Raw genomic sequence first — 129,661 nt, forward strand, 5'->3', positions numbered from 1 at the left:
AAGGTTTCCTATATCCTTCTGCTTTTTCTGCTCCTGTGCTAAACCAATTATTGTTATGTATTATGAAGCAGGACAGCAGGAAGGATATAAAGCAGGTAAGCATATTTGCAAATGCTGCTCTGTTACAATTTACTCAACTTTTACTAAAAATACATGCTATTTTTAGTCACTTTGTACTTTGTGATATTATTAAGGACACAATTCAATATCATAGTCCTCTTTTGCTGTTGGCAGATCATTATGAGGTTTGCAATGCACTAGAATTCAAAATGTCATCCATTTCAACATGAAAAACAAAATAGGGGCTAAATTTGTCTGCATAACAAAGATGTAAAATCAGGACAAGTTAGAGGAGAGAAAGGCCTAAATCCTGAGACTGTGCTGTGGTTATGGACAGCAGGTACCAGTAGATCCCAAAATTCTTATATAGCCAAGAAATAATATTTTGACAAGTACATTCATGTTCTCAAAAAACAGCCAGCTCATTTCCTGATACTCTGGGCTACTCTTCTGCAAGCTTGAGTGAAACACCAGAGCAGTCACACCAACCTACCACTCAAGCTTTCCCTCTCTAAAGCAAATGAGTAAAATAGGAGAATTTGGAAATAATCTCCTGTATATATTTAGGGCAAACCACCAAGTAACTTACATGAGGCACTGAGGAAAATACTGCTTTTTTCTCTCTTATGGCCTTACCCAGCAATCTGTGCTCTAGACTCATCACACAGAACACCTGAATATCTCAACATAATATTCACAGCTACAATGACCTTCAAAGAACAAGGAAGCCAGAACAATGTATGCAGACTACACAGAGTGAATGTATATCAAAATCGTGTCAAGAAGGCAGCAGAGGAAGATACTCAATACTACTGAACTGCTAAAATAATAAGATGTAGTCATGCTTTTTAATGTATGGGAAAGTAATCCAAGATATCTCTTCTGAGCAATGAAATGTTATGTAAACAAAATGGTACATGATAAAGAAACTGTATAACAAGTTTAATTAAAGAACTGTAAAGGGGGGGGTGTGCGCATGTAAGTATCATAATCTGAACCATGCAGTTAACATTGATAAAATTATATTTTGCTAAGAGTATGGGTTTGAATCTACAAAAAATCTGACCATTCCATTATCTTGTATAAGCATCTAATAAAGTACAAAATGTGCCATATTGCACAACCTGCAAAGGGAAAAATCCATGCATATTTTCTCACTTCAATAAATCTAGAAAGTTCTTTGTCACAAGTAATTCTGTGTATGCTGTATCTTTCCTTGTACACAGACTCAATGTCTTCCTGGCTCCTTGTTTCACTTGTCTACAGGTTATGGAGTTAAAATGTCCTCTTGATCCCTTCCTACACATGGTACAAGTGTTAAAAACAAGGAGAGAGGGTCAGATATGGGACAACTAGGTGACAGGGGGCAGAGAAGGCACACAATTGTGGGCAATTATGCTCAGCTTAGCTAGTTGGGGGAAAAGTTCCGATCAACTTTTCAAGAGCCATTACCGCTCCGGTTTTAAACAGTGTGGTGAAAGGAACCAGACAAACATTTTTTGATGAATAACAGCAAAGGAATCTTAAAGAAACTACCTAAGTAAGACTGTAAGAGTGGATGTCTCTGAGAATAAAAATAAACTCACATTTCAGAGAGAAAATATTACAGGAAGCAATATTCTTCACTTTCAGCAACCATTTAAGACAAATTCTCATCACTGCTCACTGGTCAAAATCATGAGACAAAAAAACACAAACCCAGCAGCCTTTGTGGTATGCTAGGAAGCCATCACACATGCTCCCTCTGCTTCACAGCAAACCACAACAGGATCACCTCACATCACCTCCACAGCTGCACTACCCACAAGCAGGTTACAGCACAAACACCAGTGCAAGCAAGCAGCAGCACAACACAAAAGAGTAAAGGTGAGGGGCAGAAATTAAGGAAGACTCTTTCACAGGACTAAGCAGTAGACAATTGGCAATACTTCTTTAGACCAGTTCTACTTTATGTATTTGCATTCACAATGTGTTCTCAAAACTATGTTAAACAGCTTGGCACAGGAATATAACACATTCATTAGGTAAAATCATTAGGAAAATAATGGAAAAGAAACTTGTAAAATAAAACTACTAAATACAAAGTACACAGCAGGTGGAGTTACAATGTATTACTACCTTTTCAGTCACAGTATTGTACATTTGATATCAAAACTTACAACTTAGCCTCTCTCCAAAATGTCTGAGCCAAAAGAAGTAAACTGATGCACCCGACTCTTTAAATCACCCAGGAAAATTTGAAAAACCTGCCCTTGCAAAGCCTGAGCAACCTGAGGTTAGGAGATCCAGCTGAGAAGATATTTCATATATAGTAGAGCCAGTCAATTTATTATTCACTTTTAAGAAAGGCTGTAGAGTCTCCTCAATTACCTCCAGAGCAAGCAAGAAAGATTTTCGCAATACATCAGAACAATGATCACTCAGGTTCTCTTCTTGTCAAGTTTGAGAGTATTTTTTCCTTACAGCAATGACTGAAGCTTTGTCCATTGCTGTATTTCCCTAGAAGCCACATTTAATTGACATCTATTTGAATGGATACATTAAAAATACTCAACTTTTTAAAGATTGCTTCAGTATCACAAATAAACAAGATATACCTGAACAGTTATACATCACTTTACACCCTTACTCGTGCTGAACATGCCTGAAAAGCAGTCAATATCATTCCCCTCCCTCACATTTCAAAATAGGCACATGTGTAAGCTTAAGCAGTGTACTTGGTGCTCTTTAGGCTTTTTATTTTCATAAGTGACTAGAAGCTCCAAACTTATCCACCTTCCATTTAGATCACTGCTTTTTAATCTTCTGCTGTGTGACACAAGATATCCATATTAACAATTAGACTAGGATAATCATTAGGTTCAAAGGAAACAAAGCTCATTTGTCTGTCTTTTAGACTAAGGCTAGAAATGAGAAAATTGATTGAGCACAGATGTGAGGAAGGGTCTGAAAACTGTGCTTAGATTTTGGCTAAAAGGAATCATTTTTGAACATTAATGAACAAGATAAATCTTTAGAGCTCCAAGTTCACTAGTGCTAAGCATTGAATTCAATAGGACCCCATGGCCAAAAAGTACTACAGGGCCAGCAATTTCAGGCCAATGGACAATGTCAGAGTAGCAGGGGTCAGGATTGCTGGGATTATAGATCCACATTACCCAATGGGTTTATGATCAATTAATTCCTGTGCAAGAAAAGAAACTCCCCTGTTCATAGAAGGGTGTTAGGTGTGGGGAGGCAACAGCTGGGTTTGGACTGACAGTATTCAACAGACTGGAGTCAGACCTGATTCAGAGAAGCCACCTGGCTTGGGTTTGTGGTCATACAGGAAATAATTTCCCTCTGCAGAACTCTAAGCCCAGCTTTTGCACCTTTTTTTCCACTTAATCTTCTCTCTCTCCTATCAAGTGATCATACAAGGACCCTAATTGAATATAGTTCCTGGGCAATTTAGTGAACTCATGTGGGCAAATGCTTCATACTGAATGCAGAGAAGCACATGGAGTAGGAGTGTGAGCAGGTAAACAAAGTGGACTTGGTTCATTTGCTGAACAAGTGTTGAAAGGAATACTTGTTTGATTGGAAAAGGGAGGACACTGACAACAAAATGAAACCAAAATGTTTCTCTATGATTAAAAGTGTTCATTCAACCAAAAGTGAAACTCCTTGTATCAATTATCCAAAAATAGCCCACATTCAACTTAGGTTGAATAATGTGTTTCACTTGATGTGAAGTCAGGAAACATAAAACATAAAACAATTTCAAAATACTTGTCGTCTTAATTCCTTATTTTATTTTTAAATTTAGGGCTATTTTTATTTTAAATATCATTTTTGAATGAGAACTGGAAAAAAAAAAGCGCCACCTTATTCTGCTGGTGACATTTACTGGTTTATCTAAGTTCTGTAAACACCGAGTCTTGTATGAGCATAAGCAAAATGAATCACAGAGCAATCAGTTTAATATCTTATGTGTTGGATCTCTGGCTTTTGTTAGATTTTGGTAACAGCACTGAACAATATTTGGGGTGGGGGTTGACTATGGTTTGGGTTTTTTAAAATATATGCTCTTGTTTAAATAAGTTGCAGCCATTCCTTTAACTATGGTTTTGGTTTTTAATAGTCATATTTTGACACATCAGGACAAGCCTAATGAGATATACTCAGACTTAGATATATTTAGACTGATATGATGCAACATGCAGCTATCTTGATATAGTCAGGCTCTCACCAGAAACACATGGCAAATGGGATCCATTCATCTTCATCTATTTCTGTGCAGATGCAATGGTGGCAAATTTTTGAACACCAGAAACTCCTTATCAGAACTGAATATTTTTATGAAGTATATTCTTTACTTCAATCACAGTCACAGGATATAAAACAGGCAGGTTTTCTTTCTCAATTTCTGTTAAGCTAAAGGTCACACTCTCTAAAGACTGTTAGTAATTTCCAACCTTAACACCTATGAATTTACAAATTTGTTTGAATACTTCACAAAAAAGAAGACCAAAATGAGTGCTGTGATTTCTACACTGAGAAATAATTTCATTTTCATTCCCAGTTTAAGGCCAACTTCTGGATATTATTTCTGCTTCAACTAGTATGACTGAAACCTGAATAGATGGCAAGAAAGAACTTGTGTTTCAATAAGAGACTCTTCTGAGGTGTTCAGAAGCCTAAATAAGTAAACAAGTGTTCAGTAGGATCTACGGAAGAGTGGTGCACTTTACAACTGGTGCAGAAGAAATGTGCTTTTAACTTGCATACTGGTGCATTCACACATACACACTTTTCACTTCTATGAATGTTAAAAACATTTTGTCTGTGTTGGGTAGGTCAAATGCTCAAAGTTGAAAACATTTATCATTCAGTTGGTACGACTCCATTGGGGACAGCAGTCATATATCAACAAAGATTCAAGACAGTGACTTTTCCTGAGGGATTCAGGGAGTGAGGGAATACATTAACCACAGGCACATTTTCTTGCTATTCAATTGCTTATTACTGTGCCATCCAGGAGAGCACATTATATCATAATATTTTGCATAAAGGCTGAATATGACACAAGCCTTTTTAAGACATGACAAGTCCAGTCTCACTGCACATATGACCCTTATGACCCCTCACATAAACTTTGGTTCTATCCATAGAGGTTTAATTTCTTTCTTCATGTGATTTGTTCCAAATATAAATTCTTCTAACCTAATCTCATAAATTTAATTGAAACTTGTAAGCGGATAATACTGTCCATAAAATGGAAATTAATCATTTTTAAAGCCAGATTCCAGTGTTACATCCAGCAATATTTTATCCAGAAATATTTGAACAGGATACTAAAATGGAGAAATTATACCTTAAGTTTTAGCTTTCATATTTTCCAGATTCTGTATATATTCTGCTATAGTATATAGCTCTGTTCAAGTTCCCTTCACAGTTTAGTTAGACAAAGCTATCCTTTTTCAGCCAGAAAGCCAAGGACACCATTGCAGCTTCAGGCCCAAAAAGTGTAAACAACAGCAAATTGAGGAGAGCAAGCTGGGAGGATGGGACTTCATGACCTGGAGCTGTAATTGGACAATTAACCCCAATATGTAAATGGACCAAAACTTATGACCAATTGTCCATCTTGGGTCCATCTTGGGTGGAGCCACAGTTGGGCTCTGCCAAGGTGTATCCTTTGAAGGCCTTTCTAATAAAAACCTACCTTATTCCTTTAACACTATCTAGCCTCTGTTCTAGGTAGCCTCAAAAGGCATCAGAAAGAATTGTTCAGTGAACAATTTAGATTAATCTCTTCAAAACAAAGGGATGATATTGCTACATGAGGACAATTCTATGCTGAGAACAGCTCAGCTAAAATTCCTTTTCCTGTGATCACTGATTTTGCTGGGGAAGGGAAGGAACATCAAATACTCAAATAGTTCACCCGAGAAAGGAGCAGTAACTACTGCTCCAGAGTGAGAACACATTCCTTATTTCCTCTAAACACAAACTTATTTCAAGTAAAAGTAATCCTTTCAAAAAATGAAACCATTATCTCTGGCTCATTAAGACAAATTTCAGTATTTTTGTCCATTTTCAGAGATGGTTTGATAAAGGTATTGTTTCCAATTACTGTTGACACATTTCTTGAACTTGGCTTACTAAAGCATAAAGGCATATGTGAAATGTCTGTGTTCAATATCACTTATTCCCATATGCCTAACTCAGAAATCACTGTTTAATCAATCCACAAGTGGAGACAAAATCCATTAGGCTTACAATCAATGACTGTAGATCATCTTCAAATAAAGTCTTCACTAAAGAGCTCTTTTCAAACTGAGCAAACATTAAGTCCTGAAGTTATATAATCAGCAAACATGTACTCACCAGAAAGTGTATCAAAGTCAGAACTTGGCATTTCATAACACAGCTTTGATTTACAAGGTGATGTATGTTCATGGCAGACAAAAAAGAATCAGCCCTGGCAGACAAAAAAGAAGGTGAAACTTTAACACTTATCTCCTTTTCATATGCTAGTCACAATAAAAATGAATTTGAAAATGCTTTCTAGAGTTAGAACAATATTTTGCTTATGAAGGTTCAGTGAGAGGCTGTTGCACACTTGTACAGTGCAAAATTCTGTATTCATTGTATTTTCACTGCTGACAAAGAGGGAAACATTAAGAATTCTGTCTAACTTTGGTAATTATTAATTACTTAGATTGTGTAAATAGCATTTAACAAGAACATAGAGATTCCCAAACAAAAGGCAAAGTATAGCATTTTCTTTCCAAAGCATGGCTTTACTCTATTGCCTTGCACACAAAATTTTCCAGGATAAACTAATAGTCAACTGTCATGTTAAGCCCCCTTGATACCAAGTGTCAGTTATCAAAAAAAAATATATATCCTATATCTTGTCATTAATCTGCACTGGGTTTTATCCACAGATCTCAAAACAAGCCAACGAGCTGCCAACCCTGACAGCTGCAAATGTCTCCTGCATGAACGTGTACTGTGGGCTAGATTCCTATCTCAATTACAGCAGTAACAATAAAAGGTCCTTTTGTAAGCAACATCAACATGAAAGAAGTACATCAATTTTCTATGGTAAAATTACAGGTAGAACCTGCATGAATATGGGAAAGAAAATTAAACAGTAATTTTGTATGTATAAATATTACAAATTTAACTCTTAATTAATTAACCCTTCGGTCAAATAAATGAGGAAACTACTCCAAGCAACAAAAAAACCTCCCACCCCTCCATTTTTGAAAATTGATTATACTGGTTCTGCACCAGTAAGACATTTGCTATTTGATTTTATGCTTACATTGGGTGAAAACTATTTCAAGTCTAAAGAACTGACAAACTCTTTTAGGATATTATTTTTTACTGTCAACAGGAGATCAACCACCTTGCATTAGATCCCCCTCTTTCTCTGCTCCTGAACTCTAAGGATTCAATGCAGTTGAATACTCCCCCTTATGGGCTGCTACAACATGACATTATCGTGCTCTGTATTTCTCTGAACTAAATGCTACCACCTCCTACATGCACTGTATATACAGCAACAGAGTTAAGGTAGGTCTAGAGTGTTACAGCCCATAGGAACTGTTTCATTTCACTAAGTCCCTGAAAGCAGATTTTTGCAACTGCAAATTGTCATTCTTTGTTTTGCTTTTAAATGTGGTTTTGCTCATCATTATTAAATTTCAGAACAAATATATAGGAAGATAATTTATTAAGTCAGGCTCTGCTGACTAGTGTTTTGTTCTTATTGGAATTTACCCTGGACAATAAATACAGCTAAGCATTGTTGTTAGGAGATTTGCCACTGCAGTGACTTGTTTGAAACCATATTTATTAATCCCGTAGGAACCAAATGTAGAATAGTGAAACAAAATCTAATTAAAATGGTATTTACAATATTTTCCTGAAGAAGTGGAAAAAACTACAGTACGTCTATGTGGCCACTAGCACCTACTCTCTGTGTAGATTTGGTGAGAATAACTTCCACCTCCAAGTTCACTACTCGTTCTTCAAATCAAGCAGTCAATTTCAAAATGGATTTGCAATTTCATTGTGCTAATCCTTTAGAAGAAAACTTTACTAGTTAGACCTTATATAAGATCTGCTGTCCTAGATGATAATTCATTCAACTTGAAATGCCTTAAAATTCAGAAAGTCTTTCCTGGGTTCTGTTTTCACCCTATTACTGACTGAAAACACACAGGGTCTCTCACCTGCTATAGCTGACTGTAATAGCTCATTCCTCAGGGCAGTCTGTGTCAGTACACGTTCCCTGTTCTACTATGTCCTCACATGCCTGAGAAGGGGAAAGTGTGTTGATATTTTTAACCTGAAATGTTATTCGAACTGTAAACCACATAACTACCATTGATCCTCTTCACTTCTTTTTAACACCAATTCATCTTCTCAAAATGTGCTGAAAAACATCCATTAACAGTGATATAATTTCACCTCCTTTGTGCTGTGTCAGTCCAGCAAAGTGCTCTGTTCTCTTGCAAAGTTTTCAAAATTCAGCTGGTAACTTTAAAGAACAGCAAGCCCTAACTTCCCACAGCAGATCCTGTAACATAAAGCAAAGCACATTAAAGATTAAGATCCTCTCTGGAAATAAACAGAACTTCATTTGATTCAAGTTCTTCTCCCTGAACTTTAACTGAGTGGTTTTGGGGTCATTCTAATAAAACAGTTCACTAAAAGGCATCCTTTCTGAAAGTGCTTTTATCTTTGCTTGTTCCGCTCATAAAAATAAAAATGAATGGGTTTATCTGCAATAGATTTGCAATTTAGATATCTAAACAAAATAATCAGACTAACAATTTTCTGCATCATATTAATTCTGTGGGAGTTAATATTTAAAAAAATTGTTTAGAACATTTATTAGAACACTCAAAGTGTACAAACAATACAAAGGATAAAAGCAACAACAGAACTTGGCAAAAACCTCCTAAAATCCCTCTAAAAAAAAATAAGCTTCAATACTGGAACTCCATATAACATTTGACAAATAGTTCCCAGTACTATTTTCATCTCCTCCTCTGTGAACAGCGGGGGTGGTGTCATCTCCATTCAAGAAGTTCACTTGATTCTGCTTTTCAAGTTTCCAAATAATATTAAATTCAAAAACCAAAATTCCTCTATTAGGCAAAAATTTTACAAGTCTTGAAGTCTTACCTTCTGAAACAGGGAAGGTTATTCAACATTTCTCCTAAATTCTATTATGAAGCTATCAAAAAGCACTGAAATTTTACATGAAATGTTAAATTTCAACTTTGCCCTGAGATTGATTGTATTTGAATAGAATCTTCTTTTGGCTCTAGGATTCTTCTAGATGCAGTTGCACAAAAAAGTTTTGAGGTTTTAAAACTGGAGTTCATTGTGGGAACTAATTGTAAATGTATTTTCTTACTAGTCATAGGTAGTACAGGTAAGGATATTTTTCTTAGAAAACTAAACATTATAAATATGAAGTGTCTGTCTTTCAGACAGAGTGAACAGATACAGAAAGCTGCTTTTCCAAAACAGAATCACCTTGGTTTTGAGATGTTTCTAATCTTTCAAGAAGGGGGGAAACACTCCACTCCCACAGGCAGTTTGTAATCTAAAAGCAGACAAATTGACAGAAACTCAGGGGGGAAAAAATAGGAGGCAGGAAGGAAATCGTTACGAATTAATAGATTGGCTCCCATCAAACAGAGGGGTCTGGTCTCCTCTTCAGTCTGATTTGAATCAGTAGCAGGGTGAAAGCCAGACTTTCAGACACACGGACAAAGTTGGCCACCATGTCCTCCCCAGCACCTTCTTAGAGATTCTTAACCACACTTCTGCAGGAGAGGAGTTTCAGCTTATTTAGTTTGACAAGCAAGTATCTTGTTTGTCACCAAAGGAGCTCTCAGGTTTCCTGAGATATAGATAAAAAATCTGAAGGAGACTGATAAAAGAAAACCCTCACAAAAAATATTGCACTCTTTCTGGCCTTTTTCTCCTGCTGTTCTGCTCTTACACAAAGTCTTGACTCACAGGGCTCTGCATGCTGTGAGACTTGTGAGAAACAGCAAGAGTTAAGGGAGCTGAGTGCAATTCATCTGTTATAAGAACAAAAAGGAAAATGAAGATAATTATTTAGAGTATCATGAATTTCCTGTGTTCAGTCCATCCAGGGCAGAACCTCAGTTCTTAAGACACTGAAATCATTCAATACCTCAATTCAAGCTTCCTTTTGGATCTGCAATTATTTATGAAGTCTTGATAGATAATTATGGAGGAAAGAGGTGAGCAAGATTCTCAGTAAAAAAATTCATTATTTAATGAGTCAGTGATTGTCAGGCTTTCCAGGTGCAACATGAAAATTACTTGATGGTTACTGTCCCTCACATGTTATTGAGCTTACTTTAACATCAGAAACAAAGATGTGGCTGAGGCTGATGTAAGCACCCTGCAAACTGGCAGTAGAAATCCAAAAGCTGGACTGGCCAGTGGAGCAACACTGATGGCATCATATCAGTGATGTGACGGGGACACTGGATCAGAGCGCGCGCAGCACACACTGTGACAAAATATTAACTCTAAACAATACAATTATTTCTGTGCCTGAAATTCCAGCTAAAGGTCAGCCACCCAAGTCAACAGGAAAGAGTGGAGATGAATACAGTTAAAAGCAACTTTTTTTTTAATAACTTCTAATCTGTTATAAGCTATGGGCCATTCCAATTCATTCTGATACAGGTGTACCAAGGCCAGTGTCTGTTCCCACAGCTTTTGCACTCGTATGTGCCAATCACAGATACAGCACAGTGTATGAAGCATTATGAACTGGGGCACAGCTGACCAAAAGGAGAGAATTGCCAGGGAATTCAATGGTCTGCTGTAGTCTGCCAACAATGGAGAGATGCAAAATTGCAAGCAGAAATAATAGATCATGCTCTGGACAGTGGAGAAGAGGTGACAAATGAGGCATGGGATATTATGCAGAATATGTACGTTCCAGAGTATGAAAGTCATCACTGCATCATCTGATTTCTAACTTCTGGCCTCAGTGGATAACCATAGCATAGTCAAATCTCATTGCTTTGAAGGTCACTGCTGAGGTTTTTATCAGCCTGACATTTGTTGTCAACTTTTATTTTCTAGGTTCTCATTTCATTTTAATAACAAAGGAATGAGGACATGAAGGTTATGCGTAAAAAAACTCCCACTGATTCTTCATAAAATACTTGAATCTAAACAGACTTCAATTTATCAGGAATGTAGGTAACATTACCAAGCCTTTATTCACATCATACTTCCAATCAGCTTTTGAAAACAGGCATGGAATTCTAAGGTAGGACTGCTTTTGAGGTGTTCAAAAACCTAAAAGAAGCATAAGAAAAACACCATACAGAGTGCAAATGTTTGAGTTAATTTAATCTCTTTCTAACTTCCTATGGTTTATGGTTCACTTCTCTAGAAGTGCAGTTAATATTCACCAGTTCTAAAGAAAAGAATATTTCTAGAGAAGTGAAGCATTCATCACTGAGGGAAAACAGGAAGCTTCTATTTCTACTACTGTTCAGTTTATTGTCTGGCAAATGCAGGTTTGCCCAATACAGTGCAAGACAAAACAAAAGCAAGGGGAAATCTGCTTAAAATCATAATTAAGACACTTACTATCCCCCCAAACAGTAGCTTATCCTCCTTTATACTATCTGATAAAACAGCAGTGTTAAATACATCAACATTAGGCAAATAATTTATGCTGTACACTGAAGTGGGAATTTTACAATAAAAATTCTTCTTGCAAATGCAGTTTAGCCAGTGTGTTTATTCCCCACATTGCTTCAAAGTATATTCATCATTTGAGATATATCATTCCCATGACAATGGGATCACAAGGAATCGTGGTATAACAATGCTAGACCAAACAGACAGAATGTCAGCAGTGTCAAGCTGGCAAATATATCATTTAACCAGAGATCAAAAGAGAAAATCTGAAGGTCAGAAATGCAATATTTATAATGCTGTCAGCAGATGGATGCATACCAAACACCTCGTATCCAGACCCCTAAAAAGCTTAGCAGAGGAATGTTTACAACACACAAGAGAAGTGCTACTGGAGTGTCCTCCATTGGTTTCCAATATGAATGAACTCTGAGGCAAACATTTCCTAATACACTCCTCAGGAACAGCAAAAAATCTTGAGATACACTTTCATGCTACCAACATAAGCAGCAGCCAACTACTATCCTCATTCCCACTAATTCCACCTGGTACAACAAAATCCCCCCGGCATTTTTCCAATAAGCAACACATTTCCTTGGAAAGAAACCAACATGATTAGAATGGCTGCTGGCTTTAGAAGAGAGGAGAGAATAAACAGAACCAACTCTTTATTGTCACTGATTCATACAAGGCACTTTGAACAGTGCAAAAAAAATACCTGTGAGAAAATTCATGGTTTTTCTTGAGTATCTCTGTGGCAATGGAACTAGAGATGCTAAAGCTATGGGAGGAAGGTTGACAAAAGCAAGCTCACAAAAAAAATGTAAAGGGAATTGACATAAGCTCACCAAACTCTGGCTTTATTCAGCATATAACAATAGAAGACTGCTCCACATTTTGTGTGGGAAACAATCTATCACTGTTTTTTCCTTTCATACCTCTCCTGTAATCATGAGAGCATTTTACTCAGATGTAATTTCACTTAATACCATGGTGATAGATGTTCAACAACATTACCATTACCTAATGATAACCAAAATCAAGCTAATAAAAAGGATCCAGAATAAAAAGTTATGAAATTACTGAGTTTGTGAGTCAAATGAGAAAAAAATCAAAAGCAGTTTGTCATTTTCTTCTTGATAGCTTTTTCATTTACAACTTATTATCATAAACACAGTATCTCTTGAAATATCTTTTTGATATCTCCTCAAATACAGTCAGAATACTAAAAAAATTAGATCTCAGTTTTCACGGTCCTTCTTATTGAGATTTTATCATATTCTCTGTTGACTGTCAAATAAACTCTGCTCATTAAATTTTATCTATGTCGGCAAGCTAAGGACATAAGAAATGTAAAAGCCCTATTTAGGAATCCAAAAACCTTGAGAAACATTCTCTATTTATACAGCTTGTCTCTTCTTTCCTTTTCTTTACTTTTTGTACCCTTCCACTTCTAAAACCTTCTCCCTTTTTCAATCTCTTCAATTTCTCAATCTATCTTCAAGCTCTTTGGAATTCCTCCTTTTGTCTGCCTTTATTTAAGAGGCTTAGAAGTTCATTTTCCCAATTTCATTTTCAGGGATCTGCTGAGTGGAAGTAGAGAGGAGGTTTGCTTGTTTTTGGTCCAAACAATATCTGGATGCTGGCCAGCTGACATGGACACTCCACCCCGTCCCTCTTGAATAGTGAATAGCATGCTTCCCTGAACCCTTTGGTCCTCCCAAAACAATCACCTCTTGCTCCTTTCCTTCCTTCCTTCCACATGCTGTCTTTGTGACAATAAGCAATAAATACCTTTCCCAAACAACTTTGTATTGCAGCTTCTGTTCTCAGACTCTCCCTCCTCTCTCTAATATTTAGCCAGTTTCCCTCAGAACTCCTCCTCTCCTACAGAAAGGTCTTGGATTTTGAAGTGCCCTGTTCCCCTCACCCTGTTATTTATCCTTTCCAGTTTTATCTCAGTTGTTCTAAATAAGTAGAGGAACTGAAGTTCTGACCTTTAGAATTCACCTGGTACAAGTTTTTGAAGGAAACCTCCATGTCCGAATCACAGACACATTATAATGCAGTACCATAACATACCACGGCACTGGATGCACCAACAGGGTGAACTTTGCTGAGATCTTCCACTATAAAATACCATGTGATGCCCACTGAGAGCTGAGGTATTACTTTGACATTTTTCCATTTATTTCATAGCAAGAGTCATGGGCATGATAAAATGCTTTCTACATATATCAGTGCTCAAGCCTCAAAAAGATCAATAGTGGTTGAAGAAGTATTCATTACACTAACAAAACCCATCAGAGAACATTTAAAAAAAAATAAAGCAAGCATCAGCCACAGCATTTCAAATTTAAGTTGCCTTATTTAAATAAAATTTCTAGGCAAGACACTGAAATAATACTGAATTTCTGTTTTTAAATTTACTCACTTGGTTTTAGTGCATAAAAACATTGCCAGATGGAAAGCTGTTTGTACACATTTTTCCATATTTTATCAGAAGAGTCAACACAGATGAATTTCAAAAGAGAGGTTTTATAAAGAAACTATATGAAGTCTAAGTGCAAACTATACAAGGCAGCACATAAATCTAGAGAACAGACAGCAAGTTTTACCAACATGTTCAAAAGAATAATAATCAAAAAAGTGGCTCAGTTAAACAGCAAAGAATACTGAGTACTGGTAAAGGATATCACAACCAAGCACTACAGCATCAATTTCAGCCTTCAAAAAAATCAAAGAGCATTTTTAATGAACATTGTCATTTTTGTAGCAGGTTGTGATTTTATTACTGATATATTTTATTGTACTAGTTGAAAACATGATTTTTTGAAAAGATAAAGAAAACTAGGTGCAAAATCCAGGCTACAAAGAAATACCTATGAGAATAAGTACATTTTTAATGCATGGTTCGTTGTAGTGAAGCTCTCTAGAATAACAGCTGAATCTATTGCTAGATCCAAAGAGAAGGTCAAACTAACAAAGAAAAGCCATATCAAAAGATTTCAGAAGGTTGAGTGAGAACACAAAGAGCAATTGTCCTTGAGACAATGGGGTTTATGTCATGTATCCAGCCTCTCTGACAAAACTTGCAAACAAAACCCCCCAGCATTCGGCAGTAATTAAAATTCAGTTGAAACTACATGCCCCAGAAATGGATTAAAGAATTACTGAAATAAAGAAAAAGGGCATATTTATGCAGCAAATTGTATGTAGTGGAAGTGATTTAAAGGTGACAGGTTTCAAATCAGTGAATAGCCTTGAATGGTACTACCATTCTCAGCAAATTTTTGGGGTCTGAGGTTTGTCTTCGTATTTTTTCCATTTGAGGCTTCTTTGGCTCTCAGTCTTTTGTGATCCCAAGAAAAGCCATACACCAAAACTAGAACGACAGACATGGAAAAAACCTGGGTGCCCATTTCATAACATGAAGATTTTCATAACTTTTGGACAAACATGGATATATTATGTCCTGTGATTCTCCTTGCTACAGCACTGAATGCTCTCACAGAAACAAGGATGGAGGAAAACACTGTGACAGCAAACAAGGAGATTGGCAAAGATCCATGAAGTTCTTAGGCAGGTGTAGGTCTCTTTGGCCTCTGAAAAACTCCTTAATTGACTTATCAAAATCATTAAAAACAATCTACTTTGGTCACAAAGGAAACTCAAGACTCTGGAATGGGGTTTTCATACCTCCTATATCTACAGGGCAAATATCTCGCCTTGAACATCACAGGGGAACAAGGTGAGCAAACTATAGAGCAGTCAGCCCAACTTCAAACCTCACAAATATACAATGCAAATGTTGGGCCTCAATATAGCTATAAATTGTTTCTGCAGTAAAAACTGACTTTTCAGGAACAAACTGTGTCAAACCAGTCTCATTTCCTTCCCCATTATGATAGCTACCTAGTAAGGGGCACAAAGCTCATATTAAAACTGATGCTTTTTATTAGGGTCCCACATAAAAATCATCACATACAAACTAGAGAAACATTATTAAAGCACTGTTTGTTGTAAGACAAACAGTGTCTGTCTGACTCTCATTGAGAATATATCCTGTGAATCACTACCAAACTCAAGGAGTATTTCAAGCAGAGTTACACAGGGGTTTGTCCTGGTCTTAACTGTACTCAGGATTTTGTTAATACCATGGGTGCTGCACAGTAAGCATTCCTAAAGTCTATCAGGATATTACTGAGCCAGAAGCGGTTTCCATGACCTAAAGAGTATACTGGGACCAGTTTAGACACCTCATTTTTCAGAAAGATACAGCCAAATTGAAGAGTGTGCTGAAAGGAAAAAGACTTAAGAGTTTCCCACACCACTACTTATGAACAAATGCTCCTGAAACTGGGTTGGCTCCTTCAGAATCAGCAGGATGTCTCAGTCAAGCCCATCTGGTGCTTAGACAGCAATTATCCTTACAAACAGACATTTCCTTTTGCTCCCTCCAGCAGCAGAGCAGAAAATTTATTCTAGATCTCCTTCTTGCTGTTCCACTTAAGGACATGGTGAATCTGATGCATCCCCAACAACTCAGTTAAAAAAAATGGGTTACTGAACTGTTTTCCAAGACTGACCCAATTTCCTCTAGTTGTGTTTGATCCTGCCTCTCTGCTGAAGCCCTGCCAAGATCTCTCCTGGTCCCTTTCAGACTCTGTGATTTCTGTTGATTATGTTGCTTTTTTATTTCCTATTAAATGAAAAAAAATAAAAGACAAAACCAATTAGCAAGACTTTTCTCAAACTTCTAGACAGATAGCTGTAAGCAAGACTTCATTTTCCAACGTTCTTTATAGACTTATTTAGACTATGAGTATATTCTGGCTTTTTACTTTAAGAATGTTTTTCTCCCACCCACCATGAATGCCAAGCCTGTCAATCACACTAACAACAAGAAGATACATATGGGACAGTTTAGGAGGAAGAGCAGACATGAGAAACTGCTCCTTTAACTTACTTGGAATCAACTCCAACATGTGTGCCTGGGAGAAAAAAAAAAAAAGTATGTGGTAAGTCACGTTACTTTCATTATTTTTATATAAAATGGGAAAAAACAAACAGGGACAACAGTTCATATTTTCTGTACTGTAATATTTCATTGACCTATTTTGCTCAAGTGCTCAAGTGTATTTTCCTGGGGCAGTATTCCAATGTTACATCCAGTAAAACAAGTTGCTTGCTGCTGCTGAGGGGTTTTGCAAAGCCGAACTTTACTGTGGAAGTTTTGAGATACCTTTAACACATTTAGTGCTTATGCTCATGAATATATAGAATAGTAAGAAATGCCAGTGGTATGATCCAGGAAACAGTTTTATACTGCTTTCTAGCTATGAAATCACAAATTGAGAACTTAATTTACAAAAAGCCAAGAACTTGGAGCCTGCAAAAACTTGGTTTTTGTGTTGCTTGCACATTTCAGACTCTGGGAAATGAACTTTAGACAATATATAGTGTAAAGATGTGTAAACTCTGCTTGATACACAGGTTCTGTACGGGAATGAATTCCTCTTTAGAGGACAAAATACCTGGTGTAAAAAATGCTCACATTTAGATTCCTCTGAAATTTGGTAGTTCTCAAGCACTAGATGTCCTTTTTTATTAGGACTCAGAAAACAAAATTTCTTAATATATAGAATCAGATTTCTACCTTTTTTTTGGAGGAGTGAAATTGTAAAACAGTGCAGATTAAAATCGTTAATGTCTCCAGTAAGACACAAGTTTCTAAAATAGCAGATTACACTCTGCACACATACCAAATACATTTTTAAGCCTAACAGGGTTCACAGCAGATCAGGAGGCTCCAGGGAATTTTCAAGTAGCAAGCGAGCCTGATCTGCCCTAGGCTAGTACTGTTTCATATTCAGGTATCTAAATTCTGCTTCAAAATTTTATGTAAGCACCTGAAAGTTAGGAAAGAAACCATTTCTGTGGCCTGTCTTTATCTGGGGAACTCTGGAAGCCTCAGTATTCTGCTCAAGAACTCCTCCCACTAGAGCCCTCACAGCCAACATGTGTCCAAGTGCACATATTTATTTGGGTTTATCACACCATGGAGGTGTGATACATTACACAGAAGAACCAGAAGTATGAGGGTACTAGGTAGAATCAGTAATCAAATTTGGGCTTCCCCAGCCAACAATTCTTGAAATAATCCCCTTGAGGGTAATGGAAAGCAAGTGGAAGTGTATGACAATATTCTCCATTTCTGTCACACACACTGAAGGACAGAGAACTACAGCACCAATTGAGCTAAGGGCAAAACCAGCATCAAGAGAGGAGATGCAGGAACCCAGATGAGCCTCCCCATGTCCCTGGTCTTTTTTTTTTTTTTTTCTTTTTTTCCCTCTTGTCATTATGTTTAATCTGACTAAAACACTAATGGAAAAATATTTCCTGCAAGTCTTACAAGTCTCTTTGGTTGAAGCAAAGCCCCTTTGGGAGCAGAAAACTGAGCAGGACCTTCCCAAACAGATTCCTGCCTCATTCCATGGACAGAGGCAGACTGCACTAACCCTGGCCTTTTAAGAGACTGTCCTAAAAGCCTAGAACACAAATTAAGGCAATGTCAACACAGAAGAACTAGCCACAATCTAGTGTTGAGGGAGAGCAGAGAGAAACAGGTAAGACAAGGAAGATGCCTGGGCACAGCAAGGTGGGGCAGCTGGCAGGGCAGAGCTGCAGCTCACCCTGCACTGCAGGAAGGAGACAGCAACTGGCAACCAGGAGCAGTTCTCAGCACCTCAGTACTTCCAAAAATGCTCCCTGCCTGATGGGGAGGAGGAGGAGGAGCAGGTAGGGCTGGCAGCACACACTGAACTGCAAAATTCTTAATGCACTATTTTTAATTTGCCTTTGAGATGTTCTGAATTAGGACCGCTAACACCTCCTCGGAAAGCAAACAGCCTGCACTTCACATTATTAATGTTCCACACCTGATGCCATCTGTTATTTGGTTGTTTCATGTAAGCAGCCATTAAACCTGTAACTCACACATCTCCTACCAAACTGCTTCCCACCTTCACAACTCATGACAACTCTACAACAGACAAAATCACTCCTGCACTCAACTAGGCAAGCAAACTTTCTTGTAAGGAATACATGCACCTCTCTCTTCTGGTTCTGCATATAATGGAAGGAGTGTCGCTGCCTCCTGACATCCAGGAAGATGGTACCCTCCCTTGGAAAAACTCACTGCCAACTTTCTGCAGTTGGCAGAACAAAAAGCACTCTGAAATTCAACATCATTTTTTCATAATATGCCAGCCAAGTACCTCTAAGGTTTTTCTGAGGAGGCCAAATTTAAGATGCAAGAGCTTCAATCATATTTCTGCAACTCTGGGAATGGAGTTCTGCCAGATCCAGTGCTCTGCCAAGGCAAAAAATAAGAAAAAGGTATTCACTGGCAACACCTGACCTGTCAGTCATTCCAACAGTAAAAAAACATGCAGGAAAATCTTAAGGATAGTAGATGAGACACTTGAACTTTTTCAGTAATGGCAGGTATGTACATATGTTGATATAACAACCAGTTCCTTATACTGGAGTCACTCATACGAGAACATTGGGACTTCCTAAATCACCCTTTACCGGCGTTCACTTTAAGTGACCAAACAGGAAAAAAGTTGCAAAAAGGACTTCCCCTTCAGATTTCTACATCAGTAAAAAAACAGTAAAGCAAGAGTTCAGTAGTACTCATGCAGATCAAGTTTTTTCTCCCTGGAGAGAAGAATGACCACAAAACTACCATCTCAAGAGGAGTTTGAGAACTGGACAGCTTTTCAAGTTGCAGATCTCTTAAGACAGGTACTGAATCTGTATGTAAGACTTTAGAGAGTTCAGTCTACATTCAGCTAGCAGAAACACTGGACTTATCCTTGAAAACCAGATATCTTATCCTACATCTACCACAAATATTTAAAAGTGCTAAAAATAGTTTAGTCACCACTTATATTAATATATAACTTCAGTTTTCTGTAGAAATGTAATTCATGGTAGAAGCAAAGATCTCCAACATTACAAACCATACAAAAAATGTTTTCTCACAGGAGTATTGCTTATAAGAGAAAAGATATTTCATGCCCAAATTTATTTCCTGCTGGGAAAAAATAATCATTTCAGAGAAAGTATGTCTAGTTTTATATGTGAATATAGCTTTAAAATTTACAGCATGTCAATAAGAATCTACTCTTCATGTTTTCTTCTCAACGCATATATACACACAGTAGTTGCTAGATGTTGTTTAAGTTGTACTTGAACTTTTGCGGGGGGAATTGAGTCAGTCCTTTGTTGGCTTGTATATTTCTTTGTTCTACAAGATCCTTTCTAGTATATCTAAAATAACCTGAATTGCACAAAGTATTCCAAGCTCATTTTCAGACATCTTTCACTACCTTAATCATCTCCTCTCAGATATATAAAATATATCCTCCATGATACAGCCTTTTTTAATCACATTTTTCCTTTTAACCTACTGAATACTATTACTCAGGTTTTAGATTTCTACCTGTAATTTGTAAAGCCCATTCATGCAATTGGATATATAATCTCATTTTATATCTCTTTTGTTTGTTTCTATGCAAGTTACTCTATGTAATTTTATATATAGGAGGTTTTTTCTTGTGTTAATTCTAATTCTAACTGTAAGAGCACCAATCTTTTCCAGTACCTTCTTTACACCAACAGTGAGAATTCATGGTCATTAAGGTTTCTCATTTCTGTTCACAAAACTTGCTAATGCAGAGAAACCAGCAGGTCTCTGTGTTACTCTATGCCATTACAGAAATTTCAAGGTGCACAAAGCCAGGCCTGGCTGAAAACTAGAAAACAAATACATTGATTTAATTCTGCCTTGAAATATCAGATCCTGTTACTGCCCCAGCACAACACTTTCACCTGAAGATATGCAAGTCACCCAGGAAAACATGACATTTCCCAAGTGTTTGACTTGCAGCAGTGGGAGGCAAGAGCTACAACCACAGTGGCAGCTCTGCTCAGAAGGTAAAAATGGCAAAATATTTACTATGCAGATATAAATGTATATCTCTTAGATCTAAGCAGTTGTAGTACCCAGTGGATATCGTGCGAATTTTATTTCTCATGCACATCAACTCCCCTTACAAATGAAGTTGTCATGTCAGAGAGTGGCCTCAGAATAAAGAGTTATTAGTGAATCTGAAGCACTTGGACAATAAAGAGTGCTGTAGAACAGTTCAATTTTGAAAAAAAACATTCTGGGTTCAGAGAAGGTTTTGAGTACTGTGCAGGACAGGTACACAAGATAGACAAGCAGTGAGCACTGAACAGAAAATAATACATTAACCTTCAGGAAAATAATATCAGCTTCCATGGTCTGTGACTGAGCCTGGGTTGTCTAGAAGAGGTATACTCATGCTGATGCCACAATACATATATAAAATGGGTATGTACATGTGTACCATGCAATTTTAGTATCTTCGGAAATTTAAGTCTTAATGATATAGATTTTCCTGTGTCATAAATACAGAAGTTCTTAACTAGCCATTCTGCAAAGTGTTTCCAGCCTCATGAAAGGAATTTTGTATGAAATCAATACCTCAACTACTAAATAATAATTAAACACACAGATTTTGCATTTTCCTTCATAAGTAAGTGAAGATAGTAATGGAGACCTGTTAGCCATGTGGATGTACCTCAACGTCATCTTGCACCTATGCTGTAGTTGCAACACTGAAATATTCCATGTTGTGTTCAGAGATTATCTACTTGGCCTCCATTTGCCATATAGTCTGGTCCCTCTCCTAGTACTGATCTTAATGTACTTGTAAGAGAAGTTAATGCAATCTCAAGAAAATTAAAGGTTCCATGGTCATCACTAAACACCAGCAGCAATACACCCAATTGCCTAACGCATTAACCATGTAAAATGAACAAATTTTCCCTTACACAAAGCTTGATTAATAGCATAAGGCAAAGTTCAAAAGCAGCTCATCAAGCCAGTTATTGAAGATACTGGTAGAAACTAGAAATAGATGAGCAGAAGCCAAGAGAAGCAGAAAGTCCATAGCCTTGATTATTTGTCTCTCACCAACACCTATTCAACAGATGGCAAATTAACACAATGCACAAATGACCACTAGTCCAACAACCACAGCAACCCTCTCCTTTGAATTGTGATCTATTCTGCATTGCAAACAAGCAGGACTCTCCCAATCATAGTAGAAAAACATTTATAAACCAAGGCCTATCAGCTAACAGACCAAAAAAAGAATATCTATCTGAACAGGACATTTTCATATCAAAAAGTAGAAAAAATACACACTGAATATTTAAGCATGATCAGTTTTAAGTAGTCTAGAAACACAGAATTATCTTAGGAAGGCCACATAACTATGTCTATAAAAACTTATAGCCCTAATATTTCTCTGTTAGCATCTGATTTGGTCACTACTGATACTGACATTTACATCTAAGCATTACAAATACTAAAACTCAATTTGAGAGTGGTACATTCTTAAAGAAAAGATTCCCAAATTTTTTTGCCACTTTCTATGCATAACAGTTAATTTCTTTCAAAAGTCCCACTAAGCCATCTAACACACCATGAGATTTTTTTTAGGACATCTTCAGCCTTGATGTTTTCTTTTCCTCTCCTTAATAGAAAATCCAATGTGTCCATTTTTTCCAAACTACTATTCAGTAGTTAGTTCTATTTCAAGATGTAATATTTCTGGACATTCTGGTTTCATTTTAATTTATAATTAACATCAACTTTGTTAAAAAACACGATTATCACAGCCAAGCTACAGGAAAAAAACCCTCTTTCTGAGCCTGAGTTCTTTCCAGCAATGCCCATCAGCATGGTAAGTGCAAGACACAGCCCAAATAGCTGGTACCAAAGTCAAGCAGAGCAAACAGAAGTTGGTAAACAGCCATGTGCAACGATGGAATGGCCACTGCTTAGCTTTTTCCTCAGGTTACCTTTTAACCTGTTTCTAATTCTGGCTTCTTATCTCACAACAATCCACAGTACTCCTGTTGGGCTCCTTGCTCCACTTATATGATATTTGCTGCTTGGAAATTTCTTTTTGTCTACTCCATCCACAATTTCATTAGCCCTTATCCCCTGTAATCTTTCTTCCTAAGAGGTAAAACTGTGTCTTATCTCTTACGTGAAAGTCACTGCCTGAGCATTACAGTTACTCAATATTCTTTTTCTAATTATCCTTGTCAAGTAGTATAACAATTTCCACAACCCTGAGTATTTGAGCATGGCAATATTAATTAGTTTGTTTACAAATGCCAAGTGTCACACTATTGTAATCTTGTCTTTTTTCCCACCTCAGTTTGGAATGCCTGAATCTGCTGTGGTTGTAGAAAAACTGTGCATGAGTGGATCTCATTTCTTGGTAAGCAAATATTCCATAAGAGCTCTCACTCAGGTGTATTTCAGCTTGGGGATTGTACTCCTTACAGTGCCAGGAAATAATGTGAAATGTTTCCTTCTCTATACACACTTCATCAATTGCTTTGATTTTGCATTTGAGTGGGTTGATTTCCACCTCTGACTCGAGGAATCCCCCTACACAAAAAGAAATCCCAGTCAGCCTTCCCCCCCTCCAGAGAAAGGGCAGATATAATCAGCCATCAGCACACAGGTGTGGCAGGGGACAGCTCATGAAATATGAGGAGGTTGTGGGGTTTCTTAACAATATAGATATTTTAAAGCCATCATTTATGTAAAAGCTTTTTGATAAAATTTGCATTATTAAGAACATTTACCAGCACAGAATTGTACATAAATTTTGTAGAAAAAGTTTAAAGAAACAATGCCTGAAAAATCTGATAATGTCCTTTCCTGACCTCTGTAGAATTTTTTGTATAAGCATGTTTAATTGATTGCAACTAATAAGGAGAAAAGACTAAAGTAACTCCTTGAACTGCAGCAATTCATCTATCAATAATACCATCTGTGTAACTACTGAAGAAAGTTCCTTAAAATCTATTTAAAGGTAAAATTATTGTTATGGTGCATTTATGCACTGCATAATGTTTGCTTGGCAATTCATTGCTAAACAGAACTGTTTCCTGGGTGCATCAGGAGTTATATCTGCTGTTTACTCTAACAAGAGCTTCAGTGCTGCAACATGATTCATGAGACTGCAGGTGCACCATGGCCACAGAGTAAAACTGGGTTTTACCAGCTCACACCAATGCAGTGGGGCTGACAAAGCTGCCAAGTCCACACTGATGCCTGTCCCATCCATCCATTACAAACTGGATCACTGAAGGTGCTGCAGTCTCCATCACTGGATGAGAGGCAGTGAAGTTAAAGTTAAGGGTGGATGTGGCAGCTTCCTGTGACTCTGTAAATAAAGCTGTAGAGCAGCAGTGGACTGAGAAGTAATTTAAAGATGTTAGTGGCAACCTATTCAAAACACAAGCGAAAAAAGCAAGGAGAACAATGGATGACCTTTGGACAGTCTACAATAGAAAAGTAGTATGAGTAAAAACAAAAGTATTTGCTAGTATGTTCTCAAACTATGTAGTGTCTTCAAAATAGCTTTAAAGACTATTTTGCACTGCCGAAAACACAGCATCATACATGCAACACAATGAGTAACATACATTTTTTATGTCTGTATAGAAAAATTGAGACAGGTCTCACACACTGATAGAAACTTTCTTCCAAATTTTATATATTCTTTAATTGATTGCTCAGTAGCATTGTCAACGTGATAAATCTGCATGCTTGAAACAGAATTAATTATGACAATACTAAAAAAAACTCAAATACCTATATTTTTCTATCATTAACAGCCTTATTTGACTAATTGTAAGATGCTGTTCTCCTATGTACAAGCTAACACATATGTCAACTTAAAAATAATTAAATCAACAGCCAAGTTTTTTATTCCAAGCTCCTAGCCCAATATACGAGAAATCTGTACTACACCAGAAATTAAATGTTCCTTATCTGCTACAAGGTGTGCTTTAGAAAGCACAGTATCCAATGGAGTAACCACATGTTGGTCATTGCCACTCAGAAAATCTGAGGTTTTCTACATGACATATAGCATGATTCCTTAACTGCATTTACTGTTCTGTGTAGAGAAGTTCGGAATTCAAAAATCCTACAAGTCCTGAAGCTGTTATGTGCCTGTTAACTGTCTTTTGCAAGAACCTGAGGGTTTGCACTTCAGTTATTAGAAGAATATTATTTCCTTCTACTCCTGTCTGCAAAGTCTAAACAGAAGCTCAATATCACCTTTAGACCTTGAGATTAGAATCATTAGAGAAAAGCTTGCCATCTATCACTACATAGCAATGAGCCAAAAAAACTAAGCACAAAACCCTTCAAACACTTGAACAAGCCTGATGACACCTAGTCAATAGAAGTGACAGGTTTACCTTTGCATAATAATTTTTAAAAAGCAAATACAGGTTTGCTGCTGTGTGTGCATAGATACCCTGTGTACACATGGAGATCTCACAATACATGTTCAGTGTTTCTGAGTGTCTAGCAAAAGTTAGATGAATATTTAGATACAGATCTGGTTTTGCTATGAGATCTGTTGGGAATCACTAAAAGTGAAAATTCATTTTAGCCTGGCAGATAAAGAAGAAAGCAACTCTGTGGTATCTGACATGATAATACAGTGAGCACATTCAGAAGGGCCCAAGATGCTGTTTTACCTTTGCATTCTACTGAAAGACTGTCTTCCATCCCAGCTGCAGAAGGCACATCCGAGTGCCTGGGAAGGCAGGGAGGACACCCCAAGGGGAGCCACCCCAACACCAACCCATCCCAGCCTTCACAACTCCCAGCCAACCCCCTCTTCTCACAGTGTCACTCCTCCAGCCTGCCCCAAAGCCCTGCTATGGCACTGACCCCTAAGAACATGCTGTGCAGGGGTTTTGTGCCAGTGAGATGTGCCAAAATCCAGAGGTAGTGCCAGCCCACTTCTGGGCAGCACTGGAGGGAAGCTTTCCTGGAAAGAAAGATCTGCAGCCAGCACACTGCACTTTTAGCAAAGATATAAACACCAACCCACCAGATGTGCCCTTATTTCCTGGTTTCCCAGTGAGGACACTCATCTTCTCAATTTTTCCAAAGAGGAATATTGTCAAATGTTGGGAGAGTGCTGCAGAAGGTAATTATCCTATAGTCTGCCACTGAACTAACACGAAACAATTTAGGGAGCCATTCTGCACAAAATCCTCCATGTCAAATGCAAACTGCATTTTATTTGAAAGTGAATCAAACGTTTATCAACAGTAAGGTCTTTTTGAACTTTAAAGTGTTCGGAGTCATGCAGGCATTATAGCCACAAAATCTATGATGAGTTGGCCACAACACCTTAAATCAATTTGACTGTCTTCAGAATAAAAATAATCAACCTTTATATGGTCATTTCTTTGACTATTTCTTCCCTTTGAGTGGCTAAAAAGCAATCATTTTTATGGTAATATCATATTCTATTTTATAAACATACTGAGCATCCAACTGAACTTTTCTAGGAAACTACATTACATGCATTTCATAAAAATTTAGAAGTAATAGGTCTTCTTTTACACTTCTGTAGAATCTAAAAACACAAAAGGTTGGTATATTAGATCTGAAGTGTACCATACAGTTTCATTTTTCATCAATAGTACCATACTTGTGATAGTTACTCAATATTCAGATCACATCTGAGTGATGCTAATCTAGTCCTAATGTGCAAATCAGCATTAAGCCACAGCTGCATTGCACAGAGCATATTATATTCTCTCTTGCTTTTTAATGTCTGAACTTGCTACAGTGTGCTCCTGGCTTTTCAGTTCCCTCTAAGTGCAGGTTGCTTGCTTGACAGTTTGTTTTTTTTTAATTCTGTTTTGAATTCCCAGTGACAGATTGAAAAGTATATAAAAACAGGGAAGTTTTACTTGAACTTCAGAACTAAAAATAGGAGACTTTCTTATTAGATTTGTATATAGAAATTCACTAAAAGAAATCTAAACACAGCAAAAATGGTCAGGCATTGATTCTAAACTACTTTTATGTATTTCTCATCTTTTTTGCTCTTTCAAAATGTGTTTTGAATTGCATGGCTGGAGTAGGAATGCCCTGGAGAAAACCAGAGCCATGTTATTCACAAACACTCTACTGGGGATTTTTGAATAATATTTAAAAAATGGAACTGGTGTCTTCCTGTGGGAGATTCCTGACTCCTTGCCAGTGCAAAACACTGCCAGAGCTTGTCAGGTTCAACTCACCAAGCCTGTCCTTTGACATCCATTTCTGTCAGCATTGCTACTGAGAAAAAGCAGCTCTTGTCCAGAAAAAGCAGCCCTGGTCTCACTTGGGTGCTCCCTCCCATCCCTGCAATGCAGAAGCAGCAGACAGGAAAGCACAGGAACCACATCTGCTTTCAATAGTGACCACAACAACACCACACCTAGAGCTCCTCTGCTGCTATTTGAAATCTCCCACCTTCCCCAGTTTCAGCTAAAAGAGTATTTCCCAATGACGGGAGTGATATTTTCACAGCATGGGATATGGGAATAGGTGGAAAGACATTAAAATCAGTTTAGGTGGTATGGATATCTGCTTGGAAAAAAGATAACCAGCATCAGGTTCTTTTCAGATGGATCTGACATCTACCCATGTATATTTAGCTTTACAAACAAAATTCAGACCATGAATGCCTTGAGTTTCCAGAGAGGGGGAAAAATTCTAGGTTCTATATAAACAAAAGAAATCAAAGACTTACTAAGTACATTCTTATAAGCTAATTCTTCTGGGAAAGAGCCAAAAGAGCCTTGCAGTGTTTTCCCTGGGTGTCAAGCAAGCATGGCAAGCTTAGGTAAGGTTAGAGAAGCATGGTCCCAGGTGCAGGTACTGTTGAGTCCCACCCATGGGCTGGCTATTGACACCTTAATGCCCCAAGTGCATATCCAGGGTTTAATAATATACTGCATATCTCAGAAAGCCATAAAATAAGCTTTTTGCAATGACACAAAACTTTAATATTAAAGTTTTGGCACACTCAATTGTTTTGGAAGTAGAAGTGATGTAGGCATTGTTTGTCCTGCCTTTGGCAAGCACACAAGGTTACCATGGCAAAAAAAAAAAAAAAGGATTGCTCACCACAGAAAACTGATGTTACAAAAATACACATCTTCAGCTACAAAACTAAATTAGACCATATAACTGCATTAATTTAGTTGCATTTTTACACTATTTTTATTGCTCTGATGTTGCTTTCTCCTATTTATCTGCCACCTTCCCCTTTGCATTTCACCACAACTGAGCCCCTCTTCACCCCTTTTAAACCTCCTTGCCTCCAGTGCCTTCCAACACCCAGTGCTTTGTTTCTGCTCTTCTTTTAGCCAGGGCCCTCCTTCCCTTTGCTCCTTAATTAGTTTCTATTGGTCATGGATTGAAATTTCTCCTACTGACATTCCTCATGGATTTACACTCCTTCAGGCTTGCCTCATTTCCATTTTTCACAGACGTAAAAGTTTCCTGTCAGAGGCAGCAGAAGTACCTCAGATATCAAAAGTATTTTTTTCAGAAACGCCTTAATTTCCAGGTATTTCTACAGGCTGTGCTCACTTTCTCAATGAAGAGTGGATAGTAGTACGAGCTGGGCACCTTAAGAGCTGGGTAGCTTAAGAGTGCAAAGAGAAGTGATCTTAGCACCTATCCCTTTAGCAGGTACCTCACAGACTTTGAAAACACAGTTAAAATAAAGCTGTTCAAAATGAAAGTTTTCAGGGTGGGAAAAAACTGGAAATAGTTCCTTCTCCGGGGAGACAGATGCAAAGCATTAAAAGAGAAAGCAGAAAACATAAGGAGTAGAGCAGTGCAAGGTTTGCCCCGAGCAGTGCTTGCAGGGATGCAGTGGAGGGCAGAGCAAAGGGCCAGGTGAGAACAGCTCCCTGGGTCCCCTGAACAACAGCAGCTGCCAAGCCCAGAGGGCTTTGGTTCTGTTTCTTCCTGTTTCTAACCAAATAGGAAACAGTTTCTGAAAGCAGAATCAGTTACTCAGAGTCATTTCAAAAAGAAGAAAATGGTAAGAGCATGTCCTAGAAAGAAGACAAATGTTGTTTAACTTATCCCATAACGAGAGGCAAAGAGTCACCTTAAAGAGGCATGGGCTAAAAGAAAGATATTTTACAGCTAAGCACTTCTGCTGCTTATCAATCATCTTCAACCAGGTCACAAGGTACAAGGGTACCGCATAAGACAATTCTAAGGTAAAAGTAAAATCTGCATATTTATCCTTATTCTCAAAAAAAAAGGCAAAAGAAATATGAAGCTGGATTACTGAATGTAGATACAATTTCTGAAATCCAGGGCACTGGGAAGATACACATGATTCTTGGCACACAAAAACACATGTCATTTTAGCAATCAAGTTATTAGTTAAACATATATGAATATTAGCAAATAAAACACTCAAAAGAAATTATTAGACTGAGATACAAAGTCAAACATCATTATTACTGGATTCCCATGATAGTTAGCTTAGAAACTGAATTTTATCCAATAATTTTGAATTCTTTTTCTGCCAAGTATTTTCAAATATATCAAAAGCAACTTAATAAAACTGTCTAATATCATAACCCAGCAATGGAATCCTGCAGTAAAAAATCCTGAGCCCATGCAAAAGTATTTATTGCAGGAGTGGCCCCTTATTTTTTTTCTATGACAGAAGAGTGTTTCTATTCATATTCCAAATGCTGCTGCCTGCCAGAAATTATTTTAACTTTTTTTGTTTGTTTGTTTTATGTAGTAGTTGCAAAGGATGTAAAGTGCTTGTCTGCTTTCCAGTCTTTAAGCTCCAGCCATAACAATTCAATTGAATTCTAAATGTCATGATAGTCATAATTACATTAAATATGGATTAAAGGAATATCTTTTGACACAGAATTCTTTGTTCTTAAAGTTTGCTGATAATTTTAAATGTTGAGCTTTGTGTACCTTTCAAGTTCAGGGACCATGAAAAAGAATGTGAGAAGCTGTGGAAATTAAGCCCCTGTGTCATAGTTTCTAGCGTGGACTTTGTAAGCCCTTCAGTGAAAAATATGAAAACTCCAGAGTGCCTTGGGCTTTGTAATTTTCAATCTCCTCCTGTTTCTGTTTTGTTCAAGCATCCTAGTTATAAAAGTGCACTCCTTTTGAGAATTTGTGATTAGAAGAATCTTTATTTTGGTTGCTTTTGTACTTGTTCCTTCACGAAAGATCAGGAGATTTGACAATGCATGTAAGTTGCTTCACAATACCAATGGGCAAAATCATTAGTAACGATTAAAAATTGAGCCAGAAACCATAGTCACTACCCCATTTTTAAATACCAGCTGCTAACCCTTTCAGAAATCTTCTAGCATGCCTAATCAGAATTTAGTCCTTCTGCCTTCCTATTATCTGTTTCCAATACAATTCCTCATTCTCCACTCCTTACTTCATCCTTGAAGGGGTGGCTGAAGAGGGGCCAAGTAGCGCTCTTAACCTGAGAGATATTTCCAAAGACTTCTGGCAAAGTACACTTTTCTGCAGTAAAGACTAAAGCCAGCTGAATATTAGCAATTCTCATAAGAAAGCATGAACAAAGTTAAAAATTGATGTTATAGAGGAGTTTTTCCAAGAAAGGGCCAACTCTTAGGCCTCTGTTGGCTTGGAAAGGTGAACACATGTACAATTCCATGGAAAACAAGAAAACCCTCTGAGAACCAGACAATACAGCAGGGAGAAGGGATTCCTTGGGAATAGGCTGCAGAGAGTCTGAAGTTTTAAGTAGTCTGTTTCTACTGAGTTCAGAAAGAGAGAAATTCATCAGCCTTCTATGTAAAAACAGGATTGCATTATGTACAGCTGACTTTAGTCTAAGTTTCTGTTGCAAACAGAGGGAACCTGGAAAAGCCTCAAATATTAACATTTTATTTGAGGCAGTGGGTGATGTTAGTGCCAAAATGAGATAAATTTCCAAGGAGATACATTTCAAGCTGCTATTCTTAATCAAAGAACTAACTGGAGTCCTAAGTGCAGAAATTAAAAATAACTAGAAATTATTAAAAAAAAATTAAAGGAACTTCCATTAAAAAAAAAAAGGCAGGAAAAGGAATACTCTTTTGTTGAAACCTGTCTGGATATTGCAACTACAAAGCTACTAGTTGTAAAGTGACATGAATGAACCCAAAACAAGTACACTGTTACCCCCACAGGACATCCACAGGGGTGTTATGTGAGGATGATTATGCCAGGACAGTTCTGCTGGTAGATCTTCACTTAGAAACCCTTGTAGCCTAAGATTTAGGTATAACCCACAATAACCTGAGCACTTTTTGCTAATGCTGACTGAGCTATTATGGCTGTATTAAAAAGCTTAAGGCATCTAAAATGAAAGTACATGAAGTCTGCTAGGCAAAGTTATAGAAACTAGAAGCATTGAGGAAGTTACCAAGAGTCAGGGAGTTTCCCTTAGTAAAATGAAGCCATCCTGGGTTTTTTTGCTTGATGACATCTGCTCTGAATAAGCATGATGATAAGGGGAAGGGGGGAAAAAGCAAACACAACAGGAACACCAAGCCTATAGGTTGCTACTTATGTAGTGACTTGTGAATTTCAATGTAATACTGTCTTTAATTTTAAAAGATCAGCAGAAGTCTTGCAAAAGCTGTCAGTTTTCAGCATACTGCTAAGAGCAAAAGCTTCCAGCCATTCTTAGAATGGCTCAAAAGACACTATTAAATATTTATCAATCTTTCCATATCTAAAAACTCATGCAATTTGCCTATATTAAAAAATAAAAACAGAACATACACAAAAGCAATTGCAGAGATCTTTCATGAGTTTTCCCAGTGCCAATTTTGTGCACAAGCACAGGCCTTACCATTAGGGAATCTGGCCTGGAGTTTGGGTTGGACTGCTGGGAAACCACATCACACACTGGGGCTCAGGAAGAGGCAGGCTGGAAAGAATTTAGAATTCCCAGAGGTCCTACAAAACCAGTGCTTAGAAGAATAAGAATTTCAATCATTTCATGTATTTTAGGCCCCAGGAATACTGAAGAGTAAATTCTATTCAAAATTCACATTAGTGTGTCAAATGCAGTAACACGGATTCTACTTGTAGGGTATTTTACTTTTTTTAGGCAGCATAGGAATTTGATTCTTACCTGCAGCATTTTACTTCACTTTAATAAGCAGATAGGCACAAAATTCCTACAAAATATATTTTAATTGTTTATTAATATTCTTTCAATATGCTGTAGAAGTTTTTTACTTTGCTTTTCTATTTTTTTTCTTCCAACGTTCCTGTGTAGCTGGGCTTTTTCCCTTAACAGTTAAACTATTTTGTCCCCTGCTACTTGAATGCAATTTACACTTCTAAAAGGTGTTATTATCTGCATCCATTGCAACAGAGTCCTTGAAAAGAATAAGACAGAGAATTATTAAAACCTTACAAATGCCATGGGGTTCATTTCTCATGGTATGACCCTGATTGAGTAAAAACTTGATTTTCTATCAAACTTACTTAAATGTCCCATTAGACATCTAGAACATCTAATCAGCATAATATGAGCAGGCAGGGTGCTTAACCATCTGAATGTAGGATGAGATAAAAACCAATTGAACAAGTCATATAATTTTTTGGTTTAAAAAAATACAGGCATTAGACTACAAACATATGTTATTTAGTTATAGCTGATGACCTATTTTACTCACTCAGAACCACTCAAGGCAAATGCTGACATTTGCCCTTAACCCCTAGTTTCCTGTGAAGGGGAAAATGCAACACTTCATTTGTGTTTTAGACTGTCTGGGTCCCACAGTATATAAAAAGCAGATTATAGAAATGTCTGTGTGCACCAGCATCACCCTGTAAGTGAAAGAGACTCTTCACTGGAACAAACAAACAAACCAACCTCAAAACCTCACTCTTTTACCTGAATGTTTTTGATTCAGGTTACATCAGAGTATTGGAAATGCATCTGTACAAACACAGCACTGGATTTTGAAGAGGCAGCAGGAAGAAAGGGCAAATAAATTCTGTAACAGTATCATCCCCAAAGCCTGGGGTTTATTTGGTCATATATACACTTTCCAAACAAAAAGTCCTCCACTGACAAAATTTCAGTGTTTTTTAGAACTGTACCATGCATTATTTATGGTGTTATCGCTTCTTGCTTTTCCCTGTCCAATTAAGTATTCTTGAACTTTACAGTGCAGAGCTACGTTTTCTGTTGGGTCTTGAAGGACTTTTGTGACTCTGCTCATGAATAAATTCAGAAATATATAAAACTGAGGAACTCAACAATTAGGTCATAGGAGGTTTTTTATGTTGCCCTATGTTTTTCATCACAACACAAACCACCACATTAGTTCCAAATGTGATAAATATCCATTTGGCCAGCACAGATAAAACTGGTATCACTTCATGTTGGCAGACAATAGCTGAATTTCCACAACACAACATGAAGTATGGTTGCAACATCAAGAGTTTCTTGGATATGGTTTCGCCTTTGTTGAGCTTCAGCTTGAAGTAACCTCAACTTGTGAATTTTAATCAGCTAAAGCCAAATAGAGCCACTTTTATCATGTTAAGCAGCAGCCAGATTCACTGACACTCTGCTAAAGCCTGGCTGTCAGTCAGGTCAACAACTCTTCCAACATCCAGCTCCTGTGCACCTCACATACATCTGAATGAGCTGCAAATTCCCTCTCTCACACATGGATAATAGGGGGAAGCCATCATCATTTTACAAACATATTACAGTGGGAAATGCCAGGGTCACTTACTTGGCATATGATGCAAAAAAGAGGAAAAAAATATTTTGTTTTTCCTTATTTAAGCGTTCTAGAAGACATCTGGTAATATTATGCAACTATATTATTTGGCTGGGTAACTACAGTCACATGTAAAAAGCAGTAGAAAGTACTAAGTAAATAAAGTTTTACTTTTATTACTCAATGTTTTATTTTTCGGGACTAAAAATACAACACTTCTGTTTAGTTTTATGTAAGAGGTACACACCACTATGGGTAATTTCTTTAAGTTATATGGACAAGTCTCTTAATTGATTTTGTTTTCTAAGTCTGCATGTCTGAAGTTTTAAATCTGTGCTTCCCTCCCCCCCTCCAGAAAAATAAGTGACGGTAAAATACAGATTTAGCAACAGCACCCATCCATTTCATCACTATCTCACATTATTAGAGAGTTTGATTTTTTTTTTTCATTTTTTACTTTTATTGCACCAGAAATGGCTACAAGTAATTGGAACCTATAACTGAAGTAATACGGTCATGGCTAGCATCTTTGCTCACTAGAATGAATGTGGAAAGCCATGCTAAAAAATAATACTTAGAGTATTTCTTGAACTATGAAGAAACTTAAGTAATCAAAATTGCCGAGTTTTATCCAAAAAAGTTTCTATTTTGCACGTGGTCAATTAAAAAAAACTGATTCACATTGATATTGAACTCATTACAAACCTTTTGACACAGTGGGGGATTAACTTCTAATAAACAATTTGCCAGCAATTGATAATTGACATATCAAAATTCAAATGCTCTCTCTTTTTGTTCTTCTCCTATTTTACAAGTGTATATGCCCAATTGTAAGGATGGTTGTTATGTAATATAATCAATCATCCATTATTGCCTCTTGACTTTCACAAATCATCAAATCATTTAGAGAACAGCATATATGTTTTTATATATGTTTAGTGTTCATACAATTCCTAGTTTGCTTCTGCATGCAAACACTACGTGATAGTCACCCTGCACAATAAAATTCTTTAAAACCTCACTTAAAGCATTTAAATGTAAGAAATGGAAATAGCCACTCTAAGCTAAATTTCAGTATTAGTCAATGGTTTGAGGGTGAGAAAGGGAGAGATAAAATTAACCAACAGTGACTTTTTCCTAAAAAGAAACTACTCCCACACACAAGGAAACTGGGGTTAAGAGAGTAATTTGAAGTTAACATGTTGGTCACAGTCATCCCAGCATAAATATCACTGGCTTCCAGATACCATTATAAGGACAGGCTAATATTAGAACTGTTCAAAATATGTGTATTGTTTTCCTGGAACAAGCTTATTTTGGAAGCCATGTGAATCTTCAGAAATTACTAGGATGTGAAAGGACATTTGCATGCACAGTTCTGACCTCTTCTCTTGCTCTTTGCCTGTTAATATATCTCAGCTGGTTTGTCTTTTAACATCCCAAAACTTCCAGTAGCTTTCAAAGTGCAACCTTTCTCAAAGAAAACATACTGCTTTTTCTTTCTCCCCATGCTCTGAACTCTGCACAAACTTGGTAATAGATTTAAAGACATACTGCTTCAAAATGGTGCAATGGCAGCATCCTGAAACTCAAGTGCTGCTTTATGAACTGCCAGGAAAAGAAAGAGTGTCTGTATGTCAGTGGAAATTTGGAATTTCTTGTAAGCATTTAATCTTGGCTGTCAACAACATGTTGGGTCATTGACTTATAAAGCTTTGAAGCAAAAACATTTATTTTTAGACACTTTTTACATATATTCTGGTATTTATATCAATTCAGGAGCCATGCTTGCTAATGACTGTAATTTAAATTTCAAAAATTGGTAGAAGAAGTTTTTTTTTAAAGAGGATTAATGTATATTTATATATAGTGGAAGAGTCACTTCAATGACATTTGGCATCATTTTTAGAACCCACACAAATCGCCTTCCTCTCAATTAACTTGGGTCACTTCAAGAATGGGCCAAAAGGAAGTCTATTCCACATGCATTCCTGAACAGTATCTAATGCTATAAAATATGAATATACTAGGAGCAAGATTATAAAATCTGAATACTTTGAAAGTTTGAGAACTTCAGATGTAGACAGACTTCACTGGCTACCGTGAAGTGTCAAAGAGAAAAAGATTGATATTTACATTTATGAAGATTCATCATGCTGAAAGGGAAGGGAAAGATTTACACGCTGGGTACCCCAGGACCTTGAGTAAATATGCAGATCCAGCATGAAATCCAAATAAATAAATGTTTGTGTGTACAGACCAAGCAGCTATTCAGAAGTATAAAAAACACAGATCACTTACATACTTGGCATGTGTGCTTCACAGTCTGTAGAGCAATATAAATATACACAGGAACACCAAAACTTTCACCTAATATATTGAGTGAGAGTTTTCCTATACTTTTTCCTTTTGAAATCATCTAACAGTCTAACATCTGTTAGATAGACATGTCACTTGACAAACAGGTCATTGTACTATTAAGTTTCCACGCAAAAACAAAGGAGGTGAAAAACTTTCAAAGCACCTTTTCCTTTGCTTCTTTCTAACTGACACTAACTGTTCAGGTCTTGACAGCTAAAGTAAAAGGAAATCAAACCTCTCAAATTAAGTTACTCTCTACTTTGATAGCTATTCCACAACATCTATCATCCAGAAGCATCATTAGCACTAAACGTGTTGCACTGACAAAAGACATTATTGATTGCATTGTTGATTGCATTAATTGCAGAAAATACTTTAATTAAACCATTTAAATACACTAACAAATTTATTGGCATCTCAGAAAGATGCGATAGTGGGGTATGAGGAAGGGAATGCTCTATCTACAGGCTGTCTTCAAATTTCCAAAGAAAAATAAAGCAGATGTTTAAACCAAATACCCTTAAACACTTTGTAGCCGAGTACTTTAAAAGTTTGCAAAGCTCTTTGTGTCACTGGTACACATGGAGTAATACTGTACTAGCCTTTGGCTTTGCCCCTTCAAGATGTGGATCTCAAAATCAGGAGCTGTCCTAGCCATAAACCACTAAACAGCAACCTGCTGTCTATCACAGACCAGGAGAGAAGTGTCTAATCTGTGCTACAGCTGTCCTCCTCCCCACCTCAGAAGTCCTCATCCAGACTCACTTCAGCGATCCAACACAGATTTTGTTCATACTTTGAAGATACTTACAGAAACAAGCATGTTTAGTTGTTTTTTCCAGGGGCAGAAACAGTCTCTCCTGTTTGAGCCACAGCCACATATTGCATTCACTGTTGGCAGGCAGTCTTTTCCACACATAAGAGTTGTAAAGGCTGAGTTTGTGCAGCAGCTTAGACCTGGCATAAGGTCTAACCTGTGCGTGCTTCACAGTAACAGGTCTTAATCATGCTCAGTCCTGATACCTCTGCTGCTTACCTAAATTATCACTATTTGTGGTGTTTTGTCCTACTTGCAATGACTGCCAGCCAGCACTTTAAGGCTGAACTTTTCACAAAGTTATTTCAGCCATTGAAATGCAGCAGTCGTGATCTTGCTGTTGGAGTCAGTGATTACTCACTATTAATGATGTTGCTTGCTGTGGCTGAGGTAATATGAATCAAGCAAATCAAGTTCTCATTTTCAAGATGCCTACAGATATAAATACATGGCATACTCATGACTGTGTGAATTAAAGAGTATCTATACAGGACAGTTGTAACCATTGTGATTATATATACATATACAGCTATAACCATATACAGCTATAACCATTGTAATTATTCAAATCTAAACAGTGGAACTCAAGTACTACCTCAAAAACCTAAACCAGTATCAAAGGAGGTACAGCAAATCTGTACTATTCCCCACTATCCAGGGAATACTTTCCAAGTCAAATAGGCCAGCACATTTCTGTGTGGGTATTTGAAATTGTTTCTTCAATGTAGATGCTCAAGGAGCTTATGAGGTGTTTTTTTTTCTAAAGAGAAGACAGGCAGCTAGCAAAGTGTTTAGGGTAGACAAGCATGAACTAAGCCACATTTGGTTTCTTGATTCTGTAAGAGTATTTATTCTTATAATTAAGATTTGCTACTCCTAGTTCCCTTGATGAAATGTAACGTGCTTATAATTATGCAGATGTTCTCTCTTAATCTTTCAAGAACATATAGATTTTGCTTTTAAGGCTGCTGTTACAGCTTAACTGTTGCTGACAGCTTCTGCCATAGTATTTGCTCTGAGTGGTAAGATGATTCTCATACTCCTTCTCTACAGCTTTTTTTGTCTCAGCTGTTTCCCAGCACTTTTTGTTGTAATTGTTTTTGTCTAGATTCAGGAAAGCAGAAGGCAGCAGATTCTGCAGGCAGTGTCAGCAGGGAGCACATCTGCACAGTTCCCAGGCCCCTGGCCAGCAGGGGAGAGCTGAAGGTCCAATGTCACACACTGCCTGGGATTCTCCAAGACTGATCCCACTGCTCCCACAGCCTGACACACCTGGGGAGCTCCATATTTAGTTACTTGGCTTGTACAGCAGCAGTTAACTAAGATTATGACTTAACTTTCCTTAAGAAAGTAGAGTCCTTGCCAGTCTCAGCTACCAGTGACCTGAGAATTGATTCCTGATAGGCAATTTCCTGGTCATTTTCAGTGTCCCTCATGAGAGCAGGATGTGAAGCAGTCAGCACGCAGAAAACTGAGTTGTGTATTTCAGTGCAATGCACAGAGTATCTTGCACCGACTCAGCCTCAGCCTTTGTTTACTGACATTGCTCTTCATACTAACTCAATATTCAAATACTGAAAATACCACCACCACAGCCATTTCAGCTCTTGCCTCCTTCCATTCCCTCAGTAAGCAAATTAGATCAACTGAAGGGACTTTTTCATACCTGCAGAGATGTCTGCTCACTTAAGGAAATAACAAATAGCAAAAACAGATTGTTTAATAGGAAATATGAACTAGAAAGAAACTGTGCACAATCACCCAGCCAAGGGACAATCTTTGTTTTCACAGCATAAGCCAGACACTGAAGGGCACCACTTGACTGAAACCACCTGCATGCAGTTACTGGAACAGCACTCAGGTAACTGCTGGAAGCAGCAGCTGGCCTCAGACCTGCTTCAGCCCTGACAAAAGCAAGATTATTAACAGAGGCTGACAGTGTCAATTCTGCTGTATGTCACCATTAAACTGGGTCAACAGCTTACTGCACTCACCTTGGGCTGAGTCCTGTGGAAAAGTCTTTTCTTAAAGCACCAGGTCTGCTTCCAGCAGGACTCCCTGTACTGAGGACATTCCTGCAGCATGTCCTGTTCTCAGGTGACTGGCATTTTAACTACAGATTAGAAATATTTTCCAGGCCTTAATTCTTAGATGTGGACAAAAATGGAGCTTTTGACACTTCAGTATTTCCCTTTGCTCTGATTCAGAAGGAATAGTTGCAAACTTCCCATAAAAGTAAAAATAAAGTGTTTTGGAACCACTAAGGCAGTAATGCTTACATGTCTCATTTGGGTCTTCTACCTTTTTTTTAAAAAACATGAAAATTAATTGATTCAACTTCACGAATTTTTTAATAGTCTTAATCATCAATAAAGTAAAAGAAACCCTGAAAAACAAATTGTTTTAATTGATGAAGCATTTTTAGAGATAAATTGTTCTACTAGAAGAATTTCAGCTGGCCCTTTAGAATTCTCTTTTTCTCATAAAAAGAAATCAAGACTTCCTAATCTTGCAGCCTACATCAGCAGAGGCTCTGCTGCATTTTTGCTGAGGCTAAATTTCTGGTGGACACAGTTATTTCTATATGTGGTAACTTCCTTCCTCTTTCAAACACTAAAACTCAATGTGCTTAAGCATATATTGGGTGCATTACTGCAAAGATTTGGGAAGTGGTTTTATTTTCTGTGTTCCAGTAAATGCCCTTTCAATAAGGACATGCAAATACAGACAGAGCTCAGCCCACAGAACACTACACTGTCAGTGAGGAAGATAGCATAATTTTTGAAAGAACCTTGGAAACCTCTTATCTCTCCATCAGGTCAGCCTAACACTAATGGGGACATCATGTTCTAGGAAAGATAACATGACCTTTCCCATTGAATGCACTATATAAATAGATTTATATTGCAAATCAAACCTTACTGTCTGTCTTAGAACAAGGCTATTTCTGCAGCCAGCTTTCAAGAAGACAATTCATTCCACACATAAGATTCAGTAAAACAGGTTCAAAAAGTCTTGGACAGTCAAGCCTGAGCAAACAGCTCCTGGGGTATACAATAGGATAGAAACACCAGGTCATAAACAAATAAATCATAGGTGAACCCACTCATGGCACATACAGGAATAAAGGGTCAACTAGTTTAAGGTTTCACTGAGCTCTTAATGTGAGATGGTACTACTGCAATAGTACCAGAACAATAGTATCAGAACAATGCAAACCACAGGGGTCCACTGAGCTACTGTTGAAAGAAAACATCTTTCAGTCAAGCAAAAAACAGGTTTCTATCATCTCAACAGCTAAAAAATGTGCTAAGTGAGGCAGTACAGAATCCTCAGAGCCATACAGCTCAATGCATATTACACTTCACCAAATAATTCCAAAACCCCCTTGGTTTTAATTTGAAGTGTTAGAGCAGCAATACTACAGACAGTTCTCCATCAATGTAATAAATTCCAACTGCCCTAAAGGATGTAGAGTACTCTACTGTTCCTTCCAGTAAGGGAAACATCTAGATCTCAAACTCCCATTACATGTTGAACACAGCTCTTAGTAACACAGTATTAGATTGGCAGGTTTTTAACTAAAAGCATGCCTGAAGAAAAAAATAACAGCAGCACTCCATGAGGGATGACAAACCCACAGCAGCCCAAGAAACCCAGTCTCAGCAGTCCTATTTACAACAAGCACATCCTGAATATATTCCCTTGCTACCACCACTGCCAGCAACACAACTACATTTGTACTATGAAAGGTTTTATATAAACCAAACACAGAGGCACCTGCTCTGACATCTTAGAGATCTCATGTATATTAACAATTCTGGTGCCACTAGCATGCTTCCACAACTTTGGAAAGGTCCCAGAGGTAAGAAGCAGCCCCAGGGATTGCAGACAAAGACAGAGTGACTTTGCACACAGCAATTGGCCTCATGTCATTGCAACAGCTCCCACTCAGACCCAAAAGGTCAGAAGCTTATTAGAGCTCTTAAGCACCTGCAGTGGATTACCAGGTTAAGGACAGACAAGATTGCATCTCCCAGCTCTGGCTGGCACGAGTGTTAACAACCAATCTCATCCTTAGAGAGGAGCTCTGCAGCAAACAGGATTGCTGCTCAGCTCTGCTTTCCACTAAAGCAGCAGGCTCGCCTATCTGAAATGACAGCTGCTGTTTCTTATACCACTTCTATAACTGTGACTCAAGTCTCACTGCAGAATGTCAACATTTGTGTTCAACAAAAATGATTCACCATGTTTTGAAAGTAACAGAAATGGAATGTAGAGGCAGCATATGATTCACTCCAGCCTTGAAACTGCACAACTGCACAAACACACATTGAATTAGAATTATGCTACCAACATCTTTTATCTCTGAAATATTTGCAACAATTATTATGAAATGAGAAAACTGTAAAACAAACACAACCAGAAATAAATCAATATAGTTTGACAATTCTTTCCACAAATTGCTAACCCAGAAAAAATAATCTATGATTTTTTTCCTCCTACTTCTAATCACACTTTCACTGAAGCACACTTCCTTTCCTTCTTCCTTCAGATTTGTCTTTGTCTTCACCCAGTCTTCTAATGCTGATCTCTTTCATTTTATAATCTAGGAGATAGCTTTGAATTAAGCTTTTATACTTTTCCATGTTCATTTTAAATTGCACCATTTGACTGTAGGTATGGTGCCCCTAAGCCATGTTTTAAAAAATAATTGATATTTCATTTTTGCATATCTTTGCTTGTTATTAGTAATTTATTCATTATGTATATAATGGCACTGGAGGCAAAGATAAATTAAAGTCTCAGTGGGGCAGGCATACAGAGTTTTAGCAAGGGATTTTTTTCTTCAAAGACACAAGCTAGACAAAAGAGAAAAGCAAAATATTTTTGATTGCCCTTTGAACCAAAATGTGAATTAGAAATTAATATATTAACCATGATTTAGCAAGTGAAGATGAGAATGCCTATGTGCTTTATTGATTCAGAGCCCACATGCCTTGCCTGAATTCAGGTGAGATCTCAGTTTTGGCCATAAATTCCTGCTTCCTCTCCCAGAGGAGCTTACATTTATGAGTAATGCCACACCTGAGAAGCACATCACAGCTCTGAGGCCAGACTTCTGTTCATTCACTGGAGGTCTAAGAATGGTATCTCCAAACAGTTTCCGAATTGATCCTGAAGTTCTGTAACCCTTACTGTCACCTTCTTTTTTTTAACCCTCATGCCCCTTTCAACCTTTTCTCCTCTAATGAAACTGTTCATCAGTTCTCTAGCATGAGGCCATGCATACACAAAGATGACTCACAACCTGGCATTATACGAGCAAGATATTACTAAAAGAAGCAAGATTTCGTTTGAATGCTCTGTAAAACCCAGCTAAAGTACAAAGAACTGCAATTTTAGTATGTAATATAATTACAATCTGTTACAATCTGCTCTGCAGACTGGTCTCACTGTAAAGCCATTTTGCACAAAGTGCAATTGCTACCACTAGATGTCAGTTTTACACACGTAAAAATGGTCAATTCCCTTAAAAATAGTAATTCTCCATTCACAATAGAAACAGCTCTCTATTATGCAATTCTTTCTGAACTGACCTTTAATTTGAAGTGTCTCACATTTTATTTGCCTTCTCTCCACTTCTTCCCCAGCCCCTCGGGGCATAGCTCTCCTTTATTAAAGAAAAAAAAACTCCGCTATGCATTTATTCCATGATTTGCTCAGTCTGAGACACTGGCAGTTTTTGCCAGATGTCACTGACAAAAGTCTATATCTCAGATTGTGTCTCTAGAGGCCAGCACTGAAATCTTACTTTTATTCCCCAGAGATATTTTTATATTCCATAAGGACACCTCTACTAAGAAATGCCATTACATTTTTTTACTAAGAAATGCCAAAGTAATTACAGATAGGCTGCCATGCCAGATAATAAGGAATATCATTGATATGGCTTATTACAATTTTATGATTTTTCAGATTTTCAGTTATATTGACTGCCTAAATGCAGATAGATTTTATTTATACTTCAAATCTCTGTCTCTCAAGAGTCAAAAACATAGCTGTACATTCCTCCATTCTCCTACAAGGGCTCTTTACAGGTGTTTTTCTTAAGAAGAGTTTTCATTAGCTAGCCTTAACATAAACTTGGTCATACTGAATACACAACTTCTATATTATGCATTTGCTTTGTCACAAAATGGAATTGCTTTTTGTCAAGTAGATCTGTCTTTACTTCCTTGCGCAAAAAAAAAAATCATTGAAGAAAATTGGGATGAAGTCAAATTTATTATACATTATTAGTCAAATATATGTATACTCCACAAAAAGCAACAAAGCTCTCTAAAGCTCAAAACTGGCAAAGTTACAGAATGTAGCTCTGAATTTTTACAAAGTAATGACAAGACTGTCACCTTTCATGAAGCTGTACTGTCCAGATGTTGACAGTTTAGCTAGCAACACACTTTGTTTGTTTACAATAACGTCAAAGGAATTCCCCCACACTCATTCACATCAAAATCTGACATTTTCAAGCTCCTACTGATCCTTCACAGCTCTCCTGGACTGCTCAAGGTATTCTTTGCACCTGCAGCCATAACCATCTCATACAACTGCTTGCCTACCAGCAAGGGATGGAAAGCAAGGAAGGGGAAAGATGCACCTCAATGAACTTCAAAACAGAGTTGAAAACACTGTATCATGCAATCAACTCTATCAACAATCTCCTCCAAAGACATCCAAAAACTTTTTTATACAGCAACTCCATTGAAACCATCTCTTTGCACAGTCTCAGCAATGTAAAAGCATGGCAGAAAACCTCCAAGGCAAAGATGGAATCCGAAACACATCCAGTCCCATGGCTGCTGACAGAAATGTTCATGACTTCCTTAGAAAAGTGCCATGGCTGGGGCAGATGTGGGTGTTGTATATGCTACATTTTGTCCCATTCCCTTTGCCTTCCTACCACACTCACCATCCCTTATCCACTTACCACGCATCCCCAGGACTGCAAAATGCCCTAAATCCCACCCAGTCACAGCATGTGAGCCACCTGCACCCACACTGCTCCCTCCACAGAAAACAGAGCACCTCAGACATGCCAAACTGCTCTCCATGCACTGCACAGTCCATGGGCATGAGCCAGTCCAAAGCTCTCCAGAAGAAAATTCACAAAGCCCCCTGTGCACCCAGAGCTCCAGACTGTACAGATCATACCTGCTCTCTGCTTGTGATGCAAGGCAGCTCCTCTGTCAGCACCCATGGTGGCAGGCACCTACAGCAGGATGGGCTCTTTTTTATATACTAAATTATAAATTATATATTATATATTTTAATATTATCGATTTCTAATATTATATATTTTTAAATATTATATATTAATACTACATATATTTATATGCTTTCTAAATTCTAATTATGCTTTAATATAAAATTGTAAACATAAAACCCAAAAAACAAACCAAACACACACAAAAAACCAACCAAATGAAGAAAAAAGAAATCTAACAAAAAAACCTTAAGAACAATCTGTCCTTTTATTTCCTCTTTGTATATTTGACAACACAAATCCCTCCAGGAAAAAAACTACTTTAACTTCTTCTTTATCACACATACTCATTTGCAACTTATTCCATTCATGCCAATATGAATCACTAACAATGTATATCATGAGCAACAACAGAAGCAATGGTTAATTAAAACCTGGAAGCATTAGTCATCTTCCTACAGAAGTTACCATGTAATTTCAAAAGTGTTGAGGTTTGCAAGATATTTTTGTACTCTTTCCTAGGACCAGAATTCTGCTGCTAAAGAGCAGCAGCAGCTCTTAGTTTCAATCAATCATGCATTTTACTGAAGAAGGAAAAAAGAAAAAGCTTTCAGCTGGACTCATAGATATCAATCATCTCAAACCTCAGTGAGACACATTGCTTGATCCCTTCATTAAAGATTGTCCCAGGGAGGAGAAATAGGTTAAAACTCTCTCAATAAAACATTCCTCAATAAGGGAATGGCTTAGATCCATAGCTTCCTTCTCTACCAAGCTCCACTGCAAGTTTTAAAAGTGCTTGATCTAACCATACACACAGCACTTGTCTGTGTGGAAAGGAAGCTGTGCTTAGGCAGCACATTCCAAAAAACAGCATCTTGGAAGGACTGAAAGTTACACAAGATATTTCCCTGAAATCATCAAGCCCTTATACCCCAGCAATCTTTATACGAACAAGTAAAGGTTTAAATACACTATTTTGCAAAGAAAAGGGAGCGAACAAGAATCAAACCTTTGCAACAAAAAACATAGCTGCCTCCTCTTCTTACTTACAAAGTGCAAGAGGAGGTGAGGAAATGGCCCTGCTCATGCTGGTCATTGATATGCAGAGGCAATTGGGTGAGTCACTGCTACAGCTGATGAAGCCCAAGGAGCCCAGATGGGCCTGAATGGCAATCACACAGTTCAATGCAGCTTTAAATTTCCTCAGGAATTTGGTGATTTCTAGATCTGCTGGATCATCTGCTAATTACCATACCCACTACATGTAGATATGCAGCTGCTTTTTGTTACAGGCTAAGTATTAAATGTAGGGGCTTCTCTACTGTTTGAAATGGCATATTTTCCCAACAAATATGTCAAAGAAATGCAGAGATTCACTGGGATTGAAATATAGACTGAGGAAATATGTTTTCTCTGAGAATGTGCATGTCCTCCACTTGATCTTCTCTCATACACTTATTAGTGTCTCCACTTGTATGCCTGATACAAACCCATCTATCATGCTGATGAAATGGTGAGAGAAAAGGCAAAATAGCTTGGTTTGGGACTGATGGCTGGGACATTATTCAGAAAAAACAGATCTGGGCAAACACCAGTCATACCACAGTGAACTCACTATCACTGAGTTCACTGGAAAGTATCTATTTCAGAGATTTCACATCCACTATAGGTATACCTAGAAAGTGTCAGGAAATACACACAATAATTTGCTTTTCCCAAAACAAAAATAGATGGAGGGTTAGAATTGCATCTATTAAATGGACATGTTTTCAGCCTGACCTATCCTCTGCTGAAATCTATGCTGGAAAAGGGGGCATTTTAGCATTAGGTTTCTGGACTGAAAGTGTGCAATCCCACCCCTGGTCTTAGTACAATCCAGAGACTGCACTGGAAATTTTGCACTAAAGAAAAACCCATAGATAAAAAAAGGTTTTATTTAGACTAACTTAAAACTCTGACTTGAGAAGTTTGCCTGCAAGTTGTGCACTAGCTTAAACATCAAAAGTACTGCATGAACTCCTTGTTCACATTGAGGTGAGAGGTATCTAGAGCTACACAAACTATTGAAATCATTTGGGGAAACTCTTTCCAGTACCTGCATTAGCTAGTTCAGCATTATAATGGGCACTTTATGTGCCAAGGTAGTACTCTACAAATTCTATTTCTTTTTCATCACCAGCTCTTCATGGGTTGAGAAGTCATGCAGAACTTTAGAACAAGAGAGCAAACATGAGGTTAATAATATCCCAGCCATTGCTAAAGTATCTTCCACTCAGCCATTGTTACACTAATCTGCTGATTTGAGTGAAAAAAATACAAATAAATTCTGTGATGAAGTGACCATATTAAATAGCTTGCTTATCACTTCTTGAATGATTCATTAACTCACCTAATTTAATCTGCCACATGCCTAGTAAAATTCCAGTTTAGCAATGTAGTCTGTACTACCAGCTTTCTAGAAATGTTACAACAGGCTAATAACAAAAAGTTAACCATTAACCAAGATGGGACAAGCATGCAGCTACTGAACTAAAAACTGTTTTTCAGGTCTTTCTTTGTTCATTTTTTAAAATATCATGTATTTCACTTCTTGAACTGCTCTTGATTAAAACGATCTCCATTTAATTTAAAAAACCTGTTTTGTCTCTTTTCAGAATGCATCAGAATATGAGCTGAGCAGATTCAAAACAATGCACCAGCCGTAAGTTTCTCATTATTTTCCACTTTCCCATTGAATAACTAATACACTTCTACTCTGACAGTCGCTCTGTTAATAAATCAGGAAAAATGAGAATTGAAACCTCCTGATCACGTGAACTTTAACATTAATTCACGGGGTGGGACTTCCTCAGGATTAGGATCCTGGAATATTTACAAGAGCTGTGGTTCAGATCAGTTGATGGGAAAGTCTCTTCTGCACCTCTTTGCAGATGCTGGATGTTATTCTTCCTCAGAGCAGAAAGGGGCAAACATGATATTAGTAAAAGTACAAGTTCAACCTATTCCAGAACATAAAGGCTCTTTGCTTGTATTGTACTTGAGGTCAAATTTTCATCTGCTACTTAGGGATTAATTTAAGCGATCAGTTCAACAAAGTGCTATGTTGAAAGTAATTTAAGTAGAATTTAAATATAGTACTGAATAAGCAAATATAGATATAACAGATGAGAAATGCCTTCACATAACTTGTGACAAATCAAGTCCATTTCAAAGGATATCCTTAATGTTCAAACATATTATTTCTCTTGTAGTACTACACAGAAATAATATTAGGGAATTTTCTCTTTGAGCCAGTGAAACCAAGAAGACATCAGTTTAATATAATGTGTGGCTGTTCTTCACCTAATGGTTGTTACTATTCCATGTAGTTTTCCCCTCCATCACTAGCTGGGAAAACATTGATCAAATTGCAAATTGTTTTCTGAATTCCACTCTATTGGTAAGAAACTGGATAAGCTTGAAGGCATTTTTACCCAATAAATTCCTATTCCTATTGATAGGAATTCATTGAGAGCATAGGTAAATATTCTTCTGGGTTTAATTTAATAATTTACTAGGTAAGTAAAAAAATGAATGGGCTTTCTTGCAAAGCACTTTAGTCTAACAGGACATCATTTTGAGAGAAAATGTAGAGAGAAAGTCAACCAAGGATACATTTTCTGTTTCTGACATACATGAATCTGATCTGGTAAAATATTGGGGCAAACATTGAACTTAGGCCAAGAGTTGCACTTCTAGTGATGTGAGCATTCAAGCTTTGAATCCTCAAATTGTATATTGGAATAATAAAAGTGTTTTGCCATTTGAATTCCATGGTCCAAAGCATTAAAATTCCTTAAAGGCACAGTGTGGATGTCATATCCTCAGTACCAACTTCCAATCTAAAATGTGTTACTCTTACATCGTACTACTTGCTATTGCAAAAACTGCCTGAGTTTCCAGCACTCCCAGTTTAACTGGAGACATTGAGTCTACATTGATCCACCTAAGACAGATCAGCTGGCCTGTTCCAGCATGTTCACACAGCAGGTAATTCCCAATGAACCAAGACACTGAGGACAGATAAACAGAAAATTAATAATTGACAGACACGGTGTGTCGGAGATCCTGTGTTTCTCCTGGCAGTGGCCAGAGCTTCAGGTCTCTGCCTTGATGAAAGTTTCTTCATGGGGCTTCATCAGGCAGGAGTTAATCTCTCTGACCACCAGCAAAAGCCCTTTGCCTTTCCTATTCCAGATCAACACTTGATATTCTTGTTTTCCACAAGATTTTGAGTCCACAAGGCTGTGAGTGCTCTTTGAGCTAAAACACAGAGTTATTCCCCATTCTGCTGGGACACCTCATGACAGAGGTACCAGGAGCAATCTGGAGCCATGCTTGGGCGTGCTTCCCTGCCCTCTGCACCAAACACCTCCAACAACTTAATGCAAGGCTCTTTTCCCTCCAGCCAGTACCATGCTTGTTCTCTAAGGGGAAAAAAATTGTCTAGGCAAAAAAGACAAAATGGTTTATCTGGAAAGAGTTTATCATAGTAATTCTGTTTTGATACCCTTAAGTAAACATTTTTTGCTCTACACTTCTCATGAAATTTCTTGCCATATTCTTTTGAGTTTACTGCATCAATGTTGGCTTTGACAGCCTAATGACAGCCCCATATAAACTAGTTCCCACCTACACTTAAAGCCACAGGTGTACCTAGATTGTTTCTGAGCAACTACTGGATGTTAAGGTGAAATTACCAAGGTGCAGTCTCTACTAGTGTCTTGCCCTACCTCTGAAATTCAATAATGAAATATTTTCCTCCCCACTTGCTAAACAGCATCAGAAGAGAGGTGCTGCTTTAAAACACAGGACAGCAGAGCACTGAGTCACTAGTCCAAACCCTCTCTGGAGCTGCCAGGGTTGTGCAACAAACTGCTCTCACAGGTTTACATGTTTGCAGCAATCCCAACAGTATGTTGAAATCTCAAGCTTTGCTTAAAGCCTTTCCTCCTGCACAAGCACCATTGTACTTTTCACTCCACACAGCAGACTCAGTTGATAAACTCTCACCCTGAAAGCCTGAGATCACCCAAAGCACTGAACCAGCTCACTCTCAAGAATGCCAGTACAACTGCACTTTTCAGATACTTCCCCTGAGAGCAGTTTCAAACATCCCACTGATTCCAGTCCTGGGCCCCTTTAGTCAGTGCTAACATGTATGCCAAGGAGAATACTCTATAGAAAAACATCACGCTACATTCAGGAGCACTTTTTAAGAGAGTGCAGGTACCATAATCAACCTCATACCACAGAAACACAAGAATCCTGGAACTTAAGGCCCTTCCAAACACGCTGTCTTGCTGTGCAAATAAGATTGGTACTTATAACTGTATCCAGCAAAACCCAGCATATAGGCTATAACTCAATTACAAACATCCAAAATTTGGAAGCATATCTCAGAAAGAAATGTAATTACAGCTTCATCACCTCAGTGTAGATATTCCAAGACTTAGAGTATCAGATGTTTATGCAGAAGTTTTTTCATACTGCTTTCAGTCTACCCAAGTTTCATTTTCCCAGGGACCGTGAAATTAAAAGGCTGCCTTTATAGCTAATGTGATTAGAAATTCATCCCAGATCAAACTCAGAATAAATTTTGCTCTCAGCTCGGGAGCTCTGGGGGCTACTTTACAAAATCAGGATTGAAATCTTTCATCACAAAATCAGTACTTTCTATCACATGCTAATTCAGAAGCCTGTTCTGGCTGTGACAGATTGCCAGGTAAATGAGAAATCCTCACCTGCAAATCAGGTCTGAGGTGTCAAGTCTTGAGTTTACCAATTGTATATAGCAACATGCAGTTATGGAAGATCCTGGGTAATAAGTGAGCTGAGTTGCAGAACACATAATTACAAGTTCTGTGTAATTATGGTGTGGGCAGCATTTGATCTTCTTTGCTTGAAATAAACATCTATCAATTTTCACTTCTGTGAAAAATGTTAATACTTTATTCCACCAGGAATTTATAGCATATGCAGAAAAAATAGCTGGTTTTAAATCATGTAAGTATTCTATAATTGATTTCTAGATGAGTTTCTAACATCTTTTTTATTTGATTTGATCATAATTTTTAAGAACTCCAAACAGAAATTTTCCATCCTTGCCTTCCAAGAACAGGCAATGTCTTTTCCTGAATCATATGAATAAATTCTCAATTGTAAGAGCTGTTATATGCCAGGAAAGTACCTTTTTAGTAATGCTGAGGTGTTCCACTTGAGATGTCTGAACTTGCATAGTTCAAACTACAAGAACTAGAAATGTTACACATTAACGTCTTTTTCTGTTCTCCCCTCTCCGCTCACATTTTTTATTTCTTTATTATGAAGGTAAACAACTTAATGTGGAAAATTAACTTTTCAGCACTGACACAGACATCAACACTTACATACACTTAACCAAAGACAATTCCTAACAAAAATATGAATAAAACTAATGAGATTTCTATGACAACTAGGGTGTTTCCTTAAAAAAATAATAAAGAGCTTTTGCTGTCTCTTTAAGTAAGATCCAGCAGTGCAGACATCTTGTCTTGTTCAGACAATCTGCATTTGGACTTTCCCCAGTCCATAGAAAGCTTTCAGCTGAAAAACAAAGGAAGTATATGACTTCTATTCCAATACTTAGTAAGCAGGAAAGATTTTCCCCTATCCTTGGGATAATCATAATGTTTTCTTATTATGATATATCCTTCAAATACCATTACACATTAAAATTAATGTTCAGGACAATTTATAAATTAGAAAATTATAGAGTTAGTGAACCTTGCCCAATCACTTTTCATGCTACCCTACCATGCTCAGCCATCTATGCAATGTCATTAGAGGGGATGAGGGTAAAATTTTTAAGTGTTTCTTTAATATTGAAACTATGCTCATTTTTAGGGACCTTCAGCAAGATAGATCAGAGGTACACTTCAATAACAGTGAGAGATTAGAGATCTGCCAGCCCTCTTTGAAGGGCAAGAGGATCAGCCTCTGAGAACAAAGCCTGTGCTGGTCCAGGCAGAGGGACTGTAGCATCCAGCTTCATCTCACTAAGTTTTTGTGAAAGTAGAAATCTTTCCCTTAGTTAATACTCTAGACCAGCCTAAATAGCAATGCAATATCAGTCACACAGCAACTCAATTTGGGTACCAAAATTCAAATAAATGGGTCATCTGTTTGGGGCACGTATGCAAATGACCTGCTTAGGTTTTCACACAAAGGCAGAAGCAAAGACCAGAAATGGAAGCTGTTGCCCAAATCACAAACCACTTCTTCACCATCATATTTCTGGACAGGATCCCTTTCCTCCACCCTGTCAGTTGATGTGCTTTCCTTTTCTCTATTACATATCTGTACTCAGACCACAGAGAAGAGGCTGTTGTAGTTTCAAATCATTGGTCTTTCTTCCCTTTTAGAGAATCATATTTGTTAGTCAGAAAGTGCTGCACCTGGGACTCAAAACCAGAAGAAAATAACTTCTGGCTCATTCAAGCAATGAAGTGTGAAGGGCCATTAATTTATAATCTCATTTTACCAGGATTCCACATGTGCCCCAGCTCAAGTACACACTGGGCAGAAAAAAGAACAGATGTCTGGGCTCATTTTGCTCCAAATGTCCAAACTGGAGTCCTCTCAGTTTTTGGAAGAAATAAAATATTTAATTTTCAGCATGTTATCAACATATATTTATGCTCTCTGCAGGAGGGACATGTCATTCTTCTTGCTTTAGACTAGCCTCTGTGAAAATGAGTGTAAACACCACCTCTTTTTGCTTTTGTATATGCATGTGGAGAGCTTCATTCATTAGTTCATAAGTTTATGCTGTGGTGTCAGGGGGTCTACACACTATTGCTAAGATAGTGGAGGAAAGTATTAAACCAAATAATGTAAACTTTTTTCAGTTCAGAAATGAGAAAATAACAGGTTGAGATAATACTAAGCAATGAAAACAGCAGTACTTAAAAATGGGGTCATCAAGACAAGCAAAGTAGAGAAGTTACAAGATAAGCTGCAAGGAGAAGTTAAGGGACCATAGCAGGAGGGTCAGATGCAGCTGCAAGCCAGACAGTTGGGGCTGCAGCAACCAGACACTTGAAACAGCTTCAGAGGAGGCTGCTCAGTGCAGCTGGGCTGGAAAAGATGAAGTGCACTTGGTAGGAATGCCACAGCAGCCCCTGGTGCAACAGAATTCAAGACCTGAAACCCAACTGTCTGAAACCCATAGAATGAACAAGTTTGCCAAAAATACATATTTCAAAGATTTCCCCCCAAAAAATGCAGAAATTGTGTTCAGCATGCAAATAAATACCTTTTTACTAGCACCTTCCTTAAAAAGTTCCTTTCCAAGAGCAAACAGTGGGAGGAATGTAGGATTGCTTTAGTAACAGCACAGACACTGACATGGCAGCACTTGTGCATAACTGCATGCAGATGCACTGACCCTCATCAACACATGACTCAGGGCATCAGAGAGCCTCTCTGGATGGATCACCTGCAACCACCCGAATACAGACAGTACCATAATGTACATATTTACTAAATTATGAGTCATGAGCACCTTCATGCTGGCCTTCTCATTGTTAATGCTTCAGAGCACCTGTGTGCTTGCAGTGGGTGCAGGAGGGACTGAGGAGTTGCCATCCAGCACAGGAGCTGCTCAGCTGCCAGAAGCAGGGACACTGCTCCAATGGATGCTGCACACGACCAGAACAGCAGCTTTCCTGCAGGATGCCACAGTTCAGGACTACTCACACCATGTCTTCCAGGTTATTTTATCAAGCTCCTGGAGGACAGAGGCATTAAAGAACATTCTCCATAGTAGGGAAAGAGGTCAGTCTCCCTGCCCAAATCTGTTTTGGTCTCGACTGAGACTGCTGCTAAAAATGATAATGGAACAGTGTTACATAATCTGTCTTTAAAAATATTTCATTTTATTTTATTCTTCCACAAGCCATGCCTAATTTTTCAAACCCTGACAATCTCCTTCTGTTTCTAATAGCCAAGAATTCTGGGAAGAAAAACAAAGGGAGATTTTATGTATTTTACAGTTCTTATACTAGCTTTTCTACCTACTGCCATGCCATTGCACATTTTAGGTACTCTCCAATGATATCCTTGACAGAGCATTGGGTCTCAGTTTCTTCTTCACAATTCTGGCACTGAGTTTGACAGACACCTGCTACCACAATTCTATCATTTCTCCTATTTAGTTCCTCAGTGCACAGTTTAATGGCTTTTTATTATTTTACCAAGCTCTCAGAATACAGACTAAAGCTAAAAATATGTTACCATTTCAATTAACATACCTTACCATGCATTTCACAAGTGGAATCAATCCTTTTTCCTAAATCACTGATCTGGCTGATATCATTAATTACCTTTATCAGTATATTAGTTCCTCATTTCATTCCTCTGGCTCAGGGAATAATCTGAAGAAATACACAAGAATATTAGACATTTCCATACTGTTGCTTCCATTAACAGATACTACAGCTCAAGAAAATAAAAGTAAAAGAATTATTTGTATTGCTTGGAATGTCAACATGAATTACCAGCTATATTCCTTTTATGTTACTGGTACAAATATTGTTCACATATAGCCCACAAATAGATTTAAATACACTCTGAAAAGACATTCCAAAGTCAATTATTTCTTAGTATTAATTTTTATTTTTAATGAAATAGAAGTATGATTCACATGTATAGTTTTAGAGGTAATCTCTGCTAGATTGTCCCTTTCCAGGGATTAATTCCAAATTACAGATAAACCAACAAATTTCAACAATTTCAGCTTTTAACCAAAAGCAGTACTATTTATGTATCATATACCTCCATGCATTGGTATTTCATTGGGTTTTCTCTTGAAAACAAAAAAAGGCAGCTAAGTAAATACTGCAAAATAACAACTGTAGCTAATTTCTGATCACAGACCTTACAGATAATGTCTTTCCAGCAACACTTTTCTATCATCACCAAGATGACGATAGCTTCAGATCCTCTGTTAATCACAGTGAATAGTGGGAATAAATTCATCAGGATTAAAGAATTCAATGCTCCTGAACCAGCCTAAGACAAAAACCAACACATCTGTATACATCTATACCTGTCATGTACCTTTTAGAGTCCACAGGATGGAGCACCACTTTCTGGACAGATTTTAAGTGCTGTTCAGGCACAACCAATGCCCCAAGAACATTTTGAAGCACAGCCCCAGGGAATAGCTCCAGCAGACACCCAGGCTTAGGCTTAGAACTCATTCTACACCAAGCTCAAAATGTCCTTCCTTTATCAGCATTTCTGTCTACTCTGACACCCTTGTGCATCAGCTTCCTTAAAGCAAAGCAGTTCTGGGCCATCTCCAAGGTGGGTGCCAGGTGACATTTGTGACACCTGATGCTCGAGGAAGGAAAGAAGGAGGGGATGGGTTATGGTGGGCACCTCCACACCCGTGTGTGAACTGTTACTGCTGGGGTGCAGTGACAGCCCACCCACCACCTGAAACAAACAAAATTGCACAGTGCACTACTACTCAGGTAATATCAATTCCACCAGGAATCAGCATAGTAATAGAAATCTATCATTTCTTTAGAAGCCTCATGATACTCTGAGTAGCTTTTTTCATACAAGGAGCAATTCTCCTGTAAACAGAATGATGAAAGTTAACTGACATCAAGGAAAGGTTAAGCTTGAAAGAAATCACAATGCCTAAGGAAAAGATACCTTAAAAACTAATAACTTCTCCTTGGAAGACTCTACGGTACCAGAATTGTCTTCCTATTTGCTAACTAATACAAATATTTTCTATCAAAAGCTATACAAAGACCATATACCTTGTGAGTAGTTTCAAATTACAAACAGTGCAATCTGGTCTGCATTCATCAGTCTGCTTATAAACACAATTCTGACTCAACACCATTATGACAAAATGAACAGGACTGTTTCAAATGTATGACATAACCCTAGATAGCTACAATACAGAAAAAGGTGTTAAATATCTAAATCCATGCTGCAGATGTTGATAAAATTCACTAACAACCAGACATTAAAAATCTTGTAGAGCTATCACCTATGCATATTATTCCTAAACTAACAGTCAGAAACTTTCTTCCATCACAAAATATTTTAGTTGGTAATTTCCTCAATGCAGAGACCTTCTTGTTCTCTATTATAACACTATATAAAAAAGGGAAGATTGTTTATAAATAATACAATGGAGTATAATGGATATTCAAATTTACATATATGTGTTTCTTTACGTGCTGACTTCTATTGTATTTTCTTTCTTCTTTCCTTTCTGAATATTGTATTTTCCCTTTGTATTTTAAAACTGAAGGGAAGTTATTCTGAAATCCAGTGTTTGATAGTAAACATAGACTTTCTGTCCCAATATCCTGTGGGAGGGGAAACATGAAGAATCATATGACCACAAACTTGTAAAGTAACTCTTTTAAATTATGTACTATGGCAATAAATGCTTCACATTAGGATCTATAAAAATAATAACCCTCTGTGATATAGTGTTGGACTCCAATTCATCTGCTACATTTTTGTGGTCTTAATGCAATTAAAGTTACCAACTGTGTAAACATATCCTTAGCAACAATCCACAAAATTTGCAGCTGTAGACAACAGAAAAAATTCATGGCTGTAGTTACAAGTCTGAACAATTTTTCTCGACAGAAGAGAGTATTCCATTAAAGTGTATCTCTCTTTGGTCATAAAATGTTCTCTTGCTAATATTTCAAAGAGTAGTTTGATACTTATTAAGACAATAATTTCTTTCTTTAAAAAGTCTCCCATCTCCCTGATCATTTTACTGGGGTTTATTTAGGGTGGGGTTTTTTTGTTTGTTTTTTTTTTTTGGTTTGGTTGGTTTTTGGGTTTTTTTGGAAGGTGGTATTTCAAATCTACTACATTTTTGTGTGAAAAAAATTTTTGAAACTTTTTCTGTTCAGTGACATCTCTGCTTCCAGAACACAGTGGCAGGCAATTCCAATAATCCAGGAAACAGGAGAGAGCAGTCTTAAGCAGATGGGAACACATGAGAATAGAAAAGACTATAGATAAAATAATTTTTCCTGTTCTTAAGCTGGAATAGGAAAACGCTCAGACAGCATAATTATGGTCAGTGAAGTGCAGATTACCAAACTATGCCACCCACCAACCCTTTCCCTTTGGTTGTATGTATTACAGGCCAGTGCAGGAAAGAAGTGGTTTTAAAATTGTTCGTTTTTAAGCATTTTTCAGATACTGAAGGCATCCTGGTATGTGTAACAGCACTATACAAAAATGACCTTATTTCAAGACATTCCTTTCACTTTGAAATTTTAAAAATTTGTGCAGCCTTTTGTCCATGTGAGCAATTTCATCAGCAGGGACACAAACATATTTATACCATTCACCATCCATGCCTGAATGCTGAGTGATGCTCATGCTGCAAAGAGCCCTGTGTCCCTGCACCCTCCCTCCCATGGTTCGGCTCACAGTGGGACAAGCTGGACACTCAGGGGCATCTCCATGGCAGCCACTCGTGACTGCTGGAAGGGGATCAGGTTTGCAGCACTTGCAGAGCTGCTCCCAAGAGTCACTGTGGGTGTCAGCTGGCTCCAAGACAGGTCACTGCCTCTGAGACAATCTGATCTCAAATGCTTTGAGTTTGACGTTAAATAATTAGTGTGTCTGTAGGAGCAATTTTTGTGTTTCTGTATGCACATGGAACAGATGACAGTAAAACTGAAAAGCAGAAGTGCAGCTTTTTGCACAGTCCCCAGAGAAAGAAAACACATATTCTCAGCAGGTGCTAAAATGTGTTTGCTCAGAAGACTCTTCATGAGAAAATCCTACTAAATTTACTGTTTTCACATCTTTGCCTGCAGTACATGCCTACATGTATGACCTGTTTCCTCCAGTGAGCCTAATGACAAACCCAAATACCATTCAATAAAATTTAGAGTTGCATTTTCAACTGCATCTCCTATTACTAGCACTGTAACACCAGCTTTGAGTAAGCCATTGGTATCCAGAATGATAAAGGATTAAAGTTTTAAGATTTCTAGGGCAGCTGATAGGAATCTTCCAAAATCAACACTGTGACATTGAGCTATTTGACCCACAGTGAGAAGACCAAAACTCCTGAAAATCAGTATTATGTAAAAACACTTGGGACAGAAATGTGCTCTCTTCTCATCACATGTAATTTTCCCTGCACAGAAAGTGTTTCCTAGTTTAAAATGGCATATAAGCATCCTGGGAAAGGAGAAAATTCCATTGAACTAGATACTAGATTGGAAAAAAACAGAGACGTATTATTTTAAATAAAAAGCAGAACTATTTCACCTGTTTGTAGCAATCAGTAAGTAGCAAATATAGAGAATATTATGAGAAATCATGTTCCATAAACTCATGCTTTCCAAATACCAGCTATGGGACACTGAATAGTAAGTTACGTAGGCAGCATGTTGACCAAAATAGAAATTGAGGGGGCAAAAACTGCATCTAAATTGACATAGTTTGAAACAATAGAGTTTGAGTGCATTTCTGGCCTGGTAGGAAGTACCACAAATTTGCATTCAGATCCATATGATCAAGCACAAAACCCTCATAGGCAGCATGTGACTGTCTACTGCTAATTTTCTGTTTCCCCTGCACTCTTCACTGCCACAGCCCATTGCTGGCACATCTTCCTACAGATAATTTGAAAGTAGAAGAAATCAAATACATACAAAATATTATCAAACTTTTCTTTTAGGAAAAAAAATGAGTTTGCAGCACGACTACAGATTCCAGTTCAGATTCACATGGTTTGTACTTGGGCTGTCTTCCGATGCAGATGGCACCAGTTTGGGCTATTTTCACTCCACAGCCATGAAAAAGAGAACTGTGGCAATCATTTCCTAACTTTCATGTGAACACAGACTGATCAAGCCAAATCCTGTTACTGACCAGTTATATTTACATTCACATTACAGTGCTTCTATGGCTGGAGCTCTCTTTAGTGCTAATCTAGTAGCTCAGAGCTCAAGCAGTAGATGCCTCTTTTAAATAGAGTCCTTCATGTTTGAATACGTACTGTCTTTGAAGCAATTATCAATCTAAGATTAAAGACAGCCTGTAGATATGGGCAGGGAGAAGTACCTCTGAGCTAGGTGAAACACTATGACCTCAAGAGAGTAAAATCAGACAGATATTTTGAAGTGAATTATCAATCATTTTACATACTGCTCAGGAGAGCTTATAGTGGAGCTCTGTTGCTGGGATTTCCTAAAGGAAAAGCCAAGCAAAAGCTCACAAAGCTGTCTTTTAAAGAGCAAATTGTGCAATATCCTGTGATTCTCCACATTCCTCAGAAGTAGGGAAGTCAAAATCAAAGAACACACTTAGCAAGAGAAAGTTGCACATTAAATTCTCTCCATTAATTCTTTCCTAAAAAGAACAGTTGGATCCTTCACTCTTGAGTACTTCTAAGAAAAAAAATTGGCCCAATCACCACTAATAGTGTTGGAGAGAAAGCTTTGTTAATAGAGAAGGAGTTAAGAAATGGGTTTCCTAACATGACTGAGAGATAAAGTCATATATGGCCATGTCATGAATAAAAATGAAACCTGGTAATCCAACTGATTACTTACTTCAAATCAGGTTTCTTGGCAGTTTCATAGACATTGAAGGCACTAGACTGTATCTATGAGCATTAATGTAATCTGTAAAAAGTAGCTTCCTCTTGAACAGTCATGCATAGCTTGAGATCCTTTGATGCAGCACTGTCTCCTCAAAGCATCAAAAATAATCATTAAAGAGACTCACTGTAAATCATTTGAATCTACCTGCAGTTCTTTTTATTCAGCTTCTTATTGCTAAATATGAGTTTACAATTAAAGCTTTTATCTCAACTGTGTGAAACCCTAGAGGTTCAGAAATGGCAATTGAGAGCCAAGGCTGCACCTGTACCCTGGCTTGGACTTTTCTCCCTTCCTGCAGCTTGATTGCCCATCTCTCCTGTGTGCCAGAGCTCCTGCCTGGGACACCTTCCTAGGGCTTCTTGCTGTGCAGAAGTTGCTAAGGGGAGATGCTGCTGCACCACTGAGCCCCACTCCAGCAGCAGTCAGGATGTGGCTTCAGGCATCAACCCAGAGCAAGAGCTCAAACAGGCCCCCAGGTTCCCCAGACTAATTATGTTTAAGTCTAGTTCCCTAGACTAATATGTCACACAGCCATACTCTGTAACTTGCATTAAGAAAATGGCAAAAATGGTCTCCATAAAAAGCTGTTAGCATCAAAACTTAAGAGTCTGAAAGGAAGATATGCATAGCTGTTACATTATATTTAAATTTAATAGCTTCAGCAGGAACCCTCGACAAACCCAAAATCATCATACAAACCATGTATTAAACCAGGGAGCATTAATTTCAGTGGAAATAAGAAAAGGCAGTCATCAAAGGAGTCAGAGAAAAACCTTCAGGCAAGAAAATACACCCATCTTGTCAGTGATAGCAGCCAAACCCTGGACTTTGTTTATTTCTCTACAATTGACTCTTTATGAAGATACTTTTTCTGATCTAGGGACATCACTTAACAAGAACTAAAATGCTTTAGAAAAGTCATCTGATCCTTTGTTTCTATGCTACAGGAGTCTTTTATCTACTTAGAAATCCAAAGTAAAACCAAAAATTATTCTAACAATAGGATATAGACAATTGGAGCCCTGAAACAGGACATACCTGGCAATTCACAGTTTTGACCAAATGAAGGTGGGATGCTCACAGTCTTTGTCACAGAGTTTGTTTCAGCAAGTCTGGTTTTGACCATGCCTCAATGGCCTCACAGCTCTGAAACAGAAACCAGAACATGCCACCAGAATGAAGCAGCATGTGGAAGGAAAGAGCTGGTTGGAAATTAACAGCAGAAGATAGCAGAGGGGATAAAAAACACATTCTGTTTCTGAACATGTTTATCAACATGCTTTATCAAATGCTAAAGAAGTTGCTTTTAAAAATCAATCTATTTATGAGCATAAATGGGGAATCATGCAGTCATACTGGGAGAGGATGAGAGAGACCAACACAGACGGAGCCACAGCACTTGCAAAGAAGAGAAAATTAATTACAACAGACAGTGGCATTTATAAAATCTACTCAAGCATTTAGAAGGCCTTTTTCAAAATTACAATGGCATTTTGAGCATCAAAAATTTAAAATAGAAATGCGTGTATATTCTGTAAGCCATCCTGCCAAAGGACTTAACTGGCAAATCCTGCATACCTGCATTAGGGAATAGTGCCAGGAATCCATCCCCTATCCTTTGCAGCCAAATAAAGGAAAATAAAGTTAGTGCCTATCTACATAATCACAAGAGTGACAGTCTATGTGGATGCAGGTTCTTAAAACATTAGATAAGAAAATACAATTTAGGCAAAAGGCTTCAGTGATGTTGCTCCAGAGAAGCAGTACTGTGGGAACACCTCTGCAAAAAACCTCATCCAAGACTTTGAGATACATTCTTCTGGGACACCATTATGCCCCTCCACAGCCCTTCCAGGCCATGTCTCAGCAGCACAATCCCCACTGGCCCCAGATGTGCCAGGGAGCACGAGGTGATACAGGCATCCCTCAAAACAAATCCCCATCTACCCAAAACAGTCCCTGAGTCCCTGTGGCTGGGGAGGAAAGTTTCCTGTTAACCATCACTATGGTCAAGATGCCACCCACGAGGTAAAAAAATCCCAGTTCCTCTTTGGCCTTATCCAAATGAGCATATAATGTCAAAGAAGGAGAGTTGCTGGGGTTACAACTACAGAAATAGCACACATTGCTGTGTGGCTCAACCTTACCACCGCCTCCAGGCTCTCCCAAGGCTCCTGAAGAGGAAGGCAGGGTGTTTTCTGAAGAGGAAGGCAGGGTGTTTCCTGCACTGGGGTCAGTCAGGCCCTGCCCCCAGCTCCAGCCTGGGCCCCAGAGACACCATTTTGGGGTGACAAGTAAGGCTGTAGTGATGGAGAAACTCTTGTTCCTTGCCCTGTCCCTCGTGCAGGTTTGCAGGGCCACCCTGCCAGCTGGACAGCTACATGTCCCTGTCCACATGGGCTGTACAAATCCTCCTGACCACAGACAGGATCAGTCTTAACACAGGCCAGGAGTTCAGACTCTGCAAACACCTGCTGGGCAAAAAGGAGAGGCCTGGGGCTGTTTGGTGGGATTGGCCATGCCCTTCTTCATTTAAGGTTTTTCTCTAGTGGTTTTTCTATGTTGGTGTACCCAAACCAGCCTTTTCAGCACTGGGGCAGATAGCCCAAGGCTGACTTGGAGACAGACCAGAGAGAGCTAAGCAGGTGCCACAGAATCTCATGAACAAGTTCTGTATAATGAAGACTTTTTTAGGAGTAACTTCTTGGCAGCAGTACCAGTCTAAGAAGTCGCACACCCTATTCTGTTCATCCTGCACTGCACACTCACAAACATCTGTGCACCAAATCAAACCAAAGAACTGTTGCAGTTAAAAACCCCGATTTTTGTGACTTTTTGCTTGATTGTTTGTAGTGGACTCCTTTCCCAGTCCATGTAGCACAGCTACACAAACACAGGGGCCAGCAGATGACCGGGATGAGAAATCCTGTGTGAGTCAAAGCGTCACTGAGCCCTGAGCGCACGGGACTGGGGGACTGCCCTGAGCATGACACATCAGCAGCCACCCCTTCCTGGGACCAGGGAGGTGACAGCACCACAAGGACAGGCGAGAAAACTCGGCACTGGCACTGCAGAGTTTTAAACCTGTAGCTATGGTTGAGTCAGGAAGAAACAAGGTTAAATCAGCACAGTATTGCAGATGACAGATCCCAGAGATCCCAGAGGAAAACAGCCCAGGATTTCTGTGACAGCCAGGCAAGAGGAGTTGTTGTGTAAGGGAAACCACTGCAGGAGCCTACTGAGCAAATCTCTTATTCTGATATGTGTTCAGATAAGTGGGAAGATTATATAAGCAAAAAGGAAAGTGACACAGAAATATATTCCTGTCTACTTCTTTACACTGTCAGTGTGAACTTCAACTAATTCAAAATTAATTTAATTTTCAAAATAATTTTAGGGAGTAAAATTGCAAAGTTGACCGGTCCACAACCAGATGCAACACAACATGGAGTTCCAGTTTTGTGTATTACATGACATTCAACATTGTATTATTCCTTAAAGCCCACAAACTTTATAAGATACCCCAAAAAAAAGCAATTTGTACACTATCAGCCCAGCCTAGAAAATACTGTATTCAAACATCAGGCAATTCCTATGCTGAAAGCTCAGAGACCAAAATCAGCAGCCTGCCAAGATCACAGCGATACTGCTATCAAAAATAAAAATCTCATGGCAGGCTATTTCCCTGGATTCACCTGCACTAACCAGGAAACTCTGTTTTGCTCCTCCAGTTTCACAAGAAAAAAAACTTTAGTCAGTACTATCTGGGGAGAAGAATTCCATGGGAAAACCTAGCCAAGTGGCAATAAGAATCCCATCAAGAAATACCTTTGTGTGTCCCCAAAGCATATTGTACGTACCAAAACATATTAACATGATGTACATGTACAGTTAAAAAAAATAACTACTAGGTTTCCTCTCTAGAACAGCCTTAGGTTAGAAACTAAGCTGCAGAGAGGCCAAAGATACAGAAGGGGAGCAACAAGAGCCATCCTCCAAAGGTGCAGAATTCAAATGAATCAGATAATAACAATAATAATAGTAATAATAGTAATAGTAATAGTAATAATAATAATAATAATAATAGTAGGCTGGATGTGAACAACTGCCTACACTGCCCATTAGAAGCAACTGGTTGCCTCCAAAGTTCGGCTTTATAGAGGAAAATATGGTTGAGCTTAAGACTGAGCAAAAAGTCCCAAGCTCAGAGATACCAGAGCCATAAAACACAGTCAGCTGCCTGCACCTTGGGTGGGAACAGCCTTGCTGTGTCTCTGGAAGGATCAGAGTTTTAAAGTAGTTTTAAAATAGGGTAAGAAAGTTTTTTTTCTTTACAGTTACATTCAAAAGAATGGGGATAAGATGGTGATTTTTTTCTCTCTTTCACTGGACAACCTCGGAAAAGGCAAAGTTCCCACACAGCATGTTCCCACCTGGCACAAATTCACCAGGAGCGGGGAGGAGGAGGGGAACCAGGCCCTGCATCTCTCCCCGCAGCCGGTGAAACCCCTGGGCTGGGCAGGTGACAGCGAGCGGCTCACCGGCCCCGGCACGGCCCGCTGGGCTCGCCCTCAGCTCCCCCGAACCAGCACGGCCGGGCCGCCCCTCAGCGCCCCTGAACCAGCGCGGCCGGGCCGCTCCGCCAGCTCTGGGGGCAGGGGCGGATCAGCGGGGCCCCGTTCCCGAAGGCTCCTCCTCGGTTCCCGGCTCCGCAGCCACCTGTGCGCGCCCCGGGCGGGGCGGAGCCGGCCGAGCCCCGGGTCCCTCCTCTGCCGGTGCCTGCGGGCGGGACGGGACGGGGAGAGGCTCCGGCAGCGCGGCGGGACCCGGCGGAGGGAGAGCCCGGCCCGGGGAAGCGGCGGCGCCGGCAGGTGCCGGGCCGAGGGCAGCGCGTCCTGGCGGGCAGCGCTCACGGGCATGGACAAGCTCAACAGGCTGACGGTGCCGGCCGGGGAGAAGTTCAGGTAGGGGCTGGTCCGCTCCCGGGGGACTGAGGGCAGCGGTGGGAAGGCAGCGGGGGACGAGGCGCTTCCCGCAGCGCAGCGCGGGGGGGTCGGGAGCTGCCGAGGCACGAGGAAGTTGGCAGAAGGTTTAGAGTAAAAGGGAGTTTTACCCGTTCTGACCCGCTGGCCACGGCGCCGCAAGGAAGTGCGGGAGGTAAACACGGGTTTGGAGTGGATAACGCAGATTTAGAAGTAAAATATGTGTCGGTTTCACCTGCAGCGCAAAGAGGAATATTTTCAAAGTGTCTATTTTCAAAGTTGTAAGGAAATAGTGTGTGACTCATTATGATGTATGAGTCTTATGCAAATTAGAAAAACTTAATTAATTGCTTAATGCTTTAATGTCTTATGAAGATGGCTTTTGTAGTTAAGTTTGGTAATGTTTCCTAGTCTTCGAAAGAACTGGTGGAATGGAGGGAACTGGAAAACGGGAAATGTTCCTAAGTGAAGGAGAACAATGTTAAATACAGGGTTTGAGAGGAAAAAAGCAGAAGCTGGCCATTACTGAAGTATTTTTAGTGTGTCTCGCTTCATGTGCTGCTACAGTTGGCACTTCGAGGCTCTTTCATCATGACTTTTTGTATTTCTGAATACTTAAAAGAAGTTCTGTTTCAGATTAAGGTAACGTGGAATTCTTTTCCTCTGAAAAAATAAGAATGAAATACTGAAAAATATTTTTTCCTAAAATAAGTCATACTTAAGCACTCAATACTAACTTATAAACCCTTCTCAAGTCTCTCTCCCTCTCCCCAGAAACCTTCATGCAAACTGGAATAATCTTTTGTAAAGCTAATTTTGATGGAATGCAGTTTATTGATGCCTACTCTCTCCATACTGTGGCAGTGTTGTTGGGGAGGTGTGTACTTGCAGAGCTGCAGTGACGCTGATGCTCCTCAGCCAGGCACAGCTAATGAAAGCCAAGCAGGCTGCATGGTAACCTGTGGAAGGCTCAATGGACAGGGGGAAGAACGCAGGGAATTTCCTCATTGCCTGCAATTTACCACCTTAAGTAGTCTGAACTGGTTTAAATGGTGTCAGAGCTCAGTGTTGGTCTAAACTAGCTGTCTTTAAATAACAAGTTGAGGAACAAGTTGGAAAGCTTGATTCCATCCATTACTGGTACATAAAAAAATACAGTACACACCCTCTGCTGTCGTAAATTTGTAGCTGGGATTCTCCTTCTGCACTTTTGCAAACAATTAGAGCAGGATTGCCTTCAAGTATCTAAAGTGGGTGTATGTGTGAGGGTTATAATGGCCCACAACTTTTTGGTGAACTGATTGAAAAGCCCTAAACCCATCTTCTGCACCTTCACACAGACTGCACTCTACATCTCATCTGAGGTTTTAATATTGTTGTAAAATAGGGAAGAGAAAGAAGTAGCTCTGCTTTCCTGTATTAATCTGAAGTATTACAAGTTACTCTTTCTCTCCTCCTCATGGCCAATTCAGCCGATTTGTGCAGGGATAGGAGGAGCACCCATTTCTCAAGCATGTGAGCGTTCTCACCACACGCAGTGGACATTCATGCTTCGACTTGAGCATGTTGAAATACTCCTTAGAAACCTGGATATGTGGCTACAAAATCTTACTGTGGTGTCAGAATTTTAAAACCTGAAGACAGAGCTTTCCATGAGTAGATATTCACAGGATAAATTTAAGAGAGATATGCAAATACAGGAAGAAATCAGCGTAATGTGGTGGGAGCCTTTTCCTTTATGTTTGAAACACCTGGGTACCTCTTCGTGCTCTGTGACCTGTTAACAGTGCAGTTGACTTCCTAATTCCACCCCTGTCTGCATGGAACACACACAGGTGGTTCAGAGTTTGTATTGAATGTTACATGATCTAAATGTTTATGGCAAAATTGTACTTTTCTTCATATGCTAAGATACGATGCCAAGAAACATTGCTGCCAAACATAGTTTCAATTTATGTGATTATAGTTTACATTTTTAAAGACAACTTTCTTAAAATTTCTGCTTTGTAGCAGCAAAAGATAAAAAAAAGCTACTGTTGAGTCTGAGAGAGACTCTTTTTATTTTTTTAAGTGCAGACCTGAAAAGCTAGATATTATGTGGTTTTGCTAAGCTCAGCTATTCTCCATGGGTGTAGTTGAGCCCACCAGACCTAGGTTTTTGTTGCATTAGCAAATCTTAGATCAGATCAGATCTAACAAATGTTCCATTTGTTAAGTTTATTGCAGCAATAAGAACTTTAAATGTTCTTATATGTCTGTCTGCCTGACATGTTGTGGTATGTACATTGTTTGCAGTTAAGCCACTCAACTAACTTCAGTAATAGTTGGACAGGAATGCTGGAACTTCATGGAATTCTGTTATTAATTTCTATATAGTGTTTCTTATAAGGGCATGCACAGTATTATACAAATATTCCCTCAGTGTGTTCCAACTGCTTCCTTATAGTCAGGAAAAATTAATTCAAAGGCTTGGTTATTTATTGTGAGATAAACTAATCTGTGGTTCATAGAAATAATTTGGTACTTTGAATGGGTTCCCAAAGAGTGTAGTGAATACATGAGCAATACCCATACTGCCATGGCAAGCTCTAGCGTGCCTGGATTTCAGAGTGAACTTCAGGGAAAAAAAATTATGCTGCAAACATACAGAAACAGATGCACTCATGATCAGGGACAGTAGGTAGCATGGGTAATGGGAAGTTAGAAGCTCAGAAGAAGTCTGCACTAACCTTACAAACTCTTTTGTGGTTTAACTTCCCTGGACTATAAGCCTATGATTCCTATGATTTAAATAATTTCTAGCTACTATATGTAGCTGTGTCATAGCATCTCTTCAGACTTGCTGCATTTTTTTATTATGACCACAAACCTTAATGATGACCCTCTGCCCATAGCTGACTTTGCTGTGTGGCACTAAGTCCTTTTGAAGGCATCATCGCCTCTGTGGTGATGGGCAAACCATGGCGCAAACCAAAGTGTGCCACATGCTTTCACTTGCCTAAGGTCATGCAGCCAGGAAGTTCCAGATTGCACGCAGCCTTTTCCAAGGGCACAGTTTCATGTTAATTTCACATGACTTCTTTAATTTGCAGCACTTCATCTCTGCCCCCAGCAAAAACAAAGGTTTAAAATCCCTATCTCCAAGCATAATGTCCATTTAAAAGGAAGTGGAGATAAACTGACAATTTGCTTTTCTTAGGTTGAACAAGTGTGTCTGGGTCTTTGGTTTTTTTTTTTTGCAGGATTTTGTATTAGTCCCCGTTAAACAGAAGGGTTTAAATCCTAATTCCATGAAAATCAAGAGGGATTTCCTTGAAGCCAGAATGTCTGTTGTCTGTCAAACCAGGAGGTGTTTATAGTCCTCACTAATTTTCTACTGGGAGCTTGGCTGTAACTGCTAGGCCTTTTTCTTTAACAGAGGATCTTCTGGCAATGTGTCTTCTTGAAAGTGTATAGTAGAAAAAAGTAATTCATTTGGGATTGAAATTTTATTTATTCTCTCAAATTTCATCCTACGTATAGGATGCTTTACCATAGGGAGCATTTACTTTTGGAGAAAATGTTTGGGGAATATCTGGATATAAGTTTTGTACTGTAAGAAAATATTTTATTGTAGTAGTTCTACAAATTCCTCTTAGTGGTAGCAAACAGTTTTAGAAATTTAATCTGTTTTTTCAAGACAAATTTCGTTTTTTACCTCAGTGAACTTGAACAGGACAAAAGAACAAAAATAAACTCAAGCAAGAAATTAACTGGAAGTAACCTATAGAATGTTCTCTAGAATATGACAGAATTAGCCATCAAAGCCCACATCCAACTGTAACATCTCAACCTGTCATTAGTTACATAGAGTCCAGAGGAAAGGCTCTGCAAATGATAGAATCATTCAATGGTTTGGGTTGAAAGGGACCGTCCTGTTCCCATCCCTCTGCCATGGGCAGGGAAACCTTCCACTAGATCAGGTTGCTCAAAGCCCCGTCCAACCTGGCCTTGAACACTTCCAGGGATGGGACAGCCACAAGTTCTCAAGCCAGCCTGTTCCAGTGCCTCCCCACCTCCACAGTAAAGAATTTCTTCCTAATATCCAAACTGCTCTGTTTGATGCCATTCCCCTTGTCCTGTTACTGCATGCCCTTGTAATCAGCTCCCCTCCAGCTTTCTTGCAGACCCCTGCAGTTACTAAAAGGCTGCAGTGAGATCACCCCAGAGCTTTGCCTTTTCCAGGCTGAACAATCCCAATTCTCTCAGCCTCATTTCGGCTCTTCCACCTGCTTTGGAGATCTCCCCTTTCTAGCAAAAGTCTAATCTGCCCTAAGGAGATAACAGCTGGGAAGGTCTTCTGCTCTTCAGCACCCATTGCCACCACAGCCATCCCCTGTCTCAGCTTCCAGTCTCTCCTGACAGCTTCCCACTGCACAGCACCACTCTGTGGTGGCAGCAGCTTCTCTGGCACACCCTGTTTTAGCCCAGCACCGTGTAGGCTGAACATAAAAGGTCACATGAAATCCCACTTCAGTGATTTGCAGTCTTCAAAACTGAGTTTCACAGGCACAGGGAAAGGAGGACACCAGCTGCATTTGCTGTGCTGATGAGCACAAACAAAAGTTTTTTCTGTAGGACTGTTAGGTCCTCTTTGCCATACAAAGCACAGGATTTTGATTAAAAGATAAAGTTTTGTAATCTCTATTTCCTCTAGTTTTATGTCAGCTTAAATAGTTCATAAATTCTCTCTCATCTCTGGACTTTGGAATGAAATGAGATAGGAAATGCAAACTTCCCCCAGATACCACTGCAAAAGTCCATTCTTTCACTCAGTGTGACTTCTCCAGTCAAATCCTCTTGCTTTTTCCTCTGACCTTGCTTCAGCACAGCACAGCCTCCATCCCATCTATATTTGTCGTCCTTTATTCCCTTCTCTCTGCACAACCACTTCATTCTACCAATCCCTTTAAAGCTTCTTTTCTTCCTTCCAGCTATGTCATCCACCTGGACTAATCCCCAGGCTAAAAAAAACAACCAACCAACCTACCAAAACAACCAAACCTGAAACACACTAATTTTTATTAAAAACAGAAAGCCAAAAAAAAAAAAGCATCCACCCACAAACTGAAGGGGGGAAAACACCCAAACTAAACCGCCATATAGGATTTATTCTCAGACAGAATTTCCTCCCTATAATGCTGTTTATAGAAAGGATGTTTAAGTGTGACTGTGATCTATATGTGTTTTAAATAAATATATTTAAAGAAATATGGTAATGTGGACAAAAGGATGCAGTATAATATTGAAACTATCAAGAGATGCCCTGCTTTGGTCTCTGCAGGTAGGCAGCAGTGTAAGGCTGTAATGTGTTCACAAGATCAGCCATGCTTAGGTAGTACCTATAGCTGTATTCTTCTTGTGCTGGCGAAATTATTAAGTCATTGGCAAATAAAATATGTTCCAAATAAAATGAGGCCCTTGTAGTGACACTAAAGGCCTGCTAAAATAACTGTCCAGAGTAGGAGCATTTGTCAACCATAGCAATGACAAGTGACACCATCCTTGGCCTGCAACCGTCAGTTACTCAGCAGAAGCGAAAAATTTAGATTTGATCTAATGACATAGGGTGGGGTTTTTTTTGTTTTTTTAGTTAAATAATAAATTATTAAAAGCCAAGCAAAGAACCCAATAAATTAATTTTCGTGCCCATGGGGAAAAAACAACATTCTAGCAAACATGGCAAAACTCGTTTTTTTTACCATTAGTTTATAAATGTGCCCCACACAGCTGTGTAGAGAGCTAGATATTAAATCATAATTTGATATTGCAGGTACTCAGTGATGTGTTGATTCCAGAACAAACAGTTTTGTGTTTTACAGAATCATTCAAAATCTATGTACTGCACAGGACATTAAAATGTGATAGATGCTTTGCTTTTGGAAGGCAAATATGGCAATCATAAATCATTACGAAAAAGCCCCACTGGAAAACCATATTAGTTTGTATGCTCAGCAGACAAGAGAATTGAAAAATTGATGGAAAACAGTGGCTGAAAGGGACAGTACTTTCCCATTTGGCTTTAGGGTATCGTCTTAGATTTTTGGTAAACTGTAAGAGGATGCAATGTAGATATGTCTGGTTTTGCCAGCTGTAATAAATTACTGAAGAGTAACAGCAGCTTGAAAATTCTATTAACATCTTTATCCTAATTGGTTAGTATATACATTTTGAACAAGTTTATTTTCCAGACATAAGCAAAGGCAGATGTGCAGTGCTGCAAGTTTATGACCTCAACATAAATTGCTACATAGTAAATGCTTTAGAAATAATTGAAATAAGGTATTTTATATGTAAATGTGAAATCTAAGTTATAATGGCTACATAATGTACTCATACGTATTATGAGGCAGTAATATGAAAAACATGAGTATATGTTTTTCAAGTTGAATTCAAGGGGAAACCTGGTGAAGTAAGCTATTAATAGAAGAGGCTAAACTATGTGTCTTAATATTTCCTTCCTATCTTAAAATATGGATGCTGTGGGCATCTCTGCAGGATGCACAGAGGCAGCAAAGTGCTACTGGAGCTGTAGCCACATGGCCAGTTGAATTTGACACAAGTCTGAGCAGCTGCCAAAAGAGCAGGTCCCTTTCTTCCACCCTCCCAAGGCCCCTGCTCACCCTGCCCCTCTCTGCCCTCTCGCTGGCACCAGGGTTCCAATGGCCACGTGACAGAGCTGGGTCTGATCCTGCTGATATCTAAATTGGCAAAAGAAAAAAGAAGTTAGTTTCCCAGCTGGAATTCCCATGATTCATCATAGCTGGGGAAGCACCGAGGGCAGAGAGGAGTGGAATTTCCCCTTTCAGTGGCAGCCCACGTGGGCTCCATTAAAGTGACATAGGGACCAGCCAGGGAATTTCTCCAGAGTTGAACAAAATTTGATTGGCTTCAGAACAAAACAAAACAAACTGATCCATGAGCAGCCTCCATTAGGTCTCTGTTAGTGCCACCCCACATCTATGATGGGTATAATGCTTCTGTAGCTTGAGCAAGAACACTTTCAGCCCAAGCACAGCAGTGTTTGTCAGTGGGAATATTCTGGGTCCGTACCAGATCCTGTCTTTATTCATTTCCCTACAATGTCTTTCTGCTGCTTCTTCTTGTTGAACTATGAAAGCTGCTTAAGTCTTGTACATTTCTGTCCTTGTTCTCCTTCAGGGACCAGGCTGTAGGGTACTAATCCTTCAGGGAGGCACAGCACTCGCTTAGTTTTAACTGGAACTGCATTTTAGCGTAGCCTAATGGCTTGAACTTCCTCCTGCTGCTTGAAAACCTTCAGGAAAAGTGGAGTAAGTCTTGTGAATGTGGTTTCTGTGTGGGGGTTGGTTTTTTTTGTTTGATGTTTTAAAACATTAACTTACATCCAGAGAGCTGGTGCAAAAAAGATCAGCAAACCAAAAAATTGCTCTGGCAAAGAGCAGGTCAGTTACAGAACAGGAAACATAGCTTATCTTTTTATGTCAAGGAGTGACATGTAATATTCACTTACATATTGTACTACCTCATTTTCTGTATTCCCTACAGTGTCATTGTTATTCAGTTGGGATAAAGGGAAGAGCAATCTGCATAAGAGGGGAGAGATGTCCAAAACTTGGAAGTTTTGTTTGCTTGCTTGCTTGTTTGTTTGTTTCCAGGCAAATTCAAATGCTTAGCATTGGAAACCTAGAATGTCTTCTTTCAATATGCAGAACTCCCAATCACCTCAAACTTTACACCTTACACTTTTTGCTTTCATGTTAGGCATGATTTCTGTCAAGAATGTATTATTCCTTTGCATGCTAGGATTTTTTATTAACTCAGTGAATATTAGTACTTAACCAGTGCAAGGAGGACTGGCAGCTTTTTTGTAAAGATTATGTAGAGGACAAATGAAGATGAAAAATACAATCAGTATTTAGCCTTTCTGTGCCTCTGTGTGTACCATGTAAACACACACCTGCTCTAACTATGGGGTTTGCCTTTAGGCAAAACAGTGGATGATACAAAAGTGAGCAGAACAGGATGTTTCTGAGACTTTAAGAAATCAACACTCTTGTCAAAATGAATATAAACTATTGTCATTTCCCCTTGTGCATCTCCTAAACACGGGTGAGAACAATTCCTTGTTTCTTCTTCCTCTCAGATAGGCAGCTGTAATTGACTTCTCCCAATAAGCAAACCTCTTTGAACCTTCCTTGTCAGCTTTGAGATAGCTTTACAGATAAAGATCAAAGGCTCAGTGCCTTGAATGGGTGGTTTGGTGCCACAGGTTACCACCTCCAGTTCCAAACTTCCTCTTCTCCCACCAAGAAAGGCATTGCAGGGGGTGGATAAAACCCCAGAGCAGATAAGGGGCTCTGAGACCATATCTTAGACCAGCAGCTGCTGAAGTGGTTTATCTGACTGCACCTCAAGGATTCATCTGTCTCTCTTACACATTTTTATGCATTTTACACATATCTCAGCCATTGAAAACAATAACTGTGACCCAGGTGGCTGATTCAACCTGTCATTTCCTTGCAAAGGACTCCCACTCTTTCTGTTCCAGGTAGAATAGGATGTAAGGGTGTGCACATGTAGAGATCTGAAGCACCTGAAGAAGATGTAGTTAGGAATTAGATGCTTTCTTTATTTGGTGTTTCTTTTTGCTTTCTACTGAGGAATTAGAAGTGAAGATGAAGGAGGTAGAGTTGTTTCATAACATTTAATTGCATTGTCTTTGAGGCACAAAAGTGACAAGTAATAGGAAAATACATCTTAGGAACACAGCCAGTTCACCAAAATCCATGTTCTTCCACAAAGACCTTGGCAGGAGCATTGCTTTCATGGAAGGCTGGCATAGGAAAGGTGGTCCTTTTCTGGTTTGTTAATTCAGTTTGAGAAGATATTTCAACATAAGAGCTTAATGCTTTTCAAAATCTCAAGTGGCAGTTTTACAAATCCCCTTCTAGGTAAGCAGTTTCTCCCCCCAAAAAGAAGCCGGAGTCTTCCCTTTGTCCAGAAACAATAACTTTCTTTCTTGATTTGGTCACCTGCATCGCTATTTATAAAACTGAAAGATAACAGAAACACAAAACAAAGACCAGCTGGGGAGAAGGTGCTGGGATAATTGTGCTGTGAGAAGCCATAAGGAGAGGTCTGGACATGCTGGTTTTGCTTCAGTTTCAAATTCTAATGTGGGGTTTTTTTTAATTAACAGAAATAGCTGTTATAATTTTTAGATTTCTGCTCTTTGAGTTTTGGTTTGTATCTTCTAATAACTTAGCTTTTATTTTCCAAATTTCTTTGCTTTCTGTTTTGTGGCTCTTATAGCTGAGGCAAGTGGGTATTTTTGGAGACTTTTTGTTTTAAGTCTAAATTTGCACTTACTAAATACCATGGTAGTTTTCTAATGCCAAGTATTTAAATTTGCCTGAAAAACAACCCCAAACAAACAAACAAAAACTCTGAAAAACATTTTTTTGTTTTAATGTGATCCGCCGTTCTTAAGCCAAAAGTGAGTGTTGCTACACCTACCCACAGTCTTACTTAAAGTGAATGGACAAATTCATCTTCAGAAAATGGGACTTTCTAGGCACAGAGCTACAGGCTGTCCTGTCAGTGAGAAACAGATACACCCAAAAAGGTATAAGAACATGCAATTGGCATGCAAATTGTCTATTTTACTGTGTGTTTTTTTTTTAATTATTTTTACTATTTTAAAACCAATTCAGCTTCATCAGTTAAAGACCTAACTGATGTGAGGAGAAGGAGAAGAAACATACAGGTCCCTTAATGTTGAATGAATCAATATTGCTTGTAAAGCAATTACAGATTTGTAATACTCATAAATACAATTTCTCAAAAACTAGTCTGAATGGTGGGAGAATTCCATATTAAACAAATCTGTCTGAAAGCAAGACAGACTTCTCTTTCTCAAGTCTAGGGACTCTGTACCTCATCTCACATCTGAATTGAAAACTTGTTACACACTTTATTCTTCTTCATTTTTCTCTTTAAAACATATTTTACCATTGGAAAGCTTTTGTAGGATAGTGTGCATGCAAAAGAGCCAAAGGCTTCCAGGTGATGTTTGAAGGTGGGGATGTGTCTCAGGCCAGGTCCGCCCATCATCCTCACTTCATCATCACATATTCCTCATAAGCTGAGCTGTGACCACATCAAAGACAGGGTGGGTTTGTTTCATTTTGTTTTATCTTGAGGCAGCTCTGACAGTCCTTGAGTGCAGCAAGCACACAACAAATCCTTCTTTCAGGATGTATGGTATTTATAATGGGAAAACTTTGCACCTTCCTTCAAGTACTTATCACAGCTAATGACCCCTTTGTCATTTGATCTGATAATTCTGAATTACTGGAGTTTTTAGCTGCAAAAATAGCAACACAGGGCTAAAAAGGGTTTTGGGTTAGGTTTCTGCCTTTTTTCTTTTATTCCTTCCAACATGTAAGAATTTCTAATGTACTTGTAAGAAACCTAAAACTTTTATTAGCACTTAGAACCAAAACTTCCAAACTTGCTATCTGCAGAACTTTGAAAATCTGTTGTGTGCCATGAGATCCTGATCAAAGGGTCCCATCCAGTCTATGCAAGATACAATTAAAGTGGATCTCAAAGTATCTATTGCTGAAATGTGTTTTCAAAGATTAGCAGTAACACAGACTGCAACAGACTTTGCAATTTTATCTGCAAACCTGATTTTGCATAAAAAGATCCCAAGCAGGTTTAATGAAGAGTTGGAGCTTGTAGTTAAAGAAGCAACTTTAAGTTTTACCTCTTGATTATCTTTAATTATATGCAATGCCACGTAAGACAAGCATTACTCATTATTTTTATTTACAGTACTAGCTGTAGTCAGGAGGTCCTTGAGTGTTTCTACTATCTGCTCATCCCAAAAGAGCACTAGAGAATAAACATTAGCTGGTGACAGAGTCCTGACTCAGGTGTTGTGAAGGAGGAGGTTGTAGTTCTGTACCTGGCACAAGGGCTGCCTACACTGGGCCATGGCAGCCTCCATTGCCTGGGTGCTGCTCTGGTGAGGCCCTCTCTCAACAAACCCTTTAATTGGAGTGCAGACTCAAGTGTTTGAGAGCCATACAAGTATTTTAGTACTAGTCAGATACGTAGATTCAGCCAAAGCTTTAGGTGTATAAATGCCCTTCTGGGCTTCACTTTGCTCATCACTCTGGAATGGCCTTTGGGCCTGGGATTGGGTGCTTGAAGATTTGGAGAACCCTCTTGCCACAGACTTTTCAATCTGCCTCTCTTCTTTTCTTCTGTCCCTCCAAGATCACAATTCAGACAGACAGCTCTTCCTAAAACTTTTCAGTTGTTGCCTTTTACATGGCCTGGCACTTCAAGAAATGTCAGCCTCCAGCTGACTGGACAGACTGGTTTTTGCAGCTCATTCAGCTCTATGGTGGAAGGGGATTCCACTTGAACAGGAGATCAGCTGTGCTTGATGGCTTCCTACACTTCCCACTTAGTGCACTGGTTATCTGCTTGCTCTCACAGGCTTCAGATGAGTTAAATTCTCCAGGGGCAGCAAACAAGGATTTTAACAACTCATACAAGAGCTATGTAACTTTAACAGCTGAAAAAATTCACACTAATGCATATTAGGTACTCTTTAGTTTGTCAAAGTTGGAATTAGAAATCTAAATTCCTCCATTTAGAGGCATTTAGAATAGAATAAGGAATAAGAGGCACAGATTTTTAAGAAATCTGACTATGCAAAAAATGGGAATGTTTTCATTTCAGTCCATCTGCTTGGAAAAAATATCATAATAGCACCAGTGCGTGTGATTTCCTAATTTAAATGCATCTTTTTAAATAGAAATATGTAATAAAATGATCTTTTAAACTGTAGCCTTACTCAAGGCTCATGGAATATCCATGATGCTCTAATCAATTCACCTAAATGTGATGAAATGAAAAGCAAACTAATTCAGGTGCTTGTACTTATCAGTTTTGTGTTAGATCTTATTTGCATGTGTGTGTGAAGGATTTTTTTAGCAAATAAATGACAATATAGAATAAAACCAGTAAAATTAACAAAGCACACCTTTTTTAAAAAAAAAGTAATAGTTTTACTAATTAGTGTCAGTAAAGAGCAGCAAGCAATATTCAGATAGAAATCTACAATTAGATTTTTGTGGGTGAGTTCTATTTCTGACAAACAACAAAGGAAATGTAACTGATGCTGACATCCATCCCTAATTGAAGGCTGGCAAGCCTTTTTGAAAGAAACACAAACACTTACAAGCTTTGTGCCCAAACTAGAACTAAACCATGTAGATCTCCTCTCATTCTTTTCATTCCTCATTACTTTTCATTTATAGACACTGCCAGGTGCCAGCTGGGGCACAGCACAGAAACAGCAAACTGCAGATGATGGCTATTTCTGATGTTTCAAGCAGAACCAGAAGCTGAATCTGTTAAGAAAAAAACCCCAGCAGATAAAACAGAAAAGCAGAAGTTCTTCTGAGCTTTTCACCTCACATTTAATGTATCTGGTTAGTTTAGACAATAACCCAAGCTGCTTTTATAGGTGCAGTACATTGTTGTTGGAAACTTTGGATCATTTTGCTGTACACCTGTTTCTCACAACTACAAGTAATTCATTTATTTAAATTAGCATGTAACATTGTATCATTTTGCTGTAAATGACCAGTTTGAGTTTTCAGCAGGAGGTAAAGATGTGCTTGTGAATTATTTGTCCATTATTCTCATTATATTTAAGTGTCCCATGTATGGCTAGAAATCAGAGGGCATCACCATTATAACCTTGCAGAGTTTTGAAGTCAGTTCTAGATAAAATGTCAACATTTAAATATTCAAAACTATTAATTTAGGCAAGGATTTTTCCTGATGCACTTACTCTTAAATTGATTGTTTATACCACATTTAATTGTATTTAGAAGGATAACACAAATAATGCTAAAGAGCTCCTTAAAAGCAAGGAAAACTTCATGCACAAATGATTTAACAATTAAACTGCTTACTGAAGGTATACTGAGCATATTTTTCTTAATTTATATTAATGTTGAACCACTTGATAAATTAATGCTGGTTTTGTTTATTATCTTACAGGAAGCTTCAAAAGATGGTGCATGACATCAAGAAAAATGAAAGTGGGATAATAAACAAGTTCAAAAAGTAAGTTTGCAATGCCAATCCCTAGTTTTATCAATGTGGGGAAGTTTGGATTATGGGCAGAGTGGTGTGTGGTACTTCAGTGATGGGACCATTGTCATTCCAGAGGGATGCACTTCCATGCATGGAAGGAGCTTTGGTTCAGACTGCAACCTGCAGAATGGTCATCAGTATTAACACTCATAAAGGAGTTGCAGAACTGGAGTCCAATGATAGGTTGTGTTTGAAGCCTTGGAAAAAAAACAGTATTTGAGTGAAGAGCCTTTTTTTTGAATGTTTGCTGGGAATGGTCATTGCTTATTGTTTGCATTGTCTGCCTTTCTCCTTAGGCAACTGTTTAGGCTTCCTGCTGCAATTAAGTTGAATTTGAGCTCCACCTTGAACCAACTGGTCAGACATCATACTTAAAATTCCCATAAAAATGCAAAGTCCTCCTGTGTTTCAGTCTCATAAAACAAAATGCAGAATTACCTAGCGCCCTTATTCTAGTAAGACATACTGAACAACATGCAGATTGTGTCACGTGCATGAAAGTATTATAAAATATTCATATGTATTTATACATAGAAAGAAATTCCAGTAATTTTGCATCCTTGTCAAATGAATACACTATTCACTGTTTCCAGACAAACATCTATTTAAAGCAATTAGCTATTTAGCACACTTTTCTTAATGCAACAGCTCATTTGCATTGAAATTCCATTTGGATGTGATTTTCTCATTCAGATGTGTTTCTTTACATGGGTCATTGGCAACAAAAGTATTAAGTACTTTTGGAAGTTAATTACAACACCTATCTGCAGTGTTTCCAGGACAACCGTGTTAAATTCTAGAAATACAACTCCTGTACATAAAAGACACGTGGAAGCATTGTTTTAAATTGTTTTTAAAGAGGGACCATGATGGCAGAGTTGAAGGGAAGCAGCTAATTCTGGGTGTAGCTGCAGTGTTCAGCCAGCTGCTGGCAGGTGTGGCTGTGCAGGAGCCCTGGAGAGCCGGGCTGGCTCAGCTGCTGGGCTGGTGTTTGTGGGAGCTGCTGGAGCTGCCGGAGGAGGGGATGCACTCCCAGGAGCAGCAGCACTGCCCAGCTCTCCTGTTCCCCGGGCAGCAGGGGTGATCTTGGCCTCCTTTGTGCTCTCATTTCCACAGCTGTGTTTTCTGCCCACAGACCCTGAGCAGGCTCTGATGGTAAAACACCTGATCTATCAGATAGATTGTGGAGATAATTTTTTTCCTGTATTCATCCTCTTTCACGCTAAGATTGCTGCAATTCACAGTTAATCACAGTCGCTTGCTATACTTATTTCCATGCAAGCACAAAAGAGAGTTTCCCATAAAATGGCCCTCTTTCAGCTACTTGGGATTTTAAGTAAATTTGGTTTTGTTTTTAGCACGGTGACCACTGTGTTCACCACCCATCTACAAAAAGCTCATTTTCACCTGGGACCTGCTCACAGGGAAGAGCTGCTAGGCTGTCCAAGGCTTTCTGTGGGGTTTTGGAGGGGAGAGGGTTAGAGCTTTCTTATAGTTGTTGCTTTTTAATAAAGGATGGCTTCCTACTTCACAGTAGTTGTTTAACTCCAATTAATAATGTTCCAGTGGACTCAGTTCAAAAGCCTCGGAGAGGAAAGATGACAAAAACAACAGAATCATCTAAGATTTATCATTTTGAGGCTACAAAGTGTCTCCTATAGTAGCCTGAACGTGAATTCTGTTGTTAATCAGTTGCTCTGAAGCTGGGGAGGTCATCGTTAAGTGTCAAAGATTGCTCCTATAGCACTGTAATCCTTTGATTCACTCAAGATAAAATATATATATACGAAAGAGCAGACTCATAAAAACTCAAAGTATGACTGCAGCCCAAAGCTCACATGTCAACTCTCCCAGTTATAAGAGCACAAAGAACACGAGGTATGAAAGCATAATAATCTTTCCGATGTTACTGTGATTCATCTGAGTCATAATAATCATTTTTGCAGCTATGAAGATCAGAAATTTAATTTTTAAAAATTGAAGAATTCCTGATATTTGCACATGACTTCAGAGTTCAAGTCTTGAACCCAGCACAAAATGAGACTTGCAATAAAAGCATGAGCTGACAGCACTGATAAGGATATGTACAAGAGGTGCTAAGCTTTACAGGATTAGAGCTGGCTGTGTTCCTTACTGTGCAATCTTTGGGGGCTTTTTGTTTGTAAAAACAAACAAAACATGGTCATCCAGATGATCACTACTTCCATTTCAGTGAAAGGATTATTTTATTAAATGTCAAGGTTCTAAACATGACTGACGCAGGAAAAATTTTATTTAATATGAATTTTGTGTAGCATAGATTCATCCATATGTTGGGAAAGAAAATCAAAATGAAACCTATTATAAGTAGAAATAATTTTAGAGAATTTAAATAGTGTACTTGCATATCTGAAGCCTAAAGTTGTCACCCACATGTATGCTGTAACCCTCTGCTACACAAATTGAAAGAATTATCAAATATTCGTGAAATGCAGTGACTAACTAATGACTTATTAGCAGTATTTGTTAAAACACTTCTAAAATCTGGATTGGCTCCTGATTATGCAGAAATTTAAAAGGTCTTTTGTCAAAACCTTTGCTCTCCAGGCTGGTTCATCTGTGGGGTGCAGGTGGGGACGAACTAATCTACTATCCATGTATGTCTTAAGGGTGTGTGGAAAGCAGGCTGAGCAGTCCTGGTAGCAGGAAAGAAATAGAAAGGTTGTTTTTTCATTGCTTAAAAGTTCCTGTTTGTTGCCCATTCCTACTCAACGTTTTCTGGCAGTAAAAATATTGGCCACTGCAGGGTAGCTGTCACCTGCTTGCCCTTAATCACATGCAAAGCTGTTTACAGCCCTGAGTCCCAGCTGCTGTGCAGATCACAGTGTCAAGGAGGATTATGTACTCAGGTGTAGAAGCAATGAGTGCAGCCAGCATTGGATAAACAATGAGAGCTGGGGGCATTTTTTTCATACTCACATCCTTGGTAATACAGGACAGGGAAGCAAAGCAATCATAGGTTTCAGGATGGAGAATGGTGGCCTGTGCTTGAAACACACTGTAAAGACAGAGCACTCATCTGTGCATCATCAGCTTTCAGCCTCAAGGCTTTGTTCAGTGGAATCCTGGCTCCACTGAAGTTGGGTGTTGAAAGTCACACTGCATGTACAGCTAAGTCAGGACTTCACCTAAAGTTTTGCATGTGTTGAATAAGAAACAAGAAGTTCAGTTTATTCTCCATGTTGTAATATCCCATCCTTCACAAAGCCATCAGAAATCATGCACTTGTACTCATGTTTCTGACTGCACACTATCCAAATGGGTCCATTTCTTGAACATTTGCCATGTGACCTGGAAAATGGAACAAAGATGCTTTACCCAGCTTTTTAGTTGGGTAAGTCTTTGCTTCAGATTTGTGTGGTCCATTTTTCTATGTCATTTATAATTTAAGCAGTAAAATAGTTGTGTCACTATTCAGGCAGAAAAATAGTTGTGTCACTAAATATCTCTTCAACCTGCATAGCTACAACTAAAAGACATTTGTGATCAAACCCTTGGCAGAGGGAAAAGCAGTATTTTATCAACCAAACAGTGAGAGAAAGTACCAAAATCAAGCTGTACGACACTTAGAAAAAGAAAACAGGAAAAAGTATAATACCTAATTTTAACTGTTACACTGAAGGAACATGAAAATTACTGTGTAACTGAATAGAATGTTTTGACTGTCAGGATTTTTATTGCTAAAACTGCCACAGCATATTGTAAGAACATGTGTGAAAGAGTCATAATAACAATTTTTAAAAAAATCCCTTTCAGTTTAATTTTGTCTTGTACAATTTCTGCATAATTCCAAATGTATAACAAACTCTTCCACTAGGAATACACAGTTCAGGAAAAGTTTATCTGTTCTCATCACACCTTTTGGACCTCTGAAAATGTTTCTGGCAAAGTTCAGTTAATTTATTGTGTAATCACAAGTGTGATGTTCTAGTGCATGTAAAGCTAATACATACTATAAATACTCAGGTCAGAAAAGATGCCAATATAATTTTTGTAAAAACTATTATGTTAAAATGGTTCCTAACAAGGGAGTGGAATTTGTACAGACTTAGCAATACAAAAAAGCAAGGGACTTCTGAAAACAAGGAGTTTTCAGATGTGTCTTAAATGCTGGGGGACTAAGCAGAAACACTAGTAGGGAAATGCACCTGTGGGAAAATTTAAGTGCTACATGTAAAGGTCTACTAATATGTGTGTTTGGTTCTTTTTCTGGGTGTAGCCTGTAAAAACAAGTGTGCTACAGCAAAGCACTGAGACCTCTGCTGCAGTTTATTTTAAAATTCTTCACTTAATGCAGGAAAACAAAAATGTGCTACAAATTCCAAGTAATTAATATTTGCAGCTCCTACAGGACCTGCAAAAAAGTTAAAAAAGTTAAGTACATGCCTACATGTTTTGTTGGATCAAGCTCAGCATATTATAGGGGGAAATCTTGGAATATATTGTTTTAAAATGGAATAATTTATTCTCTTAAAAGCTATTCTGAATTTCTGTACCCTGCATTATACTCTTATGTGAGAAGCATCTATAACATATGAAGTGTCTCAAGTGCTCCCTGGTTATTTGTTGAAGCTCCAGTATATGTGCTAGGATTAAATACATTTAAATATGCATGGTCAGTTGGATGGCATTTGATTCTTGCAGTCCCTTCTCAGTAACTTGAGGGAACAGGACAGAGTCAGTTGCCATTCTGCAAGGGTCTGTGTGGACAGTGAGGTCAGAGCCTGCAGTAGCTGGGTAACCACGCCTTGCTGTAGGGTTGTGTCTTTTGAGCTTGTGTTGTGGTTTGCACATTGGGTAGAGCTCTGGCTCCTGTAAAGTGAATCTGCAGCTGACTTCAAAAGAGCTTGGATTCCAGTTCTGGCACTCATAAAATCATACCACTACCATGAAAACGTCTTTTTAAGTGGATTTGAATTTTCGAATAAATAACATATTTGAAAAGATTCTAGCAAATATAGATGTGGCCGTGAACTGTTTCAGCTCTGTGACAGAAACGTTATTTCTTTTCTTCTGTTGATATTCAGGTTCCAAAATGAACAAGTGGCCTTAATTTGCAAAACTGGGAAAGATACTTGGGATCGGTATGCTATTCCATAGCTGCACATGGCATGATAGGCTGCTTAGACACAGACCTCTGTTCTTCCCTCGTGTGCTTTCGTTATAACGTATTTACACTTTCTGCCAGGGCCACTGCCAGGATTTACAGGGCCTGGTACCGAGTGTGGAAGATCTCTCTTTAGCAGCTTAGAAATGTGTGATATTGCTTAGCCGTGTACTTTATACCATGACCCAGAGAGCCTCTTACTGTTGCCTCAATTCCACTATTTTTCAAGTCTCCACCATTTCCAAACAACTCGTGGCAGATATGTTGTAAAATACATCAAGAGATCTTGGTCTCCCCTTCCTAAGACGTGAGATGAGCCCTGGCAGTGGCCCTGGGATTTTCTTTCTAACATGGCTGTGCTAACCTGGACAGAGGACCAGAGCAGAGCTGTTGAGAATGCTTTTTAGTTTACTGTTTGTACACTGAGTTACATTATGCTTCAGGAAGTTAAAACCTCTGAGGAGTCAGCTATCCATCATTAGTGTTGTTAGCCATGAACAAAGCAGGCTAACGTTGCAAAAATTATCTTCCTGGTCTGGTTTTTGTTTCGTTTGGGGGATTGGTCTTTTTTGAGTTTTAGCAATACCTGCACCATTTATTCATTGATTTATTCATGTATATGGGGTGTTTTTGGCGACTGTCTGAGCAACAGAATTCCATTAATTCAACCCATTAATTTCTCAAAACAGACAGGAAAATTTGTAAGTTGATGTGGTAGTGCCAGCCTGCTACCACCCTGAGTAAAAGTGGCACCTGAACAATGATACCTAGGCAGCAACCCTAAATAGGACCTAAATATTGAGTGTCAAATTCTTGTGGTAAAGCAACATTTGTTAACTCTATTGCTCAGAGATCCAAAAAACCATTTTCAATTCTTTGGGGATGTGGGTTTTTTTAATTATTTGCTTATTTTTGCAAATTAATTTGTTAGGACCTGACTGAAGAATGAGTGATGCCATCAGTTTAGTAGACAAAGCTTCAGGTCCACAGTGAGATCTCCTCAGTGCTACAAGGAAGCTGTCAGACAATGTTCAAAAGTTGCTTTAAAGAACAATTTTAATGTCATTAATTATGTTAATGTTTTATCAGGCTACTAAAAAGAAAGGGTTGTTGTTTTTTCCTTCTGCAGAGGCATCAGTCTGGCCTGTGATGCCACACATGCACTATTCATCTTGACTTTAAACCCAAATTCTTCTCTTTCATTACAGGGTACTGAAATAATTCAACTGACTGTAATTCAGTGTATTCTTTGGACAACTGCAAGTTAGTAAGGAGGAGTATACATGAATAAACACACATATACATATATATGTATGTGTGTATGTGTTTACACATATGTGTACTTCTGCCTCCTAGAGATATATATATATATATGTGCACATACTTATGAACCTTCCTGTATAGCCAAAAAGATCCTTTCAGTATTTCTACAAATTAATCATCTTTTGATTCACTTGTATGTGATGCCATTGTTACAGTTTTTACCAAAAAAGGGAGACATAACATCATAAAATAATAAAAAGTAGAATCTTTCACTGAGAGACTTGGTATATATTTAAATATTAACCATCAAAAAAAGTGTATGCAAAATTATTTAGTTCTAAAAATACATATGGAGAGTGCTTACACCACTTTCATATGCCATAGTCTTAATAAAGCCTCTGTGAACCTGAACAGATTTTCATCTTCTGATAGATCATCATTTCTTTCTGCCCCCTATTTTATCTCGTTCTGGAAATGAAGAAGAGGTGGGGTGAGCAAAGAAGCTGTCCTTTCAACATATGTTCTTAGTGAAAAAAATATATTAAATTCTCAGATTCTATTTTATTATTTTATCAGTTTCTAGCTTTTGAAAGCATTCTTCTACAGCTATTTGCTAAGTATCTGTGATGGTAATCTGTATTTCTTTAGCTGCGGGTATCTTTAGTTATCAGCTTTTTAATGTGTCTGGCTAATACTCCTTTCTAGTGAATGTTACTGATGAGATCATAAATGTAATAATTATAATTTACAGCCTTAAAAAAAAGCCACCGCCAAGTCTGCCACAAAGGGATTATGCTTCAGGTAAGACTGTATTAATGTAAATTTTAACTGCTTGTCTGTGTTAATTTGCTATCTATATGCCTAAGAGTATTTCAGCTATGCAGTGCCTCATAATTTGTTTTTAATGAGAGAACAAGATACCATTATCAACAACTCTGAAGGTAGTTCACACCTCTGAAATGAAAGGCAAGAAAGAAATGATTAATTGTGCCAGCATAAAGAGTAGCAAGTAACCACTCTTTCAAAATCAGTCTTAATCAGAGTTGTGTATCAAGGCTGCTGTAAAAATGGAGGAGAATTTGCATGCAGCCCCTCTTTACAGAAACTGTGAAAGTAAATACAAAAGAAATTGAACAAATATATCATTACAGATTTAAAATCTTAATGCTATTAATGTAATGATGACATCATGAATTATCTTAAAGGTAGAATCATCATGAATTATCTTAAAGGTAGACCTTTACTTGCTTATCATACAGTGCTGCCCACAAACTAGTTCACGGCTGTTTTTACAAGTTAACAGCCATCTTGTTAAGATAAGAAGAGAAGAAAGCAGGACAGAGTTTGGAACTTATCAGGTAACTGTTCCCTGTTTAATATAAACACAGCTGACTTTAACCAGGGCCCAGAGGTCAGCAAGAGTTCCATTATCTAGATATTGGCACCCCTACTTAAAAATGAGATGCATTAGCAGGACATTGTGGGTAAAGTGCGTGCTCTGCTGTTCAGACTATGCACAGTTTGTCATTTTCTAATGCTTTTCCAACAGTTCTGAAATAAGGTGTCAAAAATAAGCAAAAAGGCATTTAATTTACTGTCCAGACAGATGCGTTGCTCAGAACTGTTTGGAAATTTTGCTTGCTCTTTTTTAACTGAATATGATAACTATAGATTGAAAAACCAACCTAAAACAAACATTGATATTCATTATTACAGCTCCTTAAATAACTCTAATGTTTGGTTTAGAACACGCAGACAATGAAGAGGAACAATGGTCAGATGATTTTGTAAGTACATATTTTGGGCTAGTAGGGTGTTACTGTGGCAACAAGTTAGCTCAAGAAATAATAATAAAAGTTTCTTTTAAAATCATCTACTTGTGGTTGAACTAAATACTATTGAAATGTTGTTATTTTTTACATCAGTTTAATTCACAAGTAGCCACTGATTTTTAGCTACCTCAATTTTTTTACATTCAGCTTAGAAGTACTTTCAGAGGCACAGTCAATGATTGCCATGAACACTAAGGTTTTTGGATAAGTAAGCACATGGCATCAATTTGAAGGACTTCCTAAACTGAACAATAATTTTAGAAATCAGAAGAAGGTTTTATGTGGGGCAGGAAGGGTGGGAGGGGTGAGGAGAGGAAGGCCACTTCTTACTAAAAATGAAAACTTCTGCTAAGATTTTAGAAAACACTCGAATGAAGCAATTCACGGCTGTCAGCCGTGTAAAGTAGTGGTGCAGCTGTCAGCCTCAAGTGACCAGTCTCCTTCTGGAGTCAGATCTTCAGTACCCCTTTAACTGGAAAGGGATCCATTTAACACACTGAGATCCATCTGGCTGGATCTAGAAATGAACTGTTGTGGGAAAGGAAACAAGCAATTGGTCCATAATTTGAAGACTGAGCTCTTGAAGTGAAAGGACTGCTTGGAGATAGCAAAAAGACAGGGAGCTCCTGTGAGGAGCAGAAGGGGAGGAGGCAGGAGTGCCTCTTTGCAAGAGGAAGCACAAAAAGGGAAGATGATGTGTCTGTTGAAGGGTACATTGTTGTAATTTTGTGTTATAGAATGCTATGAGATGAGAAATGGGGAGTTGTGTCTTTCTAGGACAGTGATTATGAAAATCCAGATGACCACTCTGACTCTGAGATGTATGTGGTCCCCAGTGAAGAGAATCCTGATGACAGCTATGAGCCACCTCCAAGTGAGAAGGAGAAAAAGAAGATTCCCTCTGCATTCCCTATTTCTAGGGGTGAATATGCAGGTAGATATGGAATAGTTAACTATGTCACCTTGATAATTGCTTTTTGATCAGTACCAGAAGAGAAGAGGCCCCAAATGCACTTATCTGTCCTTTCCTCAAGAGTTTGCTTTTAATTCTCTTACTCAGATCTTAAGCATTCAGGGGTATGATTTTTTTTTTTAATTACAGCATGAAACAGGTTAGTATTGCCAGTAGTGATGTTTATAATTTTAATATAATGTGTCCTAGAGACTGTGATAGACATCTACTAATGACAAAATTCAAGCAGAGGTCTAGGAGATATTATTAACTTGGGGCTCCAAATTAATACACATATACTGATGCAGCAATTACTCTTAAGATGAAGCACATAAGACTAGACAGGTCCCTTCTTAAACTTCTCTGTTTCTCCAATCATTATTCCCAAAGCAATAAAAGAAGTAGCCCAAATATTCACTAAGGTACTAAGGATGATAAATACCCTAAAAAACAGGACAGAATCAAGATTTTATTTTCATCAGTCCAGTATAAAGGGATTTTTTTCTTTCTGATTTGATTCTTTTCAACCATGGATAGGTTGCATTGAAGTGAATGAAAGTTAGCTTCAGTTAATGAAGATTTGAGACATGGAGAAAAGAAACATTGACACGATGCCTGCTTTCATTTTTGTATGACACCAGACTGTTACTGGTTGTAGACTATTCATCAAAGTGTTAAAATACCACATATGTACTCACAGAAGTTTATCAGCCCTTCACCTGTGTGTTCTTTGAAAAGGGAAGGACCTGAGCCCCCAGAGAACTTGGCATAATTCATGTTGCAGTCCCACCCAGTGTCATTTTTCTCATGTCTCATATGCACTACCCCACCCAGGCAGCAGCTTTTCCCCAGGGAGTTGAACAGTTGTTCATACAGCAGCCAGTGCCTGGGCACCCGCTGCACCTGATACAGGCTGCTGCCCTGGGCAAGGGAGCAGGACCTGTTCACACACAGATCTCAACATCAGGTCCAGCTGTGCCCAGGTCTGCCATTTGACCTGTGCTGCAGCCACAGCAAAGACTTTTGCACAAGCAGTAGAAGAAAGTGCAGAGACTAATGTGTAATTTTTACTAAAATTGTTGTTTTCTACTAATTAAAAGACAATCGCCCCAGTCACCAGAAGCTTCCTCCCATGAACAAACCTCTCCCAAGTACACCCAGTCCAGCCATGTCCAGACCAAAGAAACCATGTGTGCCATCCATGCCACTGCCATCTCCTGCTGCAAAACCAAAAGTGCCACCTAAGCCTAAGGAGTGCAGTGATGATGAGGTAAAGTTTACAGATATATTTCTTATAACTGTGTAAATGTCGTAGCAATGCCATGGGCTGGTGTCATCCTACCCTTTGTAGTACAAATCATTTTGTACATCACTAACAGTGACCTGCAAGTATCACACTGACTCCTAGGGGATATCTGCCTGCTTTGAGCATCAGGGAGGCTCTTTAGACCGTGGAATAGCTCCTGATCATCCATAACAAGCTGCAGGCAGTGGGGAGAGAGTAACCTCAAAGGCTTCAGGACTGGAGGGATGGGAGGGCTTCCATGCACCAGTGGAATAATTCAATAAAGGTATTTCAATCTTTGGGATTCCCTTCCACACAGGATGATAAATGTCTGAAATAGGAGTCACTGTGAAATGGCAACTATTGTAAACTGCTGCCAGGGCTTCAATCCAAACAGTTTGATGGCATGATGGAGGTTTAATTGAGAGATTTTTGTCCTGAATTTCTCATAGGATAACTACATTGTGCCAGTGGACAATGATGATGATAACTATATTCAACCCACAGAAGGCAGCATGTCACTACCTACAAGATGTGAGTTTTAGTCATATAAGCTTATAATTATTGCTTTATTAGGAATAATAGTGGAAAAAAATGGGTCAAATTAATGGGTCTGTTTCTAGGGTTCAAAGAGTGGAGATGCAGCTGTTAAAGAGATCACAGCCTGCAAAAAGGCACTTGGCTCCTTTGGCTTATGACAAGGCCAAGGAAAATTATTTTTTAACTATGGAAAGACATGTTTAATTTCTGCCTCTCTCAGCTGTTTCAAAGTCCAGCCCTTGTACAACCAGGAGGCTTCTCATGACATCTGACCTGCCTTCTCAACCAAGGGAGCAGTAGCATTAAAATTCTCTGTTTGCTGAAGTGCTTCGGGAGAAGAACAAGCATTTTTAGATATTTAGTAGATAAAGACAGACTTTGCTTTTTTTTTATCTCACTTTATATATAAATATATTTAGCTAGAAAATGAAACTACTACAGCCCAAAGGTGAAAAGTAAACAGAGAAGAGACTGTAGTTCTGCTCTCTGACATTACTGACAGTGTCAAACCTCTTCAGAAAGGCTGAAATACTGAATAATCCTTCTCTTTTAAAATGAGAGCTGCTTTCTGACTCAGTTGATTTATTCAAGGTCACACAAAAGGTTGTCATTTGGACCTACTTAATCTTCATTCTTATTGTATAAATGTTACATTGTTAGTTTGTAAACAGATATATATAATGTGTATATGTACACACATGCACAAGTATATATATATGTACATGAATAAAATATGTTTTTAGCACCTGTGAACAGATTTATGAAGACAACAAAGCCAGCCCCCCCTATTTCTCCAAAGCCTTCTCTTACTTCTGTTATGCAAGGTATGTGAAGCTTGCATTGCTGTTAGAATAAAAGAATGTAAAACTGTGAAATATTAAATTATGCCTGATGTATTCACACCACTAACCCTATGACATACTAAAGTAAAACAAAAATATGTTCCCCTTTAGCTTTTCTGTGTTGTAGCAGTTGCTTTGTCTAGCTTGAACAGTAAATCCATTTTAAGCATGAATAAAACTAGAACAAGCTATTTGTCCCAAATTAATTTATTTTTAGTCTTCTGCTCTAGTGGAGGAACACAAATTGATCAATACAGCAAAAAGAATTATAGGACTCAGTATGTCAGTAATCCCATTTCACCATAGGAATCAAGACCCAATACTTTAGACTTTACCATATAGAAATTCTCTACAGGCTGATGTCTTGCATGGCCTTTTATAACAGTGTTCCCATTGAGGTTCTGTAAAGAGCAGTTTATTTGGAAAAGAAACAAAAGCAGAAGCAAATAAGAGGAATCCTACTTGCTTTTGTAAATTCAGATAGTCTTGTTAATCTCTCTCTTCCAGCTTAGACTTGTTTTGCATCCTCAGTCTCATTAATTGCTTGGATGTAACCTTTCCAGACATGACAGAGTTCTTTAAAAAGCTTTGCATATTCATTAGCAATGTGTTTAGCTTTAAAGTCACAAACTACAAGTCATAAACTAACATTTGTTATGAATTGCTTAAGACTTCGTGAGTTATTTTCCAGACATCTTAAAATGCCCTTTTCAATCTCAGCCTTTCTGTAAATCAGTGTCGAGCAACATCAAGCTCCTGACAGATGTTACTGCAGAATAAAACATCTCCCCCTGGTGGGAGCTGGGACACTTGAGTGCAGTAAAGTGATGAAACCTGTCATGAAATTTACTGAAACAGGATTCTATTTGCATCGAAGAAACTGGGCATAGATAAAGACGCTGGTGGTTTTTTCTTCCAAGATCTATGAACTAAAATATAGTTGTGGGTCAGAACTCAGGGAGGAATGTTGGCCATGCAAATGAGCCAGCTTGTATTTATGACTGTCCTGATTTCTTCCTCCCTGAGTCAAGGAAAGGCTAAACACTACTACAGGTGTGATAACACATTTTTTCCAAACTGACCCAGGTTTGCACAACACAAGCATTCATCTTGCTTGCAGCAGGGAGGGATTGAGAAGAAAAACAAAACAATAAAAAGGTTTTGCAATGAGAGTAAACTTGATTAATACAGTGACTGTATATCAGAATTCCTTCAGACTTCACCTGAAGTTTTCCCTACAAGACAGGGGGTGTTGCTGCTCCAGGGTGGCAGATTCAAATTGTGAGCAGATTCTCTAAGTTATTTTTCCAGAGTCAGAAGCATGACTGATAAAAATTCAGATCAGCTTTTATGGTAACATGCACTATGGTTTTGCTACACTAAAGAATGCTTTTTATTTCTTCCCTGTCCTGTAGAAGTCTACGAGGTTCCTGAAGAAGAGGTGAGGCCTTTCTACAGTATCAATCCCGTTGCCCTCAGGCAGGGTACAGATGTGACTGTGAGAAAAGATTATCAGCCTTTCAAAAGGGAAAACTGGGAACATAACTCTTGCTGCACTTAAAGCTTTCTGACACTCCCTTTTCAGAAAAGCTGAAGTTTCAGAAAAGCAAACCATTTCAAAAGAGTAAATGGGAAGGGGAAAGTTTCCTAGTCCTCTGTGATAGTGATCCAATCTGTGAAGCAGCAGCCTAAGGGAATGTTTTGCAGAAGAACTGCAGCAGAGGAGCAATGACAGTTCTGACACAGTAATTTTTTTCCCATTTGCTGGTACTGACATAACATATGGCCAAAGCAGATTTACTGATGTTGAGTTCTTGCCTGTCCCATCCTAATGTAGATTACTAGACAGAGCTCTAGTAGAAATCTGTATCACAATGCAAAAATAAGATCTTGATGTGGTAACATAAATAGGATCATAATATCTATTTTATTAAATTAAAAAGTGACCAACAAACAATTCAGTGCATTTTCTTTTACAGGAAAAACCATCACCACCACCAGTAACCAGGTAACCCATTGCTGTCAATGTTTGTGCATTATTTAAAACAGTCAGAAAATATTTTTTCTCATCTAGATACTACATGTCTGGTAATTCTTTCTCTAGAAGAAATACAGTAACAGAAGTAAGAAATACATACAGTAAATATCTCTTCAGATTATCCACACAAATATTATCAACCATTTGTATGTTAATTTCAATAACCCAAATGTAATACATACTAAAAATAAATCCTATTAAGGTTACTTATTAGAATTTTGAGGGGGTAGGGGAGAAGAAAGAGAGGTTTTGTTTGTATTCACTGTTGTTAAATGTAATTTTCCTTTCTTAATTCATGTTTAATTACTAGGTTCACCAAGCCACTCATGTTCATGCCTGCTCAGAGTACAGAGCACTCCCACATGCACAGCATGACCAGAGAGTCACCTAAGCAGGATAATTCCAGGTAAGTTAACAGCAGCTTAGATCAATAGGAAATATTAGCAGAGAAAAAAAATTCTCTCTAATGTGTAGACTTCAAACAATAAACAGTTGTCAGGCCACTCAAATAGCTAGGGATGCTATGACAAGGTGAGAACCAAAAGCTCTCCTTGCTTTGTGAACTTCTATGTTGAAGGCAGTTTGCCATATAGATAGGATTTTCTTAAATAACCCTTTAGGGATTCAATACAGGGATAAAATATCTCTGCCAGCCAGTTTAAGGTCCTATTAGCCATCTCTGCACCCTTGCAAATTAGATGTTTTTGCAATTGTATAAAATTGCTTGTCAAGAAACTGGGCTCAGTAAATCCATTGTTTATATCCCAAGTCTCTGTCAGAAAAGGGCAAAATCATACTTGAGTGTGCAGCCTACTTCACTCCTGCGTGCCCAGAAGCATAGAAAGCTGCATCATAAGCCCTGCCTCCTGTCTAGGTCATTATTTTACAGAGTATGTTATGTGCCCCCAGAAGGAGGCATCCACAGTGCTCTGTGTGTGAGGGTGTTCGGTGAGGTCCTGTGCAGTCACAGGGGACCCAAGGTCCAGGACAGGAGCTGTTCCACACTAAGGGCACAGCATCCGCACAAGCACTGTAGCTGTGTAGAGCTGAAATCAAATCCATTTACTGCAGACCTCCTTCCCTCTAGATCTTAAAAAGCCTATCTGAGCCAATTAAATAAATAAATCCTATTCATTATAACTTACTGTGTGTATTTTTCAGAAATATTTTGCCTCTCCCCAGAAGTCGTCTTCATCCAAAACCAGTGAGTAGTTAATGGGCCACTCTAAAAGAATGTGTTACATTTAGTCCTGTGTTTCATATCTAAAGAGATGGATTATCTATTTATTATCTGGATTAAATAACAGAAACAGATGACTGAATGCCAGATTCATCTAATATTGTGATTGTTGCTATTAATCCTTTGGGCAAAAGAGCACTGGACATCTGTATTGATCCAAGAAAAAGTTCAAATGTTTTTTGGGATTATTCTGCCCAATCTGAAGCACTTTTCCTTGAGCCTCATTCCTCTCAGATGGTGAATGATTATGGCTTTCTGAAAATGGAAACCTTCTAAAATGTCAGACTGGATAGTGTGAGTAACCAGTGTCACTAGAAAATGCAGTCCTTGAAGGACTCATTACAAGCCTTGGGTCCTAAGGCTGTGTTTCAGACAGTCCTTATCTCCCTCTGCCTCCCTCTGCTCTTATGCCATCTGTCCCTTCCACTGTGCTAAGTTGTTTTAAGCAAACTATTTGGAAACTTGTCCAGCTGCAGAAAGGAGCAAAAGCAAATCATTTTCAGCCAGATTAGTTCCATTAACTGATCTACACCAAAGCTGTACTCACAGCTGTGCTAGTTTGAGAGGGTCTTCCTGAGGAGCCAACCATCCAGAACAGAGCAGTGTGTCAGTTGTGTCAGCATCTGCCAAAAGCTGCATGCTCAGACCCTGTCCCAGCCCTGTGCTCTGAATTGTCCCTAGGAAATAATCAGTCTACCAATAACTATATAGAGAAATTAGACACTTGAAACCAGGAATTTGGGGTCATATAATAGGATTAGAAGTTATGGTAACAGTGCAGATGGTATATGAGTGTCTTATAGTCTTCAGTCTTTAAATTTCTAGACGTGCCAAGCAGTTTGTATATACAACAGCATTTTAGTTTCCTTTCCACCTCATCACAAAGTTCTCCCCATTTAGATCTGTATCCTGTGGGATTCTGAACAAATCCAAAGCAGTGCCAAATTTGGGATTTCTCTTTTAGGAAATAGTTTGATTTCTCAGCTTTTCTTACCAATACAATATAAGAAAAAATCTCACATCTCAAGGGAGGATATTGGACAGAAATTCCACTATCTGATCAGCACTAAGAATACTCCTGCTTCAGAACAGACTCAAATGCCACATTGCTGCTGAAACCTCTCCCTTAATGCATTTTCAAAGCTTGCATTTGAGATGGATATCATACTAGCTTTGCAGAGAATAAAAAGAAACTATCCTTTAGCTGGAGCCACACACTGAGTGAGTTACAGCTCCAAGATGAAGCTCCCAGACAAACGCTCATTGGTACCATGGGTGTATTCAACTCCTGGGTGCTTGCAGCTCACGAGTCAGCCTAGGAAAGAGTTATCCAGTGCAATCCCAATCCTGGGGTCTTTGCTTGCCTTGTAAGTGGCAGCCTTTACAATTTTATACAAACACATGGTAATGAGCATGATGTTTGTCCGGTTCGCTGTTGTTCCTTTCCATCCCTGGCTACAGCACACTGACAAAGCCCAAACGAAAACATCTGTTAACTGCTCCCATTCAGTCTGCTGTCAGCACTAACCAGCACTGATCATGTGCACAGAACTGTAACTCTTGTTCCTCTCAAAGGCCTGAGCTGACTGGGAGAAAAAATTTGCCATGTCTCATTTCCCCAGCTGGTGGGTGATGGATTACACCTCTCCAGCAAGAGAATGGAGGCATTTGTCACTAACATTAGTGAAAAGCCATTAGCTGGGTAGATGAAGACAGACAAATTAATAACTGGTACTTCTTTGAAAGATACTTATTAGATGGGAGTCTTGCTTCCCTAAAAGTCAAGAAATGGGAGTCAAAATTAAGCATCTCCCAAAGGAGCCAGGAAATTAGGTGGATTGCTTCAATTCTAGCATGGTGATAAGAGGGTCTGCTCAGTTTTGTCCATTCAGTGGAAGATGTGGTTTTGGTATGTTCAAATCTGCTGCAAAATTTCTGTCTTCCAGGTCAGAAATTAAACGTGAACCAAAAGGTATCACTGCAAAACTAAGGCTAGATTTTCTCAATACTTACTACAAGCAATCTCAAGATTATTAGAAAGTTCAAAATTTGATGGTTGCTTAAAATTTTTCAAATAACATCATGAAAGTATTCTGGATACTATATGCCTTCTGTACAAATATTTCTTTAAAAATTACTACAGATACCAAAACCATATTGATTATTCATGCAGTTCTCATTTAATAATCAAAGAATCATTCAGGCTGAGAAAGACCTCTAAGATCAAGTTCCAGCTGTTAATCCAACACCACCATATTCACCAGTAAACCATGTCCATAAGTGCCACATCCACATGGCCTTGAACACCTCCAAGGATGGTGATTCCACCACTTCCCTTGGCAGCCCATTCCATGCCTGACCACCCTTTCAGTGAAAACATTTTTTCTAATATCTAATCTAAACCTCTCCTGGTGCAGCATTAGGCCATTTCCTCTTGTCCTGTCACTTGTTATCTGTGAGAAAAGTCTGATACCCTCCTTTCAGGTACTTGTAGAGAGCATTAAGGCCCCCCAGAGCCTCCTTTTCTCCAGGCTAAACATGCCCAGCTCCCTCAGGCACTCCACATAGGACTTGTGCTTCAGTCCTTTCACTACCCTTGTTCCCCTTCTCTGCTCCATTACCTCTGTGTCCTTCTGGTAGTGAAGGAATTAAAACTGAACACAGTAATTCCTTTTTTAATTTCTTCATATCAAATCTAATCTGTTTTTCCATTGCAGGACCATGAAGCAAACAATAATGATGAAAGTAAGTATTCAGATGAAAACACAGCAATATGAGAGGAACTGATATACCACCAGTTAGCAGAATACAGTGTGCAATGTAGTGTGTCAGTGTAAATCTTATCTGTACAGTCAGCAATAAGTAAGAAGTGTTACTGAACTATTCACTTGCATAATCAGACTGAAAATGTTGAGAAAAAAATTTAAGCAGTGGATATTTTTTACCTCTATTACTAAAATGTCAATGAGGAAAATCCACTGTTCAGATACAGCTCACATAGCATACTAAATGTATCGCTTGCATCTCTAGGTCAGAGGTTCAATAACACACAGGAATCCAGATTTCCCTCTGGAGCAGCTCCATCTCCATTACCAAGGGGCCTGTGAGTAAAAAATGATAAAAGTGCTTCTTTGATGGGGATGGGTTTAATAGGCGTATTAGGAGCTAACTCCTGTCCTTGCCTGTAACAATTAGAATTCAGGAATAATATTTATTTTTGTTTGTGAAAGATATCCTGACTAGCTAAAGGCAAGCTGTTATTTTGCTATTTCTGGAGGAACACTCTTTGTATGCCAAGTGGCCTTGCCCTCCACTGCCTGCCAATGATGGCAGATGCTGGCTGTCCTGGCTGATTTAGTCCCATACTGCAGCACATGCAAGCATGGAGGTGCAGAAAGCTTGCACTAACTTCTCCTGCCCTCCTAACTCATGTTAAGTATTGGACAGAGTTGTAGCTTCCTTGTGTCAGTACCTTTAGTGAGTGCCCACATTGCATCTGATAATACCCTTATTCCTTTTTTATTCTTCTTTGTTTCTAACTGGTACAAGTATCCAATGAATCCCATCTTAGACAGAAATACCCTGAGAACCATGAAACTGATGTTTAGTTGCTAAATGAATCCATGTATCTGCTAAGTAACCATATTCTTTATTTTTGTTTTTTCTCCATACTTCAGCAAGAAAACTTCTAATGCAGTAATTTCACCAGTAAGTTGACTTGTAATTGCATAATCACCCAAAACTTCTATTATATTTTTAATTTATTGTAAAACTTAGTTTTACCATGAGTTTGGTTACAAGATAAACGTAAAAAATGCTAGGGGAAAGAGTTACAAAGACAGGAAATATTTGGGTACTATTACACAAGTGAAGATCAGTGATCTTTCTGCTCAAGCAGAAAAATATTTTGATCAAAGCAATATTTGAATTCAATGCCCTGGGATGTAACAATAAAAACAGTGCATGAACTGAATAAATGAGAAATAGATAGGAACACAGACAATTCAGAAGTATTCCCAGAATGTACAGGGCTGCCTATGGAGAACATGAGTTCATTGAAAGTGATAGCTCAAGAAATATGCAGGATTTTACCAGAATTTGTCTGAGGTTTTTCAGTAATTTAAAAAATATCCCAGAACTTCTTGTGGCAGAAAGTAAGAGGACTGGTTGAAATTTTCAAAGAAATTAATTCAAAAAATGTTTCAAAACTGGCAGTTTATTATCATTGTTTCAAAATGAAAGCAAAAAAAATAAAAGTGGAAGATTGGTTCCAGTTTTACTGTGAGCTAAACCAACAGTTTAACTTCCAGTAAACAGAAGAAAATGTGTTCAGATATTTGTGTGTGTAGTTCAATACTGATGAAAATCCAATTTTCATTTTCAGTATTTGGGATATTTCAGTATTTGGGACTTCTGATTTTAGCTCCTGAGATAAGAATGAACCATCTAGATTTTAGTTTTTCTCCATCTATTTATACCCACAAGCTGGGATTCTTTCCAAATCTCCTTTGCAAAATCGCAAACTTCAAGGTCATACAACTAGAGACTCTTCACAGAATGGCTATGTCCCTGCCTCCTAATTCTTCTGGGATGTTGTCAATTCTAAACTGTTTCACAAAAAGTATAAATGATAAACATTTGCTGTACAAGTGCCAGTTAATACTTGGTTGTCCTTCTCTTTTACTGCAGAAACCATGTTTACCTTCCAGAGAGACCTTAACTGCAAATGAAGGTAAATTATACCCACTAATGTGAAAAGTTGACATTTATCCGATTATTTTTTTACTAAAAACATGAAACAAACAGCACAACATTCAAGTTACTGTAGGTTTTTGAGGGGTGTTTGGTTTTAGCAGTTTCAAACTGGATCTGGGCAGCCTCAGTTGCAGTAAGTATCATTGTTCTCTGACAGCAGTCCCAGTAAAGCTGCTGAGGTTCCTGGCAGGGTAATGTAGCACAGTGATGGACCAGCAGTGTGCCCATGGAGCCCTGGAAGTGGAGAAGGGGGAAGGGAGGGACAGGCTCTGAACTCAGCCAGAAGCATCCCTCACAGAGCTGACTCCTGGCAAGAGGCAGTCCCTGGTACAGGAATCCGTCCTGGCTGTGTCTGTGTGGGCAGGGAATCCATCCCGTCCTGGCTGTGGCTGTGTGGGCAGGGAATCCATCCTGGCTGTGTCTGTGTGGGCAGGGAATCCATCCCATCCTGGCTGTGTCTGTGTGGGCAGGGAATCCATCCCATCCTGGCTGTGCCTGTGTGGGCAGGGAATCCATCCCATCCTGGCTGTGTCTGTGGCTCTGTCTGTGTCTGGGCAAGGCGGCTCCAGCAGGAGCTGCTGCCCCCTCAGGGCTGGCTGCCCTCCTCCCCCTGTGTCACAGAGTCCCACCCAGCCCCGCCGGCATCCACAGCACAGGTATTGCCTAGAGTTAGTTAACAGCAGCGCAATGGCAGGCTGCCATGTCAGAAAAAACCCCAAATTTATAGTAAAAGAAACCCTCCCTCACCTATTGGGACTCCCTAACCTGGGATAATATACTTCTGAAGAAATCTTGACTCTACCGTTTGTTTTCCCAAACTCCAGAAAAACCTGCGGTACCAGACCGACGGCGCAATTCCAGCCAGGAACTTCCACTTCCCCCCCTTCCAAGTGGTGCCCAAAAGTAAGGTCCCTTTCCATCCTCTTGGGAATATTGCAGTGCACCAGCTGTGAGAGGCTCAAAGGGGAGCACTCTTTTCACTGGAGCCTCCTTGTTCCTTCCTCAGAGCTGAGATTCCTGAAGCCTCACAGTGGCAAAAAATAAAACATGGCAAATGAATGCATACAAATACTTTAACCATCACCAAAAAGCATGAGGGGATATAATCTGTAATAAAGTAATCAAGATTTAAAACATATGTTTAAATTGCTCCTAGTGGGATATAATTTTTTTTAATACCTGTATCAGACCCATGTTTCTCAACGAACACATGGGTGAGATAGAACACATTCTACCACTGCATATTTTCAGTTTTTATATTATCAGGACTGGGTACATCCCCTCAGACCTTTCTGTAATCTCTCAACATTTATTTCAGGCCTCTGCTCCAAAAGCCCTCAATTCTGCCAAGTAAGTATAATTCAGTTTTTGAATTAAAATGTGATTAACTTGTTATTTCAAATTAATCTTTGAACTAAAATTATTTCAAAGTACCTTGCATATTAATTGGTTTGCAATTAATGTATCTGTAATGCATACAAAGAGGAGGTCAAGTATCCAAGACCTTAGTTCAGCTAGTGAAATTAAGGGAGTATCTCAGGATTATTGATGGAAAATGAGTGCTTCATTTATATATATGAATACTGGAAATCTCTAGCAAAGGCAATTTGGGTCATTTCCCATCATAATAAAGATTCTATCAATCTTCCTTGTCACAGAAGAATCCTAAATATGACATTTTTGGGCTGCTCCAGGCTTCTGTTGCCTACAGACAGACATTATTATTACATTCAATTTATTCTTTTTCTACAGAAGGAAAAAAGAAAGTACTTTTATAATAGCAATTGCTGAAGGTCTTTTCTAAGTAGTGCTTTCCAAGATGGACTTTGTTTCAGTTCACAGCTAAAAACAAATTAGGTAATGTGTGTATAAACCCACTTTGTACAGAAGTGTAAATTAGATTTAACATTTTTCTAGTTGCTTGTTAGCAGACACTTGTCTGACCTTCCTGTAAGCCCTTTACTGTACATATTCAGTCTGAACATATCTTTCATATTGTAAACAGATGGTGAGAATGGCACATATAAATCTACATTTGGTGTTGCTTAAACTGACATGCTGTTATTAGTGTATTTCTTTCCTGGAAACATTTGCTTGATGCATGTTGCAATTATATCTCCTGTGCTGAGGAAGTTCACATTAATACATGGTTCACATTAATGCTCTTGACTGATGCACTCAAGTTTGTCTGCTCCCATCACGCAACTGATGTGCTTCAACTGGAAGCATAAATTCTTACTACTCCTGGAACTGTAACTCTTCTTCAAGACCATCTGGTGCTAAATGATGCTCTGATTAGTAAACTTTCTTTAGCATAGTCTTATTCAGTGCCAGGTCCAATAACAACTTTATAATACAAACCACTGGTCCCATAATCACTGATGTCCCTTGGGCATAACCTGCCATCTCTTCTTTGTATACAAGCCTAGAGCTAACTTCTGTCTTCATCATTACAAGTACTTTTTTCCCATATGGCACAGTGTCAAATGCTCTTCTGAAGTCCAGATTAAGTACACTGCCACATTCCCTCTTTGGAGAACTCTGTTATTCTATGAAAGAGCTGTAACATTTTATTTACTTGGCTAAAATTCAGATTTTCTCTTGCTAGTTGTACCTTTACTTCCAAATCTTGATGTTATTTCCTTCAAATTCTCTCCTAGGGCCTTGTGTTCTGTGGAATCAGGCAAAAAGCCCTGTAGATGCTCAAGTCCCTTTTTCCACTTTAGGTATAGCAATTATGTTTGGTATTCTTTAATTATTTGGTATCATCCTGATTTGAAAATTATGTAAAATAACTGTTACCACCCCTGAATTACATGTGCCAGTTTTTAAAATTTCATAGGTAAAGATAATCTGAGCCCATCAGTTTAATTGTACTAATGTTATTTAAGCTCTGCTTCCAATTTGATTGTGGAAATTTCTATTTCTGTGCCAGAACTACTATTTGTTTAGTTCCTAGATTATCTTTAAAATCAATAAAATTCTTATTGCATAAAGCCCCATCTCTCTTTACTTTTTTACACACAGCCAAGGCATCTTTCATTACTTATTTTAATATCCTTTTGTCAAGTCTTATTCACTAATCTGACTTCTCTCAGTTCTTGCTTTATTAATACAATCTGCTTTCAGATGTAGCTTTAACAGCCAGTCAGTCAAAATTTGCCAGAAAAACCAAAATCCATAATATTGAACAGCCTTCTTCAGGTGATTATTAATTCATTGAGAGCTGGAACTGCACTCTATAATGTCTCCCCTCCACTTGGGATGCAGCTTCCAGACAGTTGCATCTTTACTGCAAAAGAAGTTCTAAATGTACTTCACACAATTATCTTTGTCCCCAGTCCAATTGCATTTTTTAGTTCTGGTCACTGTACGGTCTTCTCTATAACATTCTATTGCTTTCTAAACCAATATCTAAATCAGAATTTTATTAGTGGAGATTTAACATTACAGGCTGCAGAGTACCATATCCGGAAAGGGAAGCATTTGTTTTCTCTAATAAGTAAAGCACACAGGAAAAAAAGCCTCTCATAATAACAAAACAAGGATCACTCAACTTTCTACAATGATCTTCTCTAGTATATTGATTTGCATCCAGCTGTGTTCACAAGTACCCATAGCAGACACCTACACTGTTGGGCTAAATTATTTTTTACCAGAAAGCAATAATCCATACTTCTTTCATCATATCATTACTATGCAACACTACTCAAATATTTCACTACTGATTTCTTAAACTCTTACATCTGTATTTCAGCCCTAGTAACTATTTTCAACTATGCTTTGCTATTCCAGTTAAGCAGAATTAATAGAAAACATTAAGTAATGTTTTCTATTAATTCTGCTTCTCCATTTTGCTGCCTGGACTTCTTCAACATGTATACAAACAATTCAGGCAGTCTAAATTGGTGAAAAATTATCTCTGAAATAAATTCATTTTCCTGACTTGCTCACCTGTAAGACTGCTTCTCACAGGACTGAAAATTACTTGCATTGAGTTCCTGCATTTTCTCATCTACTGCTACATTCATTCACTTTGGTGGTGGAAGAGGTTTTTTCCTGTACTCTGAGTGTAGTTCTGCTAGTAACCAAATTGTTATCCAGACTGGTTTTTCCTTCACAAGCAAGGCTACCCTTTGGGCAAACAAGTGTCCCAGCACTTACATAGGCCCCATCTATTTCCAGTAGAAAGCTTTCCTGACTGATGTCGAAGGTCAAGTGTTTCCAGATCTTCCAAACAATTCAATTGTTGTAACAATTCAATTGTTGTAACAATTCAATTTCTTACATCATAACAAACATACTTTGAAAACTTATACATGTTGTTCTTTCTCTTTTCTAGAAGTCCCAGAAGCTGTAAACCGTTCTTTGGGTGCTTCCCCTCCCAGCAGCATTTCATCTGTTTCAAGTTCTGCAGACCAGGTATAGTATTAGCTAAATTCATATTACAGAAATGTCCTTTATTTTAAAATAGTATTTCCACCCCATTTCAGTAGAAAATTACATTCCTGGAAGGCTTCTATGCCCTCTTTTGCAATGAGGCTTTTCTGTAGTACAAATAATCTGAATGTTAGCTTTCATTAAAATATGCACAGAACAGGTAGCATAGGAGAGGTTTAACAAACTGTAGAAAAATATGTAAACAGTATTATATTAAATCTTGGCACCCTACCAATCACAAAAAGCTTTGGTTTCATGTCTTCCTGACTCTCCAGTTCCTACTTTCAACATCACTGAAACAAGGAAATCTGTGGTGATGAACTTAAGTCTAGTCTTTGATACAGATTGCTATAAAGAGTTTTTAATCACATACTTTTTTTTTCTAACTTATAGCTGTACAAATTGTGTACAGGAAAAAAAAGGTGCAGTATGCAAATACAATGATGCTGTGATGCCTCCCCTCTGTGTTTTAGTCTCTCCCAAGTCCAGCTCCTTTCTGTTCCTTTAAACAGATCTCTTCTCATTACAGTTCACACTGTCAGTTTTATGGCCATTTCTCTTTTTTATGTGTTTTGTTGCAACATTAAGCTTTGAATGATCTAAGCAAATGCAGGGTTATTTTCATTTCACTGCTATTCCCCTTACTCTCATTTTGGATGAAAGGAGACTACAAAATGCAAAAACCCATTCTTATAAACCTAGTAGTCACAAACAAGGTAAAAATAGTTCTGTTGAGTGTAAACCAAAGGCTCTATCATGCAAAGCCAGTAACAGTAAGTGTTCTAAACTCTGACATGACAAAGATAATACAACAGTGAAGAACGCAAAGGATTTGAAGTTCTGGAAAAATTTTAACTGTATGTAATACTAGATATTTATTATAAAAATTACTTTCAAATAAGCAATCCAGAAGACTCTACATAAACAGCTTGTAGCAATTACATTTGCAATTTTTATGTAACAGCCATGGGCAAAAACAGAACTTAATCAAAGATCCATTTTGTTTAAAAAAAATTAGCTGTTAGTGTTATTTTCCCAGCAATTATATACAGTGGTATCATTTGCTGTAGCATCCTCCACAATACAGGTGCTCACAGATTAATGACAATTAATTATGTCATTAATTCCCATAACATTCACTGTTTGCTTGGTTCCCATCTAAACTTTGGCAGCAGCTCTCTGCTTCTTCATTATAGGCCACAGATAATGGTAGAAGAAAAGTCTGGAGGCCATTAATTCCTTCTTTTGTTGAACAAAGATTTGCTCACTGGACTCATTTTCTATGTGGGCAAGTACCTTTCATATTTGCAATTCCCCTCACTCAGCCTTTCTTTTTCCAATGAATAGTGTGAGTGGAGAAAAAAATGGAAAAATTTTGAAGGTAAAATTATATGTTATGGCTTGAGCCAGTCTAAGAATTTAGTACAATGCCCCCAAAATTGAGGCTCTGCTCTCTCCTCACTGTCAGCTCCCCTCCCAGCTTCTGTGGTGTTCCTTCCTGATCCTGCAGTGGGTTGAGCCAAGTCATTAAACTGACAGAAAATCAGCTTGGCAGTCAAACACAAAAAAAGGCAAAACAAAAAAGGAAAGTTTTTTGGTTTTTTTCTGCAAGTTTAATAAAGTGAATTATCTCACCATGGGATCAGATGAGCAACAAAATGAGCACAAAGGAGAAGCCAAGACATTCCCTTTCTGGCAGCCATAAGCCAGCTAGACCAGCTCAGTTATAATTTGCAACCTTTAATCTGTTTTGTACAGAGGTGACAAAGCTTGTGTGAAAATTAATTTATCATTAAACTTGTTACTGTAAAGCTGGAGCAAAACTTATCCAGGCATCACGCTGTCCATGTGGAGACAGGCATGATTGTGTTCACAAAGAGCATTATTCCTCAACATTCCTTGACAATTTGTTCCTCTTTAAATTCTACTGAAATAGCTTTTGTCTTTAGAACGATCCTACAGTTGAACCTGACTGCTTTCCTCAGGGCATCTCTCTTTTGTCATTTATCAGCCTTCTATCACAAATCTGTTACCGCTGTTTTGACACTCCCAGTTTTTCTTTGCCATCCCTCTACTCAACTAAAACTGTGAACTCCTGGCAAAGACTTTTTTAAACTCTTGAGTTTTCTGCATTTTAGTTCTTCATAGCTGTCACTGTTTAGCAATAACTCCCCTACAGGCCATATTCTTTATTATTATTATTATTTTACAGGTGAAACACTGTTCCTCTCTTTTTAGGATGCTGGTGTTCACAGCAAAGCATGGTATGCTGCTACCTGTGATAGGAAAATGGCAGAAGATGCATTGTACCGATCAAACAAGGTAGGTCACTTTTAAAGAATATCTATTTTACGGGGGAAAACCCCAGAATTTCAAATTTAAAAAATTTTAAAAGACAACCAGAAGTATTCAAAGAGCATCAGTTGCCTTCTGAACAGGTCAGAAGTGCTGTGCCATGCAAGTACTGTCAAACCTGGAGTTATTGTGGTGACATTTAATTAAGCCAGTTAATGCTGGCTTTCATTGCAACACAAAGTTGCATTAGTGCAACTCAAAGACCAAAGCACTGCAGAGAAATCTACTAGAGAGCTGAGGAAGATCTTACAGCTCATGCACACCCCCTTAAAAGAAATGCAAAGCCCAGTGGATTTTAAGTGGTCTCCACCACTGTCCAGTGGCTCATGTGGAAGCAGCTATTTGGAATGGCTGGTGTTGCTATGCCTTTTGAAATAGCAACACTGTGCATTTAGGTCATTTAGGTATTCGGACAATTTGAATTCTCTCAACTGTTCTTTGTGCAAAATCTAGTGCCACAGGAGGACAGAGGAGCACGTAGAGTTGCATCCTCAGCATCAAGACATTTCCACTCTTGTCTAAGTCCACAGAGGATAAAGGGGCAGAGAATGGGGGCTGTCACCAGGTGAAGGCTACTGTGAGTTAGTGAGCACAGGCCTACGTAATCAGGAGTGCAGGTGCTTGACTGTAGTGAGCTCCTTTTTACAGCTCTGGAGAAATGGTGTCTCCACCTCTCCCTGCTTCCTTCCCTACCTACTGCCACTGATAGAAACTGTTCCCTAACAGTCTGTGGATCCCAACAGATGGCTGCCACTGTGTAGTTATTTCTTCATTTTCTCTCTGGTTGTGAGAGAATAGGCAGCAGCAAAGCTGATTCCTAAATGACACCTTTGCAAGCTACTGTTAGCAGGAATACATGCTACTTCTCATCTGCTGCTATTATTTTTCTAATGGGAAAAAAGGGTTCAATGTGAATATAAATCAAAATAAAAGCCAAAAGCAGACTAAGTTGTTGGAAAGAAATAAGCCAAATACACTGACTGCTTTTCTCTCTTTAGGATGGATCTTTTCTAATAAGGAAGAGCTCTGGGCAGGACTCACGGCAGCCGTATACACTGGTGGTGTTTTACAACAGAAGAGTGTACAACATCCCCATACGATTCATTGAATCAACAAGGCAATATGCACTGGGCAGAGAAAAAAGTGGTGAAGAGGTGAGATGATGTGGGGGTATTTTTCCTAACAGTTTTCAGTTATATACCTTTAATAAGCAAGGACTAAGATATATTGCACTATGACCACAAAGATTCCTCATGTATGAAGATAAAAATATACACTTCATAATGACCAATCTGTCAAGCTAGAGAAACCAGTGTTATAACAGCTCCTGGACACTGTAACTAAAATCACAGACCAAACTTAAAACATACTAATAGAGCTGTTTAAATAAAGTTAAAAGGATAACAGCTGCAACAACTAGATAAATTTTCTGACTGTTTAGTCCTCCACGTACCTTCTGTCTAAAACTGTAGTTATGTTTCTTGGAAAATTGCAAAGGAAGAACAGCCATGCTCAAAAAACAAAACCCTCCAACACTACTAAAAATGAGAATGACATTACTGTTAGTACTGTTTTCACAAAAAGAAAATATTAAACTTTAGCTCTGGTCACTGGTTATCTACTCTGTCACGGAGATAATTACTCTGATAGCAAAACAGAAACTTGGAACACAAATAGCAATGAAAACAGTTCATCACTGCATAGAGTAGGCTTTTCAGCAGTGTGAAAGTAGGCTTGACATAGCCTAATTATCTGCCTCCCAGGCACCAGTTTTGAGATCAGAGGAAATATAATAGCCTGGAGCTCACCTGGTCTTCAACAAAGGGTGAAAAATGACCTCAGGATAAATAGATAGTCCAAAGTCTTTATTTGACCAAAGTCCAAAAAGAAAAGCAACAGCCCTAGTGGTTTCTGGATACTAATTTACAGTGACAAACATTAAAACTGTGTAACTAGAACAGGTCTCATAGATGGTTGCCTGTACCTGTTACTCCTGGACACAGCCTTCCCTCTGAGGTGGCTGAACCACATCTGCCACAGCTGCTGAGCAGCCAGTCTGCAGCCTACTATACATTAAGGGAAAATGAAATGTCAGTTCACTATGGCCCACAGCAAACTCAGTGGCAATCACAAATGGAGAGGAGGGGACAGCTGGTGCCTGTAATATCTTCTGTTGTCTAAATCTAATCTGTTTATGACTAAAATCAGAACTAAGAGAAGGATCAGTGCTCTCACTAAAAGGCAAAGTGTCTAACTTGGTAACAGGTAGCTTAAATCTCTTCAATTAGATGAGAAGCAAAGATAAAAAGATGCAGTGATTACTTGTCAATATTATAGCATAAAGGAAGCCAGCACTAATTATTTTTTGTTTTCTTTTTCCAGCGCTTTGACAGTGTTGCAGAAATAGTAGAGAATCATCAGCGCACCTCCCTGGTTCTAATTGACAGCCAAAACAACACAAAAGACTCAACAAAACTGAAATATATTGTAAGAGTTTCTTAATCAAACTGAACTGCTGAAATGAAGACCTCTTTAATCATTTCTTTTAACATACTGAGATGTGACAAAGTATTAAAAGAAGAAAATCCAAAATGATGGGAAACACTCTTCAAGAGCACCTACAGAGTAGTAAGAAATGCATTTCATAGAGTTCAACCCCACGTCACTTTAATCAGGAAAGTTTAACACAAGAAGCCAAAGCAGACACACTGTCATCTGTGACAACATGGGTATCCAGTCATGGGAAGAACAACTGCATACCACAGCCTCTGACTGCTGTTTGAGGACAGATTTCTTGAAGGACATTTTCATTTTAAAAATGAGAATACCCACAGTGATCTATTCTTTCAATTTATATTTACCACATATCACTGCTTTCAGCAATTTCTTTGTAAAGTGCACAGCCCCAGAAATTAGAGCAACTTGACCTAATGTACCACTGTGCACAAGTTGAAAATAGGACTGGACTTTGATTAGTGGCAATAAATCCACCTGAATGTTTTAGATTTATGGACATGTGTTGTACTTTCCGTCAGCTTCACCCTGTTTCACTGATATTTTTGTTTGTATTTTCAAATGTAAAAATAAAATTTAAATATACTGTAAACTCAGTAGTGTATGGAGACTTTGCTGGACTGCATTTCTGGCACCCTTCCAGCAAGAAAGCATCAGTTCACTAGTGTTGATGTTTTAATGTATATATTTGTATGTGCTCCTTCACAATGTTATGAAAAAGCATCACTTTTTACAACTTTATCTCATATGTGTATATATATATATTACACACACACACAATTTGGCTTAATGACTCTCAAATCTTTTGTCTTCAGATTGCCTACTGCTGATGACCCAGGCACACTGCATCATTGCTAAATTGCTCACTTCTTGCTGAATTACTGTTCATGGAGACACACACAGGGAAAAAAAACCATTTTTTTATGTGATAGCCTGTTCTATCACAGTGGTTACTGTGATTACTGGATACTGTGATTACTGTAATTTTGTGGAAAAAGTAAACTTCCACAAATATTCAAGTGGTAAAAATTAATTTGATGAATGTATAATTTGCATCAATGAAAAACTTTTAGGAGCAATTGTTAACTAGTTCTAGCAGTGTTTGATTTCACTGGACCTGAAGACTGATCCATCTTAAAGGTATTTTCCAAAACTGACATTTTATACACACTTAGTTCATTCTTTTTGTTCCATATAAAGCAGTGTTCTCTAGGATTATATTCAAAGCATTAAAGGCGAGACTGAGTCAAGACCTGCAAAGTCTCAGCAAGTCACTTAGGACCATAGGGTGGCTGAATTCTGCAAATACTTTCTTGTGCTTTTGATCAGATAATTCTAAAAGTCATGCAGCTGTCTCCTAGAAAGAACTGTATGCCAGTAGGATTCTCAGCACATGGCTACCTACATACCTTGAGGCAGGTCAGCTTCTTCCCTCTGCAACACAGGCAACACTTACCCAAATGTGATGGGATAACACACTGGCAAATAAGAAACAATGTATACAGACTACACACGCCTACCTATGACAGACCATCACAGTACTACCTAAGGGCTATGTTTAGTATATTGCTCAGTTGGTATTTTATTTTTAACACTATGCCTAATACTACTGCAATGTTTAGAACATTAAGATTGCCAAGTCAAGGTGTAAAAACACAAGTTAGTAGTGTCTGCAAGCTTCATTTACTCTTTCTATATGTGTACTATTATATTATTTAGCTACTTTAAGTATCACTTTAGAAGCTATTTCAAGCAATACTCACAATGGAAGTACCCTGAAAAAGTAGTCACTGAGTATTTAACTTCCTTTGCATTCATGTAGTCCTTGCCTTTCAATCATGTACTGCACAGTATTTCAACTTGGTACTGTCTGTCTGCCAACCTTTCTGTGTTGCTCCTCAAAATCTCTTAGATTCTTCATTCTTTCCAAGTTAAGTGTGCAGTATCTCCATCATTCTAGGACTGAGGGGGAAAAAATAGCATGAACGAGGGAAGTTCAAGTGTGTATATTTCATAACAGGGACTAAATATCACTCTTTTAAAAGGTAATTAGCACTGAGCACTTTAAAACACCGCTGTTCCTGCTCCTCAGCTCTGAGTGCTCAGCAATACATAGAATATTGTGGTTGACCTACAAATAACAAATTGCTCTAGATAAAGGGGCCAGTTACCTTCATCCTCAAACCTTACTTTACTTTTTATCCATGTTCTACACGATTATAGGGCTACCTTATAGTTTGGACAACAAAACAAGGCAGGGAGCTGATAGGTAACACAACCTTCCACAAAATAATCCAATCAGCCTGAAATGAGAGCTTTTTAGGCACTATTTAGGCAAAATAACGCTCGTTGGGGGAGCCTCCCCCAACAAACACACAAAACACACCAGTACATTATCACCTACTTTACTACACTTGGTGTTTTGTACAGGAACAAAGGCACCAGACTGGTTGCTCTGTTTTCCATACTCCAGCTAGATCTGTTCTAGTTTGGCGGGACTTTGGTTCAGACATACCATGAAACAAAGTTTTATCTGGAGAAGGTTTAAGCAAGTTTCAGGTATTGCACCAAGCTACCATTTCCTACATTCTGGACATAGAATAAACTGGCACTCAGGATGAAGCCTGCTGAGTTAAAAATCCCAGTGCTGTGGGCTGAAAAGCCATTACAGAATGCAGGAAATTGTGACTTGGTGGCTGTTGCAGCGCCACCAGTCATCTCCAGGTAACAGGTATATCAAGTCTGACCTGACAGACACAGCAACACACCCCTCCCCTCATCTTTCTTTGATATTGTGATACTGTTTGCTAATTTCCCTTCCATATAATATATCATTCACTGAATAGTTAAAACAAACAAAAACCAAAAAACTCCCAAAACCTCACACCAAAAAACCACACACTCACAAACAACCCGTAAACCAAGAACTAAAAATGAATTCTTTTGTCTGAGAACTCAGGGCAAGTGTCATTTTTAATAATACACAAAGGAGAAATGTTGTCTGCCTACCTGATACAGAGAGTACAATGAGTACTGCATATCATTCCTGACAATGTTGCTCCATGAAAGGAATAAGAACCTGCATTCTCAAAAATCCAAGTGTTCAAAGACACAAGGTACAAAACTCCATTCTTCCTTCAATCAAAAGCAGCAGCAGCAAAAAGAGATTATTAGGAACCATTGTTAGGAAAAAAAAGCGTGTCACATAACAACATAAAGGTGTGTCACGTAATAACAGCTCTGTAACAAATTTTTGTTAAAACACTGGAATTACTGAGGAAGGGCACCATGACTTACTGATGAATGCACATCTTGCCAAGAACACATAATGGGATCGATTTTAGGCCTCTTCAAGTTTGTACAAATAGTTGATAACCTTATGCTTGCACCTCTCTTTGTATGTCCCAAAACAATAAAATCAATTTAAGGTTTATCTTGCTATTTGCAATGTTACAAACTATTAAAATGTTATGGTTGCATAGTAAAGCACTCAAAATCAAGATAATTCAAGTTACCTGTGCAACCTTGCCACATCAGCTATATCCATTACAATACAAGCATTACATATACAATCAGTGAATATTTTTCCACATGGACTTATGTTTCACTCGGTTCATGCAATACTTCAGGGATAAATTGTAGCTGTATAATGAAAAACTGTGGTTTGTAGGATATTTGTAGAATACCTTTCCCCAGTTACTGAAAATGCTGAGAAATGCACCAACATTGCAGAAGTCAGCCAGTAAAAAGGTGGCTTCAGACAATTAAAGTAGTTGAACTGAAGAACTGAACATATCTTCCCTGCATCTTCTACCACACCATATACTGCAACACAGGTCAGATCACTTCAATCTAATTTTCTCCTGATGGTAATTAATTGTGATCTTAATTTCAGTGAAGGCCCACCTGAGTTTTTCTGAAACCTGATCTGCAGAAATGCCAAACTCTAAGAACCTCAAACAATGCACTATGAAAAAGGTCGTAAGAATAAAATTATATATTTGGAACAGTACTTGAGCAACCTGCACTAAATAATATGAGGACTTAATTAAGGGTGGGGAAACAAAATACTGAATTGCTACCCAGGAGGAAGCAAAAATTCTCTGCACTGAATGAGATGGATGTCCATGGAAAAAGTGACACATGACAATTAATTAAGATTGTATAAAGTAACCTTATTTCAACATTTCCTAGATTTACAATGTTTTCACAGTACCATTTAAGGTCAATTCATACAAAAATAAACAAGTTAGAAAAAAAATTCCAATGACAGTTGTCACTCTCCTGCTTCATCAATACAGAGAAAAACCCCTAATGCTACAGCAGAACTTCCACCTCAATGCTAAGTAATTGTTAATAAAGACTCGTCATCCTCACTGAAATTGCACCAAGTAGGTTTAGAAAAAACTTCACGTATATTTTTTTCCAAAGAAGGCAAAGGCAATGTCCAAAATTTGCGAGTTCAATTTCAGAGTTTACAGAAGAGCAAGCAGAGGCAGACAATAGATCCTTGTAGTCAAAAAAGCTTAACATGTTTTTGTCCTTTCCTAACACTGTTTCTTTCCAACCTGCTTCCTCACCACTACACTGGTCTTCTTCAAAGTTCCTAGCTAAATTAACATCAGAGCTCAAGTCCATTGTGCAGCACAAAATGATTCAGTTTAGGTACACAACACATGCCAACTGTGTATTAATTCACCCAAAGGATGCTGCCTTGACTGCTTCACTTGTCTTCCATACATTACTCACCAGATGCAAGGCTAGTGTGCATCTTCCTGCCAACACACAAATCAGGAAAGAAAAATTTATCTAATCACCGAAGCAATTGTTTTAAAGTAATTTTAACACTTTTTAAAACATAAGTTGAATTCAGGTTAGTGGTGACATGCCTGTGACATCCATGACTTCTTACTGTTTCATTGGTAGCAAGCAACCTTCATTTTCAGTACAGAACAGTAACAGAAAACTACTTGGGCTTGCATACAATCTAAACCCCAGGATTTAAATGCCCCAGTCCTCTCCAAGCCTACTGTTCCATTTTGACAGCTTTTCCATCAATACTTTATGAAGCTGGCTTACACCTTCATACTTGGGCAAAAGGTGCCAGCCATATGGTAAGAGCAGTCCCACATTAGACTGAAACTTGGAGCCTACAGAGGTTCATGAAGAACCTGGAGCACAGAGCCTCGAGACATTACTACTGTGGATAATAACAACCTTCATCTGTATACCCTCAGTCACTATGGTTAAGAGGTCTTTTGCTGACATGCCCTTGTATAAAGACCAAGAACTGTAATGCATAGACTCTCCATTATCTCTAAAATTGAAAGTAGAAAGCAAGCAGGCCGCTAAGAACATTACACTTCCAGCTGATAAAATATGGGAATAACAACTCGAGCCTTGGTTTAGCCAAATCCCTGGTGCCCCAAAAGGCAGTATATCTGAATAAGCAATAGTAGAAAACATTAAGTCATTAGGGGGACAAATTACATCCACCTGAAATAAAGCTATGAAGCAATTACAAGCCTAAAATGGTGCTCTGCACCTCCCCACATCCTGACCATTCCTATAGGGTTTGTGGCAGACATAACAAGATAGGAACATTTTCTATAAATGCTCAAAGTCATATGCTGTAAACACAAGTTTTAGCAAATTTAATAGTGACAAAATCAATACAGATTAGGAATGTTCACCATTCTTAAACACCATATACATTATGAATATATATACTGTATATTTTCAATCAATTTCATTCCGACTCACCGTATTAACACAATCATAATATGTTTTATTAATTTATATGAAAAATACTTCACTAAGAAAGTAGACAAACTGCACAGAAATAGTACAAGTGTCATGTGCATAGCAATATAGCTTAAAGCATTCACATATGGCTTTGTTTAAATGAAACTGGGGGGGAATGGCCCTATACAGACCCAAGGTTGCACAGTCAACATAATGTAAACTGCTTCACATCTTTGAGGCACTTGCTAATAATAGTGTTCAATCCCTGAAAAACAAAATCAAGAGTTAATAAGTGAAAATAACAAAAATCCCAGGATAACAGCTGTGTATTTTTGAAAATATTTTAAAAATTGGTTTTAGTAGTGCATGCACAGAACTGAAAAACTGGGGGGAAGGATGTAATTTCTGTGCAAGAATTATACCAAGTAACTTGAAAAGTATAAAAATATTTACATGTTTAGGGATTTTAAGTATGTACAGAACAAAGGCCCTGAAGACTTAATCTATAGAATAAAAATATAGCACATGATAGCAGTAATAAAAATAATATATATTTTCATGGAATTGTATTTGCAGTTAGTTACAAGTTATTTAAACCACAACGTTCTTTGATCTTTCTCCAATCTGATGGCAATAAGGAATACACTCTTTCTTTTATAACACAAGAACTTTGCATACTTTTTCAACCTCAGTTACAATACTGACATAGAAAACAGAATGACTTGTGTATCCTAATCCAGCTGGGGTGCTTTCTTAAACTTTAATGACTATTTTCTTCACTGGTCATCATTTCATTAATGAATTCCAATCTCGAGTAGCCTCCATCAGATGCCTCTGTCCATGTCCTACCCAATTATCCTGATTGTCAAATATTCTACCACAAAACCAGCAGCTAAACTTAGGTTTCAAGGTATTACTGGAGGTAGTTTTCACAATCTGGTAATTGTTTTTGCTAGTCTTTTTCAGTGTCAATTTTAAGACAAATCTTTCTTTTACAGGGTTAAGGGGTTTTATTGTCCTGTATCTTTTCTGAGAAAAATTATCAGTAGTTACATCCAAAGGATTGTGGAAGTCTGGTTGCAGAAGAGCTTCAACGGTTCTTTTTGACAATAAAACCTTAAGAACATGTCCCTTGAATTTAGCAATAGTTTTCATTACATTTACAACTTCTGGAACATCTGCATCAGGATGGTTTAGCACAACAACTGGTTGATTTCTCCGAGGGCATTTTACAAGCTGGTTAGAATTAAAAGGGAGTAATTTCAAAGTCCTTACAGTTTTTTTTGATGCCCTTGGTTTGTAAGGGCTACCTGATTCACTAACAATTTCATCTTGAATCTTTTCTTTACACTTTCTGTGCAACACTGCTTTCTTTCTAGGAGGTTCTGGGCAACTAGCCTTCCTTTTACGTTTGAAATTCTTGTTTCTTTGCCCACCCACAGTTCCCGAACTTTTAGATCCAGCTTGTTTTAAACCAGGTTTTATTTTTGCAGTTCTGTTTTGGGTGCTCCATGTGGACTTTTGACAACCAGAGTTATTCCTCTTGTTAGCAGCTATTACTTGCATACTCTCGATAGAACATTTCTGCAACTGCATCCCTGCAGATTTAGCAGAATAAACAGGTTCTACAGGAGGAACACGACTGGATGCTGGATTAGAGCTTGCCAAAGAGGCATTTGCTGGCATTAACCCACCTGGTAAGTTTAAGGCATCATTAAAACTAAGATTAGTTGGTTTCTGTGCTAGTGCAGGAGTAAGGGACTGCAAGTTATCCAGCTGTAGTGAGGGCACCAAGTTCCTTACTGACTGAGTGTTATCAGACAGTGTATCTGAAGTACGAGTTCTTGTTTTCAGCAAAGGCTGTTGTTGCATGGCTCCAGTTTTCTTTGGTTGACAATTCCGATGAGCATTATCCTGAAAAAAAATTGGTTTATGAACTACAGGCTTGTTTGGCGTCAAACATTTCAGAAAAACTCCCTGCTGTCCATCAGGCGAAAGTGCATAAACGTGTTGTTCCTGTTTAATTTCCTGTTGTTTTACTGACTCCAAAGACCCAAAGGCAGCAGCATCCCGGTGCTCTGGTAACACCTTCACAGACGACTCTGATGAGTTTGTAACTACACGAGGTGCTTTGAATGGCATACAGTCATTTACTGTACCACATACTTCCTCATTACAGGAACTTCTTAAATTTCTAAAATTGCCATTTTTCCCCTTCACTTCTGAAGCTGGTATTTTCCCAAATTCTCTGGATGCAACTCCCCCTAAAACCTGAGAACTATCATTAGCGGCATTTGCAACTGTTCCAACTGCCCCACTAAAAGTCAAAATCATTCCAGGTCCTTTATTTGAAACACAAGATGCAGGTACACCTTTAGTAACATCTGATGAACTGGTTGATGGAAGAGATTTTCCTGACACCATGTGCTGCCTAGATTGGTTAGAAAGGTGGAAAGGAACGAAAAATCGTGACGGAAGGGACTGAACAAAAAGGGCTTTCTTTTGTTCCTGAAGAACAGGCAAAACTGGTGAAAAGCTGCTAGGATTTTGAGTTGCAGACAGTACTTTATCTTTTACTACCTGCTGTGTAAACTCATCTGTAGGAGTTTTTAGCAATGTACCAACACCTGGAGTTCTGGATAATTTGTCCACATCCTGTGAATCAAGTGATGTTTTGAGTGTCTGTCTTTCTCTCCCACAACATGTACCTTCATTTGTGCTACATCTTGTGTTGAACTCTCTCCTACATAAAGGGAAGCGTACATTAGGTGGAGGCCTCTGAAAACCACACACAGTTGCAGAGCTTTTTAAACACACGCAGGCTGCACTCCCAGTCTCAGGACCAGAAAGCAGCTTATCAGAATGAAGTTGGACACAGTTAGTCTTGCTGTGAAACTCCTGCTGAGAGGCTGTTTTTACTTTTAACACATCTTGCAGTAATTGGTTTATCTCAGGCGATAAATAATTAGCTGCCTGCTCACTTTGCAATGAGAAAACAGATGTGATTTTAGGCATTAAGAAAGAGTTAACACCATCAGAGGCATTTTCCTGGAATTTCTCAGCTACGTTCTGAAAGCCTTGCTCTAGGTTAGTGTCCAAATACTGTCGACCATTATGCTTGTCCTCTGTAAAACACTCGCTGTCAACACCACATTGAGATTGGCTTTTAAAAGACACAGAGTTATTCTTAGTGTTCATGTGTTTGTAAGTTTTATTAATATTTGATTGGGCTGACACAACTTTCTCTGCTTTCAAACCTTTCATTGACTCTGAATGTGAAGATGGAAGTTCATTTCCAGAGTTTTGATAAGAACCTCTTTTGCTAAATTCTCTGTACCTGTCATCTGTTGACGTCCAAATGCTACATGGATTATCCAAAGAGTCCACTTTGGAATAGTTGTGAAAAGACAACAACCCTTCATTAGATGAATCCACTGAGGTTGAATAACAGAGATTATTAGTTCCATTGCTATTATTCAGGCCACCATTTTGCATTTTCAGTTCAGGACAGTAGGGCATTTTCATAGGGTCATAATGAAGGGTATTTGTAATAGCGGGTGATAATACCTGAGGATGACTTGAAGGACGAAAGCTTCCCCATGAGATACTAGTTTGAGCTCCAACTTTTGTTACTGCTTCATGTGGAGGTACAGTTGAGTCCAGCTTCACTGGCAAACAATTTGGACCTTTTCCTTCAGCTATATTAGAAGGTGCTACAGTTTCAGAAACACTCCTACCATACAACAAGTAGTTATTTTGGTTTTCCACTTTTGTTTTTCCTGAATGAGGAGCAGGACAGGAAAACGGAGGGGAAGTTAATGGATGAACACAATTGTTCTTTAAAGTCGACTGATCACTTACATGTGGTATAGCACCTGAAGACAAGCCACAGGGATCAGCAGTCTGTAGCAAAGGAGTTGCAGAACCATCTTTAACAGGATCAACTTTATGACCCAACAAACAGTCATTTTGCTTACTTGTAGGTAGTAATTTTATAACAATATGTTGTTTTCCATCTACCATTTTAAAGCCCATAAATTTCGCACTGTAATTTGCTGGTACAGATATTTTATTGTTTTTAAACATCAATACTGTTGGCCCATGAACAGCACTTTTCAATAATCCCAGGCCATAACTTGTGCCATCATCTGCCTTATTGTATTGTGCAGTAGTGGCAGAGAGCATTCCACCCATGAAATGACGCTTTTCCGTGTATTTACCTTGATGTTTCTCTTCACTTGTTTCCACGTCTCTCACACACTGATTCAGCTCCTCAGCATTTGGCTGAATTTTATTCACACTTCTTAGCACTTGTGTATTTTCTTCTCCAGCACTGTCACTTCCACTGCTTATCTTCTTCCGTCTCCAGAGTGGTTTTTTTGATGCTCCCATTTTATACCTCCTTAACACAAGCTTCAGTCCTGCTGGAGTCTTTACTATTCTTTTTTCATATTTATCCTTTTCCAGTTTTTCTTTTGCAATTAAGTGGTCTCTGTGTAAAGCTATGACGTGTTTTAAAAGATAATCTTTCCGTGATGTGCTGTAACTGCAGTAAGGACAACCAAAAGAAAACATACTGGTATGAACAAGCAGATGATTTTGGAGCTCCTCTTCTGTAAAGTTTTCTTGATGGCATTTTCCACATTTATAGGGAATCTCCTTATGTTTGTGAATGTGCTGAACAAACGTACCCACATCATAGGTAGAAAACCCACATTTTTCACACTGGAAGTGTCCATTTACACAATGCTTTGATATGAAGTGTTTTGTCAAAGCCAACAAAGTGTATATCTGCTCATCATTACAGAGCTCACATTTCACTAAAGTGCTACGATGGATGCGTCTGTGCTGTTTAAACGACTGAAAGTCATTAGCTGAGAAGTTGCACATTTCACAAGGATACAGAGGCAACTCACCATAGTGTAACAGCTGAAAATGTTTCTGTAGGTCATTCGGGCTGTATCTAATGTTATCCTTGCACTTCGTACAAGTGAAATTCAGTATCTTTGCTGCAGTTTTCAATCCTTCTTCAAATTGCACTTCTGGTTTAATTTGCAAGTGGCTTCCTTCTGAACAACTGAGACTGCTTCCACTCATTTTCTCTAGACTTACGGATTTCCTAGCAGTTTGCTGCTTACACTGAAAGAGTCTTCTAAACCTATCAACTTCATGTTTCATTAATACTTCATTTGGAATGTTCACCTTGGGCAGTTCAATCTTCACGTTTTTTAGTCCATAAGTGAGACTGACATCTAAAATTGCTGGTTGAATTGTCATACTTGAAGGATCACTCACCAGTTCTTTCTTCAAAGTAATGTCTGTAGAAAAATTCTTCATAGCATTGTGTTTTAAGACACTGATTTGCTTTCTGTCACAAAAAAAGTGTTCCTGTTCAGATGACATGATTTAAGGTTCTACTTTTCTTTACATGAGTTCTTGAGATTTAGTCTTACTTCCGGCAGCAAATGAGGCAACTGCGCCAAGTTACTCTCAAAGCTCTACAACTTCCCCATTTCATTCTCCTGAAATTAAAAAACAAACAAAGCAAATAATTACTCTTAAAACTAATGCAATTAGAACACCTATTACAATTCACTAACAAATATAGGCCAATCTCTGAAGTTGTTAATTTTTATAATATTACTCAAGGGGTGAAAAAAAAAGGATGAGGCAAAAAAACCTATTACAGTATAACCTCTGTTTGTTTGTGTTGGGGGTGTTTCTTGGTTTGTTACTTGGTGGGGTTTTTTTTAAAAATAAATAAAACTTGAAAAATATGTTTTAAAGAACATCTACTGAAAGACACATGTCATCAAATTTTGGGTTTCTCCCACCCTGTAGGCATAAAAAAGTCTGAAGACCTACTTTTTAAAAATGAAGCCTGTGTTTATTACTTATTTGATTTATTTGCATGAAATCAAATAAGTAATAAATCAGTTGGGATTTCATGCAAATAAAACCACTCCTTTGTGACATGCCACTAACTGAAGTATTAAAAAGAAGTTAAAATCTACAGAATTTTACATTTTTATTACTCAAGTGTGCTACTCTATTAGTTACTATTGTGCTTAAAAAGGAAAGAAAGTAAAATCAGAATCTGACAAAAGATCCACTTCACCAATGGAGATATGACCTTTACCTTTTTGGTTTTACCAACACCAAAAACCAATCACACTGACCTACAATGAATTTTTCACATGCCTACCTTTAGTACCACACAAGTCTGAATCAGTCAACAGATACAAGTTCTCAGGTTTCTCATTGCATGTTCCTGGGTACATGTTAATATTTTCAGTGCATGACTGGCCACAGTACTCCTCTACGGATTAAAAGGCTCAAACAGTTGTGGTCAGCATCACTGTCTCACTACAGATTTCATGTCAGTGTTTCCATAACAATTTATATCAGCTCAAGTCTATGTCTGAACAACACTCCTGCACAGAATGTGGACACAGAATCAGCAGAATTGGAGCAGCAGCAAAATTAACGTAAATTCTGAAAAGCAGTACTGGAAAGGAAGAACTGTTTGTTTACTAGTATAACACTTTTTACTAAAATACTTTTTTTGCAGTACAAGTCACAAAGTCACTTTATTGTTTCCTAACAAAAGTTAGTAAATCGTTAGCTGAAGTCTGATTAGTGAATTTCTCTCCACTGCTCTGGGGCTCGCCCTGAAGCAACACAGACTTGCAACTCATTAGATCATCGTATCTATTCACATTCAAACTGAAAGAATGATCACACCCTCACTGGGAATAAGTGCAAGGGCTGCTTCTGGATCTCCAAGCCATCATAAGCACTGGCCCTAAGATCTTTCAAATATTTTCCCACAGTCCTGGGAGAAGGAAGTATCTAGCATTAGACATGCAAATACCTGACAAAGAAAATGAAGATTGAAAATTTTCAAGTCCATGTTCTTGTATCATGTAGCAAGAAAAGCAACACTTTATTTTTTTAAGCACATGCTTTAATGTCTTCCTTTAGAGAAGATACTAGCACTTCAGCACAATTCTCGAAAATAATAAATACAACAGACTTCGACACTAGACACAGACTCTAATATCAAGTAAATTCACTTAACTGTGTTCTCCAGCTATGAGACCACCAAGACTTCAATTACACATCTGATATCCAAAAAAAAAAAAACCCAACCCAAAAAACACCCCAAAACAACAAACCACAGAGACAAACACTCCCTCCTCAGAATCTCTCCAAATGGAAACACTTTGGGTACAGGACTTTTATTTTTCTTTTAACTCAACGACACACTCCCCATCTTCCACACAGATGATTATTATGTGGGATATTACCCAGCTCTGAGCCCTGACAAAAGAACAACTCATGTGCATATTATTCCATTTTCACCAAGAGTACTGCATTAAAATGCATTCTCTTGCCAATGGTATATCTCTTATTTGAATAGAAGCGAGCTGAACTTCCTCATAAAGAATAAGTAACTAAAAATTATTTGGATTTGTTTGCTTGAACAACATTTTAAGACACAGGCGCAACACAAAGATTACAGCTTGCATGATGCAATACATCATCCTGCTGGTAGCTGCCCATCCCTCAGCTTAGAAGGTTACACTGCCAGACACTGAAACCTGAAGTATGTTTACAATAAAAACTATAGAAATCAGAAGTGGGTAAAGTGCTGCAGAGAACAAGGCTCAGGCTTTCAATGATAAGCCAATGCGGTCCTCAACTGGGCAACACATTTGGCAAAGAGTCACAGTCTAAGATCCCCTTTAATTAACTAACCTTACACTTAATTTTATTAGTTTTGGGTAGTATGCAACAATCAACAAGCTCCTGGAGCATGACAAATAAAAATATTTACTTGAAACAATCTTTAAAAAAAAAGGGCTCTCTTTTATCCCAGGGATCTCTAAAGGCATATTTTCAAAGCAGTCTGACTTACGTGTTAAGAAAATACTTGACTTCAATTCTCCAACAGCTGGGTATTTTCCACACACACAGAAGAGGTAAGATTGCAAGACTCAGACAAGGCCACAGTAAGGACAAAAACTAGAAAAAGTTCGGGAAAAAAAAGAAAAGGTATTTTACATGGTGTAAATACAAGCAATAACTGAAAGAATAAGCTGAAAAGCCCAAATCCCTCACAAATTTACATTATGTGGATTTTCAACACATTGAAGACAAGAATATATACCAACTTTTCTCTCACAGAACACCATCAAATGCAATACCAACACTGTATATATACACAATATAACAATGCCTATTTTATCTTAGATTTGCCACTACAACTCAGGCATTCATAGCTGGGAAACATAAGCACATGATAACTTAAAAACAGTAAAGAAGTGACTGGTACCTCGGTCCATCAAATTTTAACCTGAACTCAAAAGGCACTTATCTTTTTTCAAGCAAAAATTTTAATGGCAAAGACCTAACCATAGATTTCTATAAAGTTGTGCAAAAGCCTGGGAAAGAGGCAGAATATTACATTCACAGTATCTGAAACCAGTACGTAGATTTAAATGCAGATAAAATGAGTACCAACATTGAAAATACATAAGCATGTGCCACAGCTAACTCTCACTCAAAAAATCCCCAAACCGCTAAGAACAAGGATAAGCAACCACTTGAGGCTCTCAGCCACAATTTTCTTCCCTCAAAAATGCTGCAATTTGTCCATATTTCGTTTTGAAAAAGTACAGACAGAAAGTTTAAGCTATATACTTTGATCTAGAGCGATATTACAGGTAAGAGTTAGACATTGCTAAATTAGGTAACTTGTACAGTTTTTCCATTTCAAACTACATTCAAAATAGGTATCCCAGCAGGCAGGATCTTCAAGATTTCTGAAGAATTTTCGGCTTATTTAAATTCTATTAAATAAATAAATAAAACTATACTGAAGTATATCCCATGCCCAGTTCCATTCTGTGTGTCTGCAAATTTAGAGTGGCGCCTTAATCTCTCCCCAGACCAGGACACATGCAGGAACTCACAAAACTGGATCTTATGAAACAGAACTGGAGCAGTCAGACACAACCTGAATAGCAATGTTTTAGTAAAAAAGAAAAAAAAAAAGAAAAAAAAGAAAAAAATCACCGAAGCGCTCTCAGAGTTCACACACACAGACTGCCCGTGCCACAGGACGAACCTGCCATTTACAAACACAGCAGCCGAACGCGGCGGCGACACACTGCCAGCGCCGGCCCCGGGCGGGCTCACACTGCCCCCGCCCGCCGGGGCAGCGGCGGTGCCCAGGAGCCGGCAGGGGCTGCGGCGGGACAAAGCGCGGGGCCGAGCGACGAGGCGGCGGCAGCTCGGGAGCTCCGTCTGACCGCGGGCTCGGCAGCGGGCGCTGGGGCAGGGACGAGCGAGGCGCGTCCCTGCCCGGCTCCTCCTCGGGAGCCCCGCGGCAGCGCCGCCCCCGCCCGCACGGCCCCGGGGCGGCCGCAACTCTCGGCGCGCAGCCCGGCGGAGGGATACGGTCCCACAGCCGGTCCGGCGGCCGCACACGAGGCCATTTGTGCCCGGTCCCGCCGCCCCGGGCGCGCCCCGCGGTCCCGCCCGCCCCCAGCCCCGGCTGCCCCGCGAGCCTCCCGCTACCGGCGAGCGCGGACTATTTAATGTCTCTGCCGCAGCACGGGGCACCGTCCCGTCCCGTGCCGCCGCGGCCACTCGCGCCCCCTGCCTGCTCCGAGCCGCTCCGGACCGTCCCTCTCGCCCCGCGCGGGGCCTCCTCGCTCCCCGCCCGACAACCCCCGCGGAGTTACCTCGGGTACCGCCACCGTCCGGCGAGGCGCTGCCGGCCGCCATCACAATTTCCATCCGGGGACTGCCGGGTGCGAGCCCGGCTGAGGGGCGGCCGCGGCGGAGGGATACGCGTTCACCTGAGGGATAGGCGGACGGCGGCCGACGAGGCCCAAGGGGGATGAGCGGGCGGGGCAGTCCCGGCAGGTCCGGCTGCGTTCCGGCTGCTCGTCCGCTCCCCGTCCTCCTCCTCCTGGGATGGGGGCCTTGGGCACATGGCACGGCCGGGGAACGGCCCGTCCGCTCCGCCCGTCGTTACCTTCATTGGCTGTGCACCCATGGGCGTGTTTCGGCCAATAGCAGTGGCAGGGAGAGCCGCTGCCCCTCACAAAACGCTCCCCGGCAAAAGCCTGGCCCGCGGTGATCGTACCGCGCTCGTGGGTTCGCTGAGCTGCACAGACACAAGAGTAGGCACAATAAATAAAGGGTTGTCTGTAGGAGATGTCAGCAGTTAAAGCATTCAGGAAAATATACGTGCGTTAGAGCGTTTAGTTTGTTTTAACATGCTGAAAATAACAAAAATCAAAGCTGATAATCACTACAAAGTGCTTGTCGTGTTAGACACAGTATAATTTCTGCTGAGGAGTGGCACCAGCAGTGGGTAGGAGCTGCTCCTCACGTTTGTGCAGGTTTGGAGGCACACGGAGACCACCCGGAGTGAGGTCACCGCAGGGAACGAGGGCACGGGAGAAGCAGGACATGGAACTGCACCATGGCCAGAAAAGGGCGAATGCCCATGGCAGAAATAGACTGTAAAGATGAATTCTAAATGACGAGGTCATCGCAAAGGAAATCCATTCTCCACTTGGGAAACAGTGATCAAAATTTGAAAGCAAAGAGGAGAAAGCTTGAGCTTTTTCCTTTGGGAAACCTGACTAATGAACAATTTAGCCTAGCAATTCAGCTAAACATTTCTCCACAAATCTTATGGTATCTTACTAGTTATAACAAAGTTTAATAAGTGCAATATTTGCTCATGATTAAATATGAGAACAAAGAGGAGTGTTGATGTCTTTGAGTGTGCGTGCGTACACTAAGGGTACATTGAACATGAACATATTTTTAATTTCTCATTCCAGCTGACATCACTTATTTCCCTTGTGTCCTAGACTGTAAAAGAAAATTTTTAGAAGCCATTTTGGGGTGGGTTCCTTGGCCCTAAAAAATATCTTCAAGGAAAGAATTATATAATTGTTCTACTACATCGAAATGAATCAGTCTGTGCCAAAAGCAAGCAGAAAAAAGTATTCTTCTGCTTTCTGATTCATTAAGTTTTTCGAAGTAAAAAGGGGGGATTGTACACATCCATGGTGTCTTTCATATATGAAAATTTAACTACAACTGAAGAAAAAGAAAAACAGCATACTTCTGACTGAAACCCTAAAGTCAGAAAAGATAACAGAAAAGAATGATCCATGAAAATCACTAGTCTAACAAGCAGCTACAGTATAAATTGGTGTATTCCAGATGTTACATTAAAATATAGATCATATTGTCAATTATTAATCCCAACGAATTTACATGTAAGATGGGAACAAACATTTTATCTGTATTTTATTACTTTGTAATTCAAATTTAGAATACATATGAGTGTTGAAATTCTGAGTGCTCATCTATTGGCTGTATGGGTCTTCTGGAAGAATTGCTGTTTCTGATAGTTTTCTTATGATGTGAACTAAACATTTCATAATTATAGCAAATAAAATTCTGAATCACTTTGTGGCTTTTAGTGACAGTAAATAAAACAATCTCATGCATTCTTCTATGTCAGCATTTAATAAATATATTAAATACACACTTTATAAAATATAATTAATTGCTATTTATTTCTTGCTTTGTATATAATGAGATTATAAACCATATTCTTATGTACTGCTTGGCAGCTAGAGCTTCTACTCAGTGTCACCAGAAAAGCTGCAATGATTATGTGTTTCTCCAAAAGACAGCAAGTTCTGAATATGTCCATGAAAAATTATTTTAAAAAATATGCCTGTCTTCATGGTACAACTGGGGGGCAATATTACAGGTAGCAGAGGCTGGAAATTCATGGAGGAAGGAACCTGGGACTAAACATACTCAGATGTAGGAAGATTATGTTTAGGAATTGACAGGTCTTAGCCTTGTAGGCAGAGTACCCAGCAGGACAGTCTTTGAGTGATAAGCAAGAAAGAATTAAGATTCTATTTCTATTTAAGAATATCAGGTTCAGAGGAGTTAGAAATATCTGTTGTGATAGTAACAATAAGTCTGAGTCAAGTAATCTTACTGCTAGATGGTTGTTTCAAATTCTTGTAATGACTATAAATAGAAAGTGTAATCTTACAGGTAAACAGCACACTACAAATGGAGGGTTCAAAGAAAATACATCCATTCTTTTCTGTTCTGTGCCACTTCACTCTTGAAAGGTGCTAACTTGATTTTCTGTATTAAACATTTTACTGCTGAATTCTTACATAAAAGCCTTTCGGTGGGGCCTTTGAGTTCATTCTTCAAGTCTAGTATTTTATATTGATCTGCTTACTAAAATCTCCAAACTGTGCTTGTCACTTAAATAAATAATACATTGGCTAGACAGAGCTCACAAAGTACAGTGTACTTCAAACAATGCTTATCTGAATAAGCTGTAGGGCTGTAAGAGAAGCTCCATAGTTCTAAGATGAAACACGAGTACACAGAGAAAATAAGAAAATTGCCTTTTTAAGCAGTTCCTAATACACTACATTATTGGTTTTGACGATGAAATATTGAGCAATGGATGGTTGCCTATATGTTTCTGTCAGTGACAAATGTCACTGTTATTTTTGACTCTGTGTTTCTTATGATAAATAGCCTACTTTTGTTTAGGGCAAAACAGCAGGGAAACATAATGTTAAGCCTTCCTTTTCTACATATATTATCTCATAAACATTACAGCCTTAATGATGACAGCCAAAGGTGTCATTATTAATATCACAACATTTCTGCACTCTTTTCATTTCTCCACCTGCACAGCTAAAGCAATATTGCAACAATGAAAGAAGTCAACAATTAAGTTTTCTTTGTGCATTTCATGGCAGAAATCAGTCTTGGAGCTATCTGAGCCATAATTGTTAAAACTTTAGGAATAAAAGTTCAAACGATAACAACAGCATTCAATCTAACAAGGATTTAAATTAATTTATCTTTCTGCAGGAAGAAGGGTGAAATAGAACCATGCCAAAAATTTGATGACAGTAAGTTTCTTAAGCCAGCTTGGGAAATTGCAGCCTTTGCCATCATCTAGAGCTATATTGGAATCTGCTTTTGGCCAAATGATGCTCTGCTAAATAGACCCCGTACATCAGTTGCCCCTGTTAATTATTTTAATACAGCCACCAGATGGACACATCCAGTTAAGAGGCCCTGTTATAATGAATATCCTTATTCATACTCTTGTTCTCAGCAGAGCTTTTTCAAGTACAATATGTGATCACTTGCATACAAAGGGTCTGTTGTACAACTGAGAAAACATTCTTAGCAACTTACTGAATCTTCTTTGGAAACTTGTGGAAAAAGCATCTCTCTGCCTTCACAATATGTGAAATGGGTAAGAGACTTTTTATGGTTATAATTTGTGAATGGGGAAGTGTTGCCAAACAGCAAAAGGAAGAAGCACTCTTAGAAATGGGTAAACAATTTTTTTTTTTTAAGTTTATCACTTTATTTATAGTTCTACCATGTGTAAATCAATTAATGATAATCTGCTGAAAGATGTGATACACCTTCACAAGTAGCTTGAACTAGAATTTCTACAGATCTTATATCTTGATTAGACTATCACTGTCTAATCACTGTCACTGTCCTTGGAAAATGCTTTAATCTCATGAAAACTGAGGCTTGCATGGTTAAGTGAAGATCCCATTTGGCTCGTTATAGTTTTAGTCTCAATGTTTGCAAGTGTCCTCACCATCATGAGCAGTCTACACTGCAGCAAGTTCAGGCAAGTTAATTTAAAGCAGAAACTGGAGCTGGAAAAGAAAGAGGCAAGATCTAGGAACCAGGGCTGAACACATGAAGGGCAGATTAGGATCTAGCACTCAGTAGGAGGAACTAGGACAAGATCTAGGTCTAGAAAGCAGGAAATTGGATCAGGATTTTAGACAGGAAGTAACACTCAAGATTAAGATTCTAGAGCACAATTACAAGTAAGAGGCATTAAGCTTTCCAGAGTACCTGGTCCTATTTCATGTGCACCAAGACAGGCTATACCAGCCTCTCAGAGGTGAATTACCCTTTGGAAAACTAGTGATGGCCAGAGGAGTAATAAAGAGATGTCTGAGCTGCCTGTGGGAGATACCTTGACTTCACAATTTTCAGTGGCAGCTGAGCAAGCAGGATATCTTGAGTGACACAAGCATCTTCCTCATAGTCAGATAGTCATTACCTCAACACTTTTCATCAGCAGTCAAGTGACATGTGAGCAGTGAGCTGGATCACAATTGCCCAGGTGAGACAAGAGAGACTGGCAAACTGCAATAATGTTCATGCTCATAAATGTGATTAACCTCATGCCTTTCTGAAAATGGGGAAGATTTTACTCTTGGTAGCAATCAAACTAGAAACTACACACCATTGCACATACTGTCCTGATGCAACATTGCAAAATACATCCTGGATACTGGGATGTGTTCTTTAACAAGGCGGGTACTCATTTCCCTTTTGGAAGGTGCGGATAAACGGAAATATCTAAACCAACAAGTTGTTCTGTGCCATATAACATAAGACAAGGCATTATATATTTCATAACACTATAACTTCTGTCCATTTTTGCATTTCTAATAGCTATGAGTATCTGTCAGTAGAGCCCTCTCATGAGATTTTACCATCTGGATGCACATGTCCACACCTGCACACTTCAGGTCAGGCTGTTTACCCGCTCTGCTTCAGTGTATCCATCAGTGGGAGTGAAGGCGTGCACTCCTAAAGAATTAGTTATTTTAAGATTAATTTGTTTTTCTGACCAATAGCTTTGTGCATTCTTTGATATCAGTTAGGAAATTCTTGAGTTTCTTTTTCAAGAACTAGGTGACATTTCTCATACAACATATTTTTCTCATCAGTATTGACAGGACTTTCTGCATTTTAACTGGAGATACACACATACTCTCCACACCAAATTAAAACTGGAGAAGTAAACCACATTCAGGCATGAATGTTTGATTCCTGTTGAATTCTGTGGAAATTGCAGAAGTATCTCCATGCATAATAGGACAGGACTTGTTTTTCCTCTGCTGCTTGAACAATAACTTCTATTCCAGTCACCGCTGATAAACCTTTCCTAATAAAATACATACCGACTTTAAACACAAAGGGAAACAAAATTCCTTTCTTTTCCTCACATACCTTTGTGCTTTTTTGTACCTTTGTTGTATCACCACATGTTGAATTTTATCTAGATCTTCTAGAAGTTGCTTTGAAAATGTCTCATTGTGGTATCAAGTTAGATATTGGCAGAAATCTTTCCTCGGTTATCCAATTTTGATCTGTTTCATTGGCTCCCTACAAGGTTTCAAATTGATTTTAAATGATTGTTTTTAAACTAAAATCTAGCAATCTTTTGGTTTAATATAGTTTTCAATTCTTAAATTTTGTGTCATCTTGCATCTTAGGCTAGCAGATCCTCTCTGCACTGCAGGTCTGACAAAGGCAGCACAAGAGAGTTTCTCTGCATAGCCCCACAACTATGTAATTGCATTTAATCATCTGCAATTGCACTGCAAACAAGTCCCACTCCCATATTCATTCATCTGATGCACTTTTGCTGAGATTACTAATATCAAGCAGTAACTTTTGAAGAGTGGAGATAGAGACTGGACTCCCTTTATGTAAGAGTCCAAGCTTTTAGTACTGGATAAATTTAAAGTAGGAACCTACCATGGATAATCCTTCATATACCATCTTCAGCCTCTTGATAAGCTGCATATTCTCTTTCTCCTATTTTAAAAGGTTTATTGGAGACTGCAGGTGTCAGGTTGCCTTTTAATTGTGCTCAGTGGCTTCGGGTTTCACTGCCTAATGGCAGGAGATCAGTTACACTGTGATGATGTAGTTTAGCAACAGGCTAAATAAAGCCATTTTTGTTTTACTGGCTCCTTAATCCGTGTGTTGGCTATTATTTTAGTTCTGTGCCCCACAAGGCTTTCCAAGCAGTTCTCCAGACTTGTACATTGTACCCATTCCTATTTACAGAAACAGGCAGACTGCTGGTGTGAACATGTTCATTGGTTTGTAATGAAGTGTCTTTGTGTTGGAGAAACTAAGCCTTTAATTAGAACCAGCTGGCACTTATAAACTGTTTGCTGCTCGATAATAGTGACCAGGGGTTTCAGTTAGATATAGAGAAAATGAGAGAAAATACCTAAAAACTGTGGTTGCTGATTTTTCTCTTAGACTATTCCATCCCACACAAGAGATGAGTCAAACAAGTGCATTGTAACAGTTTTGTATCCAAAATGCTGCAGTTTTTGCATCACAGAGTGTTTTACAAAAGGATAAATAAACCATGTGACAACCACCAAATACTGCTTCTGCATTCCCAGTCAGGCAATTTCCTTGAGTTACAGTAAAGATAAATAAATGCAGAGTCCAAAAATTTCAGCAAATATCGTGCTCTCAACAGCATTCAACAATTGATAGGGGAGAGTGGCCGGATGTGCACAGCTTTGAAACATAAGAGATCAAGAAGGGAAGCACAATAGAGCCATTACAATAATATCTCCCAGAAGCAAAATCCAGTCCTAATTGTTTTCCATTTCAGTTATGAGCTAGCTTTGCTAATGCTATTTCATTATTTCCCTCCTCATGAAATCTATTCCCCCAAATTAAGTGAGTTTGCCCACAACTTTTTGTTGGTGGAACTACAAGGATACACCTGTTCAGTATTTGCAGAAAGAGACTACAGTGATTAATTAGGCAAAAGATTAGGAGCAAGGCCAATCTGAGTCCTAATCCCAGCTGAGCCATTTATGGTGTAACCTTGGGGACGTTACTTGACCTTCATGTTTCTCAGCAAACTCGGCTGGAAATTGGATACCAGCTGGACCTCAGAGAATACCAGACATGTCTGCTGAACTCCCCCCAATTAGCATTGTTAGAATAATGGTGAGAAGTCTTGCATTATTGTTGTGGAGTAGTATGCACATAAATACAGCCAAGGACCTTCTTTTCCTTTCTTGGCAGGAATAAACTAATATTAAAAGGTGGCCTAAGAACTACATATCCTGGCCAATTGCTGGCTGTATCATACATTAAAATAATAGTGATCATGAGGCAATTAGGCTTTAAAAGAATTCCAATTCTTCCCTTCCAACCAGCATTCTTCTGCACTTTCAGAAAGGACACTTGTCAGATTAACTGATTAGAAAGATTAGATTTATAGGCCCAGACTCTTAGCTGTATCCATGATGAACTATGTGCAGTCCTTTAATATGAGATCAGTTCTATGCAACTGGAAAAGACAAGTCCAAGAGTTCATAATTCCTTAGGTGAAGTACCATTTTGGCCACATTTACCCCAAACACAGCTGCCAATTATCCTGTGCCAGTGACTTTATATCACCAAGGAAATTCCTCTTGCCAGGTGTATCCCAAAGTCCTTTCATGCAACTAGGTTATTTTCCTGAACTGAGCCTAAATTTTCTTCTGTCAATATTTGTTATATTATTAAATTAGAAAGAAAAAAAAAAAAAGAAAATAAATGAAAGGAACCAAAAAAAAAAAAAAAAGAGGAAAAAAGAGGAAAAAGAAAGCCAAAACTTGTATGGTGAAGAAAGGAAAGGTGAAGAAAGGCTCAGTCACTTTGGCAATAAAATGATAAGAGTCCCACATAATCCTCAGGGGCATGATAGGGGGTTCAGTATTTGTAAGCTCCTCACTAAAGGCTTTGTTGATGGGGTAGAGTGCCCCCTCAGCAGGTTTGCCAGCCATACCTGGGGAGAGTGGTTAATACACCACTCTTTGTGCTGCCATTCAGAGACACCTGGACACGCTGGAGAAATGGGCAGACAGGATTCTCAAGAACTTCAGCATAACAA

The 129,661-nt window shown here is 38.6% G+C and overlaps 3 protein-coding genes across 6 annotated transcripts; 2 read left to right on the plus strand and 1 right to left on the minus strand.

Moving 5' to 3' along the window:
• The first annotated feature begins 16,630 nt into the window (after nucleotides 1-16,630).
• On the plus strand, nucleotides 16,631-106,676 carry BLNK (B cell linker). Of its 4 annotated transcripts, XM_054276573.1 has the most exons (26): nucleotides 16,643-16,793; nucleotides 23,106-23,168; nucleotides 46,640-46,686; nucleotides 76,780-76,845; nucleotides 81,942-81,998; nucleotides 84,036-84,085; nucleotides 85,031-85,071; nucleotides 85,894-86,050; nucleotides 87,169-87,338; nucleotides 87,806-87,887; nucleotides 88,637-88,717; nucleotides 90,151-90,176; nucleotides 90,715-90,743; nucleotides 91,084-91,179; nucleotides 91,935-91,977; nucleotides 94,731-94,758; nucleotides 95,044-95,116; nucleotides 95,691-95,721; nucleotides 96,703-96,745; nucleotides 97,593-97,671; nucleotides 98,087-98,118; nucleotides 99,429-99,494; nucleotides 101,111-101,190; nucleotides 103,447-103,530; nucleotides 104,562-104,717; nucleotides 105,946-106,676. In XM_054276573.1, the coding sequence occupies exons 2-26, from the start codon at nucleotides 23,112-23,114 to the stop codon at nucleotides 106,063-106,065; spliced, it is 1,794 nt and encodes a 597-aa protein (XP_054132548.1). In that variant the 5' UTR covers nucleotides 16,643-16,793; nucleotides 23,106-23,111; the 3' UTR covers nucleotides 106,066-106,676. The 4 variants fall into 4 exon arrangements, with proteins under 4 accessions (XP_054132551.1, XP_054132548.1, XP_054132549.1 ...); XM_054276576.1 differs by lacking the exon at nucleotides 105,946-106,676 and having other exon boundaries at nucleotides 16,631-16,793; nucleotides 103,421-103,530; nucleotides 104,562-104,664; XM_054276574.1 differs by lacking the exon at nucleotides 81,942-81,998 and having other exon boundaries at nucleotides 16,647-16,793; nucleotides 105,946-106,675.
• A 4,727-nt stretch (nucleotides 106,677-111,403) lies between these two features.
• ZNF518A (zinc finger protein 518A) lies at nucleotides 111,404-121,635 on the minus strand. The gene is made up of 3 exons (XM_054276572.1): nucleotides 121,575-121,635; nucleotides 119,744-119,850; nucleotides 111,404-117,344 (listed from the first exon to the last, which is right to left on the minus strand). The coding sequence occupies exon 3, from the start codon at nucleotides 117,223-117,225 to the stop codon at nucleotides 112,609-112,611; it is 4,617 nt and encodes a 1,538-aa protein (XP_054132547.1). The 5' UTR covers nucleotides 117,226-117,344; nucleotides 119,744-119,850; nucleotides 121,575-121,635; the 3' UTR covers nucleotides 111,404-112,608.
• LOC128937555 (uncharacterized) lies at nucleotides 120,787-121,736 on the plus strand. The gene is made up of 2 exons (XM_054277303.1): nucleotides 120,787-120,832; nucleotides 120,949-121,736. Exons 1-2 carry the CDS (start codon nucleotides 120,787-120,789, stop codon nucleotides 121,734-121,736), a joined length of 834 nt encoding a protein of 277 aa, XP_054133278.1.
• The last annotated feature ends 7,925 nt before the right edge of the window (nucleotides 121,737-129,661 follow it).

The sequence above is a fragment of the Melozone crissalis genome, unplaced genomic scaffold, assembly GCF_028551555.1.
Source record: "Melozone crissalis strain CALT ecotype California unplaced genomic scaffold, PUWL_Pcris_2 ptg000019l_1, whole genome shotgun sequence".
In the NCBI taxonomy this organism is placed as follows: domain Eukaryota; kingdom Metazoa; phylum Chordata; class Aves; order Passeriformes; family Passerellidae; genus Melozone; species Melozone crissalis.

What these genes read in the sequence shown, in the direction of transcription:
- LOC128937555 (XM_054277303.1), top strand. Translation starts at nt 120,787, where the DNA reads ATGCAGGAACTCACAAAACTGGATCTTATGAAACAGAACTGGAGCA. An exon ending in TATGAAACAGAACTGGAGCA is followed by an intron (nt 120,833 to 120,948) that starts GTCAGACACAAC and finishes CCCGTGCCACAG; the next exon opens with GACGAACCTGCCATTTACAA.
- BLNK (XM_054276573.1), top strand. Translation starts at nt 23,112, where the DNA reads ATGCCTGAATCTGCTGTGGTTGTAGAAAAACTGTGCATGAGTGGATCT. An exon ending in GTCGTCTTCATCCAAAACCA is followed by an intron (nt 91,978 to 94,730) that starts GTGAGTAGTTAA and finishes TTTCCATTGCAG; the next exon opens with GACCATGAAGCAAACAATAA. An exon ending in CTAATGCAGTAATTTCACCA is followed by an intron (nt 95,722 to 96,702) that starts GTAAGTTGACTT and finishes CTTTTACTGCAG; the next exon opens with AAACCATGTTTACCTTCCAG.
- ZNF518A (XM_054276572.1), bottom strand. Translation starts at nt 117,225, where the DNA reads ATGTCATCTGAACAGGAACACTTTTTTTGTGACAGAAAGCAAATCAGT.